Here is a 113,962-nt window from a genome sequence, read left to right on the forward strand (position 1 = left end):
AATTCTTCACAAATTTTAACATAATATATATAAATTATAATTATATTTTAATCTTAATATTATTTATATCGTGCCTTTAGACTCGGATATACGCTAATGATAATTACAAACTAAATTGGAATAATCTAAAACATAAAAACCAAGCAAGGCCAGAAGAAACAGAACTAAAAGACATCACAACCACAACCAGCGAAAGCCCAAAAAAATAGATACAAAAATGCTGCTCCAACCTTCAGTTTCAACAAACAAGCTGCAAATTTGCAATTAGGGTTTACAATTTATAATAATATTTATATCATATAAATTATAAACTAATTACATACACATTTATTTATTTTATTCTAACACTTATATTTTTAAGTATTTTTCATATATATCTCTATATTTTTAAAATTTACAGTTTATCTTACATTTCTATTTTCTTCCTTTTTAGAAAAATATCATTTTCCTATTTTCGTTTCATATCTGAAACGTTTTTCATTTTCATTTTTGTGTAATCTAGTGTGACAATTGGTAATTACAATTATTTTTTTATTTTTTATGTGAAATTTAATAAAATGAGTATCGATGTAATGGTAAAATTGTTTAAAAAATTAGTTACTGTTTAGAAGTAATGAGTTCTAATTTTGTTAATATAATCACGATCAAGAATGTGTGCGTAGCGATGGCAATGGATCAATAAGTGATTTTATTTATTCATTTAAAGTTAAAACAATTTGGAAATATTCATATTTTGAGTTATAGAAATTAGATTTATTCGAACATTTACTAAAATAAGCTTTTGTTTTTACTTGAACGTAGCGATATAATGTATATTGTCAAATTTGTCTCAACCCCAATTATTCTACTAAAAAAAGAAATGATCAGAGGGTATAGGACAATTTCTATGCACGCAATCTAATGTTTTAAGTCAAATTTTCAAACAAAATTACAAAGTTTTTTAGTAAGGTTAAGTGTCTTATCTGCGATAATTGAGCTTTTAATTATTTATAAGTGAGCTAAAGAGGTGGTGATAACTGTCCTGGATTTTTTTAAATTGACACTTATCCATCTGTTACATAATTATCGAAAAATATGATAAAAATATGTTTGCACATCTCTATTCTTCGAGAGACTTTAAGGATTCTTCTGGAGGCTTTGATCCTTTCGATAAAGGTGTTTTGCCTCTTGTTGTTAGAGTTTTCGAAATGGTCATCTAAGAACTCAATAGGGTCTCCCAAATAGTCTCATTTCCTTAGTCTTAAGCCCATGTACACATCAATAGTTCTCTATTCTTCCTTCAAGGTCTCGTGAAAAGAAAGGTATCTTTAAATCGCCAAGCTACTATCTTTCATAAGACTCTCTTAAAGACATAATTGCTTTTTCGACGTAGACTTCTTCGTGAACTTGTTTATCTTCGTAGGGAGTTAATCTCTTAGGGTTAAAATCATCACATGAGTTTGGTTCTTTCTTTTTCTAATGACATGACAATTGTAGTCTTTCGAAATATTCTTATCAAATTGTCGATATTGTTTCTTTTATAATCTTGATGACTCTTTGATCCTCTTTTGAAAGATGTCTTCTCTTTTGAAAGATGTTTATTATTGGAGTTTTCTAATAATTCTTAAGATTTTCTTGAGACCCTTTTTCTCGTAAGCTGCCACGTGCACATCATTTTTAATCGTTCATTTAAAATTGAAGTAAATTTTAAAAAAAAAAATTATAATGTTCAAACATAATAAAAGGGAAAGATTCATTGAATGGGCATAGGCAGCTTCCAGGTGATTCTTGGCTGATGGTCAACCAAGGCACGCAATTATCATTGATTGATACATAGAATGATTCCCCACTTAGCATAAAAAGAACAAGTGGGGCCCAATCTATTGGGGATTGCCGACTGATCATCTCATCATCTTCATGTCACCTTCCTAATTCATAATAATAATAATAATATTTTAACACTTAAAAAGGTGTGCAAATTTTGGTATATACAAGAAAATGAGACAAAAACATCAGTTCAGTCCAAAATAAAACTATATTGGTTGATTTTTTAATCTAAAAAATAGTAATTTTTAAATCAAAAATTAAGTTGAATCTTACAAGATATATAATTTTTTATATTATTTTTTATCTTTTATCTTGATAAAAACACATTGATTGACCTTAAAATAGTGAAAGATTATGATTGAGATAAATAAATTAATCTCACAATCGTTATTTTTCATCTCCATCTAAGTTCTCGTCTTAACCTAAAATGAAAGCAATTTTCCCTTTCATTTTATTTTTCTCGTTTTGATATGAAACTTGGGTGCCAACTTGAACCCAACCACTAAGAGAGGTAACAGGCATGGTGAGATGCAACAGACAGTGGTGAGATGAGAGATAATGGCAAGAGATAGTGAAAGTTACGATTGGGAATAACATAAACAAGAAAGAAATAGTGTATTGAATGAGGATAGAGAAATTTTTCTACACTTCCCCTTGATGATTAGGCAAATTTTTAAGGATTTTTTCAAACTTGTTCTAACAATAACGAGATATAATAAAACATGCTAGTTCTAATAACGAGTTTGAAAAAACTGAAAACTTTGCTAAAGTGTCAAGCAATAAGTTTAATAAGATGATAGGTAAGAAGAGAAATTAAGATAAATTAAACTCGTTATTGAGAATGAAGACCAACATTTTAACGTATCAAATTGGGTGGAAACACACATAATAATTTGTTGGCCTGTTAGCATAAAAAATTCAAATCTTTTTGCGTTTTTACAATTTTTTCTGAAAGTTTCAATTTTGACAATAAGATATTAATTTGATTAATTAGTTGCAATTTTATCCACAATTTGGATATGATTTGAGAGGCGTCGACGACCCACTAACATGACATGCCATTTGGCATTTTAAAACATTTTGAGTGGCCCCACATACATGCATGAAAAATAATAAAATGAATTATATATATTTGCCTAGAGAGAATGAAGTAGGCGGGCGAATGACGGTGACAGTGACGAAAGAGGACAGTGATGGCGACGACTGCTACGACTAATGGCGACTGTGAGGACCGATCTAGAAGCTAGAGGTGACGATTGATCTGTATTTTCTCCTACTCACGATAACGACGATCGATCTGGAAGCTGGAGTCACCACCAATCTGGGCTTTTTTCTAGTCAAGGCCACCTCATAGGAAGCAACCGACGATCTTCTACTCTTGTTGGTAGATGATGTCCTTTGTCTACTGCCTCGCCCTCATTATCGGTCACTTAAGCCAGCCCCATCGACGTCAACTATTAAGCTTCTAGATTCAGCCTTCTTTCAGATCGACCTCTATCACTACCTCCAGTTTCTAGATTGGTCGTCGCGTCCAGCCCAACATCGTCGTCTGTCGCTATTGCCACCTTTCGAAATTGTCATCCTTGTCCTCCACCTGCCTTTTTTTTGTAAATATATCTATGACACACACATAAAATATATATTTAATATTATTTTATTTTTTTTACATGTGTGCATATAGAGTTCACTCAAAATATTTTAAAATGTCAAGTAACATATTACGTCAGTGGGTCTTAGACGCCTCTAGAATTAAATCCGATCATGGATAAAATTATAATTAATTAATTAAATCAGGACTTTATTACAAAAATTAAAATTTTTAGATAAAAATATTTAAATTTTTCATGTTAATAGCCTTAATTTGTTAATATTTTATTAGAACATTTTAAAATTTTCGCTTGATTTGGGCAGGCAGAAGAAACAAAAAGGAATGGTCAAGGGCAGTGTAATAATGCTTTGGAGGATGCCCTCTTCACTGCTGCAAGCCAGCTGCAACTTGCAAGTGATGGATGTTTTTCTTTTTCAAGGTGCTCCCAATCATTACATCCTCCCCTTGTTCTTCTCCAAGGGTCCGTTTGGAACCCCAATATCAAATGAAATTAGATTAAAATTGGATTCCCACTACTGGACAAAAAAACATTAATATTGGAGCCCAATGGGGTTTGATAAAAGGATAAAATTTGAAAAGTTTAGTGTATTCTTAAACCCACTTACCTGTTAATATTTCATAGATTAAAACATTTAACATTTATTAAATTAAATAATCGAATTGTGGCACTTCACCGACTTTGGGAACCCACTACGTTCCCCAATCACTATCCTTCTGTCCCTCTTTAAAAGCTTTTCATTCTGTCTCTCCCTATTTGGAAGATATTTAATAGAATAAAAGTAAAAGCAAACTTTATGGTGATGATGGGGGCATCCCAATACAAAAATGTTGCTTTTGGGGGTAAGACTTTAATTTAATCGAGAGACCCAACAAAATTAAGTTTTGACCAGTTTAAAATTGGTTTAAGGCTCAATCCAAAATTATCTAAACAAGTAACACAAAAAGGGTTTGAGCCCAAAGCTACACCCATGTGGTGTAATTGACTTATCAAGTTCACATAAAGGATCAAGTTCAATCATTTATGTAACATAATTCTCGACATTTATCGACCACGTAACTCAGTCATTTTATCTTAAATATAATGACTGAGTTGAGCGTCAGAAGATCGATCATTGGATCGAACCCCACCTTTCTTTTGTAGGTAAAGTAAGTCCAAATAAATTCGAGTTCAATGATCGATAAAAATACTTCGGAACCAAGAAGAACTAATGAAAAGTATAATCATTGTTTGAATTGGATATGATTGAGTTTAAAATTCTTATCACTTTAAATATTATATACGGATAAAACGAATCTCAACATTTATATATCTAATTTTTTATATTTTCATCCTGAGGTTCAAATCCTCATCAATTTTAATTATTTTATTTTTTAATATATTTATTTATTTTCATTGCATTAATAAATTTCTCCAAACAAAGCCTAAATGCTCCAATCAACAATGAAGAGCTGGCTAAAATATTATTAAAATAATATTTTAAAAAAATAATTTTATATTTAAACTATTTATATTTAAAAAATACACAAAGATATGACGTAATTTTGTTAATGTTATTATGTCACTAAACAAGTAAAGGATATAGTGACAGTTGTTGTATTGTTTAGGTGATAATGATACAATATGACTTTAATTATCACTAATATTATAATATAACTATTTAATTGACACATGTACATCTGTCCCATTATCTAGATCATGCTTGGTCTCAATTTGTTTGTTTGAGCCACTTTCAATCTCGATATTTTATTTGGATCAAGCCCGATCTAAATAAAGAGATTTTACAAGGCTTAAGTGCAAATCGATCCTACTCAAGATTATAATACTTGATGTGCCTAAGGTTTTCTCTTAGAATTAAGGGAAAACTTATAGTTATAAGTTATTTCTTATAATTTAAGGATTTATCCTAATCTCAATCGACTAGGAATAAATTATTTATCCTAAATCCTAAGAAGACGATTTTACGGGATAAAGTTAATCTCCTCAAAACTGTTTGATATAACTAGTCCTAAACACTATCCAACAAGGAAAACTTAATCATAAATAAAGTATTATCTTTATACTAAGGTATAAAAATATATTTCTTTTTAAGTAAATATTTTCAATTGTGATCTTACAGTTTCTTACGTTTTATTGTTTTACCTATGATTTAAATATCAGAGTAGCTTTCCCAGTTAGTCTCAGATAATCTCACCATCTTATTTTGTAACTAATTTAGTTCAATAGTATAAAGACGAGGAATTTTTTGTATGGTAATGAGATAAGTATAACAAATTTTAAACATAATTCTATATAAAATGATGTGATTAATTGATAATTATATTATAAAAATATCTTATATCTTGTTAATAATAGATTATAAAATATTATTTATATAAATATTATAATTAAAATATATCCCAAGGTGGGGAAGAAGGCGTCATGAAGTGACTCAACTATGATATTTTCGGTGACATTCATGTATTGGTATATTATATTTTATTCATATTAATATATGAGTACAATAAAAAATGTCACAATCGAGTATCAAAATAACATTTTGGTATCATATTATTCTTACTTTATATTCTTCGGATGCAAAAATTTACAATCGTATCAAAGATTGTTGGTCGGATGTATAAATTTTATTTCTCGAGCCAATGATAATTTAACAAATACTTAGTCAAACGTTACTCAATAAACTTTTACCAAAGAATGCTTGTAAATATTATGTATGTATACATACATGGATGTAGGAATACAGTATAAACCCTTATTGTCCTAATAATACGAGAATATCCAGAATTGGGACGTTGAGCCTCTTATCCTCTTCTTCGAGCGTCGATTAACAATGGAATCAGATCCACCGTTCCATGAAAAGTACAAGAATCTCTTCTCAAGCTTCGCGGAAAAAGCAGGCAATTCAAAGGCGGCGCATGAAAATGAACCGGTTATGGCCGACGAATGTGCGCCACCAGTCGTTGATCTCCGGTGGCTAAGCGCAGGCGACATGGAGCAGAAAGAGTGCTGCAAGAGAGAGATCGCCGGCGCCGCGAACCAGTGGGGGCTGTTCCAGGTCGTGAATCACGGTATTCCTCGCGAGATCTTGGCGAGGATTAAGCGCGAGCAGGTGAAGCTCTTCCGGATACCGTTCCACAAGAAAGCGAACGACAGGTTTCCGAATTTGCCGGCGGAGTATTACCGTTGGGGAACTCCAACGGCCAGTTCCCTGACGCAGTTCTCGTGGTCCGAAGCTTTCCACATACCTCTAGAAAACTTAGCGAAGTTGAAGCTACTCAACAGTACTCTTAGGTATGGAGCTATGATTATGATCTTCAAGAAGCTTTCATGCATATCTCTTTCAGCAATTTTTATATAATCAAAAAATCATGTCGGCATGATTTGATGGTAATAATTATATATCTAGACAAGTTTAATCGAGTTTGAATTATATAATCAGTGCTGAATCACATTATACCATAAAAAAATCATTGATCGTTATCATCTTCCAAATCATCCTCAATTAGGGTTTCATACACTCGTCTTCTTGGAGCCAATCACCCCCAATTAGGGTTGCTTACTGCGTACATGGGTGTTTTAATTTCCTTCTTGGAATTTTCCACTGAATTTTAAATTACACACCTTAATTTCATGAAAATTAATTCATTTGCATAGAATTAATATCCTTTAGAATCTCTCAATAATATCAATCTATATATTGAGTATAATAACTATATATATAGTTGCAACAACTCTCGTGTCACGTTACTTTGACTGTCTTTAAACAAAATTTTGGGACAAACAACGATATTTTCTTATTCAATAAAACTAAACAAAAAGTTAGAATTTATGTAATTATGCAAATAGTTATGTTTTTTATGAAAAAGTTAAGGATGGGATAGCTTTAGAACCTCTCTTTAAGGACCATATTATTGGGCATAGAAACTATCATCTTTACAGCATATAGTCACAAAGACTACTCTATTGTCGGCACATTAACGGCATTTCCCGTACAAAAAAATATGTGAGAAAAGCGTTTTCCACTTCTTAATTGACAAATTATTGAATTTCTCAAGTCCACAGGGAATAAACTAATGGGTTGTGTGCGTGTGCGCGCGCACTTTAATTGCAGCAAGACGATTGCAGAATTTGCAGAAGCGACTTCAGAGCTGGCTCAAGGGATAGCTGAGATTCTAGCAGAAAACCTTGGCTGTTCACCCACTTTCTTCTCCAAGAACTGCTTGCGCAGCTCATGTTATCTGCGACTGAACAGATACCCACCATGCCCAATATCTTCCCAAGTGTTTGGACTGGTGCCACACACAGACAGCGACTTCCTCACAATTCTCTATCAAGATCAGGTGGGAGGATTGCAGGTGGTGAAAGATGGCAGGTGGGTTAACATCAAACCTAATCCTGATTCTTTAATCATCATCATTGGAGATCTGTTTCAGGTATCTTTCTCATCTCTTTATTTCTTCTCACACATCAACTTCATCCTCATGAATCATCCATTAAATTGCACACGCTGATGAGCACGCCACCACTGGAGAATTTGGAGAATGATCTAAAATGTTTTTTTTTTTTTTTTATAAAAAATGGGTTGATTAATTATAGAAACCTATTTAGGATTTGTCATAATATATATTTTCCATGGAATTTATTGTCAACTTAATTACAAAAAATCTACTTTGATTCTGTTTAATTTAAGAAATACATGTTTAAGATTCATACCCAATGAAATCTTGCCGTCAACTTATATGCCTATTTTCTAGATTCTTTTTGTTGATTTATCTTATATGCCCTAAATCTAATTTTTTATAAATGTTTTTTCTGTATATTATTCTAATTTTTTATACTTTTTTTTTGCATAATTTTGTGTAATGATTTGATTGCAATCTCCTGTGTGTATATACGTGTATATATATGTATATAAATCAAAGAGAATATTAAAAACACGAAAAATTAATGTGGTTCGGCATAAATCTACATCAATGAGATAGAAAATCTCATATCCACTGAGATAAATTGTTTTGAGTACAATGATTTCTCTTTTTAATTCTCTCTTCGTATTCAATACACATATATAAAAATATTTTATACATACAGAGAATGCAAGACCCTATTCTCATTTATAGATAAAGGGCCTAAAATAGGCTTTGGGCTTTGAATTTAGAGGCATAAATCCAACATTTTATATTACTAAAACATAATATTTTGTAGTTCACCCGAGGTTAAAAGTATGAAATTATTTAGATATAAAACTAATTAAATTTTACTATTTGGGGACAAGAAAGGCATGGAGCAATGGGGTGTACAAGAGCATGGAGCACAGGGTTGTGAGCAATCATCGGGTGGAAAGGTTTTCTATCGGATACTTTCTGTGTCCATCCAATGAAACCGTCATTCAGCCCTGTCATCAACCTTCCATCTACAGGAAGTTCAGCTTTGGAGAGTACCGCCAGCAAGTGCAGCAGGATGTCATCGCCACTGGCGGCAAGATTGGCCTCCGCCGATTTCTCACGTAAGTACAAAATCACCATGTCCTTTATCTTATTCCAATTTTTTTTTTTACAAAAATATACAAAAATGTTATTTGTATAAAAAATAATTTAAGCCGTTTGAGCTATATTATAAAAAAAAAAAATTTATCGTGTCTTTGATTGGTTTAATCAATTTTACATAAGTAGATTAAGTTTATACAATAATTTTTAATATAATTCAAAGAATTTTAAAAAAGTGTAATAATACAAACTGTTGTTCCTTGAATATAATATTAATATTTAGAGTTTCGAGGAATCTGTCTTCATGCTGATAAATTCCTGCAAAGAATAACATCGCTAGGTGTCGTATGAAGATCTCTGCGCAAACACTCTGATGCTTAAGTCAATAGATGGCGGATTGTTGAAGAATTCACATATCGCTGATATCAGTAATATTGTATTTAGAAGGCTAATTTGATGCTTGTCGAAAACAATACTATGTAATGAAAATGTTAAGAATATTCAAATGTGTATTTAACTCAAAGTGTAAATGTTACTAGAGTAATATATGTTATTACTCAACTAATTGAATGAAAATGTAGGAAGAACCAATTTTAGATCTATATTACTCGACTATGATATGAAAATAGTCGACTTGAAAAACAAAAATGAGTAAAACTGCACTCAACTAATATGTTATGTTAGTCGATTCTTAGATTATGCTCTCAAAATATCACTCGACTATTATTGTAAGTAGTCAACTCATTGTTAGGATACGGAGAACTCTCTATATTGTATTCAACTAATATCAAATGATTACTTAACTAATTTCCCATATTATTAGTCAACTTCTTATATAACAACAAAGACCCATTAAAAGTATAATCAACTAATAAGTAGAGAGGCTTGACGAATGTGTTTTGATGCAAAAGAGATTTTAAGTCATCTAAATGTATGTAGTTGATTTTTAAACTTTATACTCGAAAATGAGCAAATATTACTCGACTAATATTGAACAATACTTAAGTAATTATATATTGATAATAAATATGTTATCTTAATATATTTTTCTCAATTTTTTGATTAAAATAATTGATCACTTGATGATATTACATATTAACTTATCTTTGTACTCCATTATCATGTGTTAAAAATTGAAAACTCTAAAGTATTGAAAGTACATACTTGAGTAACTCGACATATTACTCAACTATTTACTTAAGTTATTTGACTACGAGTATTTCATACTTGAGTAATATGTCCGTGTGAATTTAAAATCTTTTTATATTACTTTTCTTCTTGAACAATTTGACAGATACATTTGATGTTCTAAATGTTGCACACGTATTCAAGAAATATTGATGTGAATATACATATTTGTTGATAGAGATTTTATGCCATTTTTTCTATTTGAATATATTTGTTTAAATTTGAAATTTGAAAAAGACAGCAGCCGATGATATTTGTTACAAATAAAAAAAAATTCTCTTATTTTATATATACATACAAGATCGATCAAAGTTGTAGGAAGGTAGGACGAGGAGCAATTGAAACTAAGTGACAGATATATAAACTTTAAAACACCCAAGCTCAAACAGTCATCTGCTCTTTTGCTGAGAGCTATTCAAACGACAAAACCTACATCTTCAAGTTCGAAAAATAACTTTTAAGTGTTTTGTGGATTCTATCTTGTATCATTCTTGTATCTTTAGACATTTTTGTCTGATTTATTCTTTTATGAATTGTAAAGTGAGATTTGAAGGTATGGGGTTAGAATTATAATTGCTTCTTCTTTGTAAGTTATAGATGATAGTGTTTGTCTCTTAAAAAAAAAAACACTAGATTAGTGATTGTTTCAAAAGTATTGGTATGTGTCAAGATAGTGAATGTAGACTGCTATAAATCTATCATCTCCTTCTCTTTTGCTTTGATATTATTTTTTTCTATTATTTTACATTTTCATTTGATTTAAAAAATTTAGGATAAGCTTAATTCACCAATTCTTAATATTACCTTTTCAACAAGTAAGAACAACTTACTTGGGGGTATTCCTCTTTTTATAGGAATAGTTTTCGAAAGAGGTAAGGCTTCTTGTTACTGTGGGATAAGAACTATTATTAAATAACTCTTATCTTTTGAGAGTTTTTCAAAATGAACATTAGATATAAAACTACACGTTTCTTCATCAAATGCCCCACGACTGGTCATTCAGGAGCCTCAATCAAGTCGATAGAGGTTTTGACTCTCCCTAGAGACTCTGCCTTGCCCGAGAGGTTCTGCCATGTCCTAGTCTTTGGCTTCTTTTTACATATTTTTATTATTTTATTTTATTTTATTATTATTAATTTTATTCTTTTTTATAGTTATTAGTCATCTCAAAGATAGAAACTCTTCTCTCTTTATAAAAAAAATCCTTGGAATGGAGAATTTTTTATTTAAAATTATAAAAAATATTTATATTAAAAAACATAAATAAATTCAAAGTACTAAAATGCTAATTGGTTTTTATGCATTTTTTTAAAATTTATTTACCCTTTTATAACGTACATTGTTTTAAAATATTATATTTTATGTTAGAAAATATTAATCTTGGCTGTTTGATATATTTTTATCTGAAAATTTTTAAAAATTCATTATATTTTAAATTGTCCAATTTTAAGGCATGGTTTTAGGCTTCAATCAATCCATCTTGTATTATTATATTAGGAAATATTTTGTAATATCGCCAAAAAGCTTAGAAAATGATATTATATATTGAGAATAAATAAAAAGTGAAATAACATCAAATGAATACCTTTTACATTGAATTTAGGCAAAGAATTTACGAGTTAAGCGTGCTTGAACTGGGAAGCTTAAAGATGGGTAACCCCTAAAGAAATTCGCATAGACCCCATTAGGATAAGCTGTTTTGGTTCTTTTTATCGCTTAATGCGGGATGTTACAGCTGGTATTAGAGCAACCTGACCGTGTTTTGGGATTGTGTACCAGTTAAAGGCTGGGGTACTGGACCGGGGAGAACTGAGATCAGTTATAAGGTCGCATGATGAGGACGTCATATGCTCGATGAGGGATAATGTAATAATACCCTAAGAGCCTAAAGAATGGTAGTATACATTGAGAATAAGTAAAAAATGAAATAATACTACCTGAATATCTTTTGGGCTGAATGTAGGTAAAAAATTCCCGAGTTAAGCATGCTTGAGTCGGGGAAGCTTAATGATGGGTGATCCCTATGAAATTATCGTAACCCTATCAGAGTAAGTTGTTTTTATCCTTTATATTTCTCGAGGCAACTAGTTAGATATTTTTTGGACTGAATATAGGTAAAGAATTCTTGGATTAAGCGTGTTTAAGCTGGGGAATCTTAAAGATTGATGACCCCTAAGAAGTTCACGTAGACCAATCAGAGTAAATTATTCTAATCTTTTTTATTGCTCAATGCGAAATGTTATATATTTAATTAATTAAAGGGTAAATTTGTAAATTCAAAATAAGCATAAAGTAGCAATTATTTTCACAAGCAAGACAAGATAGACTTTTCCTTTTGCCCCTCAGATCGAGTCGTAACGTTATGTGGTGGAAAATTGCCTCTGAACTGTTATTACTGATTACTTCGCTTGAAAGATAAAGCCACCTCCAAGGACACTTTTGTCATTTTATGCGTGGACTCAGGTGGGTCGGATCAAACCGCAAGACCAACCGAATTCCTTAGCCCAATTAACACACGGTATTAAGGAAATAGGTTACTGAACTTTAATTAAGGTATAAAAAAATTTGAATTTTAATTTATAACTAAAAATTCACTAAAATTAAATTTAATATATAATTTTACAACTACCATTAATTGTTATTAAAAAAGGCTAACAAAATTTTGACATTTTTGTATTTTAGTAAAAAGTTGAGTGATATTTTTGTACTTTAGTGTAAAATTTAATGATATTTTTATACTTTTATATAAAGTTCAGTGATTATTATTATTGTTTAGCCGCCCACGTTGTTAGTCACGTTAATATTTTGTTAAATTCTTTTAATGACAATTAATGGTACTTATGAAATTATGTACTAAATTGAAGTTTGGTGACATTTTGATTATAAAATAAAATTTAGTGATATTTTAATTACAAATTAAAATTAAGTGACATTTTGACTATAAATTAAAATTTAGTGACTTTTTGTAATTTAATATAAAATTCAGTAATTATTTTTGCTACTTAACCTACAGTAGTGTGTGTATACGTAATTGAATGTAATGCATATATATCGCGTACGTATATTATATACATACATTATATATATGTATGATATGTATATAAGGGATAATAAAAATTCGATTTACCTGAACTAATTAAACTGAACCGACCGAACTTACATCGATTTTTCTTGTATTAATTTGGTTCGATTATTTTTTTCTCAAAAGTTTAGTTTTTGATTTTTAATTTGATTTTTTGGTTGAAAGAATCGAACTAACCGATCATTAAAATGATGTTATTTTGATATTTGTAAAACAATATCGTCTTATTCGATTTTGTGTATTTTCTATTGATTATTTCGATTTTCTTCTATTTAATCAGTTCGGTTCAATTTATACGTTTTGACTTCGATTTTTTCAGTCATTTATCAATTTGATTTTTTATGTTTAGGGTTAATCTATTAGTAGATTTAAGTTAGTTCAATCGGTTAGTGAATTTCGATCAATTCGGTGAAATTGAACTGTCAATTTCTACGCCCCCTATATATATATATATATACTGTTATATTTGTTCGTTCTCAAATTTTTAAATAAGAAACTATACCGAACTTTTCATAAATTGAATCAAATTTTTTTAGCTCGTTTACCGAATCGACCATTCACGTACCCTTATATGTATATACTATTGTATTTGCCCGATCTTCGGTCCAAAATCAAAATTGGATTGGATTTCAATTTTTTAAATCAAAAACTGTACCAAACTTTGAATCAAATTTCTGAGTTTGGGCTGCTACGATTCAATAGGAACACCGTTGGGCGTTGGGCAGCCCAAATCCAATCTCTGAACCCAACAGCTGTTTCAAAAGGGATTAGAAAAAAAGAAACATTATTCCCTGCATTTCTTTCTGACCCCTTATTTCAAATTGACGGCTTCGCTGCTTCAGTCTTCCATTCCAAGTCGTCCTCCGTCAAACCGACAGTGGTCGGCCGCGAGATCCGGAGATGTCGAACTCCCCCACAGAAGGAGGGTGCCGCCGGTGCTGCTGCAGCTTCATCCTGACGGCGGGGCTCACTTCCCTCTTCATGTGGCTGAGCCTCCGCACCTCCAATCCCGTCTGCTCCATCCAGGCCTTCTACGTCCCCGCCCTCAACAAAATCGCCGTTAATTCCGCCGCCAACCACTCCGTCTTCTTCGACCTCAAGCTCGACAACGAGAACAAGGACAAGGGAGTCCTTTACGACGCGATAAACTTCACCCTCTCCTACCGGCCCCCCAACGGCAGCCGCCCCATCGCCATAGCCAACACGACCTTCCCCAAGTTCCGGCAGGGCCACAACAAGCACACTCACCGGAAGCCGTCGCTGGAAACGCACGGGATGCCGTGGGAGGCCGCTCGGAACTGGTCGGGGGTGGTTTTCCGTGTGGATTTGGCGACGAGGGTGAGGTTCAGGATCATGTTCTGGAAGACGAAGAGGCACAGCCTGGTCGTCGGCGCCGATGTCAACGTCACTGACTCCGGCGTTAAAGTCAATCGGAAGGGGATTCGGCTCCGGTCCGGCGCACCCGAGCCGCGTACGCAATCATTGCCTTTGGTGATCGCCTTTACCTTTTTTTACCTTAAATTTCATTATTTGACTCTCTCTGTTTAACCTTAAATTTCATTATAATTCCTCAGTTGGGGGGGCCAATGCCTTTGGGCCGCCCCACCATTCAGATATTTTTTATTTAGGCATTTTATTATAAAATAAAATTACTAATTTAGATTATTATGAAATTAAATATCATTTCCTTTTTCATCTTAAAAAATTATTTATATAGCAACCGGCTCATGCAAGAGAGGGTAATTTAGTCATTTTCAATTTTAACTAGGGTTTTAAGTAAAGGATCGAAGTTATAATGGAATTAGAATTGCGAAGTGAATGAAATTGAATAGTGTATGTTTTAATTCAAAACTTTAACTAGCATCGTCAAAAATTGATGGTAACATATTTTAACTAATCGATCACAAGTGTTACCTTCGAGTCTTCTTAGTTTTCGATTGCTCTTAATGGGTTATATATCAATACAATTTAGATATATATATATGTATAGAGTTTTGATATTTTAAATAATATTATTTTGTTTATATTAAGTAAAACTGACATGATAACTCAAATATAATGATTATGCAAAATTCATCTATTTAATTTTTTAAACAACTTGATATGATGGGTTTTACGTCATTATATTTGAGTTATCACATTAACGTTGTTTAATATAAACTAAGTAACGTTGGTTAAGAGATCAAAATTCTATATGTATATATAGATAAAGTATCAAAGTGAAGTTGGGATGGAGATACAAATAAGATTCGTTTTTTCAACCCTAATTGAAAATAATTAAGGTATGCTCAAATCTTAATCAATGATTGTTAACCCTATAACAAATTGGGCGAGGCGTTGTGAGTTTTTGCGGATTCAAGTTATTTTGTAACCCCCAATTTCGTCACTAGATTCCTATGATGATTAAATTATCATTTGAAATCATTCAAATATAACTTAAATTTTCGGGACAATTTTAGTTATTTTAATTCTAATAATTAACAGTAATTAGTGAGAAAAATAAGAAACGCATCGACAACAATTATATTTTTCTATTTCAAGGGCTATAAAATTCAAATCATTAAACCAATGATGGTGAATTCATCAATTTACTTGATGATTAACTAAAATTCATAATTTATCATTTTACTTGAGGATCAACTAAAAAGTGGGACAGAATGATAAAAGGGCCTTTTTATATAAATGCTAGAATATGAAGTTGATTGGGTTTTCGAAGGTCTCTTTTTATAGAAATGCTAAAATATGAAGGATATCTCTGGGGGCATATTTTTATGAAACGTACTATCCACTGTAACATGTAATATTAGTTTAATTTTTTATCCTACCAACATGTGACGAACATAATGTTTGTTATTTTTAAATTAATAAAAATGATCAAACTTATATCTTTCCTCATTTTTTTTTTTTGTGGCAACTTGAATTTTTTGTTATTTTGATTATATCTCTAGATTTGTATTTTTTAATTGATTTAATTTATGTATTATAACATTTATTTCATGTGACAACCCAAACGTTTCATTATTTCGATTATACCCCTGAATAGTTATTTTTGGGCCAAAATATACTTTGTTTTCTCATTTTATTTTTTTATACACATAAAAGTATATGAGTTAAATTAACTAAAAAATATAGGTATATGGGTGTATTCGGAATAATGAAACGTTTGGATTGCTATACAAACAAATAGATTAAAATATAAGGATTCAATTGATTTGAAAATCAAGTTCAGGCGTGCAATCGAAATAACAAAAAGTTCAAATAATTATGTAAAAAAATAAATAAAAATACTAGGTAAAATATATTGATTTGGCCAAAAATAGCAGTAGTTATAGTAACTTTTACCATTATCATACCCCAAAAAATAATTTTTGAAATTTTGTTAGGCCGTAGAATTTACCCTTTTATATATTAGTGAAAAGCAAATAATTTGTCAAGTTGTCTCCAATGCTTCGCCAAAGGCCTTTCCAAGCTAAATTTTTGAGTGAGGCAATTTAGTTTGAAGATGTCCAATGCTGGTCATTATCGCTACATCTATTCGCTAGATTTGACAATCAATTTCGTCCACTTTCGCAATCTGTCTTCCATAACGACCATCTCAACGCTAATGCAAGCCAATTTGTCATCGAAATAGCTCGTTGATTGCAACAAATTTTGAGATGATGATCTAACTACTCAGAGATAATGATTGGAAGAGGAAAACGACTGAATAAAACTACCATTTAGTAGACACCATTGGTGAAAGATGAGTAGACGTCGCGATGACGACCAACAGACACGGCAACGACGAGAAGGGAACAGTCGTGGTGACAACAGATTTGAGTGATAAGGCTTGTGTATTTAATTTTGGAATTTTTTTATTGATTTGTGCATTTGATGAATGGTATTGTATATTTATGTATTTGGTTATTGACTTGTGTATTTGATTATTGATTTTGTGTATTTATGTATTTAATTTTTTTATATATTTAATTATTAATTTAATGTATGTGTATATTTAATTATTGATTTTGTATATGTGTATTTAATTATCAATTTGCATATTTTATTATTTTGTATATGACTGTTGTTGAAATTTTATTTTTAACATATTAAAATATTAAATTTATTATTATGAAATTATTTTAAACAATTTTGTTAAATAATTGTATTTAAAAATATTAGTAAATTGATTTAAGATTATATTAAATATTATTAAAAATGAATACAATAATATTTATTATTAAATTATAAAATAAATATTATATTTTTATAATAGTGCAAATTACAAATAAGATAAAATAAATAAAATACCTAATCAAATAGATAGAAGAATAAAGACTGATTGAAGGAGACATAATTTTCGATAAGAGCAACGAGGTTGTGGGAGGCCACGTGAATAGTATAGTTGACATTATATATATATATATATATTTAAAATATAAAAAATAAAATTTATTGGGCACCATTTCATCCTTCACGGTTAACTGTAGGGTTCATATCAACTGCCATATCACTGTTATTAATGTTTACTAGAGATATGAATAATATTATTTATTTTTAATATAAAAATAAAAATAAAATATTTATAATATAATAAAAGAGCGTTTTTATGCTGATACCGAGTTATATATATGTAAATATATATATTGCCACCGCCGAAGTCCCAACCAAACCTTCACTCGCAGAGAAGGCATTTCTCTTGCAGCTGGCAAACATCGAGAGAGAGAGAGAGAGAGATGTTCTAAATGCCGGCCTCAAAGGTCAAGAGTCTGAGTTCACTGTTCCGATTGGCCGCAGAGAAAACCATCAAATCCGCTTCCAAGGAAGTAAACCTAAAACGAATCGTTCCTTCGCTCGATCCCTCTTCTTCCGCCTTCGCTTCATCCGACCGCGTCGTTGAATCACTGAAAGCGTTTTCGCGCTCTAAACGCATGCCTGATTCCGAAGCAGTTTGCATCGACACCTCCAAGTTAGACAGAGCGCCCCCTTCCGGTGAAAATTCGTTTGCCTTTTAGTTTTAACGTTTGTGATTCCTTTTTGGTTGCCGAGAGAATGGAACGAACAATAAATGATGATCTAATTTACTATTGGGAGTTTGATGTGCATCATGAATTGTACTAGACCTGACATCGCTTACTCCGTAGGCAGACTAGCAAGATACACGAGCGATCCTGAGCATGACCATTAGGGTGCATTGGTCAGGATACTTAGGTACTTAAAGTACATCCTGGACTATAGATTACAATATACAAAATATCCATATGTACTGGAAGGATTTAGTGATGCTAATTGGATCTCCGATAGCTTAGAGACTAAATCAACCAGTGGGTATGTGTTCACCATAGGTGGTGCTGTTGTGTCGTGGAAGTCTTCAAAGCAGACATATATAGCACGGTTAACCATGGAGTCAGAATTTATAGCTTTGGACAAAGCAGGCGAAGAAGCTGAGTGGCTTCGTCATTTCCTCGAAGACGTTCCATTATGGCCAAAGCCTGTTAACGCCATTTGCATATATTGTGACAACTTAGCTACCTCAATGAGGGATAAGAACAGTGTCTACAATGGAAAGTCAAGACACATTAGGCGCAGGCATAACACTGTCAGAGAGTTGCTCACAAATGGAATAATTTCCATTGATTATGTAAAATCGAAAGAAAATCTAGTTGATCCTTTGACGAAAGGAGTGACTCGTGAGCAAGTCAAATTTACATCGAAGGGAATAGGGTTAAAGTCTTTTAAATGACTTTTCCGGTGGTAACCAAACCTAGTTGACTGGAGATCCCAAGATCTAGGTTAAATTGGCCAACTGGCTGGAATAAGTCATAGTTGACACACTATGAAACTTTTAGTTTCTCCCCATGTCTCAGAAATTGAAGAGTGTGTCATGCCGATGTTAAAGGGAAGGTTGATATCTTGATATAAGAGGAGTAGTGACAGGGTACTCTTAGTCAATGCTTCCCTATATGAGAGTAGAAGTGGGGTCGCTTCTATGAGAACTGTTTAATGGCTTGGGTTCTCTAGAGCTCTCATGAAATCCAAGATGCTGTCCAGGACCAAAATGACACAATCGTATAGAAATCAATGGGTTAAGACATGTTGTGTGTGATGTCTATTGTCTCGATTTACCTTCAAAAGGATAGTTCAAGAGCTAGTCTCACTATTTCTTCGATAAATTCGATAGACATTCACTAAGGAAGGTTCAAGTCCAAAAGACACCTTGTTGATGCATAACTTATCCATTTGCTCTCAATGAATCCATGTCGTTTTGTATGATTTTAGTGCACACACACTCATGTGGGGGATTGTTGGATGTGTGTGTGTGTGGTTTTATTTTTAATTTTATTTTTATTTCTTGCTTAGTCCCCAAGATGTTCTAGAACAACTTGGCCCCCAAGTTCTTCTAGAAATACTTGGTCTCCAAGCACTTCTTGATTGGCTTGGTCTCCAAGTTTGGTGGGTGCCTATATATATTGGTGTGAAGTTTTTCATTCTTCACAAGCTCTCACAAGTTCTCATAAGCTCTCACATTGTTATCTCTTCTCAAGTTTTATCTCTCATACCGAGTTCTTTTCTTTGAGCTTTGGAAGAGTTTGGTATTCTCAAGTTTTTCATCACTGAAAGTGAGCCCGTCTTGAGTTCTGTTAGCTCCGGTTGTTCGTGGCTGTTGTTCACCGGAGAGGTCGTTTCATCCAGCTGAGACAGTCGCCCTAGTCTGCTTGTCGCCGGTGCATGGCGCTAACTGTCTTCAGGACAGCGCAAAGCGAGACTCGACCTACTTCTGTTCCTACCTCTTCCACGATCCAGAAATTTGTTCCTGATTCCTTGTCGTTTCAACTAGGAGCAGTGTTGTTCAACCATCTTCTCTGATTTGCTGTTTTAGTCTGGTAACCTCTGTTGTTGTTCATTTAATTATAAACTCTTGTTACCGTGAACATCAGCTGTTATAATAGTGGTCAAGTATATAGTATATGTTTCTTGTATCGTGGCTGGTTAGAACTATTTTTATTTTTTTTTATATCAAACAAGTTATTTCTATATACCGTACGTATCTATACTCTCTATATCCCTAACATAAAAATCTGTACCAAATCTTTCAGTCTTCATATTGAAACAAATTTCTGAGTTTGGGCTGCTACGATTCAATAGGAACTTCCCATCTAGACCAAAATGAACACCGTCGGCGTTGGGCAGCCCAAATCCAATCTCTGAACCCAACAGCTGTTTCAAAAGGGATTAGAAAAAAAGAAACATTATTCCCTGCATTTCTTTCTGACCCCTTATTTCAAATTGACGGCTTCGCTGCTTCAGTCTTCCATTCCAAGTCGTCCTCCGTCAAACCGACAGTGGTCGGCCGCGAGATCCGGAGATGTCGAACTCCCCCACAGAAGGAGGGTGCCGCCGGTGCTGCTGCAGCTTCATCCTGACGGCGGGGCTCACTTCCCTCTTCATGTGGCTGAGCCTCCGCACCTCCAATCCCGTCTGCTCCATCCAGGCCTTCTACGTCCCCGCCCTCAACAAAATCGCCGTTAATTCCGCCGCTAACCACTCCGTCTTCTTCGACCTCAAGCTCGACAACGAGAACAAGGACAAGGGAGTCCTTTACGACGCGATAAACTTCACCCTCTCCTACCGCCCCCCCAACGGCAGCCGCCCCATCGCCATAGCCAACACGACCTTCCCCAAGTTCCGGCAGGGCCACAACAAGCACACTCACCGGAAGCCGTCGCTGGAAACGCAAGGGATGCCGTGGGAGGCCGTTCGGAACCGGTCGGGGGTGGTTTTCCGTGTGGATTTGGCGACGAGGGTGAGGTTCAGGATCATGTTCTGGAAGACGAAGAGGCACAGCCTGGTCGTCGGCGCCGACGTCAACGTCAGTGACTCCGGCGAAAAAGTCAAGCGGAAGGGGATTCGGCTCCGGTCCGGCGCACCCGAGCCGCGTACGCAATCATTGCCTTTGGTGATCGGCTTTACCTTTTTTACCTTAAATTTCATTATTTGAGTCTCTCTCTGTTTAACCTTAAATTTCATTATTATTCCTCAGTTGGGGGGGGGGGGGCAATGCCTTTGGGCCGCCCCACCATTCAGATATTTTTTATCTAGGCATTTTATTATAAAATAAAATTACTAATTTAGATTATTATAAAATTAAATATCATTTCTTTTTTCATCTTAAAAAATTATTTATATAGCAACCGGCTCACGCAAGAGGATAGTTTAGTCATTTTCAATTTTAACTAGTGTTTTAAGTAAAGGGTTGGAGTTATAATGCAATTAGATTTGTGAAGTGAAGGAAGCTTATTGAATGGTGTATGTTTTAATTCAAAACTTTAACTAGCATCGTCAAAGATTGATGGTAGCATATTTAAACTAATCGATCACAAGTGTTACCTTCGAGTCTTCTTAGTTTTTGATTCCTCTTAATGGGTTATATATCTATACAATTTAGATATATATATGTATAGAGTTTTGATATTTTAATTAATATTATTTAGTTTATATTAAGTAAAATTGACGTGATAATTCAAATATAATAATTATGCGAAATTCATTTATTTAATTTTTTAAACAACTTGATAAGATAGATTTTATGTCATTATATTTGAGTTACCAGATCACCGTTGTTTAATATAAACTAAGTAACGTCGATTAAGAGATCAAAATTCTATATGTATATATAGATAAAGTATCAAGGTGAAGTTGGGATGGAGATATAAATAAGATTCTTTTTTTCAACCCTAATTGAAAATAATGAAGGTATGCTCAAATCTTAATCAATGATTGTTAAACCTTATAACAAATTGGGCGAAGTGTTGTGAGTTTTCGTGAATTCAAGTTATTTTGTAACTCCCAATTTCGTCACTAGATTCAATGTTAACTAATGAATTCAACACTTATTATTCAAAACAAGAAAGGAACAATTTAACTATCTTCCAAACTATGATTAAATTACCATTTGAAATCATTCAAATATAACTTAAACTTTCGGGACAATTTTAGTTATTTTAATTGTAATAATTAACAATAATTAGTGAGAAAAATAAGAAATGCATCGACAACAATTATATTTTTCTATTTCAAGGGCTATAAAATTCAAATCATTAAACCAATGATGGTCATGAATTCATCAATTTACTTGATGATTAACTAAAATTCATAATTTATCATTTTACTTGAGGATCAACTAAAAAGTGGGATAGAAAGATAAAAGTGCCTTTTTATATAAATGCTAAAATTTGAAGTTGTTGGGTTTTTGAAAGTCTCTTTTTATATAAATGCTAAAATATGAAAGATATTTTTGACATATTTTTATGAAACGTACTATAAGAATACCCATTGTAACATGTAATATTAGTTTAATTTTTTATCCTACCAACATGTGACCAACATCTAAAATATTAGAAACCAAATTTGTGAAGATAATGTTTTTTATTTTTAAAATTTAAAATTAATAAAAATGGTCAACCTTATATTTTTGCTCATATACTCTCACGTTTTTTTGGGTGGCTATTTAAAATTTTTGTTATTTTAATTATATCCTGTATTTTTCAGTCGATTTAACTCTTAAATTTTGATATTTATTTCGCATGGCAAATCGGACATTTCACTATTTCGATCATACACCTGAACATTCATTTTTGGGTTAAAGTATACTTTGTTATCTTATTTTACTTTTTTTTTTTACACATGAAAGTATTGAAGTTAAGTTGACTCGAAAATATAGGTTCATGAATGTGTCTTGAATAATAAAAATTTTAAATTGCCACACAAAAAAGAGAGAGATTAAAGTACAAAAGTTAAATTGAGTAGAAAATCAAGTTCAGAAGATATAGTCAAAATAACAAAAAGTTTGACTGCAAACAAAATAAATGTGCACTGTAAAAATATAGATTTGACTAAAATAGTAGTAGTCATAGTAACTTTTACCATTTACATACCCGCAAAGAGTAATTTTTGAAATTTTGTCAAACACGCATAATTTACCCTTTTATATATTCACAAAAAAAGGTTAATTTGTTAGGTTGTCTCCAACACTTCGCCAAAACCCTCGCTAAGTTAAATTTTTAGGGTGGTAAGTCAGTTTGGAGATGTCCAATGTTGCTCATTATCACTACATCCCATCGCTAGATTTGACAATCCATTTTGTCCATCCTCGCCATCTCTCTCTCTCTCGTAATGACCATCTCAATGCTAATGCAAACTAATTTGCCATAAAAATAGGCCTGTGGTTGCAGCAAATTTTGAGAAGGAGGTCCAAGTGTCTAACTAGTCGGAAACGACGATCGAAAGAGAAAAATGACTATCGATAAAACCATCATTTAGTGACAGAAGATAAGCAGAAGTTGCAACGACAATTAGTAGATGCGACAACGACGACCAGTAGACATGGCAACAATTACTTTGAATGATAATGTTTGTGTATTTGATTCTAGAATTTTTTTTTATTGATTTGTGTATTCGATGAATGGTATTGTATATTTATGTATTTGGTTATTGATTTGTGTGTTTGATTATTGATTTTGTGTATGTATGTATTTAATTTTTTGATGTATTTAATTATTAATTTTGTGTATGTATATTTAATTATCGATTTATATATTTTATTACTTTGTATACGATCGTTGTTGAAATTTTATTTTTAACATATTAAAATATTAAATTTATTATTATGAAATTATTTTAAACAATTTTGTTAAATAATTGTATTTAAAAATATTAGTAAATTGATTTAAGATTATATTAAATATTATTAAAAATTAATACAATAATATTTATTATTAAATTATAAAATAAATATTATATTTTTATAATAGTGCAAATTACAAATAAGATAAAATAAATAAAATTAAAATTTATTAATAAATAAATAAAATACCTAATCAAATAGATAGAAGAATAAAGACTAGTTGAAGGAGACATAATTTTCGATAAGAACAAGTATGGTGTGGGAGGCCATGTGAATGGTATAATTGACATTATATATATATTTAAAATATAAAAAATAAAATTTATTAGGCACCATTTCATCATTCACGGGTAATTATAGAGTTTATATCTGTCATATTACTGTTATTAATATTTAAGTAAGGATAAGAATAATATTATTTATTTTTAATATAAAAAATAAAAATAAAAATAAAATAAAAATAAAAATAAAAAATATTTATAATATAATAAAAGAGCGTTTTTATGCTGATACCGAGTTATATATATATATATATAAATATATATTGCCACCGCCGAAGTCCCAACCAAACCTTCACTCGCAGAGAAGGCATTTCTCTTGCACCTGGCAAACATCGAGAGAGAGAGAGAGAGAGAGAGAGATGTTCTAAATGCCGGCCTCAAAGGTCAAGAGTCTGAGTTCACTGTTCCGATTGGCCGCAGAGAAAACCGTCAAATCCGTTTCCAAGGAGTCTTCCAAGGAAGTAAACCTAAAACGAATCATTCCTTCGCTCGATCCCTCTTCTTCCGCCTTCGCTTCATCCGACCGCGTCATTGAATCACTGAAAGCGTTTTCGCGCTCTAAACGCATGCCTGATTCCGAAGCAGTTTGCATCGACACCTCCAAGTTAGACGGAGCGCCCCCTTCCGGTGAAAATTCGTTTGCCTTTTAGTTTTAACGTTTGTGATTCCTTTTTGGTTGCCGAGAGAATGGAACGAACAATAAATGATGATCTAATTTGGAATGTTGTGGTCGGCTCGGCTCGAAATATTTTCATTATTAGAATTTAGTTTATGTTTCTTTTGCTACATGCTCTTACAAATGTTGAGCAACTTCCATTCTAATTTTTCTTTTTGCTACATGCTCAGGAAAGTTTTTTGCTCGTATGTTTTTTTTTCCCTTGTTCTCATTTCATAAGATAAGAGTTTGCTATCTTGTGCAGACAATCCAGAAAAGGAACTGACAAAAGAAATATCTTCAATATTATGTGGTATGTGCTTTTCTTTTCAGAAAGGATACGCAGAATTTACTGTTACTTCTATTCGGAAGTTTTTCTTTCCCCCCCTTTTTTCTTCTTTGTTCTCATTTCATATGGCTTTACTATTTTGTGCAAACAACCCAACTAACGGACTGTCAAAGGAAATATGTTGGATATTACCTGGTATGTGTTTTGCTCGAAGGAGACACAGGATTTAGGCGTGCAATACATTAGGAGTAATACGTTCATTGAAAAAGAGAGTTTTTATGGGAGTAATATTCTGATGGCTGATTACTTAAAAAAAACGGGGGGGCTGAATACTTTAGTTGGGTATACTATACGTTTTGTTAGGGCCGGAACAATAGCGGACCATCTCACTGCGAGAGGAAGTTTGTTTATGTCCGCTTGACACCAGCTTTTCTAGTCTATACCAAGACGTGAATGTTTTGTAGCTTAATTTCTTGAGTTTCCTCATTAAATTTGGAAAACTGGCAAAAATTTGTGTTTGGAATGGTGACATTTTTATTGCCTTTTCCGTACATATTACTCTTATGTTATAGGCCAACTGGGCAAATAATCATAATTTGGTGTCCAGTAAGTATTTCCACGGTCATAGAACTTGCTGGTATGGCACTTTTCTTTTTTGAGAAGTATATTTTCTAATATGATGTACATGGTATCATGTGCGTGAGGATACACATTGATCTGTGCATCTTGTTCCAGTATCCGTCTCCTTCTTATGTGGAGCTTTAAGGTCTTTAGAATCCTTGTCATCTTGTTTCTTTTGACGTTTTTGTCAACGAGTAAAGGAGAAAGCAATGGGTTGAGATAAGGGGATAAGAAGCTGAAGATAAGTCAAGATTATACTATTTTTTATCTCATATGTAAATCTGTAAAATATAGAGATAATGTTGTATTCTAGTCCTATTAATTAGGGTTGTAATATTTTCCTAGTTTTTAGGAGAATTATTAGGATGTCTCTTGTATATATAGGTGGCAGCATACATGAGATGAATACAAGTTTTCTATTCTTCCTAAAACTCTCTTTTAACATGGTATCAGAGCCAGCCATCTATAGGGCTTTTTTCTCAACCTTCATTGCCGTTTTTTTTTTTTTTTCTGCTCCAGCGGTCCATGCCATTCCAACCTTCTTTCTGTTCCGTTTTTTCTTTCTGAACGATTGCAACCAGTTTTGGCCTTCTTTCTTTACCCGATAAGTGTTTCCAAAATCTTCCTAACATGTCTATCGTCTCCAACAACAATCCTATACTAGAAGCAGATGAGTAGCTCTTCAGAAGTTCCATTCTTTGGAACCAACAATACAAGCAGTGGGGGAGAATTACAAAATCTCTAGGCGGCCTACCGATTGAACGGAAGAAACTACCTAAAGTGGTCTCAACTTATCTGAACCTTTCTCAAGGGAAAAGGGAAGATAAGCCACCTCTTAGGAATCGGTCCCAAGGAAGGAGATCCCATGTTTGTTGCATGGGATGAGGAGGATTTCTTAGTGATGTCTTGGCTGTGGAATTCAATGGTACCGGAGATAAGTGACACTGTGATGTTCTTAACAACCGCTAAAGATATTTGGGAGGCTGTCAACCTCACCTATTCTAAGGTGAAAGATGCAACACAAATTTATGAGGTTTGGACTAAGATTGCAGCAACTAAACAAGGGGTAAGATCTATCACTAAATACTCTAATGTGTTGCAAACTCTATGGCAAGAATTGGACCATTATCAATGGCTAAAGATGAAATACACTGAAGATGCAGCCTTATATAAAAGATTTGTGGAGAAAGAGAGAACCTACGATTTCTTGGCTGGTCTTAATATGGAGTTTGATGCAGTAAGGGTTCAAATACTTGGGTAAGGAGGAGTTACCTTCCCTAAATGAGGTAATCTCTCTAATTTAGGCTGAAGAAGGGTGAAGAGGAGTAATGCTGTACACTGTCCCTATGGAAAGATCAGCATTAGTGGCATTGAAGGGTCCTAACCGGGGTCCAAAAGAAGAAAAGAAGGTTGCCGAGGATAAGACTACAGGCGATAAAGATCCTCGAGACTCTTTATGGTGTACTTTTTGCAAAAAATCGAGGCATACCATAAAGAGATGTTGGAAGCTACATGGGAAACCATCTAAAAGAGGACAACTGGGAGGCCAAAATCAAGCCTATATGGCCAGCAACCAACAACAAGGAGAGCAGAAACTAACAGAACACAAGGAACAAGGAGATGGTTTGGAGTTTAACCGAGTAAAAATTGAGAAGTTAAGGAATTTTCTAAGCTCCCTTGACAAGAAAGAAAAAGGTACATGTTCTCTTGCTCTCATTCTCTTACCCTACATGCTTCGGGAATAACTCAATCTAAATCTTGGATCCTTAATTCTGGGGCAACGGATCATATGATCCCTTTACCCCATTATTTCATTACCTATAGTCCTTGTTCAAGTTTTAGAAAGATAACTTTGGCCGATGGGTCCTTAACCATTGTTGCTGGCCAAGGAGACATTATTCTTAATAAACATCTTACTCTTAAGGATGTTCTCCATGTCCCTAAACTATTCACCAACCTTATTTCCATTCAAAAACTGGTCTTAGACAATAATTGCAGTGCTAACTTCTCCTCCACCTTTTGTAAAATTCAGGAACAGGAGTCGAAGAAGATGATTGGGCTTGCTAAAGCTAGGGTTGGCCTATACTACCTTGATGGATCAAGTGGGTAGGAAAACAAGGGCAAGGTGAATCTTGTGTCTTGTTTGGTGCAATCCAATAAAAACTAGATTTGGTTACATCACCATCGTCTTGGTTATCCTTCATTTTTTACCCTTAGAGTCATGTTTATGGCTTTATTTAGGAGTGTTGATATTAGAGATTTTCATTGCTCTATTTGCGAATTTGCTAAATGCAAAAGGGTAACTTATTCTTCATCTAATGAAAGAACCTCTCTTCCATTCAACTCTTATTCATAGTGATGTTTGGGGCCCTGCACTTGTTCCCAATATTTTTGGGGCACGATGGTTCATAACATTTGTAGATGATTGCACTAGGGTAATGTGGTTGTTTCTTATGAAAAATAAATTTGAAGTAAGCACTATTTTTCCTAACTTCTATAATATGATTAGTACTCAATTTGGAGTGCCAATTAAGAGGCTAAGATCTGATAATGCCAAAGATTTTTTCAACCATTCCCTCACACAATTTTGTCAACAAAATGGGATTATCCATGAATCATCTTGTCCATATACCCCTAAACAAAATGGAGTGGTGGCTGTGACTAGGGCACTATTTTTCCACCATAATGTTCCAAAAAATTATTGGGGAGAAGCTGTTTTGACTGCCACTACTCTCATTAATAGACTGCCTTCACAAAATCTTGGGTCCTATAGCCCTATTCAACTCTTAAACACATATTTTCCTGAAACTCACATCTCTGGTGATTGGAAACCAAAGATTTTTGGGTGTGTCTCTTTTGTGCATGTTCATAATCCTCATAGATGCAAACTAGACCATAGAGCTCTTAGGTGCATCTTTGTGGGTTATTTCTCCACTCAAAAAGGCTATAGGTGTTATCACCCTCATTCCAAGAAATTCTTAGTCTCAGCTGATGTCACCTTTGTGGAAAATTCTCCTTATTTTGATCAATCTTCTGATCACCAAATCGTTTCTGATAGGGAGCCATCTGTGTGTCTCCCTAATCTAGAATTTTCACTTTATTCTACACCTCCTTTGGATCTGGTTCCCACACAGATTGCATCAGACAAGATTCCAGAGGAGACCCACCCAAGTATTCCTCCCCTCAAGGTCTACTCCAGGCAGCAGATACTGGCTCCTAGCCCTATGCACGACCAGGGGTCCAATTCCTCTCCTAAACCTGCCAGCATTGCCAGACCTCTTGCCAGTCTAGCAGGTACACCTTTTTTTGATTCTTCTACATCTATGACAGAACCCATTGAAGCTAAGAGTGACCCGGCATTTTCCCCTAGTGACCTTGAATGGCCTATCGTCCTTAGAAAGGGAATCGAGACCTGCACCCAACACCCTTTGCACCTGGTCCTCTCCTATTCCAAACTATCTACCTCCCACAAAACCTTCCTAACCAGCCTTCATACCATTCCCCTTCCCCACCATTCTCCCGAAACTGTAAGGGATGGAAGTCGAGATGGCAGCCTTGGAAAAAAATAAAACATGGGAGCTAGTTCAATTACCAAAAGGAAAACAACTGGTAGGATGCAAGTGGGTGTACACCATTAAGTACAAATCTGATGGGACTTTAGTGTTAACCTAGATCTCACCCTTTATATGATCACTCAAACACTCAAACGAAATCTCTCTCTAGATCGCAAAAGAACAGCAACTCGAAAACAATCAAGAACTGCACAACACACAAGAATTTACCCTGGTTTGGTCTCAATGAAAGACCTACATCCAGCTTGGCTTTCACCCCTACTTTCTCCACTATCTTGAATGATAATACAAGATTACAAAGCACTCAAACTCAACTCTCACCTAGCCCATAAACCTGAAAACTATATAGAGTTGATACAAGAAAGATATACACTCTTCCTCACTGCTCAATCTTACCTCAAGACAGTTTACTAACCCATGAAAGAAAGCATATCTAAAGCCTTCTCTTTGGCCTCTATATATAAGCAATAGAGGGCGGAAAAGCCTTCTGACCGACCATAGTTATTAAAGGTGCGCCTAGGCGCAGCACTCTTAAAGGCGCCAGTTTGGGCGCCTGGGCTAAGGTGAGGAGGTTTCAGCAAGGCCCTCGCCTTGCAAGGTGAGGCGAGAGGCGCGCCTCATGAAACCCTTGCCTGCATCCTTTCTTCCTCTCCTCTCCAGCATCCACTTTTCTCAGTTTCAGCATGTATACATCACTGCTTATTTACATTTCTTTAGTTTAAGTAAATGTCCACATTTTCTTTTATTTATATTTTACCTTCCATTTACTTTAATACATAAATGTAAATACCCCCAATTTGGATTCAATAAAAATATCTAAAAAATCAAAATCCATAACAATAAGAAAATAGAATTTTGATTTTAGTACAAACTCAAGATTTAGCGATTTTACCACCCTCAAAATACATACCTACTATTTCTTGAAAAATTCATTAAAAATAATTTTAACAACAATGAATATTAGCTATCAAAATATTGGGAGATAGTTTTTCAAAATGAAAACATTTTCTTATATGTCTCCTTATAATGCCCTAATCTTCCAGACTTAGAAAAAATGCTCTAATCTTCCAGACCTAGAAAAATAGCATTTTTCAAAATGAAAGCATTTTCTTGATTGTGGACTTGTAGTGTTTATTGATTGTGGAGAATACTAAAGCTATTCAAAAATGTCCTCCATCAATAAAACAAGAGATTGGAGAGTACATGCAAAAGAAGAAAAATAACAGGGAATTAGGGACGAGCAAAATATGGCACTGTAAGATGATGATTTTCAATTTGGTGAAAGGTATGATGATGATGATGATTAAAACTTCTTTATTGATTGTGGACTTGTAGTATTTATATGTTTGTTTAGAACTTTGCACGATGATTGGTACTTGTTCGAGTTTGAGACTTTAAGTTTGAACTTTAATGATATTTCTAGTTTAGAAACTGCATGATGAATGAATTAACTTTGATGTTGTTAGTTTAGAATTTGAAAATAATGAAACATTAATGATATGCATGTGTTATTATTGATAATTTGATAGTTTTTTATGATTTTACAAGATTTTGAGTTTTTTTTCTAAAAGATGTGCCTCGCTTCGCAAAGGCGCACCTCGTCTTGTGCGTCTCGCGCCGCAGGCTCCAGGACCCTTTGCGCCTCGCGCCTTTTAGAACTATGTGACCGACTGCCCAAAACTGGCAGTTACAACCAACTCAGTCAGCCCTAGAAAAATAATAAAATCTTTCTAGAAACATAACAACAGAAATAGTACATAAAAATACCCCTTACATTATAAGCCCTAATCTAGAACAAATGCTTGAACACTTAAATCGATATAAGGCAAGGCTAGTGGCCAAGGGATACACTCAAGTCTATGGCATTGACTACCTAGACACTTTTGCTCCTGTTGCAAAGCTAAATACAGTCCGGATTCTCTTGTCTCTAGCTGCTACCTTAGGCTGACCATTACTTCAATATGATGTAAAAAATGCCTTCTTACATGGGGACCTGGAAGAGGAAGTTTACATGGACTTACCACCTGGTTATAATCGCACAACTCGAGGGCAGTTCGTGTGTCGATTGAAGAAGGCCTTATATGGCCTTAAACAATCCTGGAGGGCTTGGTTTGACCGATTTGCTCACGTGATGCTCACTTAAGGGTATAAACAAAGTCAATGAGACCATACCCTCTTCATTCATTACTTAGCCACAGGGGGAGTAACGGTATTACTTGTATATGTGGATGATATTGTTGTGACCGGAAATGATGAAGAAGGTATGACTAAACTCAAAGAATGCCTAATCAAGGAGTTTGAAATTAAGGAATTGGGACGATTAAAGTATTTCCTGGGCACAAAAGTTGCACACTCACAAAAAGGCATCTTTATCTCTCAACAAAAGTATGTTGTGGACTTGCTAATAGAAACCAGATTGCTAGGGTGTAAGGCTGCTGAAACTCTAATTGACCCCAACCACAAGTTAGGGGAAGTTCTAGGGGATAAAGAGGTGGATACAGGGGCTTACCAAAGGCTGGTAGGAAAAGTAATTTACCTAGTCCACACTTGGGTAGATATTGCATATGCAGTGGGTGTGGTTAGCTAATTCATGCATAACCCAAAAGAATCTCACCTAAGGGCAGTCTATAGAGTCCTACATTACTTGAAAGGAACACCGGGAAAGAGAATTATGTTTAAAAGGGACAAGGAATGACACTTGAAGCTTATACTGATATAGATTATGCAGGATCAGTGGTGGACAGAAGATCTACGTCTGGTTATTGTACTTTCCTAGGGGGCAATTTTGTAACTTGGAGCAGTAAGAAACAAAGTGTGGTGGCCTGGTCAAGTGCAAAGGCAGAATTCAGATCTATGGCTCTAGGAGTTTGTGAGTTGCTCTGGCTAAAAATTTTGCTAAATGACTTGAAGATTGCCTTGGTGACACCTATGAGACTATTGTGACTACAAGTCGGCGATAAGCATTGCCCACAACTTAGTCCAACATGATAGAATCAAGCATATTGAAATAGATAGGCATTTTATTAAAGAAAAGCTTGACAATGGTTTAATTTCTACTCCATATATATCATCTTGTGAACAGCTTGCAAATGTTCTCACTAAAAGATTGCATGCAGCCATATTTTAGAAGATGACCAGCAAGCTTGGAATGGATGATATCTATTTTCAATCTTGAGGGGGAGTGTCAACGAGTAAATGATTAAGCAATGGGTTGAGATAAGGGGATAAGAAGCTGAAGATAAGTCAAGATTATACTATTTTTTTTTATCTCATATGTAAATCTGTAAAATATAGAGATAATGTTGTAATCTAGTCCTATTAATTAGGGTTGTAATCTTTTCCTAGTTTTTAGGAGAATTATTAGGATGTCTCTTGTATATATAGGTGGCAGCTTACATGAGATGAATACAAGTTTTCTATTCTTCCTAAAACTCCCTTTTAACAGTTTTTAGTGCACATCTCTTTATTTTCAGGTGACATATCCTTGGTTCGAACTTGCTCACCAGATTCATCAATGGTCAATAATGATCAACGGATGGAAAGTCATTTGGAAATACCATGGTTCTCAAGCAATCTTCCCACAGACACCTCAATCCATCAGAAAGAAATATCGCGTTGTAGGAAGCAGAAGTGGATTTTTAGAAACACCCAAACTCGTCGTTTTGATCGGTTAATCAGATTGTGTGCCGAAAAGCTGGGAGCAAGCACTACCCTTCAGGTTTTGGGGAAATTGGGACGAGAATCTGGGGTCAAAGAATATAACGCGTTAATTGGGATTTGCATAGACGAAGCCAGAAAGATTGATGATGAAGAAGTTTTGCTAAAACAGATATACAAAGCATATCAACTGTTTAAGTCAATGTGTGAACAGGGCTTTCAGCTAGATGAAGAAACTTATGGCCCACTTCTTATGTTTTTAATTGACATGGAGATGGTTGAAGAATTCCAAGTTTTCTGTGGAGTTATCCGCAATGAGAATCCAGATTCAATATCAAGATTAGCTTACTATGAGATGCTGCTTTGGATTAGAGCTGGTAATGATGATAGAATAAAAGAGCTTTGTGATTATATTGCATCTAATGATGATGATGACCAACACAACTTCAGAGGTTTGTAATTTGGCATGCACCTATGTTATAGTTTAGCTTTTTAATGCAATCTTGTGATATTTATTTATTTTTGCAATGTTGTATTAAAGTTATCAAGCAAAGCTATTGGCTAGAATAGAGTTGTGTATAATCATGAACTATTTGTTAAAAAAGTAAAAGGAATTGGAGAATAACTTTTTTAATCTACTTCTTCTTGCTTCATATTGTCTCTTTCGCATTATGATAATGTTGCTTTCCATCTTATTTGCTTATCTTTTGTTATTTCTTTGGTTCATAAAGTTATTGCTTGTTTTTATTGACTTTGAACTGAAAATAAGCATGGATTTAGCAGAAGGGAATTCATTCTTAAGATTAGTTCATACATTCCACGACAAAAATAATCTTCTGAAACTGATTTAACTCCTATTTGGTACTTCTTAGTTCATACTGCTACATGAGCACATTCTTTAATATTAGTGTTTTTATTTGTTTAGCTATGGTTTATATTTAAGTTATTAGGTTTTAGAAACTTTTTTGGTATATCAGCCTTATGTGTAGTCATGTGACTTTTAAAATAGATGGATGGCTAAGATTTGAAAGATTCCTTTGTGATCAATGGCTAGGACTGAATTATTGCTATAACCCTAGCATAAATAACCTTTTAAGACATTTTGTTTCACTTTAATTCAACTTTTTGAGGTTTTGTAAAACCCTAATTATAAGATCTTTGTTCCATATTTGATCTTATGTTGTTTTAGCCCAATTATTGCACATGTTTTTTCCAGTGCTTTAAAAAGCATGCTTTAAGTGCAAAGTACAGAATGTTCTGAGCTTTTTGTGTGTGAAAGTCAGCGACTTTAGCTGAGCATGATTAAGGCATGTTGAAGTTCCGCTTTTAGCTGAGCTGTGAAACACTATGAAGTGTGCCTTTTAATATAAATGTTTGCACTTGTTTAAATTTTTTGTTATGGTGTGGCTGTTTTTATGGATTATTGACCTGAAAAAAGCTGTTATCAGATCTTAAAAACATCTGATTTAAAAAAATTAAGACTTCAGATTCTTAAATCTCATCTTTTGTTAGACTTGCAGCCTCATTCTTATTTAGTTTTCATTTTAATCATTGTTTTTTAATAGTTTATATTTTTTATGCTTATAAAAGTTTACTCTTTATTTTATTTATGTACACTTCACTTTGCTTAAGTGCGTGCTTTGCTTTGCACTTAAGCTTTGTAGGCCTTTTGCACTTAAGTGCGCTTAGTGCTTTTGAAAACACTTGTTTTTGCTGATTCTTCTCTCATGTTGCATCACGTAGTTTGAGAGTGGAAATGTAAGTTGATCATTTTGTATCTTGTACCATTCAAGTATAATGGCTAAGACCTCAGGTAAGTGTTGAATTGTTTCTTGATGATGATGGTTGTCTATATTTTACAACAACATATCCAGCCTTTATCCCACTATATGGGGTCGGCTACATGAATTCTAAATTTCTATGTATTTCTATCTTTTGTCATATCTTCATTGAGATCCATACACTTCATATCAAATTTTAATGTCTCCCTCAAAGTCTTCTTAGGTCTGCCTCTACCTCTTTTTTTGATTAATTGTTCCATTTCATCAACTCTCCTCACAGGAGCGTCTCTTGGTCTCCTTCTCACATGACCAAACCATCTTAGTCTAGTCTCTCTCATCTTCTCCTCTATTGGCACTACTCCTATCTTATTACGAATAACTTCATTTCTAATTTTATCTTTTCTTGTATGGCCGCACATCCATCTTAACATCCTCATCTCCGCTACACTCGTCTTTTGCTCATGTTGGTATTTGACTGGCCAACATTCTGAGCCGTACAACAAAACTGGTCTTATAGCTGTCCTATAGAATTTTCCTTTCAATTTTAATGGGATTTTATCATCACATAACACCCTCGATGCATTTTTCCATTTTAGCCAACCTGCCTTAATTTTATGTGTGACATCCTCGTGAATTTCTCCATCTTTTTGAATCACTAATCCCAAATATCGAAAATGGTATTTTCTTTGTAAGATTTGGTCTTCCAATTTTATTATGAGTCATGCTACATGTACATCATTTTTGTACATCTTGGGCTACACAAGGTGTATCAATGACAAAAATACCCTGCGCTTCTCCATGCGCCTCACGCGCCTCTATGCGCCTCAGAGGGATATTTTTGTCATTGATACCCTTTGTGTAGCCCAAGGTGTACACAAAGGTGTACCAATAGCATTTTCCTTTTATTATAACATCCTCCACTCTTGTATTCTTACTAAATTTACATTCCATATATTCTGTTTTCTTTCTGCTTAATTTAAATCCCTTAGATTCTAAATTGTTTCTCCATAACTCAAGCTTAGTGTTCACTCCTTCTTTTGTTTCATCCACCAACACTATGTCGTCTGCAAATAGCATACACCATGGCACATCTGTCTGAATATCTTTAGTGAGTTCATCCATTACTAAAGCAAATAAGTATGGACTTAGTGCAGAAACTTGATGCAATCCTATTGTAATTTTAAACGGTTCAGTATCCCCTCCGCATGTTCTGACCCTTGTCTCTGCACCATGATACATGTCCTTAAGGGCTTGTATATAGGCTATTCGGACTCCTTTCTTCTCTAAAACCCTCCATAATACTTCTCTAGGGACCCTATCATAGGCCTTTTCTAGATCTATAAACACCATATGTAGGTCCTTCTGATGATCCCGATACCTTTCCATTAGGCACCTCAGTAGGTATATAGCTTCCATTGTTGACCTACCGGGCATGAAACCAAACTGATTTTCTGAGAACTCTGTTTCTTTTCTGAGCCTCTGCTCTATTACTCTCTCCCAGAGTTTCATGGTATGGCTCATTAACTTAATTCCTCTGTAATTTTCACAGTTTTGAACATCTCCTTTGTTCTTATATATAGGGACCAAAGTACTCTTCCTCCACTCATCTGGCATCTTTTTTGATTTAAGAATCGCGTTAAATAATTTCGTTAGCCAGGAGATACCCTCTTCTCCCATGCATTTCCATGCTTCTATTGTTATATTATTCGGTCCCACCGCCTTATGATTTTTCATCTTTTTTAATACTTGCCTTATTTCATTTATTTGGACTTATGCGTCGATAAAATGTATAGCTCACGTTCCCTTCGGAGTTACTAAGATGTCCCAACTTAACTCTTGTGTCGTCATCATCATTGAATAATTTTGTGAAATACTCCTTCCATCTCTCCTTAATCGCTCCCTCATTTACTAATACATTTTGATTTTCATCTTTTATGCATTTCACTTGATTTAAATCCCTTGTTTTTCTTTCTCTTGCTTTAGCTAATTTATATATATCCCTTTCTCTATCTTTTGTATCAAGTCGTTTATATAGATTCTCGTATGCTTTTGACCTTGCTTCACTAACAGCTTTTTTTGCTGCCTTTTTTGATTCTTTATAATTTTTTTGATTTTCTTCATTGTTGCACTGATATACAGCTTTATAGCAATTTTTCTTGTTTTTAATTTTCAATTGCACTTCTTCATTCCACCACCAAGACTCCTTAAGGTTAGGGGCTCTACCATTTGTCTCTCCAAGCACTACCTTTGCTGTGTTTCTCAGGGCATTAGCCATTTCTCTCCACATTTGGTTTGTCTGTCCTTCTCCATTCCATTCTCTTCTATCCCTTAATTTTTCTTTGAAGATTAGTTGTTTTTCCCCTTTTAAATGCCACCACCTGATTCTTGGATTTTGTTTTATGTGATTTTTTCTCTTCCAATTTCTTATTTGGACGTCAAGTACTAGAAGTCTATGTTGAGTAGTCAAACACTCTCCTGGTATCACCTTACAATCCCTACAACATACCCGGTCTTCTTGTCTCATGAGGAAGTAATCTATTTGGGTGCTTGATGTGACATTTTTATATGTGATTAAGTGTTCGTCCTATTTTTTGAACCTAGTATTGGTTATGATGAGCTCATATGCCATTGCAAAATCTAGAATAGACTTACCCTCATTATTAATTTCCCCGAATCCATACCCTCCATGTACCTCTCTATAGCCGTTTCCGTCTCTACCCACGTGACCATTTAATTCACCTCCTATAATCAGTTTCTTTCCTCTTGGTATCATTTGTATGAGTCCCTTTAGGTCCTCCAAGAATTTTGCTTTTATCTCCTCACCTAACCCTGCCTATGGTGCATATGTACTAAAGATATTCATAGTCATTCTTCCTAGAATAACCTTCATCATAATAATCCTATCCCCTATTCTCTTTACATCCACTACCTCATCTACTAAGCTTTTATCCATAATGATCCCCACTCCATTTTTTGTTCGATCATTTCCTGTGTACCATATTTTATATCCATTTTCTGACAAAGTTTTTGCTTTTTTCCCTACCCATCTCGTCTCTTGAAGGCACATAATATTAATCTTTCTCCTAATCATCACATCTACCACTTCCATAGTTTTGCCTGTTAATGTTCCTATGTTCCATGACCCAATCCTTAATCTATGATTTTGTTTTTGGCTTTGACTTTGAATTTGATTTTGTTTTTGGTTTTGATTTTGATTTTGATGTTGGACTAACTTCTTTACCCACATCCGTCCAAGCAAATGCGGGAACCCTTGCTCATTTGTCACTACATCCGGGCGCCGATGCAGCGGCCCTAGCTCACTTGACACTACACGCGGGCAGTGTAGCGCGTCGCTATGAAGGGTTACGCCCACGCCCAAACGTTTTTTCCATAATTTGTCTAGAGTTCATGTTTTGGATCCGACTAAGTTTTACGTTGGCTGTCGGCTACCTAACACAACCCTTCTCCTTTATCTGGGCTTGGGACCGGCAGTGGATAACATTCCCAGGCGGAGTTTGGTTGTCTATATTTTATGCATGTTAAATTATGCTAGACAAGTCATCACTAGTTCTAAGAAAGCTTATTTCTATAAATATATTGCGGCTAGGGTTGCACGAGAAAGAAGAAAGAAGAGAGGCATTCAAAGTGGAGAACTAGAGAGCTTACCAGCTTACACTACCTAATGATGGATTGAGTGAGACTGAATAGAAAATAGGCATGGATAGAGGGTAAGATGTGGACCTTTAGCCCAGAGAGAGAGAGAGAGAGAGAGAGAGAGAGAGAGAGAGAGAGAGAGGAGGGGATGTTATTGAATGGTGGGTTGAGCAATAGAGAAACGGGGCACTAAAAATGCTTAGAGGGGGGCTTTGAACAAAGCAAAGGAAATATAAATAGGTTGAATTTGTGTGATCAGTTTGGATCCATGAACTTGAGTGATTGAACCTGAATTTGTATCTATTACAATTGGCAAAATTCAGATTGGGCTAAGCTTAAATTAACAAGCTCAACTTATTTTTCTTAAGGCCCAACAAGAAATCTAAATTCAACCCAATCCTCTCATTTTAATTGAAGCCCAATAATTAGCAGGTTAACAAAATAATCAAAGCCCAAACCCAATTTGACATAAGATTCAGAACCGCTTAATCCAACTCATGGCCCAAGACCCAAACCACCTAACCCAACTCAATGATGCCACTGCTTGCGGCAACACTGTGCTAACGTCAGTAGTGACATCATCATGATTCATGACGTCAACATCCAACCCTATACTCATTTTGCCCTTATTTTTTTGCGCTTGTTCCATCCTTGAGGTTTGTAGGTTGAATTGGATAGTCATTTAGGGTCGTCGGTGGTATTTTAGTCATTTCACTTTATCCTATTTATTTCCTGTGTTTTAATTATGTTATTTAGGTGATTTTGACACCTCAAGCAAGAGGCAATTAAGGAGAAGTTTTGACCTACAATGCTATTGTGAGTGGGGAATTGTATTATGTTTTTGTTAAATGCTTGCATTTAATATTTACTACTCATTTAATTCAACCCATTTATATTGCCAACCTCATATTGATTATTTAAATTTGTAGAAAAATGGGGAAGTAGGGGTTCATATCTTATTTCCATGTGAGACAACCATCTTGACCTCACATTTATATTGCAGACATAAAAGGATAATAGATATGACATCAATAAACGTACATGTGCACTATGTAGTTTGAACATGGAAAACAAACTAATATTACGATCATGCATCGATGGCATTGGGAGTAGCTAGTTAGAACATTGTATGCTAACTACAGTTTATATAGTTAGCCATTGGTGCATGATGGAGTTAAAAATGGGCGAGAGTTTGTTTTGCTATTGTGTTAAGAATGTGCGAGAGTTTGTTTCACCACTATGTTATGAAAGGGTGAGAGTTTGTTCCACCACCATGAATATTTTTTGGCGCGAGATTGTTCTGCCATTATGTTAATTGTTCAATGTGTTTGAATGATGGGATGTTAGTTCTACTTGTTTACTCCCATCATCATATATGTTTTATTTGCCATGATTATTATTGTTCTTACATCATATTTATTTACCTCTGACGTAGTGTAGGAAGCGATTTTAACCAACTTCACTTTGAAATTGAGGACAGAACCAAATTTAGAAGAAGAAATATGATATTATTCAAAAGTTGCTCTCTAAACTTAGGACAAGAATATTTATAGGCTAATCCTAAACCTTAATTCTCCAGGAAAAGGAAATCCTAGTTGAATCAGGAAAAGAAAAACAAAAAGTCAAATCCTAATTGAAGTAGGAAACATAGAAAACCCTAAAATTAAAAGGGCTCAACGGGCTTCTTTTAGACTGGCTTTGGCTTGTCTTGTCTAATTGGTCCAAATAGACACGTGCAAGATGTTCCACATTAGTCCCCTCCACTTGAGAAAAACTCGACCTTGAGTTATCATGAACACTAGGGTACAAGGGTTCGTCGGAGGAATGATAGGCATAAAGATCTGCAATGTTGAACGTCTTGGATGTCTATCTTGTCTGGCAAATCCACGACATATGCATTGTCATTGATCTTCTTCAAAATCTTGTAAGGACCATATATCTTGGGCTGTAACTTGTAAGTGCCTATTGGAAATCTCTCCTTTCACGGAAACACCAACACTTCATCTCCGATTGCAAACTTCTCTTTGCAATGTCGATTAACAACTTGTTTATACTTGGAGTTAGCTTGTTGCAGCTTTTGCTTCACATCTTCTTGCACAGTTTGCAATTGTTCTACCATATTCTGAGTGGCTACATTGACTCCTAGACCCTTTGGTAGCTTGATTAGATCCAAAGATTGTTGCAGTGTTTTTTGATACACGATTAAAAATGGCGACCATCCTGTAGCACTATGAACAACACTGTTGTAAGCAAATTCTACTTGCGCCAATGCTAAATCCCATTGTTTGGGCCTGTTAGCATGGATATTTCAAATGAGGTTGCCCAGAGTTCTTTTCACCGCTTTTGTCTGCCCATCAGTTTGAGGGTGGGTTGTACTGCTGAAATTCAATGAAGAATTGAACATCTTCCTCAAACTTCTCCAGAAATGGCTAAGGAACTTGGTGTCTCTATCCGAAGTGATGGTCTTTGGTACTCCATGTAAACAAACTACTTCTTTGAAGAATAATTTAGCAATACTATCCACATCAGTAGTCTTCTTACAAGGAATGAAATGAGCCATCTTTGAGACCCCATCAAGAACAACAAAAACAAAATCCATACCTTATTGAGTTCGTGGTAAACCCAACACAAAATCCATCGATATATCTTCCCAAATAGCTTCAAGAATAGGTAAAGGCATATATAACCTTGTATTCTGCGATTGTCCCTTAGCAATTTAGCATATGTAACACCTTTGCACAAATCTAGTTACATCCCTCCTTAATTGTGGCTAATAAAAAGGGTCACCAACTGCAACAATGGTTTTATCACAACCAAGATGACCAGCTAGAACTCTTCCATGTAAGTCTTGAATCAACTTGTCTCTTAGAGAGGAACGAGGTATACAAAGCTGATTTCCTTTCATCAAGTACCCCTCATGGATGTGAAAATCATCTGCACGTTCGTTGCTATTGCCCTTTCCCTAAACAACTTGGAAATCCTCATCTATCTCATACAACTCCTTCAGTTGTTTAAAACCCACAACTTCTGTGCTCATTGTCATCAATAAGTCTACTCGTCTCCTTAAAGCATCTGCGCCACTTTGTTCTGCACTCTCGAATTGTGCTTTAGTTTAAAAGGAAATTTTTGCAAAAATTGAGACCACTTGGCATGCATATCATTGCTAATTATCTTCTGGTTGTTCAAATACTTCAAAGCTTAATGATCCGAGTACACAACAAATTCTTCCCCAACTAGATAATGCTCCCATGTTTTTAAAGCTCGGATGATAGAATAGAATTCATTGTCATTGGTGCTCCACTTTCGCCTTCCACTCAACTTCTCATTGAAGTATGCTATGGGCCTCCTCTCTTGGGACATGACTGCCCTTATCCCTATTCCACTGGCATCACATTTCACTTCATACAACTTGTCAAAATCTGGCAACACCAATACTAGGGCAATACACAACTTTTCTTATATCACAACAAAACTAGCATTAGCTTCCTCTTCCCTGTGAATTTCCCCTTCTTCAAACACTCGATTATAGGTGCAACAATGCCACTAAAGTTACGTATAAAATGCCAATAGATGGTTGCCAACCCATGGAAACTTCGCACCTCAATAATAGTTTCAGGGTTGGCCATTATTGGATGGCTCAGATCTTTAGCTTACATGTATTACACAATAATTATAATTTTCTTTTCCTTTTCGGTTATAGATCTTTGTCCTTAGCTATATGTAGTTTTGCTTATTGTTGTATTGCACATGGGTGCATGTGGGAGGCTATTAGGCTATATATAAGCCACAATTGAGGATGGGAAGGCATTATGTGAAATGATATTGAATTCTCTCAATTTTCCCTCTCATGAATTCTCTCACATTCCCTCTGAACTCCCTCTGATTTGTCTCTAATCTCTCCCTTTCTCTGTTTCGTTTACTTTCTCCCCTAATTCTATCCAATTCCCCCTCCAATCCCTTTTGTTCTTGGTCCTAATTACTTGGGATGCTTTTGATTTCCCATCCAAACCCTAGGTACATGACACATTGAAAATAAAGCCCAAGAACATAAGTTTATCTGTCATGAAATTGCATTTCTTTAGGTTCACATATAACTTATTCTCCTGGAAGACCGTTAGTACTTCCCTCAAGTGGGAGAGGTGCTCTTCCTCAGATTGACTGTAAATTAGGATATCATCAAAATACACAACCATAAATTTTTCAATAAAAAGATTTAGTACCTGGTTCATCAATCTCATGAACATGCTTGAGGCATTAGTCAATTTGAATGGCATCGCCAACCACTCATACAACCCCTCCTTCGTCTAGAAGGCCATTTTCCACTCATCTCTTGGTCTAATTCGAATTTGATGGTATCTACTTCTAAAGTCTAATTTTGAAAACCATTTATCACCATGTAATCTATCCAACATGTCATCCAGTCTTGGAATTGGGAACTTGTACCCAACTTTTATGTTGTTAATTGCTCGGCTATTTGTACACATCCTCCAATTACCATCTTTCTTTGGAGTCAACAATACTGAAATTGCACAAGGACTCATGCTCTGTTGAATTCGACCCTTTCTCAATAGCACTTCCACTTTTCCCTTCAAAATCTCACTCTCTTTTGGACTCATTTGGTAGTGGGGTAGGTTTGGCAAACTAGTGCCAGGAATCAAATCAACATGATGCTGAATATCTCGCATCATTGGTACTCCATCAGTAGGTCATTTGGCATTACTTCTCTAAACTCCTCCAACAATGCTTTCACTTATTTAGAGTACTCAACTAGTCTTTGCCATGTTCCATTCAACAAAACCTGTTTCACAATTGCTATGTGGACCACTTTGGACTCTTTGATTGCTTCCTCCATCTCTAGACAAACTATGAAAAATTGTTGGGGCGTAACCCTTCATAGCGACGCGCTATACTGCCCGCTTGTAGTGTCAAGTGAGCTAGGGCCGCTGCATCGACGCCCGGATGTAGTGACAAATGAGCAAGCGTCCCCGGATGTGCTTGGACGGATGTGGGTAAAGAAGCTAGTCCAAAACCAAAATCAAAATAAAAAGCAAAAGCAAATTCAAAGTCAAGGCCAAAACCAAAATCATAGATTAAGGATTGGGTCATGGAACATAGGAACATTAACATGCAAATCTATGGAAGTGGTAGATGTGATGATTAGGAGAAAGATTAACATTATGTGCCTTAAAGAGACGAGATGGGTGGGGAAAAAAGTAAAAACTTTATTAGAAATTGGATATAAAATATGGTACATAGGAAATGATCGAGCGAAAAATGGAGTGAGGATTATTATGGATAAAAACTTAGTAGACGAAGTAGTGGATGTAAAGAGAATAGGGGATATGATTATTATGGTAAAGGTTGGTTTATGAAGAATGACTATGAATATCTTTAGTATATATGCACCACAAGCGGGGTTAGGTGAGGAGATAAAAGCAAAATTCTAGGAGGACTTAGAGGGACTCATACAAATGATACCAAGAAGAGAGAAAGTGATTATAGGAGGTGACTTAAATGGTCATGTGGGTAGAGACGAAAACGACTATAGAGAGGTACATGGAGGGTATGGATTTGGGAAAATTAATAATGAGGGTAAGTCTATTCTAGATTTTGCTATGGTATATGGGCTCATCATAACCAATACTAGATTCAAAAAACGGGACGAACACTTAATCACATATAAAAATGTCACATCAAGCACCCAAATAGATCACTTCCTCATGAGACAAGAGGATCGGTTATGTTGTAGGATTGTAAGGCGACACTAGGGGAGTGTTTGACTACTCAACATAGACTTTTGGTACTTGAAGTCCAAGTAAAAAATTGGAAGAGAAAAAATCACATAAAACAAAATCCAAGAATGAAGTGGTGGGATTTAAAAGGGAAGAAACAATTAATCTTCAAAGAAAAATTAAGGGGTAGAAGGGAATGGAATAGAGAAAGACAAACAAACCAAATGTGGAGGGAAATGACTACTGCCTTGAGAAGCACGGCAAAGGTAGTGCTTGGAGAGACAAATGATAGAGCCCCAAATCTTAAGGAGTCTTGGTGGTGGAATGAAGAGGTACAATTGAAAATTAGAAATGAGAAAACTTGTTATAAGGCTGTATATCAGTGCAACAATGAAGAAAACCTAAAAAATTATAAAGAAGCAAAAAAGACAGCAAAAAGAGTTGTTAGTGAAGCAAGGTCAAAAGCATATGAGAATCTATATAAATGACTTGATACAAAAGATGGAGAAATGGATATATATAAATTAGCTAAAGCAAGAGAAAAAAAAAAACAAGGGATCTAAACCAAGTGAAATGCATAAAAGATGAAAACCAAAATGTATTAGTGAATGAGGGAGTGATTAAGGAGAGATGGAAGGAGTATTTCATAAAATTATTCAATGATGGTGAGGACACAAGAGTTAGGTTGGTACATCTTAGGAACTCCGAAGGAAGCGTGAGCTATACATTTTATCGACGGATAAGTTCAAATGAAATAAGACAAGTATTAAAAAAGATGAAAAATCATAAGACGGTGGGACCGGATAATATACCAATAGAAACATGGAAATGCATGGGAGAAGAGGGCATCTCTTGGCTAACAAAATTATTTAATGCGATCCTTATATCAAAAAAGATGCCAGATGAGTGGAGGAAGAGTACTTTGTTTCTATACATAAGAACAAAGGAGATGTTCAAAACTGTGAAAATTATAGAGGAATTAAGTTAATGAGCCATACCATGAAACTTTGGGAGAGAGTAATAGAGTAGATGCTCAGAAAAGAAACAAATGTCTCGAAAAATTAGTTTGGTTTCATGCCTGGTAGGTCAACAATGGAAGCTATATAACTACTGAGGCGCCTAATTGAAAGGTATCGGGATCAGCTGAAGGACCTGCATATGGTGTTTATAGATCTAGAAAAGGCCTATGATAGGGTCCCTAGAGAAGTATTATGGAGGATTTTAGAGAAGAAAGGAGTCCGAATAGCCTATATACAAGCCCTTAAAGACATGTATCACGGTGCAGAGACAAGGGTTATAACATGTGGAGGGGATACTGAACTGTTTAAAATTACAATGGGACTGCACCAAGGTTCTACACTTTGTCCATACTTATTTGCTTTAGTAATAGATGAACTCACTAAACACATTCAGACAGAGGTGCCATGATGTATGCTATTTGTAGATGACATAGTGTTGGTGGATGAAACAAAAGAGGGAGTGAACACTAAGCTTGAGTTGTGGAGAAACAATTTAGAATCTAAGGGATTTAAATTAAGTAGAAGGAAAACAGAATATATGGAATGTAAATTTAGTAAGAATGCAAGAGTGGAGGATATTATAATAAAATTGGAAGACTAAATCTTACAAAGAAAAGACCATTTTTGATATTTGAGATTAGTGATTCTAAAAGATGGAGAAATTCACGAGGATGTCACGTATAGAATTAAGGCTGGTTGGCTAAAATGGAGAAATGCATCGGGGGTATTATGTGATGGTAAAATTCCATTAAAACTGAATGGAAAATTCTATAGGACAACTATAGCACTGGTCTTGTTATATGACTCAGAATGTTGGGTTGTCAAATACTAACATGAACAAAAAATTAGTGTAGCAGAGATGAGGATGCTAAGATGGATGTGCGGCCATACAAGAAAAGATAAAATTAGAAATGAGGTTGTTCGTAATAAGGTTGGAGTAGTGTCAATCGAGGAGAAGATGAGAGAGACTAGACTAAGATGGTTTGGTCATGTGAGAAGGAGACCAAGAGACGCTCCTATGAGGAGAGTTGATGAAATAGAATAATTAGTCAAAAAAAGAGGTAGATACAGACCCAAAAAGGCTTTGGGAGAGATATTAAAGTTTGATATGATATGTATGAGACTAAATGAAGATATGACAAAAGACAGAAGGAAGTGTAAAATTATGTAGCTGATCCTGCATAGTGGGATAAATAATGGATATGTTGTTGTTGTTTTCTTCTCAAACCTATACACATTATTCCTCCCAGATTAGTGAGCATTCGCATTATACTAGTAAGGTCTACCCAACAACATATGACAAGCATCCATATTCACAATAAACTTCATCACAATATTTGCCTATGGAAAAGGGTACCTTACAACGTTCTGTCATGTGGTCCTTCTCTGCTACTTTAATCCACTCAATGGTATAAGGAGCAGGTTGTTTCTCTACTGGTATCCGTCTCCATATAATGTTCTTCTCATTGCCACTATCAATGAAAACATCAAACACCTGATCCTTGATGGTACACTTGGTTTGGAACAATTGATGACGTTGGCTCGGATCTTCCGCCTTAGGTTCCAGCATTGTTTGTCGGAGCACATAGCTCAAAGTGGTATCATCATGGTCATTGTCATACTCAATATACTACTTTGGTCATATTGACCATGATGATACTACTTTGGTCATCTTCCTGATGTAGGTCTTACATAGGGGTTAAACCCTTTTTTGTGCCTCCTTCGCTTTTGTGACCTTCTGCTTACTTGCAACCTTATCCTCTGTATTTCGGTTAGCACGGACTTGATTTCCTCGGGACTTTGCTGCACTGTCTTTACCAGCTATTGCTTGATCAGCATACATCTTACGTGAATAATCAGTCTGGCCCTTTTCCTGCAGCATCAACTCTGCCTTCAACGCCATATGCTTGGCCTCGGCTAGAGTTCGCAGCACCTGTACCCCTATACGGTCTTTGATGGTTGCCTTCAAACCTTCCAGGTACCTAGCCACCTGCTGTCCCACACTCTCTTAAGTCATTCTGCTCTGATAGCCTCATAAATTCAGCAGTATATTCACGAACAGTTTTCTGTCCCTGTTGGCGTCTTTGATATTGCTGAAACAAAATCTGATCATAATCAGGAGGAAGAAAACCAGGTTCAGATTGGAGGTCTACCCTTTCTTTCCCTTTGGTTTTGCTCTCTATTCCACCAGGTGGAAGCACCCCATTTTAATTGATACGCCACCTGCTTTACTCTCCTATCTTAAGATATTTCCATACATTCAAAGAACCTGTCAATTTCAGCAATCCAGTTTAGGAATTCTTTGATATTTAGGTTACCACTAAAGTATGGAATATCTACCTTCAACTTGAACTCATCTTTGTCCTCGTAACGTTTCTTTGGTGACCTCGATTGTATTGATTATTCTTGTGATAATCTCTCACAAGTTCCTCCAGGCATTCATATTCTATATCATCATCGTAGGCAGGCTGCGTTCGTTGATTTGCAGGACCATGTTTTTTGAAACAACCATTGCGCGCACAAGCAACTTCATCCCTTGCATGTAGTGCCTCGTTTTCTTGATCTCTGTTGGCACTTAGGGCTAAGGTGTTTAGGCAATCTGCCATCTCTTTGAAACGCCGCTCTAGGCTTTGGAATTGGAAATCTATCTTGTTTTCCATGGCCTTCATTGCCGCCTTAAGATTTGGGGCCTCAGTTCCTTGATCACTGCCAAGGGAACTGTCGTTGCCAACGTTGTCGTCACCGGCCATTGAATTGGGCGAGGTTGCTTGCTATGATACCAACTGACGTAGCGTAGGAAGCGATTTTAACCAATTTCACGTTGAATTGAGGACATAATCAAATTTAGAAGTAGAAATATGATATTATTCAAAAGCTGCTCTCTAAACTTAGGACAAGAATATTTATAGGCCTCCCGACCCCTAGAATTAGGAAGTTATTTTTTTATTTAGTTGTTATTTACATTTATGTTCTAGGATCAGTTAAGTAACAAATATGCATTGGGGAGGTAGTGGAAGTGATTCAGTAGCAGTTACTGGTAGTGGAAAATTGGTAACTGCCTTGTAGAATCTGTTGATAGCTTATATATAAAGCTACACTCACACTGCAAAGATTATGTATGAATTATCAAAAAGATTGTTGAAGTGCCTCTGTTTCTCCCTAATTTTTTTCAGATTTCCCTTCCTCATTTTTGTTTGTTCTCCTACAATTCTGTCAGTTTTATCCCTCAATTCCAATTCTATCTTCAAAGGAAACTTAAAGTTAGGGCTAGGGTCCTGAAATTTGGTTCAGAGCAGCGGTTTCTTGACTGTGATTTAGGGTTCATAGCAGTTGATTCCGATTAGAACAAGGTGGTTATTGTTGCAGTGATCCAGAGTGAATTTTGAAGAATGTGAATTGTGCAAATGGCCGAAGGAACTCTTGAGAGAATGCAGTCACTGGAGAAAGTATTCAAGGAAGAATTCAATAAAAAGCTGGACGAACTCATGATCATGATGGCCAAAAGGTATCAGGTTAGTCGTCCAGTGGAATTACTTTCCAGGGGGTATTTTGATTCTAATATTCAACAAAATAGTCCAGTTCTTGTGACAGTTGGAGAACCACCTTGATTCCTAGAACTTTGCAAGTCAACTTGCAGGAGGATTTTCTGTCAGAGGAGGAGGCACAAATTCTGGAAGACAATGAGTATCCATGGGAAGAAGATGAACAACCAGCCAAAGCTATACAAGGGTTTAGGGTATGTGCGGGCTGCAACACTGAAATGGGCTATGAAAGCTTGAATTGCTTAGGTGCAGTTTGGCATTTAGAATGTTTCAGATGCTATGCTTGCAATCAACCAATTTGTGATGAGGAGTTTTCTATGCTTGGGATTGATCCTTATCATGAGTCTTGTTACAAAATGTGATGTTGACAAGCATTCGTTACCAACAAATGCTGCTGGGTTAATTGAATATGTAGAGCATCCTATTTGGGTCAAGAAGTACTGCCCTTTTCATGAATTCGATGGAACTCGTCATTGTTGCAGTTGTGAGCAAATAGAACCTAGGGAAACAAGATTTGCTGCCGTAGAAGATGGCTGGAAGTTCTGCCCAGCGTGTATCGACTTGGCCATAATGGAAACTCATGAAAGTCAGCCCCTTTATTTTGATATGCAAGAAATTTATGAAGAAATTGAAGAAGATGAAGGGATGGTAGAAGAAAAAGACACTGCAGGGATTGGATGATGGAGGAGTAGCTAGTTACCATGATTTCTTGGGGACAAGAAATCTTTTAAGGGGGAGGGAATGTCATGACCACTAGAATTAGGAAGTTATTTTTTTATTTCAGTTGTTATATCTTTATTTAGTTGTTATGCACAATTATGTTCTAGGAACAGTTCAGTAACAGATATGGAATAGTGGGGGGAGGCAGTGGAAGTGATTTAGGTGCAGTTATTGGTGGTGGAAGAGTGCTAACTGCCTTGTAGAATTTGTGGATGGCTTATACATAAAGCTAAACCCACACTGCCAAGATTATGTATGAATTATCAAGAAGATTATTGAAGTCTCTTGGTTTCTCCCTAATTTCTATCAGATTTTCCCTCCCATTTCTATCTATTCTCCCTATTATTTTGTCTGTTATCTCACATTTTTGTTAGTTTTCTGCCTCAATTCCAATTCTATCTTCAAAGGAAACATCAAGTTAAGGCTAGGGTCTTGACAATATGCTAATCCTAAACCTCAATTCACTAGGAAAAGGAAATCCTAGTTGAATCAGAAAAAGAAAAACACAAGAGTCAAATCCTAATTGAAGTAGGAAACATAGAAAACCAAATCCTAATTGAAGTAGAAACATAGAAAACCCTAAAAGCCTCATTGGGCTTCTTTCGGACTGGCTTTTAAACACTTGCAAGATGTTCCACATCAACCTCCCATTACTTTATTAAATGTCATGGCAATGTTTAGTAGTAGACCTTGTTGTGTTAACTCTTATTTCTCCCATCATAATGCTTTTCCACCCTCACTAATTTTGTTGACCTTTGACTCACCCCACTACAATTTCTAGTTGTAGGTTAACTTCTATTTCAATGATTATGGTAAGAGGTCCTAGCTACATTTTTACCTTAGTCACACTTTGGGAATATAATACACCACATGTAGTGAGATAGAGATTTAGAGTGTTGATCTTTTATCAAATTGTATTGAAAATTCAGATGCATTGAGATATTGAACTGTGATTCTGTATTAAGAACGATGGTATTTGATAATGATGGTACAAGACCATGATATGAGAATTTTACATTGAATGCTATTATTGAAGTGAAATATGAATTGTGAAACATGAGGCTTACTACTCTTGGCAGGATCCACTACCTGCTAGAGGATAGTGCTGGTGATGGCCTTGAAAATTGGGTCGTGACAGGTTCATAGGTTTATCCAAATTTATGAGCATCCCCAATTAGAATTGACCAATTATAAGATATGAACAAACTAATCAAATTAAGGCTGCACAAACTTCATTTTTTGAAAAAAATTGAATTAAATCAAACTGCTCAGGTTTTTAAATGCTGCCTCAATCAAGATATGAATTGAGCATGCTGATTAACTGAACCAAAAACTGAGCACTTTGGTTTGGTTTCTTGATAGTGCATATTCACGTCAAGCTGCACTTTTTTTTTTTTTTGAAAAAAAAAACCTAATGGAAACCAAACAAAAGAATACATGATGAGACAAATTCTATTACATCACGTACTTTTTCTTAATAAAAAACTTTTGAATGCGCTGTGAGATCAAGCACTGTGAACAACAAATTATTGTACAATGTCTGTTTATGTCTAGCTTCAAGTTCGGAACACTATTTACTGAAACTGAACCGAACTCTTGGGGCTTTTTCTTAGAATGAACTTAAACTGAACCAAACATGAAAAAACCTGAATATATCTGAATTAAAATCCTTGTTCCATTCAGGTTTGCAGTTTGTACAGGTCATCTGCACTGGCCAAAATCCAACCTAATTAAAATTGAGTCTGGTCTAGTTGTTTCTCATGTTGGGTTCATATGTTTTGTGAACAAAGGATGATGAAAAGAGAAAAACAGAGTAGACTGTGCTGGCTCAATTATGAAGCACAAAGTGGGGGCTACCTACTAATACAGAAGGGAGGGAGACCTAGTATGATAATAACAATGAGTTATCACATTGAGAATGTTCCTCCCTGTTAATAGAATGATACTTTTGTAACAAAAATATTTACATATGGTGTTTATAGAACTAGAAAAAAACTTATAACAAAGTTCAAAGAAGATGTTTTATGGAGGGTTTTAGAGAAGAAAGGAGTTTGAATTGCTTATATACATGTCGTCATCATCATCTTTTACTAATCTTGTATATAGGGTATTAAACACGTATATCCTGGAGTAGAAACATTAAAGTTAACTGGATATTTTAAAAGACAACTATAGGGCCAATTTTGTTGCATGGCACAAAATGTTGTGCAGAAAGCAACAACATGTGCAAAATATGAGTATAATAGAGATGAGAATGTTAAGATGGATGAGACCATATAAGAAAGGATAAAATTAGAAATGAAGCTATTTTTAATAAGGTCTGGGTGACTCTTATTAAAAATAAGATGTGCGAGACATGATTTAGATGGTTTGGTCATGAGAGAAGAAGACCAATAAGACTTGTCAGGAGAGTGGATGGAATGGAACAAAAGAGTAAAAGGAAAACCAAGAGAAACTTAGTGGGAGGCACTAATGGCCTGTTTGGTAGAAGGATTGGAATATGGTATTACCATGCATTTGGAATCCGACCAAATGTGAGATAAACTAAGCCGTGCATAATCTTATCCCACCAAAGTGAGATTATTTTGTACCACCTTCCCTAGGTTTAAAGTAATCCCACTTTGGTGGGATTAAATGTCTGCATTGTCTGGACAATTTTGCCCCTAGGGTATAAAAACGCATCACATTTTCTCGCTTCATTTTTTTTTGTCATTCTCTTCACTGTCTGTCATGAACAACTATATTCTCCTTCTTCCTCTTCTGATTTTTCTTCTTCTAGATCTTGATTTCCAGATCTGATTTTTTGCCAATTTAGGGTGTTACTAATGGTTTTTCAGGTAATGCTCTTGGTTGGGTTTGTGATCTTGATTTCCAGATCTGTTTTTTGTTGATTTGGGTTTTCTGATTGCTTTTTCATGTATTGCTCTTGGTTGGGTTTGTGATCTCGATTTCCATATCTGTTTTTTGTCGATTTGGGTTTTCCGATTGCTTTTTCATGTAATGCCCTTGGTTGGTTTTGTGGGTTTGTTGATTTGGGTTTTTATCGATTTGGTTTTTGGGTAATGCTTTTGGTTGAATTTGTGGGTTTTTGGAGTGATTTTTCAAGTAATGCTCTTGGTTGGGTTTGTGGGTTTGTTGATTTGGGGTTTTACTGATTGGGTTTATGGGTAATGCTGTTGGTTGAATTTGTGGGTCTGCTGATTTCAGGCTTTCTGATTGTGTTAACCAGCAGTGTGCTTTATGTTGGTATATATACAAGAAACTCCTTTTCCATGTCCTATCAGTTATTTGGTTGAATTTGTGCATGTTGATATCAATGAGTTGGTAACAGTTTTTGATGGCTTGATCTTGTCTTCCAGAACTTGAAAGAAATAAAATGAGAGTAATTTGTACTGGTGAATGGGCAAATTGGTTGCTTGACAATTAATGACTAGTAATACCTCACTCACAATTTGATATACCAAATATAAAATAATTGTAACTTCAGGTAATACCTTTTTACCAAACATGGGACAGTATTAGTTAGTCCCATCACTATTTATCCTATTCTTAATTTTATTCCATCGCTATTTAATCTGGATACCACATGGACTATTTGGTATAATATTAGTTATAAGGGTCTTATAGAAGATAAAGTTATGGATAGAAATGGATGGAGAGCTAGAATTTATATAGCCGACTCCACATGGTGTGATAAAGGCTTGGTATGCTGTTGATTTGTGTGCTTCATCCTATAACATGGAAGATGGTGGTTCTCTGCAATAGCAAGCCCGGGTAGTATCTTAAAGCATGAAAGTGAACATGATATATGATTGCTGTAGCACTGATAGTGAATATTTCAGGTGGATGTACTGCTCTCTATAATTTCAGAACGTAAAACAAAGAACCCTTCATATTTAAGGTCTTCTAGTTATTTACTTAATTTTTATTACTTGATTTCATACTGTTACTTTTTCCCATTTGGTGTAACCTCACTGACGTAAATGATGTTGCAGAAAATTATTTATTGGCATTATGTGATAGTGACCGGAAGGAGGAGCTTTTGACACTACTGGAAATCATTGACATAACAAAATTTAAGTTCCTGCATCTGACAAATATCTTTAAGTCCATGGGGAGGCTTTTTTTGGAGTCATTCATGGAGAAATTTATTTTGGCACTAAAGAGCTGTGGTATTTCCACAATCCTTTTATTTTCTTTTTGTGGAAATTCAATAAAGTTTCTATCTTTTATTTGGTTATAATGCATAACTTGTTATATTTTTTGTTAGTTTATCTGAAAAGGCTGAGTTTTAATTTCCTCTGCTATTTGATAATGGTTTTGTATGCTATAGTGTTGTTTTCTTTCCAAAATGCAGATATTGGAGCAGAAAATATCTCAGACTTGATCTATAATTATGCAGTTAGTGTGCCAAATTTAGCGGTGAGGAATCTCTAATGAATACTACTGGTAGTGTTCCCTGTGGGCACAATTTGCATGGCATTTCTAGACCACAAGCAGTTTGCTTGCAGTTTTTATTTGTGTATTCCCTGCATTAACTAGTGGCTAACAGTAAACTGAAGTCCTAATTCTTTCAGAGATATTCTCTCTTTTTCTTTTTGCTAATAATTTCAGAGATATTTTCTAGTGTGCCAAAGAAAACTTGGTGGAAAACCCTTGAATATGGCATTGGTTATATTGGGCTTACAAAAGACAAAACCATGAATAGGGGTGGATCCAGGAATTTAGAACACAGGGGCTAGAAATCAGGAAGTCAAGAACGGTGTCTGTGAACGTGAAGGAAGAGAGAGAGAATGGTAAGGATTTGATGGGTTTGGGTATTGGGTCAATTCAAAAATTTTTGATTTGGGCCAGATTATGAGTTTGGTTTGGGGCAACATATTTGAATTGGGGCTTGAGGAACATGGAAAGGTTAAAAGGAATACGGGCTGACAATTGAAAAAAAAAATAAAAAAAAATTTACATGGATCTGGGCTGAGGCTGGCACGGGTTGAAGCTCAGTCTAACTCTCCCCCAGATCCGCCTCTGACCATGAATAAAGATGGTTGAAAAGGTAGGAAGGATTCATGTAATCAACCCCACCTAACGGGATTGAGGCTTGTGATTGTTGTATTATAGTATAATGATGAAATTGGGAGTAAGTAATCAACCCCTACTAATGTTGATGTAGTGGCTCTGGCCCATTTTTGACCACATTCAGGCGGTACAACGTATATCTGAGAGGGTTTGCCTAATGAAATAATATTTTGATTGGAGTTCACGTTGAAGAGGTCCTGTGGTTTTTGTGTTAGTTGTTTATTAGATAACACAACCCTATCACTTCATTTAGGGTGGGACCAACTATCGTAAGGAGTAATACCTTCAACAGAAGTGTCAAGGGAATTATTCAATCCATTGGCAGATAACAGATAAAAGTGCAAGTGACAGTAGTTACCATGTCTGAACATTTGTATGCTGTGATACAATCAAATGGAGCACACCTGACCGTAAGACTTTCTTGTTTCATTGTCGTGCATTAGCTTTATATTATTATAGTTTCAAAGATATGAGAAAGTATGGTTGGTAGAAGGTGAAACTTTGTAAAGGAGGGGTGGCTGGATCTTCTGCAAAACCTACTAGAAATGTTTACTTTGTCATGTATCTAATGCTTGTAAGTGTTTAATCTTCACAAAAATGAGAACCAGAGACAGTTTTGCAATCAGCACCATTGCAAGGTAGTTCAGCTGAGTTTGGGTTTTATTTGGCCTCAACTCACTTGCTAAAGCCACAACTCATTTCACTAGCTGAATAGATTAGCACAGTGGCAGCCCAAACTCAATCTGTTCATGAACAGATTAATTTGTTTTCATTCCCATGCATGACTAGAAAGTCACTGGGTTAAGCTGTGGAAACAACCTCCTCGCAACCTCACAAAATTGGGAGCCTTGTGCATTGCGATGTCCCTGTATTTTATTTTTTTGTTTCGCTGTTGACTTTTTGCTACAACAATCTTTGTCTCAATTTTTTTGGTGTCTTTACAACAATAACATATCAAACCCTTATTCCATTGTGGGGTCGACTACATGAATTTTAGATTTCCATTTATTTATATCAATTGCCATATCTTTTGTAAGGCCTGTATACTTAATGCCAAACCCAAGTGTCTCCCACTAAATATTTTTGGGTCTTCTTCTGTCTCTTTTGCTAATTACTTATTCCATTCTATCAACTCTCCTCATGGGAGCCTCTATTGGTTTTCTTCTCACATGACCAATCCATATCTCCCACATTTTATCTTCAATAGAAGCCACTCCGCCTTTAAATAACCTCATTTCTAATTTTATCTTTCCTTGTATGGCTGCACATCTATCTTAGCATCCTCATCTCAGTTATGCTCTTATTTTACACATTTTGATATACTTCATGCTCATATTCTTTTGGCTGTCTTATGGGGTTATATTAAATTGTACAGAATATCGGTCTTGAAATGTTTTTCTTTAGATTCTCAATGTTATCTTACTTATGATCTTTATTGACAACCAAAAGTATCTTCCATAATAAAATCCGCTTGTTGAATCTTTGCTGTTTTTTGAAGTGTTTCTTTTCCACACTCAAACCCTTGTGCCTTTCAGGTTGAAGATGTTATTTCTAAATTCAACCGTCTGCATGAGAAATTGGAGTTGTTGCCTTGTTCTGCATCATATACGAAGCTCATTAGTTACTGCTGTGATTCATCGAAGGTATAGGTTGATATACTTGGCATTATGACTCTTAGGATTTTTCTGTCCTTTTCTACTAGTGATTTATGGGCTTTTCCCCCATCTTTTGTAGTTGTTAGAAGTGATCACCTTTTATTCTTAACATAGGTGCATGTGGCTCTTGATGTATTAGATCAGATGCCTGAAGCAGGTTTAAGTTTGTCAATAGAGACAATTCATTCCATGTTACATGCTTGTGAGGAGAGTTGTGACTACAATTTGGTATGTTTATTCTTTGCCACTCTTATTTGTTATTGATTTATGTTTTCTTTGGTGGTCCTATGCATACAAAACAATTTGAATCCAGGCATATGCTGCTATTGGGCAAAAATGGTGTTACCACTCATGACTGCTTGAGTTGTGCAGAAATTCTGATTTATCAACTTCGGGAAGTAATATTTTATTGATAACTGGTTTTGCATAATCTGAAAATGAGTTGCTGGGGGAGATGAAGGATATACAATTAGAAGTGATGAAATGTTAAAAGTGTGATGACAAAGATAGTATAGGTTCTATCTGAAGGGTTGCACATCATTTAAATTGAAGCCCCTGTTTGGTCTGTGCCAGTCTGCCCCTCTGACTCTCTGACCTTGTGAGACTTCATCATAACTGCATGTTATCCTAATCAAGTTATGCTTGGTGGCATGAATTCATAATGTCAATTGACAAATCCATGAAAAAGAATGCAAAATTTTATGTTGGATGCCCTTCTTGACGCAACCCTCTAGCAAGTAAATGATGAGATAAAGTTTCAGCATCATTGTCATATGGAAAAATTTCATGAGATAGTAGTGAACGAAAATAATTAATATTGCTGTGTACCATCACATAGTTGATATTGTGAAACTAATCTGTGTAGCACGGAAACATGACACCTCTGACACTGTGGGACTGCCATTGGAATTGCCTTGGGCAGGTAAAATATGTAGTGGCTAGAAGACAGATCTGTAGAGATGTAGGATGTGCATATTTATGTCATTGCATCAGATTTATTGATAAAGGAGCATTCGATAAGCTTGTATAGCTCAAGGTCTGAAATGTAAAACCATAGTTATAAAGTTAACCAGACCTATTGCATGTTTCATGATCTGTTTAAGTTTTCTAGTCTCTAGGCCTTTCAATCTTTGCAGCTCTAGTTTTTGTTGCTGTTGTTTCATTAGTATGTTCACCCTGGTTTTTACTTGGTCATGCTCTATTTCTTATCTGTATGCAGAAAAAGATCTGAAATGAAATGTTTGATGAGACAAGTTTATTTTACTCTTTGTTTCCAGGTAAAAGATGACTGCTTTGATTTGTTTTGAAGTATTTGATGATATTATTGTGTTCTCATGATAATAAGGTTCATCGGATCTACTTGCTGATTTGTCAACATAACTTGAAGCCAAGTGCAGAGACCTTCAGGAGCATGATAAATTTGTGTGCCAGGATGAAAGATGTGAGTTCTCTGTCCTGTCATTTGTTCTTATATTCTGCTAATGTCTAAGTGATGCACTTTACATATTTTTCTTCTTTGCTGCCATGCAGTTTGCAGGTGCATACAACATGATCAAGGATTCTGCAGAAATGAATTTGAGGCCTACATCAGGCATGTATAATTCAATAATGGCAGGATTTTTCCGAGAGGTGACTTCCTTGGCCCCTTTGATGCTCTTGCTGTTGTTATCTGTTTGAATGTTACTAATTTTCTCGATTATTAAAACATCCTGAGCTTGTGTATGAAATTTCTCCAAGTATATAGTCTTGTGCTGCATTCTAGAACTCAGTATAGTATATCGTCTTTACATTCATACCAGCTTTCAAGGATGCACAAACTTGGAAATACAGTGTGAATACAATTATGACATGGGTACTGGGACATGCAGAGTTTTGATAAGTGCCAAATATGTCATGAATATTTAATGTGACTTGAATTTTGTGCGGATATAATTAAAATCCAATACTACACTTTTAGTTAAAAAGTCATAATTTCCAGAGTTTCTTGAAAAAGTACTATTCGTGTAACATCAAATGAATAGGAATTGACAGAACAAGTCAGCATATTAGTTAAGAAACGACACATAAAAGCATGGTGCTAAACTGAGAATTGAAAATGCTTTACAATTCTTCAAATCATCAACCTTTATCTGATACAAAATCCACCAAACTACACAAAAAATACACATCCATAATATCACCAATTTCTATCTCTTTATTGCCATTGGTTTAATCTCCATTCATTTGCATCATTAAATAAATTTTCCTCCAATTCTGACTTATTTAGTGAGCGATCAGCAAACTCAAGCACCCTTCATCTTCAAGCAAGTGAAAACTACCTTCCACATTATTGCACATCTCAATATTGCTTTCCAGACATAGGGGTACTCCCTGATAGAAGGCGGAGGTTGGAATGAATTAATACCAAAGGAACAAGCACTCGAATTTCTCTCACAACCAGATGAGGAGGAAGCTTGTCTAAGAATTTTCAAAACTATTGACTGAATCACAGATGTCTTTGCACCATAAATATTTTAATGCATTTCACCATAAAATGCAAGTGTTTCTGCTCCTTGAATAAATAGGAAGCAGAATGTAATCCTTGCTTCTATGTTACATGATGTTGCATCATCTTCAATATTTTCTTATATATGGTGTGGAATGTGGTATATCATACGCTTATGTATGTAATTATGAGAAACCAGCCTCTGGTGTATTTTATGAATATTTTTCAGTGTCTTTTATTATGCTTGATTTTACATTTGGCACTGGGTTAATGCTGCTATTTGCTAATATGAATGCAATACTGTAAATTAATATTTCATTCATTTTCTTATTTTTTGGTCAAAGGAAAAGGTCCATTTTAATTTATTAAAGTTTTTGCATAAAGTTTCTTGATTTGAGAATCTGCTTAAAGGTATGTAAATAAAGATTCATCCTCATGGCCTGGCCAGCAGCTTAAGGCACGAAAATGTCAATCAAATAATGAAGCAAAACTTAAAAACCTTTGAAATACATTCTGGATGTGTGCATTATATTATTCTGGGATGCAAAATTTCCTGCTGTTGTTTATATTCTTCTCAATTTTTAGGTGTTATCTTGAAGAAAAGAGAAAAACATGTGGATGGAATAGCTAATACTCTTCAGGATAATAAATTTCTTCACATCTTATTTCCATGCATTTCATGAATTTTTTGTTACAAGTCCTGACTTGCAGTTGTGTGGAGATCCTGTAATCATAGTTACTGGTAACTGTCAAGATTCAGTTATGAGGTTTCTGTTTTTATGCTCTAGAATGTTGGGTAGCATCAAAAGTTGTTTAAGCTCCAATCCAATCCTTGAAGAGTAAATTTGCTGATGGATTTTCTGCTTGATTTTCTGTATGGCTGACTTATCTGCAGAAAAACACTTTTGGCGCTTTGATGGTTCTCAAAAAAATGGAAGATGCAGGTGTGAAGCCTGATTCTGATACTTTCATGTATCTTATAGGGAACTGTGACCGAGAGGAGGATATTGCTAAGGTAATTTAAACGGTAGATTTTTATGGATGTTTCATTTCTCACCTATAGTGCACTGTGGAAATTGGTGGTGTTATAGTAGATTATGTCGTAGCTTGCCCAATGTTATTGGTTAACAGTTCCTTTCTTCTTCTTTTTTTTTTTCCCATTCCCTGTTAGGGCATCTTTTCTTTTCTTGTTCCTTCTCTTTTAATTGTCTAATAGATTTTACCTGTTTGGTGATGGCTATGTTGGCAGTTCTTTAAGCTGCATGGTTGGGCAGCTGGAGACTGAATGTCAGGATAGGAAGATGGGAATTTCTCTACCCTTTAATTGTGAATCCTACTAGTAGAGTGTGCACTATAATTATCCTATAATTCCACTAGTATAATCCATAGTGAGATTTCTCTTCATTGTACTTCAAACAGGCATAAACATAATGTGGCAGTCTGGCAGAATATGTATTATGTGATATGTTTGGTCATACAGTCGGTTGAGTGGAAAGGTGCCACTTGAAACCATTAAATTGTCTTTTCTTTTTTTTTTTTAAATTCTTTTGGGGATTGGTCGTGAGGGCTTGGGAAGTCCCATGTGAATTTTTGGTTTATATGCACTTGTTTGCCTAATAGCAGGTTGCCAATATTTTTGTTTGATTTTTTTTGGTTATATTTGAACAAAGCAGAACCTTCTCCATCAGTCTTTAACTTTTTTGTAGTAACTGTTTTCTTTCTATGATGGGATGATGTGAGCACTCGGTTATAGTTTTCCATGGACTTCTTATGATGAGATTGGTCAATTTTAGAGTTATTTTCATGTGTATAGTTCTGCATTTCAAGATTCAGACATTTCTAATATCATTTTATGATTCTAATCTGGTAATCTGTTTTTAGTACTATGAAGAATTGAAGCACTCTGGAGTTAAAATTTCAAAACAAATCTTCATGGCACTTATAAATGCATATGCTGCTTGTGGACAGTTTGAGAAGGCAAAGCAGGTATGCTCACTTCTTTCATGTTATCTGGTTCAATGCTATGCTATCAAACCTGGAAAGGATTTTGTGCTTTCTTTTTGTATTACAATTTTCCCCACTCAATTTAGCTGATACACCTCACACCTGTTGAACTTTTTCATCCTATATTTTCAAACTTCTCTCTGTTTTTCTTCTCAATTCTATTAAACAGAAAAAATACAATATTGACAATATCACAGACTAAACAAACACCAATAACCCCAAAACAGAGCCTACTGCAACCTATCCTAGCCAATCCAGTTTCTAGAATCTGCATACAACTCTTTTTTCTCTTTCTTCCATTAGTTCTTTTCCTAGTATCTATCTTATCCCTAGTTATTTCTACATTTGGGTTTTCCCCAAGATCTTCGTAGCTTTTACTCTTATTCTTCTTGAAAAGATTGTAATTACCCATGGCTCAAAGTTGAGGACCTAATCTCCTAGAATTCCTTTCAACTTATAGCATGCCCTCTTTTACTCAACAGATGTACAAACACACACCACAAACTTAGTGATGAAAAAAAAAAGAAAAAAAAGAAATAGTAGAACACAAGACATGCATAACTCGACCAAATGTGCCTACATCCATGAGTAGTGAATACCACTAAATACAAAACTAGTTTGCTTATGTGGCCTTTTAATATGCATATTTGTCATTATCATTATCGTCATCGATTTCACCGTATCCTAACTAAATTAGGGTTGGTGGCAATAGCATGACATTAATAATGTCAATTGATTTCTAAAAGTCACATTGATAATATAAATCCATGCAAAAGAACAATGCGGCAAAACTTTATGCCAAATTCCCTTCTTGACGCAACTCTCTAGTAAGGGAATGATGAGATAAAGTGTAACACCTTGTGTTATACCTTATTTTTGAGAATTTTAAGAAATTAATTTAATTAATGGACCTAATTTGGAATGATCAAGCTGTTGAGACAAAATGAGCCAACAGGATGACAGATTAACTAGCTAAGACTCGAGAATATTTTAAGAAATCTCGTTAAGAAATCTCGAGGGTCTGAGTAAAGTTATAGATTAAAAGTTTAGGGTCAAAGATGGGTATTTGAGGGCATTTAAGAAAGTTTTGGAAACCTTGAGGGCCCAAGTGGAATAAAAAGGTACCCAAGTGAAATAAGGAGAAATTGAAAGGGGCTCATGTGATAAAGATGAACTAGGGGCAAATGTGTAATTTATGAAAATTACACATTATGTATATAATATGTGCACGCAATTGCTGGAAAGAATGAGAAATAGGGTGTTGGGTTTTGCATTGAGTAAACTATCTAGGAGGTTAGAGGAAATCAGGAAATCCCTCGGGTGATTGAAGTGGCAAAGTAAATTAAGTTAGGGAGAGGCTAGCTTATGTGTTTATTATGAGGGGTGTTTTAGTCTTTGTGTAGCCTAATATTAAACCTTGTAATTTCAGCCCTGACTCTCTATAAATAGAAGGCATAGGTGGGTTGTCGCACAACATGATCATTCATTTACTTTTTGAATACGAGAGAATTGCTGTGAGAGGAACGATTTGTGTCCAAGAAAGTTCTTTGTAATCTCGGTAAAGGCAGTGTACTCGTGTGATAGAGAGTGAAGAGGGATTTCTTGTACTGATTCATACATTGGTTTCTAGTGGAATTGATCTCAGACCGAGGCTGGATGTAGGGCTATTTCCGCGGCCTGAACCAGGATAAACTTTCTCGTCTCTTGTTGTGGTTTGGTTGTTTCTTTCCCTTATTCTTTTACTGATTTATATTCTGTTTTCTTATTTCTGTTGTTTGAATTCATTTCGAGTGAGAGTGTGTGAGATTGGCGTTGAATTGAGAGGATTCTAGCGCTCCTAATCCTAACATAGGGAGGAAGAAAAAGAAAGACAAGGAAGAAGAAAGAAAGAAGGAAGAAAGGAGAAGCTGGAGGCAGTCACTGGTGGCAAGAGGAGCTTACTGGAGGGAAGAAGTCATTGGAGGATGCCGGAGCAGTGGTTGAAAACAAGATGCAGCAGCTTGATGAGAAAGAGGGGAGCATCTGACGAGGGCTGATTTCTTTGCCTTCAGACAAGGTTTTGAGCTTTGGATCGCTCAGGGGTGAGCCTTAGGACCTTGTAAAGCTCTTGCTTGTGTTGATTTGCGAGAAAAAGAAGCATAGGATATAGTTTGAGCCAGATTAATTTCCGGACAGTTTGCAGAAGAAAACAGGGGAGGTTTTCAGAGATTATTTGGGCGATTTACCTTGTTTTCTCTAGTTTTTAATTGTATTCTGGAACAATGAGGTTCCTAGTTGTGAATCCACGACTGCATGGAAAGAAATTGGGATTTATTTGATGTTTTATAAACTAAAAGTTTCATCCATAAGTTTGTGTGTGATTTTATGAAATTCAGAGGCTGTGCTCTAATTAATTGAAGGTTTAAGGTGCTGGAAATGAAATAAAAGAAGACCCCAGGGGTCATAATGTTGTAGTTATGAAGGTTTTGTGGTTTCTGTGAAGTTTTTGAAAAGATTAAGGGCCTTAGTGTAATTTTTTGAAAATATGAGTTTAAATGGTTTATTTGGAAACCTTGAGGGCCTTTATGTGATTAAGGTGTTGTTTTAGGCATAAATGAGTTTTTTGGGAAATTATGTGCTCAAGATGTACTTTCTGTAAAATCTACGGGTAAGATACAATTTATGAAAGTAAAAGGGTTTTTATGTAAATATTTCATGGTTTTGGGGCCCAAGTGTGTGTTGATAATAGTTTGGGTTTAAATGAAACTTCTAGAAGAAAATGGGCTAAAGGTGTAATTTCTAGAAGTTTAAGGGTTGAAATGAGATTTCTAGGAATTTGAGGATAAAAGATGAAATTCCTAGGAATTTAAGAGTTTTTAGAGTAAATAAACATGGAGATGGTCGGTAACATGATATTTCATGTTTTATTTGATGGGGATGACTAGAGGAAATAAGTAAGGGTTTACTTGCATTGTCAGTTTTTAAAACATGCATGAATTTGCATAGTAGTTAATTACTGCATGATTAAATTTCCAACTTGTATTCATTAAGTGAGTTTTCTAAAGTCTTCATGAAATGTCTATGGCCATAGAGAATTGGTTGGTAACGTTAGGGTCAAGAGTGATTGTGTCATTCTCTGTTGGGTGCATGGACGCATCTAAAGTGGCCCTAAGGCCCTTCCATTTACATAGTTAGTGAGGGTAACTGGTCAATTTAACTAGAAGTGACCTTTGGTGAACAAGCAAGTGTTGCATTTCATTGCATAGCATGCATGAAAATTATTTTTAAACTGTTACTGAGTAGCGCATATTCAACATGCCATGTTTTGCAAGTACTAGCAAGGGGAAGGGTTCAATTGAGAATTAAACCCCACTTTGGTTTTTGAGATGTTTACGGTGAATTTGTAACATGTTTTGTGATAACAAGGTATGTAATGGCTCTTATGACGTGGGTAGCCAGAAGACAGGTGTCATGTTTATAAGTATGATTAATGTTGACAAGCAAGGAAAGCTCAAGAAGCAAAGGGGAACCAGCTACGGGTGTGCAAAATAACTTGGGTTCAGTTATGTTTTGTTATGTAAAATGTAATGATATAACAACTTGTATATGATGCATATTGTGGTTTAGACAATGATTGATACATCATAAGAAATAGTTGTATTACAATTAGGTTCGATCTTGTTGCTCAAGTTCACCCTTAATCGTCATTGAAGTTAAACATGACTAATAAAGTAAGGGTGAAACCCACTAGAGGTTAATTATGTATTAATTAAGCAAATTGGTGTTAGTGACCTCTATCTGGGAGTTATGGGACAATTAAAATTTTATTTCCAGTGCTTGGGTTTTATGAATTAATTTTCCCTAGTTTTGATTTATTTTTGATGTGGGGCGGGGCGCCACATAAAGTTCTATCAAGACCTCAAGGATCCCCAAGGATATGATTGTAATTATGTATTATATGTATTAGTTAGTTGTTGTACTTTGCTGTTTCAGTGACTGTACCTTTCAGTTGTATTGATAGAATAGCCTATAAATACGTTAGATGAGGTAGAGAATGTTCATAGTGGAATGATAATTGAATTTCAGTCTTCTTTCTCATCAATTCTCTCCCTAAATTCTGTCTTTCCTCTCTCTTGGTTCTTTCTCCTTAATCTCTCTCTGTTCTGTCTGAATTCTCCCTCATTTCTTCTTCTTTCTCCCCCGCTTTCTGTTCTATCCCCCTGTTTCTTTCAGGTTTCCTCCTAAAACCCTAGGTAAACCCTAAGTTCCTGACAAATTGGTATCAGAGCCAATTATTGTTGGCTGTGATTTTGTCAATTTTTAGCAGTGAATTCCTATTCGACTTGAAGGTACTAGAGACGGATTGAGTCACAGGAAGTTGTGGAGCCCAGTGATTTTAGGTTATTGATCCAGAGTGGCCGTGATTACGAAGATTCTCGGCCTGGACTTGGAGGCGAAGCAGAACAAAGCAATTCTAGGCTTGGATTTGAAGGCGACACAGAGCAAGTTGGTTCTCAGTGGTTAGTTTAGCGGTTCTCGGTTACTGAATTGCAATCGGGGCAATTCAGGAAGGAGGTTTCAGAAGAGGAATTCAGGTGAGTTTGGAAGCTAATAGTAGGCGATTTTCAGGAGACTGCAACAGAGCCAATTGAGTATTGATCCAGGGGAGCAGAGGCGAACTCTGGAAGCTACAACAGAGCAGGTCGAATTCTCAGGAAACTATAACAGCAGTTCCTTGGCCTTCAATTTCTCCTGCTTGTGAGATTTCTGCCATTGTCCTTTGATTTCTCCTGCTTGTGAGATTTTCTGCCATTGGCCTTCAATATCTCCTGCTGGTGAGATTCCTGCCATGGCTGATGGTACATTCATGAAGCAGTTTGAGTCACAACTGCTGCAGAAGAATGCTAACAGCAGAAATCTTGAGGCAATCAGCCAGAATCATGAGACATTGGATTGGAAGATTGAAAACTCTATGGACTGAATTAACAGAAAATTAGATGGCCTAACAAGGAAGATTGATGAATTTTGATGATGTTTTCTAAGAAGTATCAGGTCAGTATATTAGTGGATCTTTATACAAGATCCACTACAGAACCTGTTCCAGCAGGAGCTGGAATCCTACCTCTGACCTCCAATTTGCAAGGAGTTGATGAATTACCTGCAACGGAGCAGGAAATTCAGGTTAACAAGAAAGGAATTGCAGTTTCTGGAAACATCAATGATATATCACTGGAGGAGAAATATGTTGAAAGTGAACCTCTGTTGTATGCTGGCAAACAGGAAGAAAAATATGCTGAAGATGACTATTTTGGAAGTTTAGATCATGAGATGATTGATTTAGACACTGGAGATGATATTGTTAGAGGTATCTTGGCAACTGACGATGTAGAGGACGATCGTTTTCCATTTGTAATTTTTCTACTGCAGACAGTGTTCTAAAAGGCGCTAGGCACTAGTTGGGCGACAGACTGACGCCTAGCGCCTAGGCCGCCTAGGCGGGGACTAGGTGGTGCCTAAAAAATTCAATATTTTTTTATTTTTTTCTTAATATATTCTCCCTGCTGCAACAAGCAACAAACAGCAATGCAAGCTTGCTACTGCAACTTTTTCAATGTTTTTTACTAAATAACCGGAGGCGGGGGAAGATACAAACCAGAGGAAGGCGAGATCGGTGACGAGAGATGACAACCAACATATGAGATTGGCGGCGACGAGAGAGAACGACCAACAGGTGAAGTCGGCGGCGACGAGAGAGCAGAACCAAGAGAAGAGATCGATGGCGGCGGCGAACGACCAAGAGGAGATTGAAGGCAAGAGAGAGAGAGAGGACCCGCGATGAACGACTAGAGAGAGAAAGGGAAAGGGGAAATAGAGAAAGGGAAAGGGGAAATAAGGTTGACCTAGGACGCGCACGACCTAGGCGGCCTAGGCCGCGCGCGACCCAGGCGGCCGTCGTGGCCCGATTAGTCGGGCCGACACCTAGGGGTGCCGACCGGCCCTAAATCACCGCGGCCAGTGGCCGCCCATTGCCTAGGCCGAATTTTCGAACACTGACTGCAGATGAGGATATAGCTAGACAATCCTCTGGACTCAAAACAGCCAACATCGATGGTGATGTGATGAGGGGCACGTATGTAGACTATGGTTATGTTCCATCAAAAGCTTTTCTTGAGGTAATTGGCATGTATGTAGAGGTATCTTGGCAGCTGCTAACTATGACAGACAAAGAGTGGCTGATCATGCTAGTAATCTTGCTTCAAAAATTAGTAAAAATTTACGGAGTTCATTAACGGCACTTGGTGTGGACATATTGACATGTTTTGGCACCATACTAGGTCATCAGACAGTGAGTACCAGCAATCATGTTCTTAAATTGGAGTTCAATCTTGATTGGATAGCTTTTGAAGGAGGTGGCTATACTGGGCTTGAATTTAGTGAGGTTACTTTTGTTGAAATTCTGGATCCATTTATGCCTGGATTTGATCTTGAGAACATATGAGCGAAGAGGAATAGGCCTAGAAGGTGAAAGAAAGAAAGAAGGATAAAACACATAGTGAAAGCAAGAATTGGATGAAGAACAATGCCCAGTCGCTATAAATTCTTGGGAGAGTTTCTTTTCAAGACCTCAAGAATCCCAAGGATATAGTTGTAATTATATATTATATGTATTAGTTAGTTGTTGTACTTTGTTGTTTCATTGATTGTACCTTTTAGTTGTATTGATAGAATAGCCTATGAATAGGTTAGATGAGGTAGAGAATGTTCATAGTGGAATGATAATTGAATTTCAGTCTTCTCTCTCATCAATTCCCTCCATGAATTCTCCATCTTTCCTCTCTCTTGGTTCTTTCTCCCTAATCTCTCCTTGTTCTGTCTGAATTCTCTCTCTCTGTTCTATCTCCCTCAGTTTCTTTCAGATTTCCTCCTAAAACCCTAGGTTCCTGACAAGTTCCAACACCATCTTTTATATAGAAAAGTTTCATGAGATATGGTGAATGAAGATAATTGATATGGGTGTGTTATATCATATGGTTGATACTATATCAACGATATGACGGAACATAACACATGCAAGTGTTGTTGTTAGGACTTACAAACCAGGAACAAATGAGAAGAATACTCCACACACATCCTTACTCACTCACGGAATTAGAAAGACAGTAAGAACAATCAGTTATAACAAAAGAATATACAAGAACAATAAATGAAAAAGATCAAACCACACAAAGAGATCGAGATTATCTTGGTTCGGAATGCCCTTAGGCAAACCTACATCCTGCAGTCCAACACCCACAGAGCAATCTTTATTCAGTTGGAAATTGATCAGTACATCAAGCCCTCTCCTTTATCTATATCCCCGAGTACATAATCCTCGTTCTCTCAAGAATACAAAAGACTAAATTCTTATCACTTAGCCTCATTTTCTCAAGAACGAAATAGCATTCGATCACTTGAAATTGAGAACTCCCGTTGATTGCTATCGACTGCCCTCTTTTTATAGAAAGGGCGGACAACCCAATGAAACTAACTGACATTGGAATATTACAATTAGACCCCAAAAAAACTAAGTAAATTACATTTTGAATTTGAAATCTAATTGTTCTAAATCTTCCAGCCGATAGATCACCAAGACTTCACTGATCTCAGTATTGCTCAAACTTGAGGCAAACTCAACAGCAAGAAATGTTACTACTGGACATAGAGTGCAAATTATTAGATAGTAGTTTTTTTCAACTGAATTGTTAAATAATAATATATTTTTTATTTTCTAATAAAATGGTATATAACACATGCAAGAAATAGCATTGATTGTTGATATTAAATGGACAGGTAGGATGCAAAAAACACACGAACAGTTTGATTGCTAATGGATTTACATAATAGGGGGCCTTGCAAATCTCTATTTAAAGGGTTCAGAAAATGTGAGACTGCCCTGTAAGAGATCAAGTAGCTATTTGTTTATTCCTAAATCTTAATTTTTGGTGGTTACTTATCAATCATTCCCTTTTTTTTTTTGGCTGGATAGAAGGAATCGCACTCAATGTTTTGTGTCCTGATTTTAATCTCCCCTCAAAGTTACAGCTGATTGTTGGTCAAAAAGGCTGCAAGCTGCATTTTTTTTTTTTTTGTATTGTTAATTCTTTGAAACTTATTTTGCTTTAAGTTAGGTTCTACTTCCTTAGTGAATCTTGATTAAACATTAAGGTCTCTTTGTCATCCTCTATGGTTGCAGGTAGTCTTGGACAAAAGAGTCCCTATAAAGAGTTTAAGTGAAATCAAAAGTGTGCTTGTATCAGCTCTTGTATCAAAGGGGCACATTTCTGATGCGCTTAATATATATGAAGAAATAAAAGATGCGGAATGCAATCTGGAGCCCAAATCTGTTGTATATCTTATGGTAAGTTTCTTGATCTATGCCATATGGTTTTTTTACCTTGTCAGATTTAACAGTTTCTCAACCTGCCTTCAGGAGGGCCTTCAAACTGAAGGAGAGTTGAGTAGATTGCTTCAGCTACTTGATGAATTAAAGGATCCAGGTTTTTGGATTGATGGCTGCTTCACGACCATTTTATATTGTGTACAATACAAGCATCTAGAGTTAAGTGCCCTTTTTTTTCCCGTTTCTTTCAGTTTTTTTATATCCATTTAATTAAATTCGTTGGTTTCTTTGATCTAGTTCTATTGTTCATTTGCTGAAGCAACTGAAAGATAAGTTTTCTGATGATGATGCTGGAAGAGAAGTTCTTTTTGACGAGGTTTCATTCTTGTACTCTTATTTTATCTAATGAAGTAGAAGGTATTAGCTTGGTCCAGTGGCAATCTTCCAATGACCTAAAATCTTCATGGCATTCATGGACCAGGTATTCTGTAAAATTGCCGAGACAGAACCTATAGATGTGCAGTTTGGCCTGGATTTGCTTCAAGCCATTAAGGAAGAGCTGCTTGTTCGCCCTTCCCGAAAAAGTCTTGATTTTCTACTTGGTGCCTGTGTCAATGCCAAGGATTTGCATGGTTCTCGTTTAGTTTGGAAAGAATATCAGACAGCTGGTCTTCCTTATAATGGTTTCAATTACTTAAGGCGAGGAATGTTTAAATTTCTTAATGATGATAATTTCTGGTGGCTGGCTTTGCAAAAATTTTGAGTTCCTTGATGCGCGTAATGCTTTTATCTCTATTTGTTTTATTAGCTGAGATTGCACATGCTATGGCATAGTGTAAAACTAATTCCAACATTGATTAATTCAAGACATGTAACTCTTAACAAAACAACAGAAGTTGACGATAGAAGTTGTAAAAAGCTCTTGGCAACTCTTTACCATGCTAGTGGCTTCCTTGCAGTGGGTTTTGTTGCAGTATAACAAAACAAAACATGCTATTTGTGACAATAAGTTGTTTGTTTACTTTGACTTTTGGCTTAAGCTAGAATCCGAGTTTCCTTTGTTAGTTATTAAATGCTTGTGAATTATCTCATAATGTTATTTGTGTTGACTGGTGTCACAAATTTGTGCATCGGACCTGTGAAGATTGGGGCCATTAAAAGAATACAAATCTTCAAATTTTAAAGTTCAAGCTTTTGTGTTAACAATTCTCATTTTTAGATTGCTTGTGCAGGATGTATCAGGCCCTCTTGGCATCGGGGGATTATAAATCTGCAAAAGACATGCTGAAGAAAGTACCAAAACATGATGCCCAAGTTCGCTGTCTCATCAAAGCATGCCAAGCGACTTATATCATGCCTGCCTCGTTTAAAGGAAAGAAGACAAAAGGAATGGCAAGGAAATGAAATGCCAGTGATTGAACAACTCTATGTACATGTGTGGGGAGACGAAAAGTGAAGAGGGGAAAGAAAGAAAAAGATCATATTCACATACAGTCGGCAATTGGTTTTTGCCGAAGCCTCTGAATCACAATGGTACGCCATCATCGTTTTTAATTCGAATCCTTGAACACATAGTATTCTCACTGTTTAACTCAATTGGTTTGGATACTGAGGAGTATAATACCCATCGTGCAGTGAGTAGGCCCTGGCACCGACTGTGGTACATGAATCTTCCATCAGAGTTCCAAGCAGCAAACTAGGTTTTTACTAATTCTCGCCTAATTCAGGTTCCAAGTGCCAGAGGCACGATTGCTAAACCCATATAGGACACAATAGCTGATGGCCTAACTACCAGTTCACCCCAAAGTCGATATCAAGTAGGCTGTTGTTGGATTTGTCAAATCGAAAATCAAGTCATGACAGAATTCTTTGTATAAAAATTGCCTCTCAAAGGATTTGGCATTCTATTTCTGTTACGGGAAGCCATTTCGACGAATACCTTCATTTTAGGTAGAGGATTGTTAACGAGTTACATTATTATGTCGACAAACTGTATACAAAATTTACATTTTTATTTCATTTATATTGTTATGCATGCTCGATTCCATGATTTTCCTACCTTTCTAGGGAGTAATTTTAATTTTTTTCATCTTTTCAAGCACCAACCAATTGCACTAGAGCATAGAGAAATAGAATAGCAATAGGGACTCTTCAATTCATTCTTGAGTTGTCTGTTGCCTTGTGATTTGATTGATACAAAGGAACAGTCAAAATGAATTGGCAACAAGAATGGCCTGCCTGCAGCGGGCCCTGGCTTGTTGCAGCCTCTCACTGAGTGTCTCTTCTTTCACTGCAGCTTTCACCATGGCCAAATCCATTTCCATCAGCTTCAACACTCTCCCCAGCTCAGTCACCATCCTGTCCTCCACCTTCCCCTCCTCCAGCAGCACCTCCGCCTCCTCCCTGGCCCTCTCCGCCACAATCTCTCCGGCTTTCGCCAGCAGCGCCGTCGACCCGAACTCCCTATCCATCAGCCCCACCAGCTTCTCCAGGAAGTCCATGATCACATACCCAGTTGGCTTCTCCACTGCTATCTCCTTGCTCCTCTTCCACCCTATCTGCAGGTTGGGCGGCTCCCGCTTCACCGTGCCGCCCCTCACCTTCCGGTCCCGGATTATCTCTGACCTCCGCCGCCTCTCCACCGGGAACCTGTCCGGGCTGATGGTGGTTTCAAACTCCGGCCCTGGGGTTGGGAACTCATCTTCAGCTGCAGCTGAGTTTGAAGCCGATGTGCATTTGATAATATGGAGCAGTGGGCGTTGGTGTGGGACGTTAGACTTGGTGGTTTGGCTTCGTTGGTGATGAAGTGTCTGTAGAGCACGAGGGAGGAATTGAATTTGAATTGCAGTGCTGGCAGTGGAAGCCATTGGAGCCTGTTGTTTGGAAGCTTGCTTCCAGTGGAATTGAAGATAAGGTTGGAAATGGAAGCCTTTGACAACGTCAAAATTTTTTTAAGGGTCATGATCCATTTAATAAATTTATTTTATTTTTAAATAATATATATATATTTATCATATCTTATTTTTAATATTCAAACTATTCTATTGATTAATTAAATGATTTAAAAAGTGTTATATTCATAAATTTTTTTGGCAAATTCTCACAAACTAATCTGATGCACATAAATTCATAATAATTTTATTTAAAATTAAAATATTTTATTTCTCTTTATATTATAACACGTGTTAGAACATTAGTTACAAAATGTTAAGTTCTATTGTTATATAAAAATAAAATAGAATAATAATATATGGAATAAAGAAAAATAAAAAAATATTTATGGTAACCAAACAAAGGGGGTAATGTTAGGATACTCTTGTATATCGATGTTTATTATATTTTATTAACATATCTCTCCATATTATATTGCATCACTTTTTGGTAGACCTTAATTCTTAGTCACATTTCTTTGCATTTATATTGACATTTTTCTTGTTGGCAAGAAAAAAATTGTGAAATTCAATTTTTAGAATTGAATTATATGGATTTCAACTATATTAATTCAAATTCCATTAAAATAGATGAAATTTGAAAATTAATTCTATAATTTGAGAATAAAATTTATTTATGAATTATATGGATTGCAAGACAAACGTTCTTGGGTATAATTTTATTTTAATTATTTATTTTATTTATATTTAGTTTTATTTAAATAATTAAATATAATATATTTAGTCAATTCTTATTTTAGAATTAATTTTGAAGTTTAATATATATTTATATAGTGCATAATTTAAAAATATGAATATATATGTATTCTTTTATGATGACAGTTATTTTTTCTTATTTTAATAATAAATTCAAAATATTAAATGTATTTCGAAAAGTAAAAATAAATAACTTTAATTTTAAATTTATTTTAAACATAAATTTATAAAGTTTAGTTAAATTAGTCACTTTTGTCTGCGTGCGGAGAGAGAGAGGGAGAGAGAGAGAGAGAGAGAGATGGCGAAGATGGCGGGATTAGGGTGTGAGCCGGTGGTGGGATCATTGGCGCCGTCGAAGAAGAGAGAGTACAGAGTGACGAACAGGCTCCAAGAGGGCAAGCGCCCCATCTACGCCGTCGTTTTCAACTTCGTCGACTCTCGCTACTTCAACGTCTTCGCCACCGTCGGCGGAAATCGGGTTTCCTCTCCCTCTCCCCTTCTCCTTTCCAATCTTAGTCTCTTCTTCTTACAATCAATTTTTTAACCTAGCCCCATTCCCATGAAATCCATAGTAGTCAAATAGGTCGTCTTAGTTTGCAATTTGATTTATTTTCATTTGGGGAAAAAAAAATGCAAACAAATTGGGAGCAATGCTACAACACACCAAGCTTTTATCTTACTGTGTGAATTATAATTTTCCATTCATTTCTATTCGTTTGATTTATGTGCAGGTGACTGTATACCAATGTCTTGAAGGGGGTGTTATTGCCGTGTTGCAGTCTTACATTGATGAAGATGTATTATCTATCTAAGAGAATTCAGATTTGTTGTTTTTTATTTCTACTTTTGAGAACTTTTTGGGTAACCCCTTCCATCTTCTTAAAAGAGCATTTGGCGGTTCCATGTGTTATGTAGATCAGAAGGATGAGTCGTTTTACACTGTGAGCTGGGCATGCAATATTGATGGAACCCCTTTTTTAGTTGCTGGAGGAATCAATGGCATAATCCGCGTCATTGACGCTGGTAATGAGAAGATACACAAGGTATAATCAACTAAAACAGTTTTTTTTTCAGTAAATTTAAATTAATAATGGAATTTTAGAATAAAATTGCTGTTTTAGACAGTGTCAAGAATCATGTCATCTAAGTGAAACAGTTTCTGCAGTATTTGTCATTTTCATCTGATTCCCTCATTTCCGTCATTATGTTAATTTATTGATTAAGAAGAGGGATGTTAGGTATCCGCCATATGCTTGGTGGATCAAAATGTCAAAAGTTGTGTGCATTCTCCAAAGGTAGGCAGCCTAACACTCATTTAGTTGCAAATTCAAATGAGACATTCTTCAAAAGTAAGCAGCCTAACACTCCTTGGTTGAAAAATTCAAAAGAGATAACCTATATATAGGAGGGATTGGAATTGCAGAATACGTGCAAGCCATAGAAGAAAAAATCAGAGTGACAGAGAAAAATCGAGAGCAACAGTGAGCAGAAAATAAATTTTGGGCAGCTTGCGCAGTCATCAGTTAATCCCCGATATCTCTGCATCCCATGGTCCGATCATCACGATTTTCGGACAACAGCTTCACAACTCATTGTTCTTCAAATCCAACGGTTAAGATCGAGATCTGACGGTCCATCTGGGAGAAATAGTGTCCAAACAGTGGCGGTTTTTGGTGAGAAATAGGAGTCAAATTAAGTAGATATGGAATAATCTAAAATAAGTGCAGCAACAAGAATACCAAATTTTTACGTGAAAACCCCCCTCAATGTGAGGAGTAAAAACCACGGGACCGGAGTCCACCCAAAAACTTCCACTATCAACAAATAATGAATACAATCTTTCTTCTCTAGATAACACTAGAGGCACACAAATAATCCTCAAGAATTCAATGGTTCTTGGCACACTAAAATAATCCCAAGAACAACAAAACAATTAATCCAATCACAACTCTTTCAAGAATAAATATTCTTGGAATACTTTTCAAAAAACAAGCAAGGTAAGATCTCACCAAAAATCGCCACCGTTCGGACACTATTTCTTTCAGATGGACCATCGGATCTCGATCTTAACCGATGGATTTGAAGAATAATGAGTTGTGAAGCTGTTGTCCGAAAATCGTGATGATCGGACCATGGGATGCAGAGATATCGGGGATTAACTGATGACTGCGCAAGCTGCCCAAAATTTATTTTCTGCTCACTGTTGCTCTCGATTTTTCTCTGTCACTCTGATTTTTTCTTCTATGGCTTGCACGTATTCTGCAATTCCAATCCCTCCTATATATAGGTTACCTCCTTTGAATTTTTCAACCAAGGAGTGTTAGGCTGCTTACTTTTGAAGAATGTCTCATTTGAATTTGCAACTAAATGAGTGTTAGGCTGCCTACCTTTGGAGAATACACACAACTTTTGACATTTTGATCCACCAAGCATATGGCGGATACCTAACAAATCTCCCCCTCCGCCTCATGTAGTGGAAGGAGTCGCCATCCCAGCAATGGAACGACAAATATCAAGCTTCTCAATTGGCAAGGCCTTTGTCATCATGTCTAAGCCATTATGATCTGTATGAATCTTCTCAAGTTCTAACGACTTGGAATTTAATGCATCTCTAATCCAATGATACCTCACATCAATATGCTTCAATCTTGCATGAAATGCAGCATTCTTGCCAAGGTGAATTGTACTTTGACTGTCACAAAATAATACATATTTCTCCTGCTTGAACCCAAGTTTTCTATCAAAATTTTTCATCCACAACAACTCTTTACTGGCTTTGGTTGTTGCAATGAACTCTGCTTTTGTGGTTGAAAGTGCAACACATTTTTGTAACCTCGACTGCCATGACAATGCCCCTCCTGAGAAAATGAACCAGAAGTGGACTTATGAGAATCAACATCTCCACGTAGGTATCGCATAATCCACTTGACAACATTCAAATGCTTTTTTCCTGGATTAGCAAGAAAACGACTAACACTGCCAACTGCATAAGCTATATTTGGTCTTTTATATACCATGGCATACATCAAACTTCCCACTGTGGAGGCATATGGAACTCATTCCATATCTTTTTTCTCTTCATTTGTTGAAGGACTTTGCTTAATGCTCAATCTGATATGAGTAGCAAGAGGAGAACTGATCGTTTTACCCTTATCCATGTTGAACTTCTGGAGTATCTTCTCAATGTGCTTCTCTTGTGATAAATATAACTTCTTGGCCTTTCTGTCTCGAATGATTTGGATGCTAAGAATTTGCTTTGCTGGCCCTAAGTCTTTCATAGCAAAAGACTGACTCAATTGCTACTTTAACTTCTCGATCTTTGAGGCACTCTTGCCAACAATCAACATGTCATCAACATAGAGTAAGAGAATAACAAAGTCATCATCGGAGAATTTTTGCACAAATACACAATGGTCTGAAGTAGATTTTTTGAAGCCTTGCGCCCCCTAACTGATTCAAACTTCTTGTACCACTGTCTTGGTGCTTGCTTAGGCCGTATAAACTTTTTCTCAATCTGCAAACATAATTCTCCTTTCTTTTTGCTTCAAAGCCCTTTGGCTACTCCATATATATTTCTTCTTCTAAGTCAGCGTGAAGGAAGGCTGTTTTCACATCCATCTGTTCAACTTCCAAGTCAAGACTGGTTGCTAAACCAAGAACCACACGAATAGAAGACATTTTCACAACTGGAGAAAATATCTCATCAAAATCGATTCCCTTTTTCTGAGTGAATCCCTTTACAACCAATCTAGCTTTGTACCTTAAACGTGAACTGTGTTCATTTTCTTTCACTCTGTATACCCATCTATTCTTCAAAGCTTTCTTTTCTTTGGGTAACTTCACCAATTCAGAAGTATGATTCTTGTGCAATGACTCCATCTCTTCTTTCATTGCACTAAGCCACTCCTTCTTATGTTCATCTTCCATAGCTTCCTCAAAGCTCTGTGGTTCTCCCCCGTCAGTCAGCAATACATATTCATCAGGAGAATATTGAGTGGAAGGAGGTTGTCTGTCTCTAGTAAACCTTCTTGGAGGAACAACTGTTGGAATTTCTGGTATAGCTGAATATTTTTTCTTGAGAGAGTTGTGATTGGATTAATTGTTTTGTTGTTCTTGGGATTATTTTAGTGTGCCAAGAATCATTGAATTCTTGAGGAGTTTTTGTGTGCCTCTAGTGTTATCTAGAGAAGAAAGATTGTACCCATTATTTGTTGATAGTGGAAGTTTTTGGGTGGACTCTGGTCTCGTGGTTTTTACTCTTCACATTGAGGGGGGTTTTCACGTAAAAATTTTGGTGTTCTTGTTGCTGCACTTATTTTAGATTACTCCATATCTGCTTGATTTGACTCCTACTAGATTCACACAAGAAGGGAGAATTATTTTATATCCGCTGTGATTATCTGATTTGACGTGTTTTTCTCCCATCAAGGGAATGGTTTGCTGCACTGAAGAATAATTTCATTGCTTCATTCAATTTCCACTTTTCCTATAATGATTTCTTTTTATGTTTTTGCAAGTTTAGAAAAGTATAATTTGTGCTGCCTAAATGTGCCCCTAAGTTTAGAATTTACATAGCATAATCATGAACTTAAGCTCCTTTCTTCTCCATTTGTTTAATTTCTTGTCTGCCTACAGAGTTTCGTCGGTCATGGGGACTCAATAAATGAAATAAGGACTCAGGCGTTAAAACCATCACTTGTAGTGTCTGCAAGCAAAGTGAGTATTTTATCTAATTCAGAAGAAATATTTATTCAAATTAATGTGATATTATTTATTTTATGACGTATAACTGATGATCAAGATTTGATTAGGATGAATCAGTTCGACTGTGGAATGTTCACACTGGTATTTGCATTTTGATTTTTGCTGGTGCTGGGGGTCATCGCAATGAAGTCTTGAGTGTGGTAAGTAAATACAAAGGACAGACTGAACAATAGCCAATTTATTATGAGGCCCTCAATTGTAATATTGGTAATTTTTTATCGTTGTTGTAGGACTTCCATCCTTCAGACATGTATCGCATTGCAAGTTGTGGAATGGATAATACCGTTAAGATCTGGTCAATGAAAGGTGAAGTTTATGTTTTATTGCTGTTGTCATTACTTTATGGAATGTAATTGGATTGGAGCTTTCATGTGGCCCAAAATGGACAACCGAATGGTTAGTGTGCTAAGGGTCCCTATAAAAAAATTGATAGCATGAAAATCGGCATAAAATGAAAGCAAAAATTTAAAAATTGATTCCATAGAATGGAAATCTAGAATTCATATAGCCAAACTCATATGGTAGGATAAAGGCTTGGTGTTTTGTTGTTGTTTGATCCTGCAGATTTTAAAGCTTATTTATTCTTTTATCAATTATATTTGAGGTATTGTTTTTCAAACATATCTACCCAGTACCAAATAATATGTTTTCTTGTTACACATTATGATGGCATCTTTCGTGGGTTATGACTCATCTGAGAAACAGTGGCTGCTAGTTAACATCAATTTGTACATTCTAGTCCTTCATGCACTGTAACTTGCTGCAGAATTCTGGACTTATGTTGAGAAATCATTCACATGGACAGACCTTCCTTCAAAATTCCCCACGAAATATGTCCAGTTCCCTGTGAGTATGAGTTTCTTTTTCTGTATGGATGCATGGGTTAGAAGTTTAATCTGAGTTTGTCTTCTACCATTTCAGACATTTATAGCTTCTGTTCACTCGAACTATGTAGACTGTAATCGGTGGCTAGGGGATTTTTTACTGTCAAAGGTGAGTGGCTTTATTTACTCTGTTAGCAAGCTTATTGTATACTGTCTGATTCTTTGGATTGCTAAAGTGTAGGAAAATCGTGTTGAAATGCTTTGAACTCTCACTTGTTCGGGGTTCAAAAACTATGTTTTGCTTGTTGTGAACTTAATCTTTCACGGATTCAACAGTGGTTTTCTTTGGAAGGCCATATGGACAGTGAGGCCTTTATTTGTATGAACGGCATAACTTGAATCCGTTCTCACCATTAATGATTTCATCATTGATAATTGAAGGAAGAGAATATGCATTAGGACTGACTAGTGCTTTGTGTGTAAGGTGCAGGGAGTTGGTAGATCATATTTGTGACATTGTTTATTGGCTTCTAAGTTGTAAAATCCGGTATGGGTTTTCATGATTTTAGGCCTTTTTAGCTTGTGGGTAACGAGCTTCCCTGGGAGGAGCTCTAGATTGGTGTAGAACATCACTTGTTTGATGATGAGGTGAATATGGTAAAAGAGACAGAAGGGTTTGTGAATGTGTTAGAAGTCATTTACATTTTTCAAAGGAAACACTCTTGGATCCCTTTTTTCATGGCTGAAAGAGGATTCCCCATTTTGCTTATCATTTCTGCTCTTTGTTGATGGCTTTTACTGTAGACACATAATTTTGTAGGTTTTCTTTTCTTCCACCTTCTAGGTTCACCCTTTTCTGGCATTTTCAGATGAATTTGATTTACTTGTAGAAAAATAGAAGAAAAGAGAATTCTGGCTGAATACTACTGGGATAGTGGGCGTCATTAGATTTTCAATTTCCTGTGGAAGCTTCTTCCTTCGATCTTTATTGATCTTTCCCATAGTGTCAGTCCCTTTTCATTCAGAAGAACAGTATTTCTTGACTTTTATCTTTACTAGTTATTCTCAGCTAGCTTAAGCATTATACTTCTAAACAAAGATGCTTTGAATGGTCTGAAGCCAATTTATGAAATTTTTTCTAGATTATCAAGCTTGATATCATAATCTCCCTAGGGTTCATTGGTTTTTTTGGCCTTAGTGTTATGGGGAAGCCTCTTCTCTTGATGATTGATTACAACTGCCAGGGTTTCAACCTCCCTTTTAGTAAGATATTTCCTGTCTACATCATAAGCAAAGCATCACATGCTAGAGGTACATTGCATTGTAAATGGTGTTGGAATTGTTACACACGACTCCTCAAATGATCCATCTCAATATATAGTAGGTCTCAATCACAAGCTGGTGGGTTCTTTAACTAGCCATCAAAAGCTAAAGCTGCAATACCACACCAAATTTGATGCACTGAGAAATGGGGATAAGATTGGGGAAGAAAAAAATCAAGTGAACAACTTTGCTACCTTGGAAATCCACACCACTATTAAGGCAGAGGTTAACAATAACAATTCAAAGGCCTAAGGCTATTATTGTTCATTCAAATACTTAAGTTTGTAAGAACAAGAGTTCCCGGATATGCATTGAGAAGCTATTGTAGCTGTAGGTACGGACCATAATTTCCATAAAACTTACAAATTCCAAGCAATGAAAATGCAACTTAGTAGATGCACTGGTTTTCAGTAACTTAAAGAAGAAACCTAGACCAAATCTGGCAATATTTAGTGAGGAATAGTGGAAGCTTGAAAATGAAACTTCAAATGTCGGGAAATAAAGTAGGAAAAGTCCCCAAGTGATGTATAGGAGCACAAGCAAATGAAACCTTAAAATTGAATTCATGCTGATTAGGCTACACTGACTACCTTTTGTAACATGGTCATAACTTCCTTTAGTGAAAAAAGTATTTTCCATTTAATGCAATGCACTGGGAACCAGACTTAGTGCCTGTTTGGCCATGCTGTGATGAAGGAAAAAAGTGTTTTTTTTTATAGTAAAAGCACTTTGGTCTATTTTCTTACTATTTGGCCAAAATTTAACAGTGCTTTTAATGACAAACAAGGCAGTTTTTCTGCTATACAGCAGAAGCATAAATTTGGAGCTTCTACTGTATAGCAAAATCAGAAGCAAAAAATTAAATTATTAATGGACAAAATTAACCTTAATAAACATTTAAATTTACAACTATTGTCCTTCCTATATAATATCTATGTGCAATATATATATATATATTTAAGATGAATCTAAAAAAAATATAGTGGTGGCAGAGGTTGCTGCCGCTGTGGAAACCCCCCAGAAATTGGGGGCTAGAATACCCCATCCCTGGGGCCTTCCCAGTGATGGAGGTTTCACAGCGATGGCAGCGCCTTGTTTGTCAGCCACCATTGCTCTTCTTTTAATTTTTAATTTTGAAATATATATGTATGTATATATACACGAAATATATATGTATATAACTTAAAAGTATTAACTATAAAAGTATTTGTGTCAATATCCATTTGGTTATTTCATTGTTAAAAGCACTTTTTTTTTTTTCATTCACTAGCCAAACACAACAATATTAAATGCGTTTTCAAATGATTTGGCCAAATGCTAAACTACTTTTTATAGAGAGTGATTTTTGTGAAAGCACTTCTCACAAAAGTGATTTTCATGACACCAAAAATTTCACAGCAATACCAAGAGCCTTACAAATGTTTGCAACCATGTATGGGTTGCCAGAAATAATGCTATGAGGATTTCTAAATTTGATGAAGTTACCCCAAAATATGTACTGCAACTGTCTTTTGAGTACAATGATGGAGAATTCAACTGGGCACGGTCCTAACACAATGGTGAACCTCCGGGATCACTGTAGTGCAAAACTTGGTTGAACTTGTGATGTTTTTTTGATAATGTTTGTGGTTGACAGACACCTTAGACATCTTAACACTGAGATTTTGGAAATTTTTATATGTAGTCTATAGCATACATATTTGAGACCTGTTGATTGTCTCATGCATTTACAGAGTGTTGACAACGAAATTGTATTGTGGGAACCAAAGATGAAGGAACAGTCTCCTGGAGAGGTTAGATAATTCTCATCTCCATTCTAGAAGTTTGTTTTCAACTGGCACTTTAAAATTCATCTCATTGTACCCTTTCATTTGCCTTCTGATTCTGTTTTAGGGTTCAGTTGACATTCTTCAAAAATACCCAGTTCCAGAGTGTGATATTTGGTTTATCAAGTTTTCATGTGATTTTCACTTCAATGCAGCAGCTATAGGTAATGTCGGACTAATATACTGCATATTTCCCAGTAATATATTGCTATTATACCTTTATTTTATCACTGTCCATGCGCTGCAACCATATATAACCATTTGAGTGTTTAGAGTTTCTTGAAAATTTGCCCTTTACCAGGGAATAGGGAAGGGAAGATTTATGTATGGGAACTGCAATCAAGCCCTCCAGTTCTAATTGCAAGGTTTGGTTTTCATTTTCTTCTCCCCACTTTCCTCTGCTCCCTACACTTGGTGCATGAATGAGTTTTTCCTTTCCCTCCGTTTATTTCAGGCTGTCTCATATTCAATCGAAATCACCAATTAGACAGACTGCCATGTCCTTCGATGGAAGGTAACTACCAATCCCCTATAGATTTACTAGCTAGTCTTGAGGGTATGGATGTTTTTTTGCGTCATTTTCTCATGACTGGTATACGCTGCTGCTGCTGCTGCAGCACCATCCTCAGTTGCTGCGAGGACGGAACAATCTGGCGATGGGACACTGTAGCAACTTCCTGAAGTCCTCTGTTTTGAGGCTCCTTTAAAAAGGCACATAGTTCTTGAAGGAGCACTGTTTATTTGCTGGCTTAAAGAACAAAGGAAGACAGAGAATTGCTGAAGCTGGCTGAAAGCCTAAATGTTGTTTCATCTGAAGGGCCAAATGTAGTTGAAATTGTTGTATTTGAAGTGGAGAGGCTTTGACTTGCCTAAGACATTTAAACAATCATCCATTCATGGATGCTATCTAGATGCCCTCTTTCTTGTCCTTTTCTTCTATATAAAGTTTTTACTTTTAGATGTTTGAAAGTTGGGAAATTCTATCTTATTACTATTCACAGCCCAGAGTTTATATTCCTAAACTATCCTATATTAAAAACCCTTTAGCAAGCAGCCACTTTTCCTATCACAGCCCACTTCCTTGCTCTTCAGAACCCACTTCTTTCCTTATGCAGCCATTTCTTCGATCACCTGTAGCGACTTTCTCCCATCATTTGCAGGCATTTTTGAGATGGAAAGAGTTTTATGAAGAAGATACAATAAAAAGTAGTAGCTCGTAGACAATGAATAACAATAATAGCTTGTATACTTGTAATTTTGGGTTAAATGGACTGTGCGAGAAAAAGCTCGATGACGGATTTCTGACCATGGGGTTGGGGTAGGGAACCAAGGTTCCTCAACCTGTGGGCGGTCGGGGAAGCTTGAGTTCCCTAACAGTCTATAGTTGTCTTGACTTTCCTAACCATGGGCAATTGGAGAACTCAAGGGTTCCCCTCAGCGGGCGTTCCCTTCCCCGACTGCAGGAGGTTGGGAAACCTTGGGTTCCTCGATCTCTCGTAGTCGAATATCGATTTATGTATTTATGTTTTATTTTTTTTCACAAAATTTTATATTAAATTCTTAAGTAATGTTATACACTTTGAAGTAATGTTATGTATTCATATTTTGTCCAAAAGTTAAATGAAGTTGTGCTTCAATTTTTGTTGCATCCCTATATGTATAAGTTTTATATTATGACCCACATATGTATGTATATACATAAATAGAAATAATATTGCAATAAAAAATACATAAAAAAAATTTTGATAAGTAAAATTTAATGTGTAAGTACTCTAAATATTTACAAGTCAGTTATAGTACAACATAAATTAATTACCTGATTGCTTCTTGGTTTTTTGTTGGGTATCTACTGGTGCGGTGGGTGGTCGAAATTGACTCAGTAGTACTCCTGATGATGTTGTTTCAAAAACTTGGTAGATGAATAAAGGACGGGCCTAAAATGTATTGGCGAAGATGTCGATGCCACTGATACCGAATATGATACCATGTACCTCATACTATGTCTGTCAACATATATCCACTACCACTAAGGGTCCACCTAATATTATGCGGTCGAGTGTAGACAATCCTGTCATGTTACGCTACATAACAAAATTAGATCAATTTTTTTTTTAAATATTAGACATTTTTGAAATTTTATTGAAAAATTATTTCTAAATATCATATAATTAAAAAATAAAAACTTCATGTATTTTAAATAAAATTCAAATATTTTTTTTATTAAAAATATAAATTAAAAAAAATATTTTTACACGGCCGCCGTGGAGGCGACTGCTGGTGGTGCCCTTGACTGTCGCTTGTCAGGGGTGACAGCAAGCGGTTGGGGGTTCCTCGAACCCCCATCGTCATCGAGCGATGGGTTGGCCTCCACCCACGGCCGACCTATCACCAGGAACTTCCAGCCCAGCCAGAAAACCAGAATAACATGCACACATACCTTGCAGTCTTCTACCTCCAACCCAGCCGGATGAGTGTAAGGGGAACATGTAGAAGAAATAGGACAAATTTGGAATATATGAGCTACAATGAGTAATTAATGGTGGCTGCAAAGAGTAAAAATGTAAATTAGGTTGGTGTGGGCTGTGAAGAGTAATAATGTAGGCTGGAGATAGAATTTTCCTTGAAAGTTTTATTTTGTTCAGTTGAACATAGGGAAGGCGATTCATTATATTATCTTTGGGGTAACTCTTATTTTGACTATGAGGTTGTGGGTTTGGATATGTCTTCGTGTGAGTGTCTATCCAATAAGTCAGGTCCTCGGGCTTTGGCTCTCGACGAATCTGTCTGTTCACTTAAGGCTATGGAGCAAGTAGATCATGGGTTTTAGAGATGGAAAATGCTATTGGTACACCCATTTTGTACACCTTGGGCTACAAAATGGGGTATTATGACAAAAAACCCCTCATGAGGCGCATAGAGGCGCGTGAGGCTCATGGAAAGGCGCAGGGTATTTTAGTCATAATACCCCTTGTGTAGCCCAATATGTACAAAAATGGTGTACATGTAGCATGATCCTTTAGAGATAGTAAGATAGGTTCGAGCTGAAAGCTATTTGTGATAGAGGGATCTCTCAAGTTTGTCATATTATAAAAAAAAAAATTATTATTTTATACAATTAAGTAATAATAAATGAAGGAATAGTAAACTATTATTTTCATTTAGGGAATTGAAGATGAAGGAATAGTATCTTGGAGAGATTTAATAATTCTCATGAAGCTGCAAGTTTACAACTTTTGGACCATAGTTGTCAAAGGCACACCTAGTCTCAAGGCTTAGTTGAGAGTGCCTCACACTATGAGGCGTGTGTCACACTTCACGTTGAGGTTCTAGGTTCATGTCTTTTTGTTAACCCTAAACCTTAAAGTAAGAAAGGAGAATCAATACTACACCTAAAGGCTTTAGCTAGATTGTCATTGGAGAATTTGTTTTTTTCATTTTAACAAGGATTGAGAAATGAATGTAATTTTAACTTTTAGTATGACCCTAGAATTGTTTATCTTAGGATCTCCATGTATCATCCTAGAAAGTATGGCTTTTGTTGCTTAGGAGAGCTAAAGCCTAACCGTGCAAAGGTGTTGATTGATTGTAGCTATAGATCTTGACAAATTGTGATGATGTGCAAGAAAATAGGAAAATCCATGAAGGATAAGTGTCCACATCATTAGAGCTATGTTGGAAGTCAAAGGACCAAGCAACGCACGAGCTTAATCCTGATTGGCTCAGTAAATCAAGAAATCCATATTTCGGTTAGATTATGCTCCCAAAGAGCTTGGAGATAAATAAGCCAAATGAACTTAGTCTGAATCCCAGTAGAACAACACTTCTTGAGATATTTAAAGATAACAACCCGAAGAAAACCTAATCTGGTTAAGAGATGGCTATCGAAGTAATCTCCAAGTAGAGATGGAGATAATCTTCACAAAACATAGTTCAAATAAAAGGTATTGGAGTACCTATTTGATAAGTCTTCTTTTAGAGGCAATTATTACCATAGGATACACTTTTTTTCAATGCCATGTCTCTTAACGTTCATGAACTTGGGATAGGATATTCCACACTTATTCGATAATCCTTATCGACATCATTCCTAGACTCGCAAAAATAAGAGAAATCAACTAATTCTGTATGATATGGGTGGATTCAGGTAATTTTTATTGTGATCCTTATCATGAAACTCAACCTAAAAGGTGTATAAAGATCTCAAAGGGTGAGCTAAAGGTATAACTTCAAATACTATTCTCAATATTCTAGAAGCCATCTCCAATAACCTTTGCTAACTTAAGTATCGAAGTGACATCATCTAAGTCGAGCCTTAGGGTAGTTATTCTTGTTTTTGTGCGAAAGCACAAGCCTAGATCAATTCAAGACAAGGTCCGAAAATAAATAAAAATAGAAAAAAAATATAACAAAACAAAATGAAGCCATTTTTTTCTACATAAAGCTAACAATTTCTTAAAAAATATTGAAATTACATTAGCAGGTTACGCTTTGTTGACAAAAAAAAAAATAAAAATAGATAAAGGTAATCTCCATAAGATTTTGATGTGTTGAACTAGACAATGGGTTTGATGTAACAAATAGATTGCATTAGTTTGCATTTTACTTTATTTTCCTTTTACAAAAATGGAATAATGGTGTGGTATAATAACATACCAATCAAGTTTTTTGAAGAAAAATGTATACAAAAAATATAGATAATTAGGCAGTTAAGAAAAATATAGAATCAGTTTTTTATTTATTATATAATTATTTATTTTCTAAAATAATATTTATTAACTAAGATATAGATCGAAAAAAGTGAGATATGAAAAATATTACAGACAAAATTAATTTTCATTATATTTGTTAAATTCATCTGACAAACATTGAAAAAGAAGTCACATGACTTTTTATTTGACATTTTTCAGATATGCTTATCTTGATGCCCCTCTAGATAAGTATATTTTGGACTTTATAGATAAAAAAAAATGACACATATGTCCTTCAGTGCATTCTAAAAAAATTAACAAATAATTTTATAAAAATCTTAAAATATTTTTTAGTCTTGTTTTGATCATTCCATATCTTAATTCAGAAAGTATCTTAACCTTATTTTGATTCAATATTATTTTACTCATTTTAACAAACGCTGCCTAAGTGTAATTTTTTTCTATATATAACTAATTCCATATGAACAATTACTATTTGTATGTAAATGTATTCGATCTAAATAATAAAGTAATAAATTTAAAAGTTCAAACTTTTTCACTTTTCATTGTGTAAGGCCTAAGGCTGGCTATTCTTGTTTCTGATTCATTTCTATCTATGACATTTATCTTTCGTAAACTCACATAATTAATTTCCAACTTAAGTGTCTTTCACTTGCTAATTACTTGGTTGAATTCCATCACTTTGCATTTGGCACGAGATAAGTTTTTAGATTTTTAAGATTCATGATTTTTGATAATGTTTTTGAAATTTTTTGATTATCCGGGTTTATGCAATTTTATATTTGGTTAGAGTTAAACATTCTTAGAAATGTTAGATATTCTTTTTTCTAGAAATCTTACATTCTTATATTTGGTTTAAATTCAACTTTCTTGGGAATCTATGTTTTTTTTTCCAAAATTACTCTTATTTGATTTTTTGTTTAAAAATGATAAATTCTTTTCAATATATAAAATATTAGGACCTACAACCTTTTAGAAAGTTAAAATACGTTATTTTTTTACACATTATGTATATATATGTGTGTATATATATATATATAATATATATGTTTGTATGAATATATATATATATATATATATTCCTAAGAAACGGATTATGGCAAAGATAATTTTAAAAAGGGTATGAGATTATAAGAGGGTAAGAGGTGTTTTAAACTTTTTATTTGTTAAAAATTTTCGAAGTTCATGGGAATCTAAGATTCTTAACCTTTATGAAATTTTTTTTTTAGGAAAGTTGATTAAAAATAAATTCTGAGAATGTTATCTTTTTAAAATTATTTTTTTAAAAAATTATATCAAATATGAGAATATAGATTTTTAACCTAATATTTTTAAAAATTTAAATTTTTTTTCTATACCAATTGCCGTGATAAATTGGGAACATTCCTAAGGCCTAATTATTGGGCCCGTTTATAAGGCCTGATTATTGGGCCGGAGCAAAAGGGCTGTCCTGCTAAACAAATTAAAGCCTTATAGGCACTATGAAAAAGTCTAGAGAGCCCAACGGGCTCACCAACTGTCCTATCGAAAGGGGATAAAATGATGATTTTGCCCCTGCCCGCTCACTTTGCAAAGTGAGCCGCTGCTGCTCTCTCCTTGTCCGCTCGTCTCCCTTCCATGGTTGTCGCCCTCGCCTCGCCGTCACGCCTCGCCCTCGTCACCTCGCCTCCACCATAGGCGACGAGGCTACGGAGGCGATGCGAGGGTAGCGAGGCGATGGGCGCTAGACGATGGCCATGGAAGGGAGACGAGCGAACAACAATGGGCAGGGGTAAAATTATATTTTTGCCCATTTTCTGTAAGCGGCTTGGTAAGCCTGTTGGGCTCTGTAGAACGACCTAGGGGCCATTAGGGCTCAAAATATTTTGGCATCTCTCTCTCTCTTTTTGAATCATCCACCATGGAATCCATCAACCAAGCTTTCCTTCTTATTTCGCTTTCGTCGCTACTACGTTGGAATCTTTCAATCAAAGTTTTTTCCCTTTGGAAACCTTGCTCGAGGAAGCCTTCAGCACTAATCCTTGACTTGCAAAATTTGAGGTACGTTTGATTACTTCAATTGGGTGTTAATAATCTTCTCTTGATTTCGATTTGGGGATTTATCGATCGTGGCTAGATTTGTGTGCTATACGCAGTCTCTCGATTTCTCTCGGTTTGATTAATGATGACTATGTGCTTATTTTGTTGTTGTTGTTCTTGACAAAACCCTAAGTCTATCCCTCTTGAGCTTTACCCGAATCTCTCTCCCCTTCAAACCCCACTCGGCCAAAACCACTACATCGAAATGGCCTTGCCTATGGCAGCCATGCCATGTTCGTTAGCCACCGTGGCGGAGGCCAACATCCCCACACGGCCCGTCGTGGGTACAATACACGCGGTCCATGTGCGAAAGGTGGCGGCCGAGCATCTACCCTAACTTCTCTTTGATTAAGGGTTTTTCTTTAGTTGTTTGGATCTAGTGTCATCTTATTCCCTATTCTAATTAGTTATTCCATCTTTGTTTGGGTCTCTTTTCTATTTTGGGCTATCCGAATTCCCTTGTTTTAGGTAAGCCCGTTGAGATAATTAAAAGAACTGACTGGCCCATTCCAAATGACCCACTAACTTAACAGACTTGGACTGACCTGATGATCAAGACCCAAAAACCCATGACCTAAGAACTTTTTTGACTTGAATTCATGTACTGTTGATCAACTTAAACCCAGATCCACTTGACCAGCTGGACCAATCCAATCCACCTGTCCTGTGATGACGTCAACATCCGTGCCTTAGGTTGTTCCGCTCCATTTTTTTGAGCTTGTTCTATCCATGTGATCCGTCTATTGTTTAGGACACTTATTTTGGGTCATTAGGGGGTTGCCTCATATATTTGCTCTTCATTTAACTATGTTCTTATTTTGTTTTTGTGAATATTTTGTTAGGTGGCCTTGACACGTTCCAGGCAGGAGCTAGTTGAGCAGATTCTTAATCAGTGTGAGTAGTTGAACTGTATTCTGGTGTTTTTTATGCATGTTCGCAGTTCTTGTTATCTATTTACTATTGTAGTCTTAACTTATAAATCATTCATGACATCTCATTCTTTTAAATTGCATAAAATGGGGGGATAAGAATTAATTTTAATTGTTAGGAATTGATGATCATCTTGGAGTTTGCCTCCATACTACACAACTTTGCTTGATAATGATTATGGCATTACTGTTGCATATATGAATTTGAACATTCTAATGAAAGAGAACTATTATAATTATCTATTCATTCATGACATTGGAATATCTAATTCTAATGAAAGAGAACTATTATAATTATCTATTCATTCATGACATTGGAATATCTAGCTAGAACACTCTATGTTGATTTCATTAGCCGTTGGTGCACCACGTAGTTTATGGGTGAGAGATATGTTCCACTTCTAGTATATGATTGACACGAGAATGTTTTGTTGTTGTGTTGTAATGGGCGAGAGTTTGTTCCACCATTACATTTGATGTGATGTGATATGATATGATTGAATGTTAGTTCTACTTGCTCACTCCCATGATTGCACATGTTTCTTATCATCATGCTTTATTACTGTTCCTTTTTAGTTATATTAGCATGGCATGTTTGTATGTCTTGCTGCATTAATTCTTATTTCCTTGTGTTGGAATTCTTTTTACCCCACACCAAGTCTGTCAAGACTTACCCCATTCCCCCTAACATTTTTCAGATCTGGCTTAAGTGGTAGCAGGTTTAAGCACTAGAACTTAAAAGTTGTAAGAGCTCATTTGATAGGTGTTTTGGTCTTTTACTTGGTTATCAAGAGTTTTTCTAAGACAGCTTGTAAGCTCTTCAAAAAAAGGTTAGGCGTACCAACTTTTGGAAAAAGCTATTGGAAGAGCTTATAAGTTCTTCTAACTTTGCCAAATAGGTAAAAAAAAGTAAGCCTTTGAAGAGGTTATAAGTTCTCATTGACCAGAAAATAAGCTAAGCCAAATGCCCTCTCAATCAGCAATGAGACATGGTGATACCATAGTCATGTTGCTGGATACACAATGATTGCACTGACTATAGGACAGTGCACTGATTGTAGGGAAGATATTAACTATTTGGTGCATGATAATTATTAACTTTTATTATTGGTCTGTGATGGTATAATTAACACAAGGATGTTATTGCTTTATGATGAGATCGATTGAGGAGATATTCTGATAGTCTTTTATGATATTTACAGATACTGTTATTCATTTTGCACGCGATTATTAATTATAATGTTATACTTGACAATTAGTACAAATTTCATGAAATGAGGCTTACTACTTCCTAGTGGAGCCCACAATCCTATTAGGGGGTAGTACCAGTCACAGTTTCTATTTTGGTTCATGAAAATGTTATTGCCATGATTGTTGAAGATGTATTATCTAAGAGAATTCAGCATTGTTGTTTTTATTTCTACTTTTATAAACTTTTCGAGTAAGCGTTTCCATCATCTTAAAAAAGCATTTGGCGTTTCCTTGTGCCATGCAGATCAGAAGGATGAGTGTTTTTACACTGTGAGCTGGGCGTGCAATATTGATGAAATTCCATTTTTAGATGGTAGGGCAACCATGGAATCTCCCTGATCTTTAATTACCCATTACGACCCAAAAAGGGGAAGCCTGGTGTGAGGATTGGATGCAAGGTTTCCTGGCCTTTTCACTTTTCCTATCAATTAGGGAGTGCTTTTTCTGTCAATGAAGGTTTGGGAGTGCTTTTCTTTGATATTTGGATCGTTGTATACACCCCCCATATTTCACCCCGAAGCTTTTACACTTTGAAAGTCATTCTCGATTTTTACTGGTATTTTGCACAATATGGCATTGTTATTATTTTCAAAATCTCATTTACAGTTTTACACAAGCTTTTATTTTTCTTGAAAGAAGGTTCAAATTTTTATTAGATTAAGTTAAATTACAGACCTGAACAGAACCAAACTAACTACAAGATGGAACTGAAAGACACCAAAAGGTCCACCAACAACTATAACCAAACACATCCTAACCCAACCCCCCAAAATGAGTGGCAGAAACCTCAAACTGGGAAAGGAAATGAGACTCAAAACCATAATGCCTTCAGAATAAAAAACTGCCAGAACCAACACATGCCCAGAAAGGTGATAAAGCTGCAATGAAAGAAAGATAGACAGATGCTAGGCTGATCAAAATGCGGTTGCCAAAAACCAACAAATAGAACTTCCAGCCAAACTTCATGTGCCAATAAAAAAGCAGGGATCATTTCATTAAGAGCTTAAGAGCCAACCTTCATTAGGACTCAATCTTCCTTCGTGTGCCAACATATCAAGTTGCAAGTTGCATCAGACCCTGGATAAGACCCACCCACGGGGAAAACAGATCTGCCGAGTGGGAATTGCCCTTTCCAAGATTATGGCTTTCACAATAACTGAAGGCCTCCAATCCCAGCAAGTAGAAAACTTAGAAAATGACTAGGCACCACCCATGGAGCCAAAGATCCAAACCAAGAGGCTTCATGACCCTACAACAATAAGAAAACTCAGTAGCTAGCAAAAATCCCATTGAATTCATTGCAACCCACTCCCTCTTGAACCACCCGCTGATGATCAATAATAGCCTTTAAAACACCAGCCTCATCCTTAGCCAACAAATCCCGCTCATGGTCAAGCTGTGTTGCAAATGAGTGGGGGCAACCTTCATTTTGAATGCTGCAAAGGTCTCTGCCATAACAAGTTGTGAGTTATTTTCTTATTGGTTTTTTAAGCTAAATACTGAAAGGAGAGTGCGTGAAATTGGTTAATTTTCTTGCATTTTCTTGGAAGCCATGATCTAGTCAGGTTCACTTCCTAGGTAAGGCAGAACTGGGGGACTCCACCTTGGTTTTTAATCTGTGGTGCCCACAGTCAACGAATAAGAAAGCAGCACTGCGTGCAGCTAAAGGGGCGCTATGATTCTTAACATTTACATTCTAATCAAACTGCTATGTGAAGAAAACACATCTGTTAAGTGAGTACTTGGATTGAAATTTCAGAGTATAATATGATTTCATATCTATGGTTTTGTATGAAAGATGCTTAATTAGCTTTTTCCTAATTGTTAGCAGCTTGAGTAATTTCTTTTTTTTGGGCTTGGACTTTGAATAATGTTTTTCTTTTCAATGGAAAGATAATCATTTGTTTGCCTTAAGGATGGATAACGATAATCAGTTGGAGAAATCAGACCATAGATATGAACAGTTTTTACATTGAAAAGAAAAACATTCTTCTATGTCCGAGCCAAAAAAAAAAACATTATTAAAAGTTGCTTACAATTACAAAAAAGCTAATTAAACATCTTTTATACAAAACCATAGATATGAAATCATATTCTACTCTAAAATTTTGGTCTAAAGTTATTCGCTTAGGTAGTATTTGTTAACTAAGATATATATTGAAAAAATTGGGATATGGAAAGCATTTCAGACAAAAATAATTTTCATTTGTGTTTGTTAAATTTATCTACAAAGAAGTCATGTGACTTTTTGTCTTAGATTTTTCAGATAAATTTATCTCTTCCTTCTTCTTTGGACAAGTTATCTTGGATTTTACAGATAAGTTATCTTGATAAAATTTTATCTTACTCATTTTAACAAATGCTACCTTAGTAAATGTGCTTTCTGCACATAGCAGTTTGATTGGGAATGCAAATGGCTGAAGAATTATAGCGCCCTTCAGCTGACTCTGGGCACCACAGCATTTCTAAACCAAGGTGAAGTCTCCCAGTTCTGCCTCAACTGTTACCTTTAAAGTGAACATGACCAGATCATGGATTTCAAAGAAAATGCAGGAAAATGAACCAATTTCATGTAGTTTCCTTTCAATATTTAGCTTAAAAAACCAATATGAAAATAACTTATAATTTGTTATGGAAAGGACCTTTGCTAATGAAGGTTGCTTCCTCTCATTTGCAACACAAAGCTCGAGTAAAACAATAAACAAGATTTTTGAAAACAACAATGCTATATTGTGTCAAATACTTGCAAAAATTGAGAATGGTTTTGAAAGTGTAAAGAGTTCGGGGTGAAGTTAGAAGTATATGTAATGGTTCAATATCAAAGAAAAACACGCCCCAGAACTATATTGACAAAAAATACTCCCTTCATTGTCAGAAAAGGTGAAAAAGCCAAGCAACCCTCACGTCCACACCTCACATGGGGTTTTCCCATTCTAGATCGCAATGTCTAATTAAGGATCAGGAGATTCAATAGCTAATCAAAGTCCAGGATCAGCTCCTCGAGTGCAGCCAGAGTGGACTCCAAGGTTGACTGTCGTCTTTCAGCAGTGAAATTTAGCGGTGGTGGTGGACTGAAGCCAATGCTGCCAAGATTAATGCCTCTACTAAGCTTGTCTGGTCTGAAAATCTTGTCAAGGCTTTCACTTCCTGCAAATCATCATTGGAATTATTCTGAATATTCAACCCAGGAATCTGACTCTCGATAGAATCCCTGTTGATAATTATGCTTTAGTTGCTGAGTCATCCATGAGTTTAGGAGGTTGTTATTTTTTTCTTCTGTTGCAGATTTTTTAGGAGTTTGTTATGTGCTTATCAAGTCAAGTTTAGTTGCTTAAATTTAGCTTTCTGTTGAAAGACTATAGCTGATTACGGGATTTGTAGCAGGTTTTCAGGATTAGCAGCTGATTTAGTTACAAATCTCTTGTATTTAAGCTTCTGTGAATTTAATAAAAAGTGTGTGAGTGATTTCAGCTTCTCATCAGTTTAAACAGTGGTATCAGAGCCGTCATATCTTGAGGGACCTTGTGAGTATAAAAAATGCAATCTGAGACATCCTTTACAGCTGCGGCACCTCCTGTGTTCGACGGAGAAAACTATCAAATGTGGGCAGTGAGGATGGAAGCCTACTTGGAAGCCAATGATCTTTGGGAAACAGTGGAAGAGGACTACGAAGTTCCACCTTTACCAGAGAATCCAACAATGGCACAGATCAGAAATCACAAAGAGAAGAAGCAGAAGAAATCCAAGGGAAAAGCTTGCCTTTTTACAGCAGTTTCATCAACTATCTTTACCAGGATTATGACTCTCAAGTCAGCAAAGGCAATTTGGGATTTTCTCAAGAAAGAGTATGAGGGAAATGAGAAGATCAAAGGGATCCAAATGCTGAACCTAATCAGAGAGTTTGAGATGCAAAGAATGAAAGACTCAGAAACTGTGAAAGAGTATTCTGATAAGCTTCTTTGCATAGCAAATAAGGTAAGGATACTTGGTGGTGAGTTTCTTGACTCTAGAATAGTCCAGAAGATTCTGGTTACTCTTCCAGAACGTTTTGAATCAACAATTTCTTCTTTGGAGAACTCAAAGGATTTGTCCAGCATCTCTTTGGCAGAATTGTTGAATGCTCTTCAGGTACAAGAGCAGAGAAGACTTATGAGGCAAGAAGGAACCATTGAAGGGGCTTTACAGGCCAAACTGCAGATCAAGGGCAAGAAGAAGCAGGGGAAGAAAGGAAGTGCTGATCAGCCTTGCAATTCAATCTGGGGGAGCAGACAAATCAAATTATCCTCCATGCCAGCATTGTGGAAAAAAAGGTCATTCTCCTTTTAAGTGTTGGAGGAGACCTGATGTGAAGTGCCACAAGTGCCAGCAATTAGGTCATATTGCTAAGATCTGCAAGAACAAAAATCAACAGCAGCAAGCAGGTGCACAAGTAGCAGATCAACAAGAGCAAGAGCAGGAACAATTGTTTGTAGCTACTTGTTTTTCCACTGTCAGTTCTGGAGAAAGTTGGTTGGTGGACAGTGGTTGTACTAATCACATGACAAATGATGAGGAGTTGTTTCAGGAACTAAGCAAGTCAACTACCACTAAAGTCAGAATAGGAAATGGAGAGTGTATTGAAGTCAAAGGAAAAGGAACAGTTTCCATTGAAACCTATTCAGGTACCAAGCTTATACCTGATGTTTATTATGTTCCTGACATTAATCAAAATCTTTTAAGTGTTGGACAGCTGCTTGAAAAAGGATACAAAGTCCTATTTGAAAATAGGATGTGTTTGATTAAGGATGCAGAAGGAAATGAACTGTTTCGAGTAAAGATAAAGAACAAAAGTTTCTCTTTGGATCTTATGAAAGAGGAACATGATGCCTACAATATTTCAGAACAGACAACTGAGTTATGGCACAAGAGGTTGGGACATTTCAATCAAGCAGCACTATTGCTGATGAGGATAAAAGAAATGGTGCAGGGATTGCCACCTCTGGTTGAGCATTTACCAAATTGTAGAGCTTGCCAATTTGGTAAGCAAACAAGGTTGTCGTTTCCACAACAGGCTTGGAGGGAAACAAAAAAATTGCAGCTCATTCACACTGATTTGAGTGGACCAAAGATAGAACCATCACTGAAAGGGAGTAGATATTATATAGCTTTCATTGATGATTTTACAAGGATGAGCTGGATTTATTTTCTCAGGTTTAAGTCTGAAGTTGCAGGTATTTTTTGGAGATACAAGGCTTGGATTGAGAATCAAAGTGGATGCAAGATCAAAGCCATTCGATCTGACAATGGGACAGAGTACATCTCAAACCAGTTTACTCAATTTTGTGAAGAGGCTGGTATAGAGCATCAATTCACTGCTCCTTACTCTCCACAACAAAATGGAGTAAGTGAAAGGAAAAACAGAACTATTGGTGAGATGGTGAGGTGCCTCCTTCATGAGAAGGATCTTCCTAAAAGTTTTTGGGCAGAGGCAGCTAGCACTGCTATATTTCTCCTCAACAGACTGCCTACAAAGGCAGTAGAAGGAAAAACACCATATGAGGCTTGGTTTGGCAGTAAGCCTCAAGTTATGAATCTTAAGGTGTTTGGTTGTCTTTGTTTTACTTATATTCCACAGGCAAAGAGGGATAAACTGGACAAGAAGGCAGAACCTGGTATTTTCATTGGCTATAGCTCACAATCAAAGGCATATAGAGTCTTTCAACCTGAGACTGGAAAGATTCTAATCAGCAGGGATGTTCATTTTGTTGAGGATGAGAAATGGTGTTGGAAAAAAAAGGAAGCAAAGCAAACTATTCTACCTGAGTTAATTCCAGATGAAATTGTGGATGATCCAACAGTTAGAGGAACCAGATTGCTCACTGATATTTACCAAAGATGCAGTGTTGCAATACTAGTACCAGCAACTTTCAGTGAAGCGGAAAATGACCCCAAATGGAAGGCTGCAATGAAGGAGGAGATGTCAATGATAGAGAAAAATCAAACATGGGAGCTGGTAGACAGACCTCAAAATAGAAATGTTATTGGTGTGAAGTGGGTTTTTAGAACCAAGTTGAATGCAGATGGCTCCATCAATAAACATAAGGCCAGGTTAGTAGTTAAAGGCTTTGCACAAGTACCAGGAGTTGATTTTTCAGAAACTTTTGCTCCTGTTGCAAGGCTAGACACCATTAGATTGCTTTTGGCCATGGCAGCTCAGAAACAATGGAAGGTATGCCAATTAGATGTCAAATCTGCCTTCCTAAATGGCTACTTGCAGGAGGAGATTTTCGTTGAACAACCAGAAGGCTTTGCAAAGAAGGGACAGGAGGATAAAGTATGTCCACTGAAAAGGGCATTGTATGGATTAAAACAGGCCCCTAGGGCTTGGTATAGCAGAATTGATGACTATCTCAAAGAGCTTGGGTTTGCTAAAAGTCTAAGTGAATCCACATTATATGCTAAGAGTTCGAATGTTGGCATCTTGATTGTGTCCCTATATGTTGATGATCTTTTAGTAACAGGAAGCAATGTCAAGCTTGTTGAAGAGTTCAAAGAAGATATGAGGAAGGTTTTTGAGATGACAGACCTTGGAATGATGACCTACTTCCTTGGAATGGAGGTTAAACAAGATCAGCAAGGAATCTTTGTGAGCCAACAAAAATATGCTAAGGAGATTCTAAGGAAGTTTAAGTTGGAAGATTGCAAACCCATGGTCATTCCTATGAATCAAAAGGAAAAGTTATGCAAAGAAGATGGAGCTGAGAAAGCTGATGAACATAGCTACAGAAGTCTGATAGGCTGCCTAATGTACTTGTCTGTAACACGTCCTGATATTGTTCAGGCGGTCAATGTTTTATCCAGGTTCCTACATTGTGTAAAAGAGTCTCATCTCAAGGCTGCAAAGCGTGTGCTAAGGTATGTCAAGGGAACTCTAGATTATGGAATTCAATACAGTCATAATCAGGAGCTCAAGCTGCTAGGGTATACTGATTCAGATTGGGGAGGATCTGTGGATGACATGAAGAGTACTTCTGGGTACTGTTTCACACTTGGCTCAGGGATTTTCTCATGGTGCTCAAAGAAGCAAGATATAGTTGCACAGTCTACTGCTGAAGCTGAGTTCATAGCAGCTACATCAGCAGTGAATCAAGCTTTGTGGTTAAGAAAGCTTCTAGTTGATTTACAGCTGGAACAAAAGGAGAGGACAGAGATTTATGTTGACAATCAAGCAGCCATATCTATCTCAAACAACCCAGTGTTTCATGGAAAGACAAAACATTTCAATATTAAACTTTATTTCATTCGAGAAGTGCAGAAGCTAGAAGAAGTTATTCTGCTACATTGCAGAACCAATGATCAGTTAGCTGATATCTTCACTAAAGCTTTGCCCAGGGACAGATTTGAAACTCTAAGGACTAGGCTTGGTGTGTGCAGCCACCAAAGCAAGGAGGAGTGTTGATAATTATGCTTTAGTTGCTGAGTCATCCATGAGTTTAGGAGGTTGTTATTTTTTTCTTCTGTTGCAGATTTTTTAGGAGTTTGTTATGTGCTTATCAAGTCAAGTTTAGTTGCTTAAATTTAGCTTTCTGTTGAAAGACTATAGCTGATTACGGGATTTGTAGCAGGTTTTCAGGATTAGTAGCTGATTTAGTTACAAATCTCTTGTATTTAAGCTTCTGTGAATTTAATAAAAAGTGTGTGAGTGATTTCAGCTTCTCATCAGTTTCAACAATCCCAGTCATTTCACAGAGAATTCAATGACAGCAAGAAAGATGAGAAGATCACACTTGAAGAACAAAAGCTTTCATGCTTGAATGGACTTTAGTGCTCTCATTTATTGGAGGGTCATGTACCTGTACTTTCAAAGAAAATTTGACATTAGACTGTTGAAATATTTGGAGGCCAATACAGTTAGGCCTCTTATATGTACAAAGAACCAGCATTTTTGGAGCATATATATACCACAGTATAATTAAGCTCATCTGATTTGCATTTTTGAGAAAAACCTCCTTGTGAGGGAGGGGGAGAGGCCATAAGATGGATCTCAAAGACTTATTTTTCCTTCATAAAGAAAATGTTCTATCAGCAGCAACTTTTCTTGAAAAGGCAAAGCAAGTAGTTCAGAGATCATGCTTAGAACTTTTTATTGTGTAAAATTGTTCCTAGCTACAAGCTCTTTGTTTCATTATCCCAATGGATTTATTTGTTGATCATGAATGCACTTCACTAGATTCAGAACAAATTTTTTATTTTATTTTAGTTCTAAATTTTTGTTTTAAATATAGATGACAAATGCATACAACTCCTATAAAGGTAATATGTTCACCTATAAAAGTAACGAATTCTAAATTTAATTTACTGCGGTGTGACGTAAGGAGATTCACGAAGAATAAACACACACACAATGCTAACTTTTGAAGAGTAATCAAGTGTCTTTTCACAAATGTTGTCATTTGCATGAATGTATCTTATTATATTTAGAGATATTTATGTATTGACGGTTTCAGATTTTGTTTATATCTTTCTCAAGTGGTGAGAAATTGGGTGTTAGTATTATAAATGTTAGCATTTGCATCAAAAGTTTTTAGATGTTTAGGGGGGGTTGAAGTTCAGCATTTTAAAAACTTCTCTTGGCATCTGTATATTGTTGTAATTGAATGAATGTTTTTTATTTGTATGTTTTTATACTTGTTTCTTTATTTGGTTTTGGTTTTGATATTGGGAGGTTTGAGGTATGTTTTATTTTTAAAGTGTAGACGTTTTGTGTTTTTGTTTCAATGAATTTCTTATTTACAAAAAAAAAAAAAAAAAATTGAACTTCCTGGCTCACAAAAGAGGTAAAAAAGGGTGGAAGGAAAACACCAAAAGAATCAAGTTGAGTTGCTACCTATATTATACTAAATTAATATCATTAAATGCCAATAATGAAATCCATCTTCAAATAAGAGAAACTAACCTTAAGATTATGCTGCAGAAATGTAGCATTACCTGTTTGTTCTCCTATCAGATCATTCTTTTCTAGAACCACATTAAGCCTATCAATTTAAACACTAATGGGCCTGCTTGTACATTACTCAGTGATGGGGGCTTCAGAAAACTGACCATGTCAAAATCAATAAGGAAATTAAACAAATTAAGCACCATTAATAGCCACAAATTAAGAATTTGACAAATGCAGGGCAGTGTGTGAAAAAAGAAAACAGGTAAGGCCCTGTTTGGCTATTGAACAGCATAATACAAGGAAATTTTATTTCTTTCTTTTCTAATCTTTCTAGAGACTCTCCCTTCAGGCTATTATAACAAAACTACATCCAAAAACTCTTTGGTAATGGAAAAATATGATGGGAACTGAGAAGTTACCAACCATAATCTCTAAGTTATAATATCTAATTTTAAATCACATATGGCTTCGTTTTTTTTTTTTTTAATTTAATTATTCTTGATTTAGTTTATAATAACAATAGAGGTCGGATTTTGATAGTAGTGTTAAAATTGCTCTTTACAGATTTGAGTTGTGGAAGTGTTTTATTTGTGAAAAAGCAAGAAAAAGATACTGTTATAAGCACGACTCTTTCACAACCCTTATAAAGCGAGAGGTTTGTGCATTGCGAATGCCTTTTAAACAACAAGAACAATAGTTGTATATATTTGGGTACTTCCACAATAGTGGAGATTGGGAATGGAGTGCTGGCGGCAGGAAATGTCACTGGTAATTCAACTCCTGTTTGGCTAATGGGAAAATAAACTGGAAAAAGAGGAGAGAAATAGCAAGGGTGAACAGGAAAACAAGGATGATATTGTTTTAACCAATTTGTCCACAAATCTTTGTTCCAAATGCTGAAAATGAAGCCATGCCCCCTGCTAACTGAACATCATCACCTCGCTACATAGCTAGCCGAACAAATTCTACCCACGAGGATCACCGAAATTAGGCTTCATCAAACAAAGAATGATCTTTGTGAAAAACTGCAGCACAAAAATAAATTAAACGGGAGGAGAACCATTCTATTGATTACATGAAAAACTTATATACTATTGATTACATGAGAGAAAGTGTGAAATAACTACCTCCACTACTTCTAACTACCTAGCATGACCTTAACCACGATCCTAAAATCAAGCAACTACACAATAACTAAATTGACTAAGTAAAAACATAAAACATAAAATGAAAATTGATTCTCTATGGAAAGTAACAGCTGGTCCTCTCTGCAAAAAGTCTCAAAACACAAAAGTCTCAAAACATCAACACTCCTTGATACTTTTCTTTGAGATCACAAGTTTGTTTCTCAGCTCTTCAAACTTGTTTTTGGAAAGTGCCTTGGTGAGCATATCTGCAATCTATACTTCTGATTTGCAATGCAACAACTTAACTTCTTGATTCTTCTCTGCCTCTCTTATGACATGAAATTTGACTTTAATATGTTCGGTTCTACCATGTTGCACAGGATTATTGGCAATAGCAATGGTAGATTTGTTATCACACAAAATGATAGTAGGTCCATCTTGCTCTTCTCCCAGATCAATCAATAACTTTCTAAGCCAGATGGCTTGGTTAGCAGCACTAGCAGCTGAAATATACAAGCTTCAACAGTTGACTGAGCTACCACCTCTTGCTTCTTAGAGTTCCATGAAAAAGGGCCTGAGCCAAAAGAGAAAACATAGCCTGAGGTGCTTTTTCAATCTTCCATACTCACAGCCCAATCACTATCAACATATCTTTGTAAATTGCCACCAGTTTCCTTCTCATACCACACACCAAAATCAGTTGTAACTTTAATGTATCTCAACACCCTTCTTGTAACATTCAGATGAGCTTGACTTGGTGTATGCATAAACCTAGATAACAAACTGGCTGGGAACATAAGATCAGATCTTGTAGTTGTCAAATACAATAAACTACCAACCAAACTTCTAAAAACAGTAGCAATTGTTAATCTTTTTCTTTCCCGCAAGTGTACGGAATCGTAACAAGTAATATAATGATGAATCAAGTATCGTTCCCACGAGGATTGGTTTTTGGTCCCTACTTTAACCACTATTAACTTTAATAAGCCACACACAACTCAAAGAATACTCAATGGAAGTTTTATATAAATTAAAACTAACTCACCAAAGGAAAACACAAAATAATTCTTTAGGTTTTAAATATGGGAATCTAATGCGCTAGGGTTCATGAATCCACCGTAGTTCTATATTTGGTTTAATCTCTCAGTGATTGAGTTTTATAATTCTTGCTTTGATCTGGAAATCGATGATCCTAAGTTAATCAAAAGCCTCTCTCGATGGTCAATCGAATCTATGCTCACATATGAGATTAATTATCTCTAATTAATCTGCAAATATAAAAACATGCATTTATCCACAATGATCATCAAAATAAGATTTCACAAGGCATAACGGTATCTCTACCTATTATCAAACCTTATGTCATTTATTATCAAGTGCTAATCTATATTGAATCTCTCGAAAGCAATATAAATCACAAACACGTTCTAATGGCGGCCAAGCATCAAAACGGAATTGGTGCATAACAAACGATCAACTCAAAAGACAAGAATAAAATAAAACCCAAATACTTTTAATTAAACCATCATTGAACTAGGTTTCATCAATCACCCTAGCCACAAAGTACTTAGCCTAACATAGTTTCAACCAACGAAAAAATAATAAAAACGGAGTTCATGATGTTGCAAAGAATAAAGAACAGAAAAATAAAACCAAAACCGAAGATCTTCAAGAAAATCTCCCCTTTTTGCCTCAACTTGCCGTCTTCTCCTCCTTCCAAAAAGCTCACCTAATCTCCCAAAAATAAGCCTTTATATAGCTCTCTTTAAGTTATCAAAGTCCTTGACCTTAAAGGAGTCTATTTTCCTTTTATTTGGATCAAAACGGGCTTAAAACGGCCTTGTCACGAAGCTTTGAACCCTACCGCGGTCCTACCGCAGTATGCTTGTTGCTGCAGACCCGTGAGCTCCAGAAAATAATTCCTAAAGCGGTCCTACAGCGGTATGCATATCGCTGTAAGACCGTGAGCTCCAGAAACTAAGTCTTATAGCGGTGCTACAGCAGTATGCATACCGCTATAAGCCCGCTAGCCTTCTTCTTTGGCCTCTTGCTTTATCATCTTCAACTTCTTGTTTTCGATACTCTTTTGCTTCTTTTTAATTCGAAACCCGACCATGCCTCCAAACTTCATTTCACTCCCATCATGCACAAAAAATCACTCTTTTTGCTCCATGTCCGCTTTAACACATGCTCCACATCTACATAACCATATATAGAACCAAATCAAGTAGAAATCATGCTCATTGAATGTATAAATGCTAAGTTTATAGACCAAAATAAGTGTATAAAAGACACTTATCAAATACCCCCAAACTTAGACTCTTGATCGTCCCGAGCAAGATTATCGACTCAAATATATCACCCCTCAAGGAGAAAATAGTTAATAATTCAAAATCAATTTACAAGTTGGATAGCCTTCCAGGTAGCCTCAGATTTTGGTATCATTCATGATTCACACAGAGTTTTCTAGTAATGCTACACAAATATTTTGGACTCATTCCATGTTTTGACGTGTGTGTGTGCGAATCTTGTCAGGTACAATATCATGCATAAGGTTGTTGGTATCTCGACCCTTCGATGGTCATGTACACTTTCTCGCTCGTAATATGCACTCCACCCCCAAACTTGGTCTTTTCATTTAGTCCCTAGGTGCTCTCAATCACTCTTTTCTTTCTTGTTCAAGTTTGGTTGGACTCAGCCAAAAATGGCGTTGTCTTGGTTTGTGAGGACTCTCTTTTATTTTGAACGATTCAGCATGCTAACATCCACTAGACAGTCAAACCCACCAGTTTTCTCAATCCCTAAGAGTTACAAACATCGGCACCATTATTGAGTTTTTTTTTTTTTTTTAAATATCTTATGTGCAAGCCTTCACTCCATTAAGCTTTCTGAATGACCCTTGTAACGAGCTTTCAGCCGATGACTCCCAAGCCAGATGACCACGGGGCACCAGGTTTTAAGATACCTCTACGGGCATAATCACTCAAGTCATTCAGGCTACGAAGAAAGGTATAAGATATATGCAGGCTCAAATTTAATTTGGTGCACGACATAGTGACATAGGGATGAGATCACTAGCCTATGGTCATTGCCTAGTTTCTCTTAGTATGCCTAATACATTCCACACAAATTTTAACATGCACGGAGTCGACACATTTCTCAACATTTACCACCATGGCTCAATCTTCCCCAAACTCTTCTTTTCAATTTTTTTTTTTTTTTTTTTTTTTTTTTATGATTGAATTGCTCACAAAGTGGGTTTAAGGGTGAAAGTCTATATGGAAACCTATGCATTTAACCTCCTGACACTTGTGCTCAAATAGTCGTCTAACATGGATAGTGAATCACAAAACCGAAATGAATAGCATCACTATCTTTACTCGTTTCATCAAAATGGTACCAAATAAGATTCATCATTGATGGCATGTCTACCCAACAAAACAATTCTCTCTTTTTTTTTCTTCTCTCTTTTTTTTTTTTTTTTTTATATATATATATATATATATTTTTTTTCTTTTTTTTTATAGACGACCAAGTAGATTAACATATAATGCATGATTGGATCATCAAAACCCTCCCCCCAAACTTAAAATGAGCCATTGTCCCAAGGGCTCGAAAGACAGTAAAAAGGAAGGAAGGTACCTGGGCAAAAGAGGTGGTGCATGGATTGCCAAAGTGAATCAATGGTCTTCGGGAGGTGGCGGCGGCTGTGACCGGAGTAGCTGGACTAACATGGATCTCATCTCCTCGTGCGGGCTTCGTCTTGTCAAGCTCAGATGCAGATGTAGGGACTTTGGCTTGCTTGCATAATGCGGAGATGAGAGTTGGGAAGTAAATCCTTTTCTTATTACCTTTGGTCAAGGCGAGGGCGACTATTTGTTGGAAGATATGCTCACCAAAATTCACCGCATATCCAGTAGTCAAGGCATAAAGAAGCTGCATCCGTGGAGGGTATATCTCTGTCATGTGTGAAGATGGAGCGATGTTAGAAGATAAGATGTAATGGAACATCTTCGCCTTGAGGTTAAGCTCACTATGGAGCACCACATTGTGGCTTGGCCACACCGGTGGGATGTCTTCATTAAAGCAAAGGCGAGCCACTTGATTCCAATCTTCTATGTCCCCGAGATCTGCTCCGGATGGCACTTGATAGAAATTTTGAATGATGTCCGGACTGAATGGCACCCATACTCCGCGCACATAGGTATGGAAGGCATGAATTTCCTCATCGTCATCGTCACCTCCAAGGATGTTGTCGTTGAAGTTGGCGATGAATTCTCGAACCACGGAGGGATATATCTTGGGAGGCTTTGCACAAAACTTGAGCCACTGCTTGGCATGAATAATCTCAGAAACCCCAGTAACCGCAATGCTAGCCAAGTCAACTTCCCGCTCTCGGTGGAGAGGCCATGACTCTATCACTCGAGCTCGTTCTTCTGCTTTGGTAGTAAGGTAGATTGGATAGGGTGGCGGATCAACTCGCGGCCGCTTGGAAGTGTTTGAACTGGTTGCAATAGCTTTACCCTTATTTGCGGCTGGAGTGTAGCGGGTTTTGGGTGCCATCTTTGCTTGGGCTTAGTCCTTAAATGATGAAGGTGGAGGGGGGGCTCTTGAGGGAGAGTGCGGAAAATTGGGCTGGGTGCTAGCTGGGAGAAGATGCGAAGGCGGGGGGAGGGAGAAAAGGGAGAGTGAGAGCAAAATGAGGGGAATAAAAAGCAAGGGGGGGGGGGTCGGCCTATTAAGGCCGACCCGCACAGCAGCGCGGCCGCGGCATGCATGCCGCGGCCGACCCGCTAGCCACAGCAACTTTGCTGTGGCGCGGTAAGGTCGCGGCATGCATGCCGCGGCCCGCCCGCGAGCAGCAGAAGCTCTGCTGGCTCGCGCTTGCGGCCGCGGCATGCATGCCGCGGCTATGGCGCGAGCTCCCCCTTTTAAATTTTTTTTTTTTTTTATATGTATATAAAACCCAAGCTCTAAAGGATAAACTTCTCCTACCCAAAGCACTCTCTAACACATGCAAAATAACGAAAATAAAAGAACTAACACAATTAACTGAAAGAAAGAATAAATAAAAAAAAATGAAAGGATAGAGAATTGGGTTGCCTCCCAAAAGGCGCTTGTTTAGAGTCATTAGCTTGACTGTGCTGCTGCTCATTCCGGATTGCTCAGCACGGTGGAAACCTTGTCTTTGGTAAAATCACCGCCAAGATAAGGTTTGAGCCTCTGCCCATTCACTTTGAACGTGCCCTTGGTGTTATGCGTCACTTCAACTGCACCATATGGGTATACTTGGACCACGGTGAACGGGCCTGACCATCTCGAACGTAGTTTGCCTGGAAACAACTTGAGACGTGAGTTGAATAACAACACTTTTTGCCCCACTTGGAACTGTTTTCGATGTACATGCTGATCATGCCATTTCTTGGTTTTCTCCTTATAAAATTTGGCATTCTCATAGGCCTCCAACTGGAACTCATCCATTTCATTTAGCTGTAGCAACCGTTTCTCACCAGCTTGCTTGAGATCAAAGTTCAGCTTCTTCATTGCCCAATATGCTCGGTGCTCTAGCTCAACAGGTAAGTGACATGCTTTGCCAAAAACAAGGCGATATGGGGACATACCAATCGGAGTTTTGAAGGCCGTTCTGTATGCCCATAATGCATCGTCCAACTTCTTAGACCAATCTTTTTGAGAAGTACTCACTGTAAGCTCAAGGATCTTCTTTATTTCTCTATTCGAAATTTCCACTTGGCCACTTGTTTGGGGGTGGTATGGCGTAGCAACTTTATGCCTTACCCCGTACTTCGCCAAAAGAGCTTCAAAATGCCGGTTACAAAAATGCTTCCCGCCATCACTGATAATGGCCCTAGGAGTTCCAAAACGAGTGAAGATGTTCGTTTTCAGAAAACTTACCACTGCTCGGCCATCGTTAGTTGGTAGTGCTACTGCTTCGACCCACTTGGAGACATAATCCACTGCCACTAGGATGTATAAATTGGAGAATGAGGATGGAAACGGCCCCATAAAGTCAATGCCCCAAACATCAAATAATTCAACCTCAAGAATGCCATGTAAGGGCATCTCGTGCTTCCTGGAGATGTTCCCCATTCTTTGGCATTTATCACATTTTTTTACCAAGGTATGAGCATCCTTAAATAGAGTTGGCCAATAAAACCCAGATTGGAGTACCTTAGCTGCTGTTTTTGTTGCTCCGAAATGTCCACCATAGGGGGAGGCATGGCATTGCTCTAAGATCATCTCCATCTCATCTTCTGGAACACACCTCTGGATTACTTGATCTGCTCCTCTCCGATAAAGGATGGGATCCTCCCAAAAATAGAATTTGAGCTCCGAAAAGAATTTTTTTCTTTGATGGTAATCATAATCAAGAGGTACGATGTTACTTGCAAGGTAATTGACATAGTCGGCATACCATGGTACCTCTGTTTCGTTGCTTGCTCGTTCCACTCTTAAAAGCTGCTCATCTGGAAATTTTTCATTAATATCCCCTGTTTCAGATTGATTTTGTTGCTCCAATCTTGAGAGGTGGTCGGCTATCATATTCTCACATCCTCTCTTATCTCGAATTTCCAAATCAAACTCTTGGAGAAGTAGGACCCAGCGGATTAACCTTGGTTTTGCCTCTTTTTTTGAAAATAAATATTTCAATGCGGCATGATCCGTATAGACAATCACCTTTGAACCAATGAGATATGATCGAAATTTTTCGAAAGCAAAAACCACTGCTAGGAGCTCTTTTTCTGTTGTGGCGTAGTTCATTTGTGCATCATTGAGAGTCCGACTAGCATAGTAAATCACATGTAAGACTTTGTCCCTTCGTTGTCCCAAAACGGCCCCAACTGCATAGTCACTAGCATCACACATTAATTCGAACGGCATGTTCCAATCTGGTGCCACAATAATAGGTGCGGAAATTAACTTTTCCTTTAGAGTGGTGAATGATTTTAGGCACTCCTCAGAAAATTCAAATTTTACGTCCTTCTCCAACAAGTTGCATAAAGGCTTTGTAATCTTGAAGAAATCCTTAATGAATCTTCTATAAAAACCGGCATGTCCCAAAAAACTGCGGATACCCTTAACGGATGTGGGCGGAGGTAGCTTCTCAATCACTTGAATTTTTGCTTTGTCAACTTCAATACCCCTAACTGAAATTCGGTGTCCCAATACAATTCCCTCTTGGACCATGAAGTGACATTTCTCCCAATTGAGCACCAAGTTCATTTCTTCACAACGCTTCAAAACAAGTGTCAAGTTCTTTAAGCATTCGTCATATGAAGAACCAAAGACCGAAAAATCATCCATGAACACTTCAATAAATCTTTCTACCATATCGGAGAAGATTGACATCATACACCGCTGAAAAGTAGCAGGGGCATTGCACAAACCAAACGGCATCCGTCGGTAGGCGAATGTACCATATGGACAAGTGAACGTTGTCTTCTCTTGGTCTTCTGGAGCTATTGAAATTTGATTGTATCCCGAATAGCCATCAAGGAAACAATAGTGGGAATGACCTGCTAAGCGCTCCAACATTTGATCAATGAATGGTAGAGGAAAATGATCCTTTCGCGTTGCATCATTCAACTTACGATAGTCGATGCAAACCCGCCATCCGGTAATAGGTCGAACTGGAATGAGCTCATTATTTTCGTTCTTTTCCACTGTAATACCTCCCTTCTTAGGCACCACTTGAACCGGGCTAACCCAAGCACTATCTGAGATAGAATAGATAATTCCAGCATCTAGTAACTTCAGTACTTCAGCCCTAACCACTTCTTGCAGATGAGGATTTAGCCGTCGTTGATGTTGCATTACCGGCTTGTAAGTGTCTTCCATTAATATCTTGTGCATGCAAAGAGATGGGCTAATACCTTTTATATCAGCTATAGTCCATCCAAGAGCTGACTTATGTTCCCGAAGCACTCGGAGTAACTTTTCCTCTTCTTCTTGGTTAATGGATTTAGCAATGATAACTGGAAGAGTAAAGGACTCACCCAAATAGGCATAGCGAAGATGGGATGGCAGCTGCTTTAGCTCCAATTTCGGAGCTTGTTGAATGGAAGGTAAAGGTCGTGGAGGTCCCGTGCCCAATGCCTTGTAATGCTTTCCCTTTTGAATAAGTTCAGATCCTTGCAAATATTTGACACATTCTTCAATCATAGCCGAGTCGGTATCTTCAAGTTGTGAGTGCATCACACATGCTTCCCAAGGATCTGATGGTTGATTCAAAGCGAATGTGTTTTCTATCTCTTTGTCCAAAATATCAATTCGAAAACAAGAATCTGAAGCAGTAGGAAATTTTAGTGCTTCAAACACATTAAAAGTGATTTGCTCATCATTCAGCCTTAACATGAGTTGTCCTTTTTGCACATCAATAAGAGCTCGTCCAGTAGCTAGAAAAGGTCGCCCCAAAATAAGGGGAATATCCCTATCTTCAGCCATATCCAAAATAATGAAATCTGCTGGAAATATAAACTTGTCCACTTTTACCAAGATATCTTCGACAATTCCACGTGGATGTTTCACGGACCGATCCGCTAGCTGCAATGACACCCTTGTAGGTTTTGCTTCACCTAAACCAAGCTTTTGAAAGATAGAGAATGGCATCAAATTAATGCTAGCACCCAAATCACATAAGGACCGTTTAAAATATAAGCTGCCAATGGTGCAAGGGATGGTGAAACTTCCTGGATCTTTCAACTTTGGTGGTAATTTATTCTGTAAAATGGCACTACACTCCTCTGTTAGCATCACGGTTTCATGCTCCTCAAGCTTCCTCTTGTTCGATAGAATCTCCTTCATAAATTTTGCATAGCTGGGCATTTGAGATAGAGCTTCAGCAAATGGGATATTGATATGTAGCTTTTTGAACACCTCCAAAAATTTCTCAAATTGTTTATCCAACTTGTGCTTGCGCAATCTTTGAGGAAATGGAATTGGTGGAACATAAGGCTTGATTGGTGATGAAACCACTTTTTCTTGTTCAGCTATATTTTCGGGCTCTTTATTCTCAGTTGCTATCTCCTTTTCGGCATCAGTTTTCTTTTCCATACTTGGTCTTTTAACATGGATTTCCGGGAGTTGCACTCCACTCCTTGTGGTGATTGCATTTGCTTGCTCCTTAGGATTAACTTCAGTGTTGCTTGGCCATGTGCCCTGTTGCCTCTCAGTAAGAATTTTGGCTAACTGCCCAATTTGAGTCTCTATATTTTTGATGGCTGCATCGGTCCGCTCACTTCGTTCTTGAAGTTTTGAAATTGCTGCTTCCCATCCTCCTTTTTCCTCATGCGGTCTTCCTTGCTTTGGTGGGTTTTGGGGAGGGTTTTGATTTCCCTAATTGTTGCCATATGAAAAATTTGGATGGTTTCTCCAGCCGGGATTGTATGTTGGAGAATATGGATTATTTTGTGGACGCTGGAAATTTTGTTGACGTGGGAAATTTTGCGCATACGCAGCCTGCTCTGTGAGTGAATGATCCCTAACGGTCAATGGGCATTCGGATGACAGATGGTTTGCCCCACAAGTTACACAAACTGGAAGAGATCCTTGCACCATGTTAACTGATGGAGAGTATTTTAAGTTTTCCATCTGTTTTGAAAGAGCATCAATCTTGGCCAACATCAATGTATTCATATCCACTTCGTGTACTCCAACTGCTCTCCTATTTGAACTCCTATCCGGCCACATTACAAATTGCTCACTCATTGTTTCAAAAAGATCATGTAACTCTCCAGCCGATTTGTTTCTAATGGAACCACCTGCTGTAGAATCAACCGCCGAACGGCTGTAAGGAGTTAACCCAGCATAGAAATAGTGATTTTGAGCTGGTAAAGAAAACCCATGATTTGGACACTTCCTTAGCAATTCTTTGTACCGTTCCCATGCTTCATGAAAGTTCTCAATTTCAGCTTGCTGGAAAGTCGAAATTTCATGCTTTAATTTGCTGATCTTGGCTGGTGGAAAATATTTAAGTGTGAACTTGTGAACCAAATCAGCCCATGTAGTGATGCTACCAGGTGATAGTGAATCCAACCACTCCCGAGCTTTGTCTTTCAAAGTATGAGGAAAAAGTCGCATCTTCATTGCTTCTTCGTTGATCCCTTGATATTTGAAGTTACCTCAATACTCTAGAAACCGAGAGAGATGGTAGTGTGGATTTTCATCAATTCTCCCATAGAATGGAATGTTGTTGGAGAACAAATTTATCACATCCGGTCTCAACTGAAAGTTATCGTGCCCATATGGAGGATAAACTATGCTCGACCGGTTCTCAACGACTGGAGGCATCATGAAATCTCCCATCAAGATATCTCTCTCATTGATCTCAACAGTACGCTCCACTTGAATAAGCTGATTTTCGTTGTCGTCCATTGTGCTTTGTTGTTGTTCCCTTTTTGCTCTTTGTTCACGACGTCTTTGATGAAAGGTTTTTTCAATCTTCGGATCAAACTCAACAAGATCAAGACGTTTTGAACGCCGCATGCACTATTTTCAATCCTAACACAGCAAAAATTGAAATAATTCAGCGTCAAGAATAAGTAAAGTAACACAAGTATTAAAGCTAATCTTAATTAAAGTAGTAATCAAAATAACCAGTCCCCGGCAACGGCGCCAAAAACTTGTTAATCTTTTTCTTTCCCGCAAGTGTACGGAATCGTAACAAGTAATATAATGATGAATCAAGTATCGTTCCCACGAGGATTGGTTTTTGGTCCCTACTTTAACCACTATTAACTTTAATAAGCCACACACAACTCAAAGAATACTCAATGGAAGTTTTATATAAATTAAAACTAACTCACCAAAGGAAAACACAAAATAATTCTTTAGGTTTTAAATATGGGAATCTAATGCGCTAGGGTTCATGAATCCACTGTAGTTCTATATTTGGTTTAATCTCTCAGTGATTGAGTTTTATAATTCTTGCTTTGATCTGAAAATCGATGATCCTAAGTTAATCAAAAGCCTCTCTCGATGGTCAATCGAATCTATGCTCACATATGAGATTAATTATCTCTAATTAATCTGCAAATATAAAAACATGCATTTATCCACAATGATCATCAAAATAAGATTTCACAAGGCATAACGGTATCTCTACCTATTATCGAACCTTATGTCATTTATTATCAAGTGCTAATCTATATTGAATCTCTCGAAAGCAATATAAATCACAAACACGTTCTAATGGCGGCCAAGCATCAAAACGGAATTGGTGCATAACAAACGATCAACTCAAAAGACAAGAATAAAATAAAACCCAAATACTTTTAATTAAACCATCATTGAACTAGGTTTCATCAATCACCCTAGCCACAAAGTACTTAGCCTAACATAGTTTCAACCAACGAAAAAATAATAAAAACGGAGTTCATGATGTTGCAAAGAATAAAGAACAGAAAAATAAAACCAAAACCGAAGATCTTCAAGAAAATCTCCCCTTTTTGCCTCAACTTGCCGTCTTCTCCTCCTTCCAAAAAGCTCACCTAATCTCCCAAAAATAAGCCTTTATATAGCTCTCTTTAAGTTATCAAAGTCCTTGACCTTAAAGGAGTCTATTTTCCTTTTATTTGGATCAAAACGGGCTTAAAACGGCCTTGTCACGAAGCTTTGAACCCTACCGCGGTCCTACCGCGGTATGCTTGTTGCTGCAGACCCGTGAGCTCCAAAAAATAATTCCTAAAGCGGTCCTACAGCGGTATGCATACCGCTGTAAGACCGTGAGCTCCAGAAACTAAGTCTTATAGCGGTGCTACAGCGGTATGCATACCGCTATAAGCCCGCTAGCCTTCTTCTTTGGCCTCTTGCTTTATCATCTTCAACTTCTTGTTTTCGATACTCTTTTGCTTCTTTTTAATTCGAAACCCGACCATGCCTCCAAACTTCATTTCACTCCCATCATGCACAAAAAATCACTCTTTTTGCTCCATGTCCGCTTTAACACATGCTCCACATCTACATAACCATATATAGAACCAAATCAAGTAGAAATCATGCTCATTGAATGTATAAATGCTAAGTTTATAGACCAAAATAAGTGTATAAAAGACACTTATCAGCAATCACTTTGTCCTCTCCATCATTTAAACTGAATTTTTCATTTTGAACAAGTGGTGTTGCAACTGATTTACTTTGCTCCAGCTTAAATTTCTTAAGCACATCCCAGACATATAAGAAAAATGCCTCTTTCCATTTGATAAACCTCTATTCTCAAGAAGTAATTCATTAATCCCAAGTCAGACATCTCAAACTCTTGTTGCATCTCTTTCTTAAATTTTTTCAACTGCTGAAAATCACTTCCTGTTACCAACATATCATCCACATACAAAGATACAATCAATCATTCACCATTTTCCCAGTCTTTGACATATAAAGTAGCCTTATTTTCACTCCTCTTAAATGCTTGATGGATCAAGTGAGAGTCAATTCTTGAATACCAAGCCTGAGGGGCCTGTTTCAGACCATACAATGCCTTCTTTAATCTGTAAACTTTGTCTTCATGACCTGTGACTTCAAATCCTTGAGGCTGATGCACATAAATCTCTTCCTCAAGAATGCCATTTAAAAAAGCAGACTTGACATCCAAGTGATACACATTCCAACCATTTTTTGCAGCAAGGGCAAGCAATAATCTGATGGTATCATGCCTGGCCACTGGTGCAAACGTTGCGCCATAATCCACTCCAGCCATTTGTGCATACCCTCTCACCACTAGCCTGCCTTTGTACTTGAAAATAGAACCATCAGGATTCAACTTTGTTTTAAAGACCCATTTGACACCAATCACATTCTTTCCCTTTGGTTTGCTGGTGAGCTCCCAAGTTTTATTCTTTTCAATCATGGCAATCTCCTCCACCATTGCTTTCTGCCATTCTTCATGTTTGGAAGCTTCAAGAAAATCAACTGGTTCTGAAGCAGCTATATTACAACTTTCATAAATCTCATAGAGAGATTTAGTCTTTAGAGGTGGTGAATCCAGGTCTAAATCGTCATCCCCATCAGCATCCACACCATTGTCATTTGCAGCAAAAGATTTGGAATTAGGTGCTCCTCCTGAGTTGGAATTTTGAGAAAAAAATATAGTTTGTTTCTCCATTGTATTTTTATCCCAATTCCAAAAAGCAGATTCATCAACTTAAACATCTCTAGAAATCAAGATTTTCTACTTCTTCAAATTGTAAATTTGGTATCCTTTGGATTATGCTGCATAACCCAAAAAAATACCCAGTTCAGCCTTTTCATCCAATTTACTTCTTCGCATAGCTGGGACATGTACATAACAGATTGAACCAAAGATCTTCAAATGTTCAACAGATGGCTTTGAGCCAAACCATGCTTCATATGGCATCATCCCCTTTACAGACCTTGTTATGAGCCTGTTGAGAAGATAGTCAGCTGTATTAACAGCTTTAACCCAAAAATATCTAGGCAAATTCTTCTCAACCATCATGCACCTAGCCATCTCCACCACAGTTCGATTTTTCCATTCTGACACCCTATTCTGCTGTGGAGTATAGACTACTGTTAATTGATGATTGATGCTTGCAGCTTCACAAAAAATTTGAAATTCACCAGACTTGTATTCCATGCCATTATCTGATCTCAAGGTCC

General features: G+C 36.2%; 6 protein-coding genes and 1 non-coding gene across 17 annotated transcripts; 6 read left to right on the forward strand and 1 right to left on the reverse strand.

Moving 5' to 3' along the window:
• Nucleotides 1-6,157: 6,157 nt before the first annotated feature.
• Nucleotides 6,158-9,551, forward strand: LOC127792259 (gibberellin 2-beta-dioxygenase 8-like). 3 transcript variants are annotated; one of them, XM_052322713.1, is made up of 4 exons: nucleotides 6,158-6,704; nucleotides 7,525-7,846; nucleotides 8,690-8,916; nucleotides 9,180-9,551. In XM_052322713.1, the coding sequence occupies exons 1-4, from the start codon at nucleotides 6,244-6,246 to the stop codon at nucleotides 9,205-9,207; spliced, it is 1,038 nt and encodes a 345-aa protein (XP_052178673.1). In that variant the 5' UTR covers nucleotides 6,158-6,243; the 3' UTR covers nucleotides 9,208-9,551. The 3 variants fall into 3 exon arrangements, with proteins under 3 accessions (XP_052178673.1, XP_052178674.1, XP_052178672.1); XM_052322714.1 differs by having other exon boundaries at nucleotides 9,223-9,551; XM_052322712.1 differs by having other exon boundaries at nucleotides 9,237-9,551.
• A 4,339-nt stretch (nucleotides 9,552-13,890) lies between these two features.
• Nucleotides 13,891-21,312, forward strand: LOC127791824 (protein NDR1-like). 3 transcript variants are annotated; one of them, XM_052321943.1, is made up of 2 exons: nucleotides 13,891-14,671; nucleotides 21,117-21,312. In XM_052321943.1, exons 1-2 carry the CDS (start codon nucleotides 14,067-14,069, stop codon nucleotides 21,142-21,144), a joined length of 633 nt encoding a protein of 210 aa, XP_052177903.1. In that variant the 5' UTR covers nucleotides 13,891-14,066; the 3' UTR covers nucleotides 21,145-21,312. The 3 variants fall into 3 exon arrangements, with proteins under 3 accessions (XP_052177903.1, XP_052177902.1, XP_052177901.1); XM_052321942.1 differs by having other exon boundaries at nucleotides 13,891-14,509; nucleotides 20,955-21,312; XM_052321941.1 differs by having other exon boundaries at nucleotides 13,894-14,261; nucleotides 20,707-21,312.
• On the forward strand, nucleotides 17,802-70,966 carry LOC127791821 (pentatricopeptide repeat-containing protein At4g04790, mitochondrial). Of its 6 annotated transcripts, none has more exons than XM_052321935.1 (18): nucleotides 17,802-17,883; nucleotides 24,460-24,737; nucleotides 25,031-25,078; nucleotides 32,721-33,356; nucleotides 53,348-53,524; nucleotides 53,710-53,774; nucleotides 55,964-56,071; nucleotides 56,198-56,311; nucleotides 57,429-57,524; nucleotides 57,614-57,712; nucleotides 59,464-59,583; nucleotides 60,450-60,554; nucleotides 68,785-68,949; nucleotides 69,022-69,149; nucleotides 69,229-69,307; nucleotides 69,413-69,630; nucleotides 70,164-70,464; nucleotides 70,567-70,966. In XM_052321935.1, exons 2-17 carry the CDS (start codon nucleotides 24,479-24,481, stop codon nucleotides 70,333-70,335), a joined length of 2,589 nt encoding a protein of 862 aa, XP_052177895.1. In that variant the 5' UTR covers nucleotides 17,802-17,883; nucleotides 24,460-24,478; the 3' UTR covers nucleotides 70,336-70,464; nucleotides 70,567-70,966. The 6 variants fall into 6 exon arrangements, with proteins under 6 accessions (XP_052177895.1, XP_052177894.1, XP_052177896.1 ...); XM_052321934.1 differs by having other exon boundaries at nucleotides 17,806-17,883; nucleotides 24,468-24,737; XM_052321936.1 differs by lacking the exon at nucleotides 24,460-24,737 and having other exon boundaries at nucleotides 17,846-18,137.
• Nucleotides 70,967-71,063: 97 nt separating this feature from the next.
• LOC127791823 (protein CHLORORESPIRATORY REDUCTION 41, chloroplastic) lies at nucleotides 71,064-71,859 on the reverse strand. Its single transcript, XM_052321939.1, has one exon. The coding sequence runs from the start codon at nucleotides 71,796-71,798 to the stop codon at nucleotides 71,139-71,141; it is 660 nt and encodes a 219-aa protein (XP_052177899.1). The 5' UTR covers nucleotides 71,799-71,859; the 3' UTR covers nucleotides 71,064-71,138.
• A 967-nt stretch (nucleotides 71,860-72,826) lies between these two features.
• On the forward strand, nucleotides 72,827-82,312 carry LOC127792230 (polycomb group protein FIE1). Of its 2 annotated transcripts, none has more exons than XR_008021102.1 (13): nucleotides 72,827-73,056; nucleotides 73,310-73,375; nucleotides 73,499-73,621; nucleotides 77,214-77,294; nucleotides 77,390-77,482; nucleotides 77,573-77,648; nucleotides 78,109-78,188; nucleotides 78,264-78,335; nucleotides 81,223-81,282; nucleotides 81,390-81,479; nucleotides 81,617-81,680; nucleotides 81,770-81,829; nucleotides 81,933-81,957. XR_008021102.1 is itself a non-coding variant. In XM_052322673.1 (13 exons), exons 1-13 carry the CDS (start codon nucleotides 72,877-72,879, stop codon nucleotides 81,994-81,996), a joined length of 1,116 nt encoding a protein of 371 aa, XP_052178633.1. In that variant the 5' UTR covers nucleotides 72,829-72,876; the 3' UTR covers nucleotides 81,997-82,312. The 2 variants fall into 2 exon arrangements, 1 of the variants encoding a protein (XP_052178633.1); XM_052322673.1 differs by having other exon boundaries at nucleotides 72,829-73,056; nucleotides 81,383-81,479; nucleotides 81,933-82,312.
• Nucleotides 82,313-87,780: 5,468 nt separating this feature from the next.
• On the forward strand, nucleotides 87,781-94,609 carry LOC127792133 (uncharacterized). Its single transcript, XM_052322503.1, has 3 exons — nucleotides 87,781-88,064; nucleotides 88,946-88,997; nucleotides 90,528-94,609. The coding sequence occupies exon 3, from the start codon at nucleotides 93,821-93,823 to the stop codon at nucleotides 94,607-94,609; it is 789 nt and encodes a 262-aa protein (XP_052178463.1). The 5' UTR covers nucleotides 87,781-88,064; nucleotides 88,946-88,997; nucleotides 90,528-93,820.
• A 15,577-nt stretch (nucleotides 94,610-110,186) lies between these two features.
• On the forward strand, nucleotides 110,187-110,293 carry LOC127792716 (small nucleolar RNA R71). Its single transcript, XR_008021188.1, has one exon. It is a non-coding gene; the product is annotated as a small nucleolar RNA R71 (small nucleolar RNA).
• The last annotated feature ends 3,669 nt before the right edge of the window (nucleotides 110,294-113,962 follow it).

The sequence above is a fragment of the Diospyros lotus genome, chromosome 15 (assembly GCF_014633365.1).
Source record: "Diospyros lotus cultivar Yz01 chromosome 15, ASM1463336v1, whole genome shotgun sequence".
Taxonomy (NCBI): Eukaryota; Viridiplantae; Streptophyta; class Magnoliopsida; order Ericales; family Ebenaceae; genus Diospyros; species Diospyros lotus.

Bases quoted from the DNA above. Each gene is read 5' to 3' on its own strand.
- LOC127792259 (XM_052322712.1), top strand. From the start codon at position 6,244: ATGGAATCAGATCCACCGTTCCATGAAAAGTACAAGAATCTCTTCTCA. The intron at 6,705-7,524 runs GTATGGAGCTAT...CTTTAATTGCAG, and splicing joins CTACTCAACAGTACTCTTAG to CAAGACGATTGCAGAATTTG. The intron at 8,917-9,236 runs GTAAGTACAAAA...TAACATCGCTAG, and splicing joins GGCCTCCGCCGATTTCTCAC to GTGTCGTATGAAGATCTCTG.
- LOC127791824 (XM_052321943.1), top strand. From the start codon at position 14,067: ATGTCGAACTCCCCCACAGAAGGAGGGTGCCGCCGGTGCTGCTGCAGC. The intron at 14,672-21,116 runs CTTTTTTTACCT...GATCGGCTTTAC, and splicing joins CCTTTGGTGATCGCCTTTAC to CTTTTTTACCTTAAATTTCA.
- LOC127791821 (XM_052321935.1), top strand. From the start codon at position 24,479: ATGCCGGCCTCAAAGGTCAAGAGTCTGAGTTCACTGTTCCGATTGGCC. The intron at 53,775-55,963 runs GTGAGGAATCTC...TGTGCCTTTCAG, and splicing joins TTAGTGTGCCAAATTTAGCG to GTTGAAGATGTTATTTCTAA. The intron at 56,072-56,197 runs GTATAGGTTGAT...TTCTTAACATAG, and splicing joins ACTGCTGTGATTCATCGAAG to GTGCATGTGGCTCTTGATGT.
- LOC127791823 (XM_052321939.1), bottom strand. From the start codon at position 71,798: ATGGCTTCCACTGCCAGCACTGCAATTCAAATTCAATTCCTCCCTCGT.
- LOC127792230 (XM_052322673.1), top strand. From the start codon at position 72,877: ATGGCGAAGATGGCGGGATTAGGGTGTGAGCCGGTGGTGGGATCATTG. The intron at 73,376-73,498 runs GTATTATCTATC...TATGTAGATCAG, and splicing joins AGTCTTACATTGATGAAGAT to AAGGATGAGTCGTTTTACAC. The intron at 77,483-77,572 runs GTAAGTAAATAC...TCGTTGTTGTAG, and splicing joins GCAATGAAGTCTTGAGTGTG to GACTTCCATCCTTCAGACAT.
- LOC127792133 (XM_052322503.1), top strand. From the start codon at position 93,821: ATGCAATCTGAGACATCCTTTACAGCTGCGGCACCTCCTGTGTTCGAC.